The sequence below is a fragment of the Genypterus blacodes genome, unplaced genomic scaffold, assembly GCF_046128005.1.
Source record: "Genypterus blacodes isolate CSIRO-AG114 ecotype Tasmania unplaced genomic scaffold, CSIRO-AGI_Gbla_v1 ptg000156l_1, whole genome shotgun sequence".
NCBI lineage: Eukaryota > Metazoa > Chordata > Actinopteri > Ophidiiformes > Ophidiidae > Genypterus > Genypterus blacodes.
In genome coordinates this window covers 3,887,669-4,030,439 of record NW_027466957.1, presented here as the reverse complement: position 1 = coordinate 4,030,439, position 142,771 = coordinate 3,887,669, and the positions used below count along the sequence as shown (strand labels likewise).

Here is a 142,771-nt window from a genome sequence, read left to right as displayed (position 1 = left end):
TAATCATTATCAGGTTTTGTTGCAAAAGTTGAACTCGAGATTTAGCCCTTGTGACTTGACTTGTGATGATTATGTATTGATTCAGATTTGATTTAGGACTCATGGCATGACTTGGTCCCACCTCTACTGCATTGTGTTCCAGCCCCTCTGACTATGTCCATAGATCTATGCCTGTTATTATAAGTGTGTACGTTTGAAGTAAAATTGTGCACCAGGTGTCATTCCGTCATCTGTGCTGCAGTTCATTCTCCAGTCAGAAGATGTCAGCATCTGCCTGAATTCTGAAGTTCCCGTAAATCTCCATTAATCCAGTGACCTCACTGGACAGTTCAAAATGAAAACAACTTGTTTCTGTGCCAGTCTATTCACTTTTACACATCCTGTTTAACTGTGTCAGAGGAAAATGTTCACTCTTTGAAGTACCTAAGTTCTGCTAAAACTCATAGCAATCAATTACTCATATCGATTCTATTTCCACGGATTGATTTACAATAAACTTTGTGTAAATCTGTCGGAAAGGTCAATTATTATCGATTACGACAGTGTTTGTCACCTGGTGTGCCACGGCACACTAGTGTGCAGGATTTTTGTCATGTAAGAAATGTGCCTTGGCTCAAAAAAGGTTGAAAAACACTGGATTAGAAGGTAGCATTTGAGCCATTCTACTACAGGCATTGGGAGTAGACCTACATTAAAACTACATTAATTACGGACAGGCAAAAGAACCCAGGACTTTTCCACTGTGAGGGCTTAATTGCTATAGCTCTGATAAGTAAGAGTAGTTTTTAAAATGTATGTGGATTTACATGAATTCAAACTATTGATAGTCTATCATGGAATATCTGCCAGGTTTTTGTCGAAGAGATTGGTGCTTTTGAAGAGAAAATATTGATAATGTTAAATCATTAAAAAAAAAAAAAAGCCTGTCTGCCCCTGGATCTGTATATAAACATTGAGCTGGTTCTTCTCTGGTTCACGCCCCAGCCTTCCATCAAGTTTAATCAAAATTGGATCTGACCTGTGTAATCTAACAAACCAGCTAGACATCAACACATGCAAAACATGGCCTCATCAGCACAGGTAGATGTTCCTGCCAAAATCAGTAGGCACAGTTAAAATAACAATAATATTGATGACAGCCTACAAGCAATCCTGCATTAAGTGGTTCCACAGACAGACACACTGGAGAATGATGAATGTCAACGATCCATGGTAAAGGTCTTTGTGGCTCAGCTTTATGAGCGGTATTCAAATAGTTATGGCTTGAGCCCTGGACAAGCAGCATGGCACTTCATGCAGCTGGATGCTCATCCCTGAGGCAAATAGCTGCATGGTTTAGGGAATTTTAAGACTGCGGCTTCAGCATCAGGGTTTCCGGCTGCACCCGTCAGATTCAAGTGTATGCTAGCTTACAGATTCCCAGAGGGATGCCTATGGGAAGTCAGTGGCGATTGGAATTCCATTTGGGAACGTTTGGTGGTCAAGACTGCTGTGTCTTTCATTATTTTTGGAAGTAGTCTTTAGAGTAAAATTAATGTCTTTGAATCCAGACTGTTTACTGAAAGGAGACACCAATTGCATGACAGTTAGTTTATGATATACCTCTTAATCTTCAGATGAAGATGAAAATGTCAAAAAGGCTCTTCCTTGAATAGCCCTTTTACATGTTATATCAAATAAATATGACAAATTTGGTCTCTGAGGTCCCAGAGGAACCCCAGCTGTGGCAGAATAAGCTCAATGCCCACGACAGGGTAAGGAAGGTCACATTCATTCAATCATCTTCTCTCCCTTGTCATTAGACCTACAGTAGGAAACAGGGAAGAGGTGAAGTGATTGATGGGGCCTCCACAGGCCAAGAGTTGGAATGTTAATTGATGCCCTGTTGGAGGCGTGAGAAGCAGCAGATCAGAGTGGGACACAGCAGCCAAAGGAAAGACAAGACTCAAGGAGAAATTTCATATACTTTTGCACCCCCACCCCCCTCTTTTTATTCTAGATTCTTAGGCCTTCTAAGATTACAGCCTCTGCCTTTGAGTGATGAAGCTAAACTAAGGAGAAGTTATGTGTTCTTGACCCTAAACTAGACCTCATTCAGTTTTTCCAAGTTGCTCGTCGCTTGGATTCTTTGCCACAAGATTACATTCTGAAAGTCCAATTTTACCTAAAAATGCAAAGAATGTAAAAAATCCAGAGGTTGGTTTTTCTGACGCTGATACGTGCTTGTTTTCTTGTTTTTGTCCTTTTGGCATTGATCTCCTCACATTCCAGGCCGATGTTTGGACCGTCTGTTTTAACACCAGAGACCAGAATAAAATGATTTACTTTTGTGTCTTTGTTGCTGATATGAAAGTATGTGAACAAGGCTGTCTGTACATTTATGATGAGTGGACCACCAAGATTAGGATTAAGTCCTTTTGTTCTGAAGGAGATCTTCCTCCGATCAGCGATCAGGTTAGATGTGGTTACTGCCTATCTTGACCTATAGCATCATTCAATGTTGCTAATTACGCTTCTCACACGCACACATGCACACACACACACACACACACACACACACACACACACAAACAAACCAGACCGGAAAATCTTTGGACTTGAAAAAGAGACAAATGTATCTCAGGGATTAGAGGTTTTAGCTCAGTAGATGAGCTTCTCTCACAGAAGCCACAGTTAACATGTGTCACAGGCTTTTTCACACACAGTTGTGAGTGTAGTTGAAGACTGTAATGCTGATGTGCGCTGTAGTTATAGCGTGAGCACAGACCCCACCAAAATGACTGCCAGTCTCCAAATGTACTGTTCTGGAATGACTGGCTCATGTAATGATGGTTGTGGGCCTAAATTACAGATGTTAGCTGTTGGGAATATAAATCAAGTTTAATTTCCTGTATGTTGTTTGGTTGATTTCAGCATTTTTGTGAAGTATTGTTTCTTGACCTGTCCATAAATCCCTTTTGGTAAAATGTGTTGCTGTCTCTTTTTACCTGATGGTCCTCCAGCTGCCATTTCCTCTTCATTAATGACTTTAATGTCACTTTACTGTCCAAAGTACATGTGCAGTGAAATGAGTCTTGTGATTGAGTGCAGCAGTCAGCTACTCTAACAAAGGCAATATACTGTATATGTATGCATATAAAGCCGAAAACAGCTGCCACTTCATTGCAAAACATTTTTTAATTATATATTTTAGCTGTAAAATGTTGTACATTTTGAAACCTATACTTACAATGAGTTGTTACTCTTCTTGTACTTGATTGATTGTAGGATTGTGCAGTTAATATGTACTTCTTATTATATTAATTGTATTCTTCTTACTTACTTCTTACAGATCCCTGCCATGAAATACAAATCTGATGATATTTACCAATCAGAATTGATGGATATGATGCTCTAACATTGTGTCCCTGTCCTTAATATGTAACCAATGTATATTTGTGAACATGCTTTCCCTATTTTCTCCCTGTTACATACAAGTTCTCCACACAACATATTTATAGTAATTGCACAAATCCGTGATGCAGCACTTGTATGTGAGGTTATGTTTTCTCTTTTGTCAGCAGGATATCTTGAAATGTAACATATTTCATCAATCATAGAAGACTTTTAAGTATATCTATCTTATCTTCTCACACGATAAGACACATCTCTTGAAGACAATAATCAGGCATGTGTACCCTCTGATGTACTATCAATGATTTAACCTAGATGCAAATATTGACCCAGATCTGGTTTAAAATATATGCTCATATCACATTTATGTGTTATGTGTTTATGTATATTAACAAACACGAGTAGAAACATGTAAGTAATGCCATGAATTAAAGGTCTTGTTGGGCCTCAGTGGAGATATGAACTCTGAAATCTACTTAGAGATTTAGCTTTTTGTCACATCACATCAACATGTATGTAACAAACTAGTCCACTGTCCCAAAAAACTGCCAAAAATGTATCACACAGGAAACCTGCTCGCACAGACCAATACTTACTCTATGACTCTCCCCACCCACTGGTACACAAGCTAGGAGTCATCCGACCCACACAAACACAAGAAGAGCAACCTGCTGTATGCAGGCCAATGCAGTGAGAAAATCAGGGAAACTAATCAAACGACAGTCATGCTGAATTCTTAGTTAATATGTTGAGTTTGTTTATCATGCCAACATTATTGTAAATGGTAAAAAGATAATCAGGAGCATGTTTGGGAGACAAACATAAGCACATCGCCTGGGGCATCTGGTTTGAGCGTGGAATCATTAGAGACAGATAAGGAGCTGCTTTACTGCACCTCCCAAAGTAAAGCAACCAGGACCAGCAAGGGGCAAAGCTCAGGTAGATAAACTCACATAACTTTTATCAAGCATGCGTGGGTTGTCTATGTTCTGTACAACTCTTTAACTAGGACATCTTATAAACACTATGTCACATGCATAAGAATTCCTTTCCAGGTAATGTGCGACTGAATAGGTCAGTGTTATGGAAATACCATAGCACCGCTGAATGAACCACTTTGATGTGAATGAACATGTAGGATGTGATTGCTCTGCTTCGCTCTACAGTCAGCACACTGATAAAAGAAACAGCAACAGATCAGGTGACTGTTAGGGGTCATAGTGCATGTTAGGTGTGGACAGACAGGGCTGAAGTCATAAGGCCTCACCCCAGTGACTCAACCAACTCACCAACACAGCACCTTCCTGTGACATCGTCTCTAGGATGCAATCTGATATATGCAATGTAATGTTTAAGCTTTCATATCGTGTTTCTCACTTTTCATCATTTGGTGTCAGAAAACCTCTGCACTGCCTTTAACATCAGCAAATATACATGCTCTGTATATATACAGAACATGTATATTTATATATACAGTTAGGTCATATTTATATAGAAGTGTAAAGTAATGTCAGTTATAAAACGTTTGCTACATGCAAACATGTCCATTATTTACATTCTTCTCCCCAGAAATGATGTCCAAATGATGACCAAGGATTTTACGTTTTCCCCAATGTTTTTTGTTTATCTATCGTTTCTCAATTTAATCTCACAGAGTAGCAGATGGATCTTGATGAATAATGAATGGTAGAGAAATGGGATTTTTAGGGAGATTTAGATCTAGATGCATGATTTTCACCCAATTTTTCTGGTTGATTGGGCATATGTTGATGTTTTTGCACATTTCCTCGCTCATTTCTGTAAAACAAAGACAACAAATATACACATGCCTGATCTAAATCTGGTGGATTGAAATATATGATGGTACAGCAGTCACATTTTTGCAACCTTATTTTAACAAATAAGTCTCAACAAATGTAAAATGAGGTCAGTAATGGATATATGTAGATAGATTTCAATGTAATGATAATAATTGGTGGTTAATGATTGGTTATTGGTTATTTAGACATTATATACCCCTGAAACTCGACACCATCAAATCATAGTTTACCACATGTTTTGTACAAATCTTGCTTATTGTCCAAGAAATAAAATAAAATTAACATCCTTTTTTTTGTCACTAAACTCATTTTAAATGCCCCCAATTCACCCAGTGTGTATTGCTGGATTAGCATCTCGTGTAAACAGCAGCCATGTGCTCTGTTACTCACGAATATGTTAAAGATCACATTCAAATAAGAAGCTGATTTATTCTAATTCTGCGAGTCAATCTCTGTACCATTCCATTCCTTTCTCCCCACAGTCTTTGGGTTTTTGGTCATGATCTGACCAAAACCCAAAGATTCAAGGGACATGTTAAGTTGATTTGTGGTTTTTTCAAAATTCAGGGAAGAATGAAGACAATCTTTCATCTATTCTCGATTCAAGTGTTCTCCGTCTTCAGAACCCAAACTGTCAGCCAGCATGAATAATTGTGAGGTAGGTGAAATTTTGCCTTGGGTGCTTGGGTGGCAGATCTGGATGAGGGGGCGGGTGGAACTCTGGGTGGGTGCAGCTTTGCAAGCAGTGTATACACCCTGAGATAGATTTCCAGTGTGGGTTGGGGGAGAATAAAGAGCCATTATACCAGTCAGGGTTAAGGTTTTCATTGTGAGTTTGCCTGTAACTACTCAACTCCAAACACTAACAGGAAATATAGGCTGAAAGGCTTTTTTTTTGGACTGGAAAAAAAACAAAAGTTTAACATGGAGAGTTGAGATTCCCAAGTTGTTTTCAATTGTGTGTGTTTGTGTTTCTTGGAAAGTTGATTGGCTTTGCGTCTCCTATTTATTTTTACATTTCCACTCCTGAGCACTAACTAACTAGAAGCTATTTACATGAAAATCACTGGTGCCCTCAAACCTCAACCATGTTATGATTTATGGAAAACAGTAGTTTCACGAGGGATTCAGGCCATTGCCAGAGGCTAATTTTGCATGGAACATAGATTTATAGCTTGCTTCAGGACTCGGGAGCCTTTATACTCACGTGAACTCAATACTGTTTCAGACCACTATAAGAACTTTGATCGCTTAAAACTTTCTTACAGTGCTGCTGAAAGTTTTCCACATCAACGTGTCTCTCATGAATTTCTATTTTAGTACTTTACCTTTCCTGCATTTCACATCATTATCCCACTAGAGAACAATAAGCTCAAGACTCTTATCGTGTTTTAATCACCACATTGCATTTACTGGGAGACTTCCCATGTAAACAAAGATGATGCTTGTTATTTTTCCTTTATAATGTAGTATTGTAGGTTTGCGAGCAGCTGTTTCACTGATATTGCACTTCGTGTAACATTGTCAAAATAGTTGATGCTGACATCTAAACTGTAGAAATGCATTCATTAAGACAAACCCGTGTAGTGTCCTGAATGCTTTGTTACTGATTGGTCCTTCTGTTAAGTCAAACCAGACAATGTGCCCCTTAAAGAAGCAACTGTTCCATCAGTCACTGAAGCCTTGGTGGCCCAGTTGGCAGAAACTTTAAAAAGCAGAGATACAAGGACTAGAAATGTTTGGCAAACCTGGTATGAAAACTCATTTATTGTTATTTATTTAGTAAAATTTTGCATGCACAACGTGTAACTGAGTACTGCAGTATTACTCTGTATGCTAAAATAAAGTAATCCGTCTTGCATTTTATTTATCAGCTTTAGATCACAAATGGCTAAAGGTTGAAGAGAGGAACATGATTGTGTGATTTCAGCTGGATGAATCTGGTTTGGTTGCATGTACTTGTCCAGACTGAATCATTTTATAATATCCTGCCTGAGTCAGAGTCCATCTATTGAGTACACACAGGTTTAGGGTGTGTTTTCATAATTGCCAGAGTACCGTTGAGGGTGGATAAGCAAGTTTCAGACATGACACCAGCTATGACAGGTTCATACAGGAGGTGATGAAGTAAACATACTCTAATAACTGACAGATTCAATCAGCATCTCAATTTGGACAAAGGGGAGCAATTTACTTGTTTGTGGAGCAATGTAATGTTTACTGGCACTGTGAATTACTAATAACTCACGGCAGTGCCAAGGCAAAATCTGTAAAGCAAACAACAATAACACACAATGATAAACGGAGGAAGCCTTTCGGACGAGAGGTGAAACATCTTCAAACCTTCACCAGCAAGTACAGTTGCCTAAGATTTAGTTTCCTTTTGGGATTTGAGGACATAAAGAGTGGAGGGGATAAAGTCCAGATGTGCAGGTGGCTGTCTTCATGCTCTTTAGTAGGTAAGACAGGTCTGAGGGAGTCACAGGGGAGAGCTGAGAGATGACATGGTTGGTTTGAGTGGAGGAGATGAGTGCAGAGTGAAAGGGAGCAGATGGGGGAGAGGCAGGTTGGTTGTAGATTATCTCTATTTTTCATTGGAAAAATGACAGAAAAGAGTTACCCTTTTAATTTGTGAAGGAGTGGGAGAGGTTGCCTAACATAACAAATTTAATAACTAAAAAAAAGAACTGATAAAAGTTGACTGGAAAAACCCCATGTGGCCCCACGTGAAGGAATGGCCTGAAGAAATGATTACATGTTAATGTAATTTAAAATAGGATTGTAAACAAGTTACTGTCTGACTCTTTCATGTCCTTTTTCTGCAAAAGGATGGATGCCTTTTGTTTTATATAAATGTACTGTGGTATATCTGCTCTATGATAAACTGCACTGTTCTGAAAAATAAATGAAAATTTGACAACTAACAAACAACAACAACTAAAAGCAGTTGAAGTAAACAACAAATTTTAATCTACGTCTGACATTCAGTGTGCAGCACCCCTGTGTCAGCCTGCAACAGCTCCCCACGCTTTTACCTTCAACCTTTTTTTTGCTTGACAATGAAAACACTTATTGCACTAACCTGAACAGGTTCTGTCAGGAGGAACATGTATGGACTCGACTTCCAGAGAAAAGAAATCCAGTCATTACAAAGAGCATTTTCTCTTTTGTTCCTGCCTCACACCCATGGGTTAGCAGGCACCACGTCACAGGTGGCAGGGAGGGAGAGAGAGAGAGAGAAAGAGAGAAAGAGAGACACAGAGACACAGAGAGAGAGAGAGAGAGAGAGTCGCTGTGGTATTTGCTGTTTGTTGAAACAGATCAACAAGCAGCCACAAGCTCCTAGTGAAGCAGACTTGACAGACAGGCATTGATATGAGCCGCTGTTCCACAAACAGCTGTCATAATGCATTACTTCACTGAACCACCTTCACTACAATCATCATCATCATCATCGTCAGCAGCAGCAGCAGGAGCAACAGCAGCTCCCTCTGTGCTCACGTCCTTTAACCCCTATAAGATTTTAGGAAGTAAACCGGTACACAAATACACACAACTGCACATACTGAAGCATGCATGCACACACACCCTTCATTCCCACAAGCATGTAACAGCTGCAGTCGTCCTGTCTAAACACTGCAATGCAACAGCCACTTCTGACACAACTACAAACTGAATGTGAGTGTGTGTGTTTATAGTAATTTGCCATCTGGAAGGTCATTTAAGGCGTGTTTATGATGGCAAAAGGTGAAAAGCCTTGCTCGTCTTGTACCTTTTTTGGCGAGGAAACAACAGTTGTGCAGCACCACCTGAGCTCCTCTTTAGACGAGGAAGTAAACTGATATCATCTTTTATGCTGGCATTTCTGATCTGCCCACACACACACACACACACACGCCTCACCTTGCAATAAGTCCTGATTTACAAGCACATCCTCTTTTTGTTGTTGACAGCGTCCCATCATCACACCCTAGGCGCGCCAGGTTTTATAAGGATTCAAGCATGGGCACATTTATTTATATTTTGTCATGTTTCTAAATTTCTGCATTTTAAAAGCTAAAACAGAAGAACATTCATTGTTCCCTTGTGAGTTTACCTCTTGGCAGAGTGTGAAAGCCACTGAAACAAGAGGACACAAAGGAGAACCAGGATACTATTAGAACTTCTACACTTACTACTAACACTACATATACTGCTGTTAGTGTTACAGCTGCTACTGCTAGAGCTACTAATACACCAACACCCATATCATCAATTAATCAAATATATTGGCCTTAAATTGCCATATACAGTCTATCAGATACTCCCATGACTCTGTTACCAGTGTCATCTATAGTCACCCAGTTGGAGTAGAACATTTTAAAGTTTGAGTGGAATGTTTTAATCACAATAAGTCATATGTATTTGTTCCATGACAGAATCCACTTATGTTTACTTTTTACACACATTTTTGCAGGTTGCAGGTAAACATATTAAGCCATCCCCCTCCCAGCCTTTAAGCTCTCAACAATAGAGGGATCACACCTTTTGGCATGTCAGTAGTAGTAGATACAGGCCCTCCTCCATTGTGAGTCTGAATTCAATGCCAACAGTAAACACATTTGTATGGTTTATCAATATTATTTGTGTATCTCTATATGAAATAATTTTATATTAGGTCCAGGGTTTCACAGAGACATCTAGTATAGACTTCTGTCAAAAGTGCAACCAGTCAGTCTGCATAACATCCATCATATCATAAAATTGACTTTCTGGCTCGTATCTTATTTGATAAAAGATTTAAATTATTGCTCCAATCACCAACATCAGTTTGACTAAACTTCAGATCTTAAGGTCAAGGGTACGTGTTATAGGTCTAAAAATGTCTCCCCTGTGACCCTGCAACCAAACATGTCTCCTCCACCCACCTGCTGTCCCAAAGCTGTTAGTATATAAGTGAAGGAACCATGACACTCAGACACACTTGGAACTTTGAATGAACTTTTTTTTATACTGCCTTTCCAATATAATTCTAAAAAGATTAATAGAGAAAACATGTCAGGCCTATAGATCTGTGTGTCTCTTCTATCCTTCTGCTCTTCTACTTTGTCAGGGTGTTGTAGTGGAAGCTCACTCAAACACCCCTTAAGGTCCCCCCCCCCCTCCCCCCCTCCACCCCACTTCAAACACACACACATGCACATAGCAGCTGTCCCAGCACTTTCATTGGCACAACAGCCTTTGGATACTTGGAGCTAGTGTTGAGGTAGCACATGCAGTGGAGTCAGACATGCCTAACATGCCTCCTTCAGCAAAACACAGACTGCTGCAGGCCAGTGGGCCACAACCACCAGCACAGGTGCTGCTGAGGTGACATGCCCAATGTGGTTGGATGTTGCTCGAAAAGCCCTCACACATCCAGAGCCCGGCAGCGATGACAGCTACAACAGAGAGATAATTGATATATTATAAAAATGAAACCCCACGCCAGTGCTTACAGTGCTGTTGTTGCTAAAATAAACAGTGCAGTTCCAGCAGCTAAATTTGGGGTGAAATGTTCTCTGTGTTTGGCAACAGACAGAAGCAGGGTAGCAGCCGGGTAGGTAATGACTTATGAGTGAAGCAGGAGTACAGGGGATCCCAGAGAGAGGAAGCATGCATGATTCCTGACAGGTCAGCTGAGGTAGAGTTCAGAAATAACTCTGATCTGCATACCATGGCTGCCCAACTCTGTATCCTAGAACAATGAAAGACCAGATCTACAGGTACAAGTCTATGTAGGTCAGTTTCCAAAGCTGACAAACTGTGTGTGAGCTCGGTGTAGTTGTTCCCTGTTGTGTGGTCATTAATAAGTAGGTTTAACATGACAGAACCTTGGCATTGTTGATAATCCTCGATCAGCTTTCAGAGGAAATGATGTGGCTTGGGCATCTGATCAAGTGGCATCAACCCTAGAACAGTTTCCCATCAATCAGTTCCTGCTCTTTGCTACTGAAAGGAAAGCCATATTCAGATTTACATTTAAATAGGGAAGGGGGGTGGCGGCAGAGACAGAGACAGAGAGAGAACCAGGCTGTGTAATGTTCATGTTAATTAAGACAATAAGAAAAATTAAGACCTAAAAAAAAGAAAAAGGGGCAAGACACAGGGGGAGAACCAGATAAGAAAAACAAAAAGGGGAGAAATCCCACCCGTAGACCCAAAGTCCCCCACCCCAGCAGTCACATACCCCCATCCTGGCTGGCCTGCCATACAGAAAATATTTGATGTTGAAGTTTCCAGTCATTACTCTGGCATAGCCTGTAGATCTGTAAAGCAGAAAGTAAATGGTTGCGATTTGTGATAGAACTTATCGGTGTGTCCCCTCATAGTGGATTTGATTTTCTCCAGTTTAAGAAAAACCTTTGTGTCCCTCAAGCCATTGTGAGGGAGGGGTGAGGGATTTCCACTGCAAAAGCAGGCGCCGTCTAGCAAGCAGAGAGGTGAAAGTGATCCTTACTTAGCTTGCATGCTTAACAGAAGTTTGCGTAGGAATACCCATCCAACCTTTGCACAGATTAATATGAGATAAGGCCAGAGACACACACATACTGTTTTCAGTCCGGGTCTATAATGAGAACCACTTTATGCACAAATGAGTTTCTCCTGCTGCAGTGTGGGGAAGGTGAGAAAGGAAAGTGAAAGTCACATTACACATTCATGTACTACATTACTACATAAGGTTATGATGTATTTTTCTCATGTGCAAAATTTCTACTACCTGACGGAAATTTACAACAGGACAGTGTGCAAATCATAAATTAATTAAGTACTGTGTCTGAGGTGAAAGTACAGTGTTATATGATGACTAACATATTTTGCCTGAAGACGCTGCTCTGTGCACCCAAACAGCTTCTCCAGTTCTAACGTGTGGTAAAAAACACACAAATCCCTGGGCAAGTCCTACTGTGAGATGTGGACATAGTTGAGGACAGGTACTCAACCACATCACCACAAGGCCCTGGGGGGGGATTGGGTGGTGAGCGTTGGAGACAAATGATGTCCCCTCCTCTGTGGTTCAGGGGGGATGTCTCTCCAGTTTTACATAAATTGCCTCTTTAACAGCTCTCTCACACATGTTTGATTCCCAATCATGCTCCACCTGAGTAGCTCAATCAGCTGTGTTTAGTCAATCAAGACCTGAGCAGCACCAACTTGTGTTCAAGTGAGCACACTTGATTTAACTCATCAGAGGTGGGTAGAGGGGGGAGAGGTGGAATATACAGTGCTCAAAAAAACGAATGAACGAATCATCACAGTATAACAGTTGGTTATTCAGTTAAACTTCGGTGATATCAATCTATCCATTTAGGAAGTACAAGTGCTTGTGAATCAATCTCACCTGCTTTGGGGAAAATGACAGTGACAACAAGGGCAATAAAGTCAAAAGCAAGACAACCCCCATAAAGAGAATGGTTTAGCATGTGGTGTCCACAGACAGTTGCTCTCCCCTTATCCTGACTGATTCTTCTCTTTTGTGTTCAGCTAGTGTCCTTGTCACTACTGGTAGAATGAGGCGGTATCGCACCAGTATCCTGCTGGAGGTCATTTTGTAGGGCTCTGGCAGTGCTCTTTCTGTTCCTCCTCACACAAAGGAGCAGATACCGGTCCTGCTGCTGTGTCGATGCCCAGTCCAGGGCCCTGTCCAGCTGTCCTTGTGTAACCGGTCTCCTGGTATCTCCTCTGTGCTCTTGAGACTGTGCTGGGAGACACAGTTTCTTGTGACGGCACGTATGGATGTGGCATCCTGGAGGAGCTGGACCACCTTTTTTAGGGGTTGTCTTGCTTTTGTCTCTCCATTACACATTTTGTCACTTTCATATGCACCACAGCAGGTGAAATTGATTCACAAGCACTTCGTCCAAAATATTTCTGTATTATTGACACACAATCAGCTGTACTGTACAATGTGGGATTGTTTTCAATTTATCCCGTTGACCTCTTCTACTTGGGCTATTTCCTTTTGGATTTTGCATTGAATCGAATAAAATAGAGGTACAAGCACATTAACACATGAAACGTGAAGGACCACTTTCACACACTCCTGATGACCCATCATTCTCCTACTCTTCTTCATTTCCTCCCTCTTTCTATCCCATCTGATATCCACAGGCCCGGTGGGGTCATCTGGAACTGAATCAACAGGTGGCTTTCAATGGAGGCTCTTAGCAGCCCAGAGGCCTCGCGTCCCCCTCCCCCAGCCCCCATCCAGGAATCCATCTTGACTTTATTCTGAGCTCTGTCTACTTGTGCTCCTTCCTCTGTGCCGCCTTAAACGTCCACAATGGCCTTTAGGCTGGCTGTCACCCGATATGGAAGAAGGAGAGGAAGGAGGGGCCTGAAGGAGCAGGTCTTTCTACTTGTGTGAGCAAATGGGAACATCTGCCACTTCAGCTCGACCCGTATCTCCAATAAAGAACACGGGAGGCGTCGTCTGAGAATAAGAGCATGTTCCGGCTCAGGGCATTGGAATGCTGTGATAAGGAAGTGAATGAATGTTATGGTGCATCCATTTTGCCTTTCTCCCACAGGGAACATCAGTACTTTTCCAAGGACAGTTAGATCTTACAGAGTGGAGAGGAAGAGGGTAGGGAGGAAGAGGAGAGTGAGGAGGTTCTGAGGAAAAAGCGTGCAAGGTTGGGTCATGTTTTTAATCCAAGGTTGAGTAAGCTTCTAAATCAGGGGGCCGTTGTTGGTTATGAGGAAGGAAGTTTTTAATTTGGACATAGGGAGTGTGTATATGAATAATGACCTTACAGATAGAAGATGATGAAGCTGTCAATGAGTTCAGAGCTCAGTGTGACCTCTAACAACAGTACACTAAAGGCCCGGATCTTTTATTTTGATTTCTCTCCCTTCAGCCAGGTGCTTTTTCATATATTCATCCATTTTCCATCCAGTTTTACTGGAGTTTTACTCCATGTACACTGACAGATACAAGTGACCAAATTCAGGTTTTTGGCTCACATTTGGCCAGCATCACAAAATGCAACACTCTACCACTTTGTCAGCATAGGAATGACATTGAAGAGATCATTCCCATACACGACCAAGCCACAACAAGTCTCACCTTTCTTCTCCGTCTGAAAATAGAATTAAGCAACGGCTGGCATAAGTATTCTGACTCATTTGTACCCATTACTACATTTTATTTAATCGAAACTAAAGCAACTTTGTGCTTGCAGGTTATTTGACATCTAAAGCGTGTTAACACATGTTTACGATATTGGACAATTCCAAAAGAGGTTGGGCAGATGCTGTCAAAACCTGGAAATTGGGAATCAAGACTTTTAGTGTAATTCCCTTGTAACATTTTCACTTTGAGGATTTAGGACTAAATCTAATCTTGTCTTGGATTTCCATGACTTGAAAATGTTTTTAATTATGTAACTGCAGGCCACTGAAATGCACGTTGTTAGCACTGTTCGCATTCCTTTCAGTACAAGCTTGCTGGCTTGTGGCCACAGGCTTTCAGTGCCAGTGAAGAATGCTGAGATAGGGTTTGAAGAATATAGAAGCTTGTAACATCGTGTGCTGCTGAATGCAGATCCTTTCACATTGTTCAATTTACTCTCTAGACTTGAAATACAACAGACACAGTTATACACAGCAGAGATCCAGCTTTGAATGAAGCTTTTTGTGCACCACATGTTTCCTCTTATGCAAAGTAATTACAATTTGAAGGCTTTGGTGTAAATGCTTGAAATAATGTCTGTGGTTAAGAAACGCTTGTGATCATATCATTTCAACCAACCCATCAAGGTTTTTACCTGCTAGCAAATGTCTCGTTGTGTTAAAAATGAAGCAAGAAGCTTATGTCTATAAGTTTATTGCTTTATTTTGCCCCTGCCCCATCCTCTCCTCGATGGCAGATGCCTCCCCACCATCTCCTACCACCATTACTTCATCCCTAGCTAACCTCCAACCATCCCCACTGCCAAGCTGCCCCAAGCTGGAATTGCTTCTCCCAAGGGTTCTTCCTATTTTCTTTCTACTTTAAGGTTTTCCTGGGAGCTTTCCTCGTCTTCCTGGAGAGCTTTGGCCCGGGTCAGGACCTTTACTGATGTTATTGGCTTGTAAAGCAATGTTTTATGGTCACAGATCGTCAGAATTAACTGATATTAATAGTGGTTTTGATTGAATTTGAATTTTGATAGCCTCTTTGTATGTTTGTAGAACCATGTCTGATACTGTTAGAAATAAATCAACAAACAAGAACAGGCCAGGACCTAAGGGTTTATCTCACTGGATGCATTTTCATAAGCACACATTTTGCATTACATATTACACTATTAGCATGAGGGAAGGTAACAAAAAGCACGATGTGTCTCCTTTCAACTTTGAAAAAGCAGTTTGTACTTGTCAAGATTTGCTGGAATAACAAAGAGCATGAACATGGTAAGTCTGGGTTAAACATAAAGCTTCAACTTCAATCCAAAACCACAGTTAAAAAGCTGTGGAAGTGGAAGTGAAGCTGCAGCCAATATAATCTTGGAGCTAAACCTCTGCTTGGCTTAAATAAATGACAGCTGCACCACTCTATTAACTTGATATTAGTGGTTGTTGGTGGTTTTATATTGGTGATATTGTTAAGATTCTGTTTCCTGATTATCAGAATGGAAACACTTTGCAATGCGTCTGATGTTACAATTTGTGAAAGAAAGGATTCACACTGTGAGCATCAGCTGTCTGCATGTTTCCCCTCAGCGTTGGCCTCTTTAGCTGTTTGAAATACAAATGACCACACTCAACCAACCAACCACACATGCTGGGTTTACATTACGACTCTACACACAGGTCACACATGCCCTCCAGCTTCACAGCCTTTCACCTCAGCACACACACACACACACACACACACACACACACACACACACACACACACACACACACCAGCACATATCCGTACTCATGCTATATACATGTTACAGATGTTTCTCTAGTATGTTGATTTGTGAAAATACAGCTGCCATGTGTGAATGATGAAAACTATTAGAGCGGTGTGGCTTCAGGCTGTTAGGATCGAGGTTGTACTGGGTCACATTATTCAAAATTCATTTTCCCTCTAACTGCTGCAGGTAAGTGTGCCCTGCAGGTAGAACCGTATTTGTCGCTTCATTACAACTCATTTGCTATTCAACCCGTGTACCTGTACCCCCCCTCCGCTCCTACCCCAACCTTATCAGATAGCTGTCAATCTGACAAGCCTCATGGACCTACTTTCTCATGCCAGGTCTCTAGCAGAGCTGCACCATCAACAGGATCAGGTGTTGTTTTGGGGGCGAGGGTGGGGGTGTTTAGGAAGCTTCAGTCTATACCACTAATCAGACTAACAGATGAGCCTATATCCTGCTCTCATATGCTGGCCCAGACCTCAGTTGCTGCGCTGGGTGTGTGTGTGTTTGTGTGTAGGGGAAACAAAGGCGCTGCTGTTTGCCAGTTTGCCTCTGCTGTTGTAGCTGCCTTACACCTGTGCTTGGCAGCCCTCCCTGCAACCCCCTCCAACCCCCCGACCCCAAACTACCCATGAACCCCCCCTCAGTCCTCCACCCCACACCCCATTGCACTTTAGTTCTCAGTTTACATCCTGCATTAGCGTTCAGTGCAGCACTACAAAGAACAATGCATATTCAACAGGCTTACCAGGTCAGATAATACACATGTGGCCCCTCAGGCGCGTCTTATCATTTCATAACAACACAGAAAAAGGGCCCGTATCAAAGGGTTCTGATCCCCCTCTCAAGCTCCACAAGTCCTATCATTACTTAATCCATAACTGTGGAGATGTCCACTCCCACTTCTGTTCATAACAGAGACCGATGTGTGAAAAGAGAGAAGAGGAGGGAGCGTGAGGACAGGCACGGAGGGGTGAGGGCTTGGATTTAGGGGTTCAAAAGCTCACACAGTGTCTCGGCGTTCCTCTGTGTGGGTTGAGGGTTTTTTTTGTGTAATCAGAGCCCCCAGAGGGCATAGGGGGAGGAGGAGAGGGAGCGGGGGGAGAGAGGGTACAGGGTCTGCTACAAGGCCCACAGCAGAAGCCCACCACTTTTCCCGCAGTCGGTGTCACAGGTGTGTGAACGACCATGTTTGTGTGCGGGGGAGAGCCGTGTCAAATCAATGACAGACTGTATTGTAATCATCTATTGTGTGGATAACGTTGGTGCTCAAAGATAAACACAATTGGGAGCAAAACCCAGGAAATAAAGCAGGTACAGCCTTACATCCCTCTGGCTACAGTGCCACATTCAATAACATACAAAGGCAGAGGGTGTGTGTGAAAGCAAGACGTAAAACACAGCAGCCCCATATCATTTCCATAGACTGTGCCCAACATTTTGCCATAGTAACACTGGGCAACAAACAAACAAAGAAAGTCAGATAGAGCTCAACACTGAATTCCACTCTGCTGTAGTTGCTAGGTAGAGGACTTTTCCTAATTCCACATATTCATGGTGAACTCCCTCACTCCCACATCCCTCCAGAGATTGAAAGACAAGATTATACTTTTTTTTTGTACATTAGTCGAACACTTTCCATCTAAATAGCTGGTGGGGTGCAACATTTTTGGGATATTTCCCACAAAATATGATGGGTTATCAGTAGGCCAGCTGTACTTCTGAATTCTGGCATTCAGACTTGCTATTATGCAGATATGAATACATTTCTTTGCGGTTGTCACATTGATTGTGGCTCTGTATGTGGGGAGGCTTATAACAAAGGGTAACAAAGTGAGGCAGCTCCCGCTCTCAATCCCTCCTCAGGCCCATTCAAGATGGGAAACAATTTAAAATAAATATCTCTCTGCCAAAGCTTCAGTAGCTTAGGTGAGCAAAAGAGGATGATGCTTTCAAGTGCTCTTAGTAAACTCAGATTTCATTTAGATTAATGAAGCGTGGTTGAAAAGTTGGCGCTTGAAAGCTATTGTGTGAACATAGTGGAAATAATGTTGGGGGCAACATTAAAGCAAACATCTCAAAATCACTTTATTTATTTATTCAGTACTTGTTTTCCCCCTTAAAGCTGTAATTTAGCAACAGAAGCCTCCTGCACTCATCAGGGTTTTATAGGCTGGGAGTTTGGAATGTTACTGATTTAAAAAAAAATGGTGGCCCTGCATCACAGTTTGAGAGATGCAAACAAACAGATCCTTTTGCGCTATTGCAAACAAAGACAGCCTGCAACAAAGTTTTCAAAGTCACAAATTTAGGGACCATACCTCACAATTTGAACCATGTCTATAAAACAGTGCAGACGAATGCCTAAAGTAGATTGTTTCCTGCCCCTGCTTTTATTAGAGCTACAATTTGCAAGGAATGAGTCACAGAGTCTGACATGCCTCTTAATGAATGAAAAGTGGCTAAGATTTTACCTGTCTCATTATCAGCAAGTTCATGGGCCTATGTTTTGTTGCTATGCAATGCAGAACAAAGGTAAAGAAGTATCCAATAAACTGTTCTTGTCCTGCACCTAAATACAGTTTAGGTTGAATGTATACACCACATTTCCAATTCTGTTATTGTGGCAAACTATTCACAAATAAAATTACTCAATGATGAACTTTTTGTGTGATTATTCTTCAAAATTGAGAGTTAGGGTTCAAAATTGAAAATATCCCAGTTGGTCCCACAGGCACACTTTTCTGGTGTGGGCTTCAGAGACCTTTTGTTTGAAATGGTCCTTGGTTAAGAAAGTTTGAGAATCATTCATCCAAGCCAGTAAATTCACCATAGTAACTGAATGGCAGCATCATATTGACCCACTTCCCCTTTTTATCAGGGAGCAGCAGATTAAAAGGATTTACTGCAGAATTGAGTCAAATGCAGAGACTTCATTTCCGACGTCATTCTCCAGTCGCTCGCGCTGTGATTGCGACATTTCCGACGGCTATTGAAGGCAGCAAATGTTTCCCATGCTACTCCGCCCGCATGCGCGCACGCACATGCACGCGCACACACCCGCGCGCACACACACACATTCCAGCATGCAGGCGGAGTCGGTGACGCGCTCTGGTTTGTGAATGAGGAGCAGAGAGGAGCGCTCACCTCAGTCAGTCCGGCGCTGCTCCGCGCACTGGAGGAAAAGTTTGCAACATGGACTTCTCTGGTGGACTCGGACCTTTATTATTTTCCTATGTGCTCATTAACGGTATACTCATCACTCTGCAGACCAAAGAAGGTGAGTTTGTTTGTAAATTCCTCTCTGAAAAAGTTGATTGAGTGGAGCGTGGTTGTGTGTTAAGTGACTGCGGGCTTTATTGGAGTGAACTCGGGTGCCATGCGGGGAGAAACTGCAGGAAACATCAGGAAGCGCACTTTATTACACTCGTGACTGTCATTTATTCGGCTATTCACATTTATTCACAGGTATCCTGTATAAGAAAGTTGACAATTCAGTCTTTCTTTATAATTGACTATGTCGCCAGTATCGGCGACGAAAGTGTAGTTCCTGCATGTACGCTCCTATTAAAACTTTAAAAAAAAACAGGTGAATTTTTGAAAAAAGTTTTGAGATTGAAGTTATGGTTAAACTTCGTAATCATTGCCCCATGGTTTCAATAATTCTGTTTCAAAACGTTTGTAATTGTTGTTGTTACGTATCATCAGCCTTCTATGTTGTCCAAATACTCCGTAAAGTGACTTTTTAAGTAGAAAAGAAAGAACATTTACATCTGATATGATTAAAATGAACCGTTTTGTGCATGGCAACCAAAATCATGCAATGATTTCAACTATGTGTAATGCATAATCTCCTTTTTTTAATAAGTCTAACCTCATGAGTCTAGATGTTAAAGTTTAATCTGGTGTGATTACTGAAATGTCATTTGTCCACAGAGGTGCTTTTGGACATGAAGGCGACGGGAGGAGAACTGGGCTGGTTGACATGGAGTGTAGATCAGGGAGGAAGAGAAGGAGTGAGTATCTATCCGGCCTTTACCAGCTTCAATGTTTCCATTTGGAATTTGCCTTTGGGATAAATCTGCCTGTTGAAAATGCACAGGAAGGGCCTGGCTGACATGAGCGCCTGCGGTGCTTTCTCAATGCTAAATATTTGACCATTTGACTGGTGTGGTTTTGCTGTGTGCGAAGCTTTGTGTGTACTTATGTCAGGTTTCTACAAAATCTGCCATTAGAGTTGCCTATGGTAGCCTGGCATTGGATTTGAGCCTGAGTCTTATCAGTAGCATGTCTGGTCTCCACTAAAGCACAGATGGACAGAATATCTGCTAGCTCTGCTCTGGGAATACTTGTGGTTTTAAGGCCTCAGCTCCACAATTGTATGTTAGAGTGCAATTAACTATTAAAGTTTGCTGCATGTGGTACCTCTTTTAAGGAGGAGGGTTTTTACATGCAGCCAATCAGCCAACTACCTTTGCCTTAACAAGGGGAAAATATCTAAAACATGTACAGAACTTGTACATTATTACGTGCAGAGCTGTGGTTCTTTTGTTTGGCCAGCATTGTGTGTGTGTGCGTGTTTCATGGTTTCAAAGTAATTGACCAGTCATGCTGATGTAAATTCACTGTAAATAGACTCATTTCATGTGCTGATGACTCAAAGACATGTTTGGGCGTGCTGTTCTCAAACTTTCACAGCGACTCCCTCAACTTTCTCTCCAAGCTTTCACAGGCTCAACAATCATACTGACGCATCTAATTATTTACACTTTATAGAAATAATACAATTACAACCAAATAATGTAATAATATGTGCGTAATACAACAAAAGAAATAGTAATTAGCACAAGATAACATGGTCTTTAGGGTTAGACATTTTTTTAACAGTACATGTTTACGTTTGTAACTGCCATCATTTATAATGATGATTATGTTAAGTGTAAATACCCCTTATTATAATGTCCACCAACTGTTTAATAGAGGTGTTGGTTCTGCTCTTGTAGAAGCTTATATCAGGAGCCACACACTCGCACACACACAGCCATCAAAGCACATTCTTTTAATTACTAGCACAGGGTGACACAGGGGAGAGAGTAAACCACAAGCTCTGCCTCTGTGGGAGCATTGTTATTCATCAGCAGCCAAGCTCACGGTGAAACATGCTGTCCGTTTACTTCAGAAGATATTTGCTGCAGCATTTAGCACGCGAGCTGCAATGTTGTTTGGGTGGGATGCCAACAGTAGTGAGGCTGTGTGAACGAGTGACTTAGAAATAATTTGGAGTCTTTGCAATCTCAGACATGCTTTCCCAAGGCCTGCTGTCTGCTTATTGAGTTACAGCTCATGGTTATCCATATTTCAAATGTTAAATATAGATAAGTTCAAATGACTGTTGACTGTAGTCGCCTAAACCCCCATGGGAAGTTTATTGGTTCCCCCTTTATTTCTGACAACCTTGTAGATTTAGTTAAGGCCAGTATGGTGAGTGTGTGTCTCTGACCTTGAGGATCTGTGTGGATCTGTTTCAGTGGGAGGTCGTCCAGAAGACCCTGAACGGCTCTCAGTTCTATACTTACTCCGTCTGCAATGTTGGTAAACTTGACCAGGACAACTGGCTTCGCACCACCTTCATCCAGCGGCGTCCGTCAGCTTCCCGGGTGTTTGTGGAACTCCAGTTCATCGTGCGTGACTGCAATTCCTTTGGAGAAGCCTCTATGACCTGCAAGGAGACGTTCAACCTGTTTGCCTCAGAGTCGGACGCGGATGTGGGCACTACCTTCCGTAAGGGCCAGTTTCAGAAAGTGGCTACCATCGCTCCTGATGAAATAACTGGAAAAAATGAGCTACGGATCAACACGGAGACCAGAGTGGTAGAGAACCTGTCTAGAAAAGGCTTCTACTTAGCTTTTCAAGACATCGGAGCCTGCATCGCCCTTCTCTCTGTCAGGGTTTACTACAAAACCTGCCCGGCCACAGTGAAAAGCCTCGCCTCCTTCTCCGAAACGGTGGCGGGGGGCGAGAACCAGGCGCTGAGGGAAGTCAGCGGGGTGTGTGTGGAGAATGCCGTCAGTGAGGAGCTGCCTCGCAACCACTGCACCATGGACGGGGAGTGGGTGGTGCTGGTGGGACAGTGCCAGTGCAAACCAGGCCATGAAGAAATCAAAGACGCATGCCAAGGTAAGCGCCCTTGAATCTTTGGTATGTCTGTCTGCCCTCGGGCACTCTGGGTGTCTGGGCATAAAGACCAAGTGCAGTTCCCATGAGGCTGCTTCTTTTGCCCCTAAGCATCCCTTTGGCATTAGTCACCTTCTTGCTTTATTTTGATTACCATAGGTTGTAAAACAAGACGGCATTGCATACGCGATATTTTTCACAGGTGTTATTATGATTGTGCTCTGGAATTCTCCCCTTGGCTAACGTGACTCCTCTGCAATGGGAGGAATGCTCAGGCCCACCTGTACATGTCCCAACATCATCCCTGACCTTAAATAAGCATGTATAAAATTGTGAAACATGCTTTCGGGTTGCAGCCGTAAGCTACACTTACAGAATGACACGTTTAGATCATCGGGGGTTAATTGTGGCCTCGAGAAACTCTTCATGATGGGGATCAGATCTCATATTAGGACAGAGGCTTTAAATTGGGAATGTTGAATTGTTTCCTCACACACCTCAGCTTTCACAACTTCCCCTGTGTTTCAGCACACAATTCATCAGGTTCTTAGGTGATTTCCTGTTTTGTCATTATCATCTGCTGTCTTATCTCGCTACATAGTCCAGCCGTAATTCAGTCCTTTGACTTTGTTGTCAGTGTGTGGCTGTGTTTTAACCCCTGAACAGAGGGCTTTTATTGTTGTGGGAAGGGCTGTCAAAATGACTGAAAGTGATCAAAGAGTGTTGAGAAGCCAGGAGAGGCTCCTGTAACGTGATGGATCAGCATGTTCAAGGCTTATGGGGGGAAAGGGAGGAGGCAGGAGGAAGCGCCAGAGTCTCTGACTTTGTTCATCACAGGCATCAGAGAAAACCTGAGGCCCTCCTCTTGTGGCCGGGCATGCCGGCTACATGTTCCCCTGTCTGTCTCTTCATCCATCTTTCATGCTTTCCCTCTTTCTCCTCGCTGTTTTTACTCATGTACAGAGCTTCAGTGTTGAGTTGCATTGTGGGTACGCAGCAGTGTATATGAATATACAGTATAAGCTTGCATGCAGGGGCCTGTTAGGATCAGCTCTTTGAGAACACCCGAAGGCTCTGATCAACTGATCCCAGAGTTTTCCTACTCCCACTGCTGCTGGATTCTATTTACATACACTTTCAGAATTGGATTTATTTGCCAAGTAATAAGTACAAGGACTTTTTCTGTGGTCCAGGTTGATACACATAGGAAAAATATTGTAGTGTGTGTAAATATTAAAGAAAATCCCCCAAAAATGTTGTACATTTATACAGAAATACAATATATACAGTAATATAATAATGTATATACAAATACACAAAGGCAATACATTGACTATACCCAAGCGTCATGAATTCTATACTATTAATGGCACAAATTTGAGTAAGTTTTCCCTTGAGTAACAGACCTACACTATGTGATTCTTAATGAGGAATCCTCCTGTGCATGTTGCTTAGTAGCATTTTACCTTGATCACAACAAGGAACTAACAACACTAATGTAATCTAAAACTCTGTGTTTACATTATTGTGTCATTTCAACATAACCTTTGCTGGCTGTGGCTCGCTGCTGTCACTCTGATTGTTATCCTATTGTATTAGTGAACATGCACACTACACAGCCTGGTTCTGTTTATGGTTTTAGTTCTTTCTCTGTCTTTGCTTCTCTCCCCCCAATCAGTATTTCTTTCCTTTTTCTCAAACATGTCCCACATGTCCCATAACTGCACGCTCATTGTCGTGTTAAATTCAACATAAATCATAATACTCAAAGTATGGAGTGTGTGGGGGCATATTTACCCTCACACAGTACATGCTTGAACATCAGCACACGTTGTGCAGCTACAGGTAATCACACTGTTGCACGCAGGCGGCGGCACACACACACACACACACACACACACACACACACACACACACACACACACACACACACACACACACACACACACACACACACACACACACACACACACACACCTTGGTCTGCAGCTGTAAATCCACACGCTGTCTGACATAGACTTGCTTTTCCAGCTAGTTTCCCTCCCAGTGGTAACAGAAACATGTGAGTGATGAAGGCTTCTGTCAGTAGATCATATTCAGCTGCGGGAAAGTGCCAGGTAGGATGATTAGGAAGGGGGCGGGATAGAGGCAGGAAGGAATGAGCGAAAACTTGGAGAGAGGCTGTGTTTAGCAGAGGGGTGTGATTTTGAAGCAAAAAGAGGTGAGGAATGGAATGCAAAGGTAGGAGAACAATGAAGCGCTGTGTTTCCCCGAAGAGGCCGCAGGAGCCCACCTCCGCCTCCACCACCTTTCGCTCCTCTCCCCCACGGTTGGTACATTCCTGATCAGTTTGCTGTGGAGGAGCCTCCCTGCATTACTCTAGAACTGTGGAATTCCCAGGGGAGAGCAGTTGCAGGTCAAGCCCTCCCATAAAAATGACTAAACAAAGAAAACCCCCAAAAACTACATAGATGAAGTCGAAAGTCCAGCTTCAGATAAAGGTGGAAATGAATCACGGAGTTACAGTGGAGGGCCAAGATGAATAGCCCTAAAGGCTCTGAGTGGGCTTTGGTATAGACACACAGTCTGACTCCCCCTTCTTTCTAGCTTCTCTTGCTGTTTGAGTAGAAAACCACAAAACTCCACTTGTGGTGTTTTTCTAACTGAGGTTGAAAAGTTTCCATGTTCATCGAAGTGTTCGCTCAGTTTTATGGCTCCTCTGCCCCTTGGAGACTATTAAAGAAGAAATCTGTGACACTATCTGGTATGTGTCTCCATCTCTTCATCAGTGCCCACTGCTGTGTTTCTTACCTGCCAATCAAACTGTGATGTCTGCCCTGTGACTGTGTGTTTGTTCTTTAGATTTTCTCATGATGTTTGCCAACAAAATGTTAGTTGTGCTCTTCTTGCTGTTATCCTCACTAAGTGTCAGTTACTCGAATTTCTAAATTAAGTTGATGAGTTGTTTGGTTGCATAAAATCAGCGCTTCAATTAAAGTTTAATACATTTATCAAGCATAAATACCAACATTTGCTGGCCCTAGCTTAACAAATGCTGAAAAATGAATGGAATTGGACTTCTACTACTAATTATGATAATGATTATGATGATAATAAATGAAAAATAACTTTTTTCAACCGTTTTCCAAACACGCTTGACATAAAATCACTTTGGTTGCGGCAGCTGTTTAGAGGAGCTAAAGGTGAACAGCTTTTACAGAGTGTTCCTTAACCAAAATAAACATCACTGTGTGTGAATACAAGAAGATGAATTCTCTGTTCCTTCTTCTCTATAATGAGTAATGCAGTACACAGCAAACTTAAGGCTTTGTTGCAGCTTCTCAGTAAACATTAACCCAGTCTAACTGGGCAAACCTAGACAGATCAGCTAGTGAGAATGTTTGCAATCATTGTTTTAGGTCAAGCTTCAAGTTCATTTTCTTTTTGAGTGTCGTCTTCATATAGACATGATTGACTATTGTGAGCTTCCTGTTTTTGAAAATAAGATTCTCCCTTTGGACTGTGTTAAACCGTATTGAGCTGTTGGAGCAGAGTCATATGTTCTTTACCACAGAGTGAACTTATGTTATATGCAGTCATACAGGATAGGAAACGGCATTCAAAATGCCTGGGCTGAAACTCATCATAGAAGCAGCAGCTTTATATTCAGCCTGGCACCTGCTTCATATCAGGATGTCTGTGCTTTTAATCCCTGCGAGAAAATAAACATTTTTTTATTTAATCTGGAAAAATCAGACTATTTTGCAATTCTGTGGTTTGCGTTTAACCCCGACAGCAGCACTGTGGCTTTCAACTTGAGTGACTCACTGTTGATGCTTACAGAGTTGTGCTGCATTGCCCATCACGCCCTTCCATACCCACAATCCTTGCTGGCCCAATAGGACAGCATACCTCATGTCACCCCACAAAGGCACACGGGCTGGTCCCTGGTCCACACGCCCCTCATCAGCTTTAAAGCCCTCTGCTCTCAGTCTTGAATATGGCCTTATCCTGCATTGTGGCTTACAAAAGACCTTATTTAAAAATGGAGAGAGTAGTTTTGATGTCTTGGTGGAACAACTGTCCACCGATTTCCAGTAAAGTTATTATTCCTCTTGCCAGAGAAGTTCCAGTAAACTATTTCCTCTCTGCCCCTCCTGCTCTCCCTCTCCGTGTCTCCAAAGTCATCCTCAGCTGATGTAACAAACAGTTGGTGACTAAGTTGCAGTTGTGTGACTGCGGTGAGTGATTTGTATAGGTAGTAATTGACTTGGGTGTGTTTGCTCTTTTTAAATGAAGTAACTACTGGTTCTGCATACTTTTTTGTCTTCCTAGCCGTCCTCTACCTCTCCGTCTCTCCACATCCTCCCTGTCCCTGAATGGTCTTTCTATTTTTAATTCCATTTTCTATTTGACGTTTTGTCACATGTGTTTGATAGTTTCTTGTCATTTGCATTCTTACTTCACAGTCCTTAATGCAGTTCACTCGCAAGTTGCTTGACAAGTTAAACAAACTGAAAAGTTTTTCTCATTTATTTGTTGATTCTTGTTGTAAGTGAAATGGCTGATGTGCTGTTGTTTTTGGCCAGACTGCAGTTTTGTGAGTACGACACCGATATGGTTAAACATCCCGTTTCACACGGCCCTGACCGGGCTGGTTTACACTGTGTACACCACTTTTTCTACTCAGTAAATACATTTTTTTCCACTACTGACTTCTAAAGATAAATAGAGGCTAAATTTGAACAATGCTCCCAATCTGTGAGTTTTCAGTGGAGAGGGACAGAGAAAACAACACTGCTGAGATGTTGAGAAAGAGATAAACATTCAGTGAGGGTGAAATATAGACCTTAACTGTCAGGGTTTGTTATTTTGGCTTTGAGTGTGTCTTGTAGGTGCTGAATCTTATGATGGAAAGTAGAGTTTGTCAAAGGTAGGCCTTGGTCTGGAGTGTGTCTCTGAGACGGAGATGAATTGTTCTTGTGTTCATGCTCAGATGCCTTTAAATCTTCTCGTACCTCTTCATTATAATCACCCTGAAGCTTTAAAGGTCTCAAACTATTTCAGCTTGTGTGATGGGGACAAAGACATGTGATTACAGACCTCCACCTCAGCATCTCAGGATCGGATTCATTTGAGCTGGAGTGAGGAAAGGGGCCATGGGTTTAACATAATGGAATCATCTCACTCCTCTGGGATAATCCCCCTATCGAAATTTTCTGCTCTACTGAATTCACTTGGCTCTTGATCCTTGCAGCCGTTCTAAAAAAAGCGGGTGCAAGTGAGTTGCAGATTAATTGGCCAGCGCTGCTCATTTCGATGCGCCGGCTCGATATAACCTTTTCAGGGAAGAATGGGAGTTTCGTGAAAGCCACCGTGATTACTTTGAATTAGCGGGATCTTCAGATCTCGTGCCAAGATAACGTCGGCCTGGCGGGCTGATCTTAAGGGAGTTGGCTAGATAATGGGGCGACTCTGAAGGTGCTTTCAAGTGGTGTCATGCACCGTCTTGTTGAGCTGCGTCTGCACTGAACACGGCCCTACCAATTACTGTGCCGAAGATGACAGGAAATTTAGCAAAGTGGATCGCTGGTGGCCCCTATGGCTCTTTAATGTGGATTAAAGCAGCCATACTCGTCTTGTGGCGTAAAAAGTGCACTCATTGTCACAAGCACTTGATATCAACTATTAACCGATATCAGATATGCGACCCCTGGAATGCACTTCATGTTTCAGTTAATGCCGTTCTACCTCTGGAAATAAGGGGAGAACGTACCAGGACATGTAACAAGACTCTGATTTAAACCCATAACATCAGAATGACCCCTGGCAGAAGTTTGGATAACGTTTATATTTCCTTTTGCCTTTGAAAATAATGAGTCATGTGCTAGGCTGCCACAGGTGGTGTTGGTATCTGCTGGTACTTTCATCATTCAGGTAATCAGGTCATTCGTATCAGGCTCAGATCCATATTTGTGAGGAGTTATCTGTAGTGATCTGCCTGACAAAATCTCCACCTTTTGCCTTTCGTTTCCTAAATATTGAAATATGAGTCAATTATCGACACGTTTTGTTACCAAACTGAGAGCCGTAAAGAAGCTAAGTGAGACTGATAAAGTATTTAGGAGGATTTGCATTGAACCACTGGATTTGCAAAGCATTGTGAAGCACATTGTATGTAGTGCTGTGGTGTGAGGTCAGCACTTTCCTCCCCCTATGTCAGTCAGTCAGTAACCCCCACCTTCCTCCCACCCACCACCCCCAACCCACCAACACCCACCCACCATTCACTGCTAACAGGACGAGCCGGAGCGGAAACCGGAGGTCACCTAATCCTGCGGTGACTCCCCGACCCGTTGGCTCAGGGCTTTCCATTGTCACACTCGGTGCTCAGCTGCTTCACGCAGACACTTTCTATTTTGTTGTTCTGCCTGATAAGTCTTTTTGTTTATTGGTGCATTTGGTCCCCACTTTGGCCCCTTTTCCTAACCAGGAAGCAGACGCTCGTCGGCATGCGGTGTGTAAACCTGTTGGCTCGACTGGCTTTGGTGAGGTGGTGTGTTTGCCACCTGGCTGTCTGGATCTGAACCGGTCCTGTATGTGATTGAGGTTGAGACCCATATGTAGGTAAACCAAGCAACCCGTGACTCTCATGTCAGCTCGTTTGGTCTCTATGAGGTGTCAGCTCAGGGCTAGTTTGGCTCAGTATTCCCTCAGCTCAGTGAACAGACCTGAGGAGTGAGGCTAGAAAGGGGATTAGGGAATTTATTGTGTTTGTTAACGGCCCCAGATGAAAGCCTTAGTGCAATTGTAAAACAGATGTAATGCCCTTACAGCTGCTCCATTGGTCAACTAATCCTTTTGACTAATTCCCCCCCCCTGTCCCCCCCCCCCACATGTGCACACTTCCATCATCCCTTACACCTTTAGTGCCCTCCCGCCCCCTCCCCACATGCTCCTCTACCTCGGTGACCCTTGGCTCTTGTTACCGGCTCACCTCCCCCATCAGAGACCTTCATTGTTCCACCACAACCACACTCCCCCAAAATGCTAATGACATGTAGTCACCATGCATACAAACAAAATGACATGACATATTGCAATTACAGCTCTGACCAGCGCAGTAATGAGAAGAGGGAGGGTAGAGTGGATTGAATAAGTGGACGGGCTCCAGAGGGAGTGAGGGCTCACTTGGCCTCCACATATGAAGGGAATCCTTTATGGGAGTCGCCCTGATACAGATCTAGTTATTGTATTTTTCCTTGTGGATTTATTTTTCTGAGGTATTTTTGTGTTCACTGGCCATACTCCTGAATTTAACTTTCCTCCCATGAGAGAACCCACCGGCTGCTGCTGCCACTGCTCCTTCTTCCTCCTCCTCCTCCTCCCCCCCTCCTCCTCCTCCTCACTGCTAGCATGTGTTTGTTTTAGTTGGCTGTCGACTCCCTATAAGCCATGCACAGTTTAACTCGCAAACTACCCTGAGGCAGACATGACCTCTCTGGCTTTAAAAGCCCCGGCGCTGGAGTCGATTGTGGAGGCCCCACCGCCACTTACATCTCAAGTCCTGGGGGGGAATTTCTGTTGTCAAGCACCCATGTTTCCCATTCATCCATCTATCCGAGCGTGCATTCATCACTGTCGCCATCTCATCCATCTTAACGTCGGCCGACAAACCGGGGGCCCTTGGGGCTCCCACTCCACCGCCACTCAGGGCTCCCAGAATGTAACAGGCCTATGCACTCAGTCTCAATAAACAAACACAGAGCTACTCAAGGCGCACAGGGCCTCTCAAATGACAAACAGCGACCAAAAGGGAGGAAAAATGGACCTAAGTTTGTCAGATGTTTCAACTCAGACGATGCTAAGAGACATTTTGTTTATGATTCAAGGAAGGCATTCACCTCCACATCCCCCACAGGTTTTGTGCCTGTGTTCATGTTGGCTCGACAGAGTTTGGCTTCCTTTCTGGTTATTATTCTGTCGCAAGACTCCTGTAGTCTCAGCACTGCTTCTCCTCTTGGTCACGCTTCCCTGTGTTTTCCATGCTTTGATTGGCTGCTTTAGGAAGGAAGCCCTGCGTCAGCCTCGCACTTCCTGCTTCCTGTTGTGTCCAGCAACAATCCAAAGACACAGCCCCCTACCCCACCTCTTGCCGTGGAACCAGGAACATTCCTATCACTTAACATTTCTGTCACTGGAAGAATCCTCTTGTTATGATATGTTAGTCCAGCTTACAGTCACAATGTCTGAGTTCCCTTTATTGTCACTGTGACTCACGAGCAAGAGACAAAACCTCTTTCACGTATTAAACTGAGCAATAAGTTGAAACCAAAGCCTCAGTCAAGACGCGGTGCTTACAGGCCTCCTGTTGGGTGGTGTGCACTGGAATGCATCTTGATTATAGAGTCGGCACACTGCGTAAGGCCATCATCTCCACAGCCCTGACCACGGACGCATTGCAGCCGGCACTCTAGTGCCAAAAAGAGGCTAGTCCTTCTCTATTCAGTTGCCATGTGGCATTTTGTCTATTCCCATCTGCAGTGATTGTGTGTGTGTATGTTATTTCTCTCTGCAGTTGAATGGCATGGCATTCTCCTTGCCTGCTGGTCAGTGGTGAATAGCAATGTTAATGGGTTGGCTGTGGAGTCTTTTTAGTGAGGAATGGGAGGAGAGAAAGGGAGGGTACGTAGGAATTTGGGGATTACGAGGAGGAGAGGTAGGGGAATGAATCAGGGTCGAGTCGGCAGCTGTTCATCCTCCTCAATGAAGGAGTTTGCCCTTGCCTCTCTCTTTTCTTCAGTCCTCAGCAGGATACAGTAGTCCTCTCTTTCTTTCTCAGACCTTCTGTTCCTTCATCCCCCACTGCTCTCTACCTCAGTCTGCTGCTAAGTTTGCGTTAATGAGTAGCAATGGCTGTTGGTGAAACAGCTGGCAGAGAAGTAGAGGAGATGTTGTCTTGAGAGGAGGAATCAGTAATATGTAGGCCCATTGGACCAGGGTTACACTCCACAAATTCCTCTCATGCTGTGTGTTACTTTCCACTGTTGTTGTCGTGCTCTTCGGTGAATACACACCTATCTCGTTACAGCCATTGGCTCCACCACAACTCGGTGAACCACAACGATACGAGAAGCTGAATGGAGTCAAAGAGAAACTCCTTGTCAATCGAGTAAATCCCTGTTGATATGACTTAAATGGACCGGGAGCTGGGTGCATTCAGGAGTGTGTGTGGTCACTTGTGGCTTCCAAATGAAGGACATTGGGTTTGAACCGCAGTGAAAGCCAGGCACAGACGGCGGCGGTGGTATCAAGAATCTGATACAGCCCTCGTCCTTGGCTCTCAGTTCCAGCTTGCCTGCTGGATGCCGACATCCAAACTGTTTGTCTTTGACTCTGTGTTTTATTACTAATCTTGGGTCACTCGCATTGAACTCAGACCCCTCCATCTTTCTGTAATGCTCCATTTCTTTTGGCAATCTGGACATTTTTCTCTTTCAACCTTGCATGAACTCTAAAGTGTCTTCTTCTACACCTTTCCCTCTTTCTTTCCTGTCTCATTTTGTTCTCTGTTGGCTTTGGCTCACATGTCGGCTCTCATTTGCATTGTCAATATCTTATGGCATCTGACATAATCTGTGTGTGTGTGTGGTTTAAGTGTTGGGGCAGAGGGACAAGAACAGGTGACAGGCAGAGGACATAAGCCCTCCTATGATGTCAGATTTGCCCATGTGTGCTTTGTATACATGTATGTGTACTTTGTCCGTGTGTGTGTGTGTGTGTGTGTGTGTGTGTGTGTGTGTGTGTGTGTGTGTGTGTGTGTGTGTGTGTGTGTGTGTGTGTGTGTGTGTGTGTGTGTGTGTGTGTGTGTGTGTGTGTGTGTGTGTGTGTGTGTGGTGTTGGACATGAGCGGTAGCAGTTGGTGGAATGCTCTTCTGAGAGTTAAAGGGGGCCTTCTCATTTTCACTCTCTTTTATGGCGCGTCCTCTCAGACATTTCACACCGTGTTAAGTTCATATTTCACTGCTGCTATGCACAGCTGGATCTTTTACCTGACTGTCTCTACTCTGAGTTGGATGTGTGAAATTGCTTGTCATCTTATCTAAGTGATATAGTTTCACAAGTCTGCATGCGGTCTCTGAAAGAGAAATACTGAGTGCAAACCGATGCTGTTGCTTTGCCTCCTTCGATTCTTCACCTTGTTGTTCTCGATGCTTTCTTGATTTGTGTCATCTTTACTCCTCTGGTGCTGCACTACTGCACACTGGCTTACAGTCATGGAATGTTGGTTGACTGGTTGTGTTTGCTGAGAGACACAGTAAGAAAGCAACAGAGGGGGATGGTAAAAATGTAAGGAGTAGGAGTGTTGGCGAGGCAGGGAGTCTGTGTTTGTGACTGGGCTGGGCTCAGCTGAGCAGATGGAACGGACAATGTTTTAATCAGTAGAGTCAACACTGAGCAGAGCCTTGCCTCTGTTTTCTCTCCCGTATCACTGTCCATCGATCTTGTCCAAATTTAACCTTTGGCCCCGACATGAAATGGCTCCACTTTATTTTGCAGTCTTGCCTGCGAGGTGAAAAGTTCACAACATCTTAATCTTTGAAGAGACTCCCATAAGCCGGAGGAACTGGCTGTGTCATCAGACCTGAAGTCAGCCTCCACCTTGTTGACTCCCTTGTGCAAATGTCTTGTATTTGCAGAATGTCAGGCTGGCTTCTTTAAAGCTTCTTCATCTAGTGACATGTGTGAGCCATGTCCTGCCAACACCCAGAGGCTGGAGTCCGGAGCCCTTGTTTGTCCCTGCATGGATGGCTTCTACCTGGCCCCAAGTGACCCCCCTACAGGACCCTGCTCAGGTAACGCTCATCAGGACTCATTTAGCCCTCACAGAGTACATTGACACAGTACATCTGAGTTTAGATAAGTATTTTGAAACTCACTTAAGTTAAAACATTGCAGGGTGTGTAAGGTTGAATGTTTTTTTCTTGCAGCCCCACAGTTTTTGACAAAACTAAAAATGAAGCGCGCAAGTTTGAATCCCACTATGAGCAGTTTTAATAAACAGCCCAGTTTTTGAACATCCTGTAAAGTTTGAAGCAGCACTTGGACGTGTTGATCCATGACACAATGCCATTCTTCTGTCTAACACTCCACATCTTTTCTTCTTCTCTGCCCATCAGCCCCACCCTCTGCCCCACGAGACCTTGTGGCCACCACCACTCAGCTCTCTGCAGGCAAACTCCTGCTCTCCTGGAACACGCCGGAAGAGACCGGCGGCCGCAGCGATGTCACCTACAACGTGGAATGCCGGCGCTGCGAGGGCACCGTCTGCCAGCCCTGCGGAGAGAAAATCCACTACGAACCAGCCAGCACAGGCCTGACAGATACCAAGGTCACAGTGAGCGAGCTGGACGCTCACCTGAACTACACTTTCACTGTGGAGGCTCACAGCGGCGTGTCACAGTTTGTCAGCCAAGGGACACAAAGGATAATCAGACCACCATCCACTAGTGCTCTGACTACATCTCTGCACTACACTGGTGAGTGAGGATATGAGGCAGGACAGTGTTGCCATCTGTGCTGCAGTAATGACAGATGGTATCTATAAAACAGTAACGGCTTGCAATGTTCTGCACGAGAGTGAAAATTTCCGATTTCATCAGTTTAGTTCCGTTTGAGTTCACGTCTTGAATGAAGTCTTGCTTAAGATGTCAGCACTTTGGAAAACGTCTACTCTTTCTCCTCAGACCCCCCCAAGATTACAGCCATGCAACTGGTTGAGAGGACACACACCAGCATGTCCCTGTCCTGGGCTGTGACCCATCGACCACAGGTCGCAACCCGACCCATCCGCTACCAGCTCACCTATCGCAAGAAGGTACAGCAGGACAGTTATTTAGAACACCTCATTTTTTTGCTCATTAACTATTGCACAGATTGTACTTGAGTCTGTGCATTCTTAATGTTTTGGAGTATTGGAGTATTGAAATGTGCATTTAGTGATATTAAAATGATTCTGTAAGTGTGTAATATTTCAATAACAGATATCAGTTTAAAGGGACTGATTTTACACATAAACATTGGTTTATTAATCACAGGTCGCACTTAAAGCCAATCCTAGCTTTAGTTTTCAAACTTGTGGTCTAGCCCCCAACACATGCTGAGTATTGCTCACTATAATCAGCTGCTTACTGTTCTTCATGTGGACGGCCTCCATCTTCAATAATAACACTCACTGTTCTAACTGCATTTCCCTCCTTGTGTCCCGCAGGATGACAACTTGGACGTGACCACCTACACGGTGCTGATCCTGGAGAAGGACACGGTGCAGATCAATGAACTGGCCCCAGGCACCGCCTACCTGTTCAGGGTCCAGGCCCTCGGTGGTGATGGGGGCCCCGGAGGCTTCAGCATGGAGAAACAGTTTGAAACTCTGTCTGAAGGTACGGAGGGAAAATAACTTTGAACCAGTTTCAGTAGCTTTGTTAAAGTACTGCGTTGTTTGTAACTTTTTCCGTCTTTTCCAGCATCCCTTGCCGGTAACACAGCCATCATCTTCGGCGCTGCAGTTGGAGGAGCGGCCATGTTGTTCATTGTGTTCGTGGTCTTGTTCCTTCGCAAACGGTGAGCGGCTTCTCTGTCTGTGTCGCCGTCCCATTCATCAGTCATAATACACCTCCTTCACTGGCTTCCTCTCTCATTCTTTGCTCTTTCCTTTGTGGGGCCTCTCAACTGCTTTTGTATTCACTCTCTCCTCACCTCTGCCTTTCTCTCTTCCGCTCAACACACTTTCGCTTTCTTTTTTATCTGGATTTGTGTCCCAGCACTGACAAGGGAATTTGCTTTGAATGCACCTTGTCATATTCCAGTGAGTGTTGGGGCTTTTTATAGGGCTTAGTCCAGAGTGGCACATTGTTGTATCGCAGACTGTCGGCACTTTGTAAAGGTGACTTGGGCCTGAGCTGAGCGCCTGTCTGCCTGCCTGCCTGCCCGCCCGCCGGCTTGTCTATCTATCAGTCTTCCAATCGACTTGGCAAACACTCTATCACCAGCCTTTATCAAAGGGCTGCTTCTGAATGGAGGCAATGCACCGGTCAGAAAATATAACATCTTGAAAATATTATTACAAAAGTTTCTAAGTACTATTCACTGGTGCTATCTACCTCAAAGCCATACTCCAGTAAAAGTAGAGATTTTTAATTTTTTTTTAAAAGTGAGATTTATTCACTAAGCATCTTATATATTACTTATGTGTTTATTTCACATTTGATAATCAATACATGAATACTTGCCACTTAATTCTAATCATTGTTTTGGAATGATATACTAACATGCAGGTGGTTTTATATTATTCAGGAGAAAAAACTCTCACACCAGGCAGGGAGCAGAGGACACCTACTTCTCCAGCTCAGGTACTAAATGTCTCACTGTACCACGTTGTTCTCCTAAGTTACTACTTAAGTTACTAATATAAACCTTTTCCCTCATTACAGAGCAACTGAAGCCTCTGAAGACATATGTTGACCCACATACATATGAGGACCCCAACATAGCTGTCCTGAAGTTTGCCACTGAAATCCACCCCAGCCACATAACCAAACAAAAAGTCATCGGAGCTGGTGAGTGAGCCGAGTGCTCAAGCAATCTGCTGAGGGGCTTAACTTGGAAGATGTTGAGAGATTTCTCCAATCCTCAAGTTCTCTGTTTATATTGTGTGTTTTCTCCAGCTTAACAGGTAGACTGACAGTGGTTACTTTGGCTAAGTTCTCACACGTTTAGACATTTTTTTTCATGTAGGAACTCTTGGCTGTGGCTTCTATGTCTTTTGGCTCGAGTCGACACCAATCGTTACACAAAAGAGAAATAGTTGCAGGAACATTATTTTGGAAGCGTATCAGAGCTCTACGGGTTCAGGCACACTGCTTACAGATGATAAGTTTATTCAAGTGTGACCACCTTTAACCTTTGAACCCGCAGGCCTTTTTTTCTACATACACCCCCTCTCCGGTTCCCACGACCGTGCCCCCCCCCCCCCCCCCTCCCTTCCTCACCTCCTGACAGCTGATTCCCATGCTTCCACACCGCAGGTTCGCCACCAATTAAACTGCACTGACTCTCTCAACACCCAGCCCGAACGCACCTCAGCGAGAGAGCCTCAGGCAAAACAGCCAAGGATACTTCCATGTTTGCTTTCTCTTTGTTACACAGACAACCCTCTCAGCTGGAAACCTAAGATGTATCAAAAACACATTCTTGTGTTATCTCCTCTCTCAATCTGTTCCTCCATTGATCCTGTGCCCCGCAGGAGAATTCGGCGAGGTGTATCGGGGAATTTTGAAGGTGCCGGGGCGGAAGGAAGCGACCGTGGCGATCAAGACATTAAAGCCGGGCTACAGCGAGAAGCAGAGGCAGGACTTTCTCAGCGAGGCGTCCATCATGGGCCAGTTCTCTCACCAGAATATAATTCGTTTGGAGGGGGTGGTCACCAAATGTAAGGATCTCTGCTTGCTTTCCAGTGATCTAGCTGCTTTGGGCCTGATTCATCATGGTGATGCTTACTTTCTTTATCTCTTGTGCAGTCAAACACGCCATGATTGTGACTGAATACATGGAGAACGGAGCACTGGACAAGTACCTCAGGGTAGGTTCACCACCAAGCCATTGTTTTCATGGAGATGATGTTTGACGTTTTGTCATAGTACGTAACCATGCACTTTATAGCTTTAAGTTTAATCTGATTTAGGCAAGAGGATATTTTTTCACCACGTTAACACCATAATCTGATTGAATTTGGCATGAATCAACATGGGTGAGCTAACATGGAACAGGCACGTTCCATCATGTTCCACACGTTCTGCATATTTCGCCAGGGGATTTGATTGAGATTATTTTCAAAGAGAATGAAGAAAAGAAACTGCAAAGAGCAACAGTACTACTGCAGATAATGCCAGAGAGGAATGCAGAATATTGCGAATTGTGTAGATTAGTATGTTATTACGTTTACCTTATTACTCAAATGTCTTACAGATTAAAGTCTAGTCACACAAATAAGATATGTAATGTGTAATGTATTCCCTCTAATCAGGACCACGATGGAGAGTTCTCCTCCTTCCAGCTGGTTGGCATGCTGCGTGGCATCGCTGCGGGCATGAAGTACCTCTCTGACATGAGCTATGTCCACCGTGACCTGGCGGCCCGCAACATCCTGGTCAACAACACCCTGGAGAGCAAAGTGTCTGACTTCGGTTTGTCCCGAGTGCTGGAAGACGATCCTGAGGGGACGTACACCACCAGTGTGAGTAGAACATCCTACTCTGTCGCTTCAAATTGTACCTGCTTTAGGTTGGATGTGTGATGCTGCAAAGTCTCCCTGGGCTTCTTAGTGGAGCTGGGAGGCTTTTCAAGAATTTTTTTTCCGTTTCTAACATGAAGGATTTTATTTAACAGGGTGGTAAGATCCCGATTCGCTGGACAGCTCCAGAGGCCATCGCATACAGGAAGTTCACCTCAGCCAGTGACGTGTGGAGTTTTGGCATCGTCATGTGGGAGGTGATGGCCTTTGGTGAAAGGCCGTACTGGGACATGAGCAACCATGAGGTCAGCCTCTTTTTGAAGACATAAACATTAAGTTAGTGAGAAAGTGAAGCAAATATTCACCAGGCAAACTTACGTGCAGGTCATGAAGGCCATCAACGAGGCTTTCAGGCTGCCGGCGCCGATGGACTGTCCCTCAGCCGTGTACCAGCTCATGCTGCAGTGTTGGCTGCAGGAGCGCGCCAAGAGGCCGCGTTTCGGCGACATCGTCAGCCTGCTGGACAAACTCCTGCGAAGCCCAGAGTCCCTGAAGACCATTGCAGACTTTGACCCACGGTAAGATTAAGTTAAAGATCGACACCTAATTGCACCTAAATGTTCCTTATTCTGATCCAGGAATTTCTAAAACTATTTCTTAACATTAAAAGCTGCAGCATTCTTCAATGTTTTTGGCTCTGATTCTTCCAAAGCAATTCACCAATCTGTGTTTAAAATATGAGACAGTTTTATCCCATGATAGACTCAGTTAAGCCATTGATGCAGTTTGTTATATACAGATAAGGATCAGGATCCAGCAGGAGCCAGCAGACTGAAATATAGGTGTACTAGAGGCACAGCGTGTGTAGAAACATGTGATGCAGAGCATGAGGCTGATTCATGCAGGGTGTGTCTTACAGTCAGAGATTTATTGTAGTAGCTTCTTACTCTTTACGCAAGTATATTATTAGAACAAGACACATTATGTCTCAGCTCGTTTTGCCTTGGCAGGGCCATAGAGACATGTTGTAACAAAGCACAGGTTTAATAGCTGACTGTAGTTATTTTGTGACATTTTCCATCTTGTGTTTTGATTGTGAAATCTCAAGTATTAGTCAGAGCCGACAGTCATCTTCTGTTTCATTCTGGTTGATGGGAATATTTACCTGAGCTCTCACAGTGGTCTTCTTCTCTGTAACGGCTGAACAGACAGCAGGCAACGTTTTAACACAGAGAACACTTTTCACTTTGTAGCAGCGCCACCATTTTCTTTAATTACAAAATAGTCTGTTGCAGAAAGAAAGCCTAAATGGCCTACTTTGACTATTAAAGCGAGGTTGTGTACCTGACACCTTGAACACAGTATAGCTGGGGGACATGAGGGCTCCTCTAATGAAAGAAATGTGTCTGGAGTCTTGGCTGGGGAACAGTGAAGCTCTGTTGTGTGTGTGTGTGTGTGTGTGTGTGTGCATGGATACATATTTTCTCCTTTGTGAAGGAGCAAAACGGTGAGAAAGGACAAAAGCCTGTCGCGTTCACGTCTTCATTCGCTCTCGCCCCGACTGCACCGACTGGTTTTTATCACCAGCCTTCCTGCTCCCTAATTACAGCCTTCTTACCGCTCAGCTTTGTTGTGGGAAAGCCTGCTGATGATTTTCATTTGGATCTAAGTTTTTTTTTTTTTTGTTGTCTGCTTGCAGCATATCCATCCGCCTGCCCAGCACCAGTGGTTCGGACGGTTCCCCCTTCAGGTCTGTTTCTGAGTGGCTGGAATCCATCAAGATGAGCCAGTACAGTGAGAACTTCACCTGCGCTGGGATCATCACCATGGATCAGGTCCTGCAGATGAAGAACGAGTGAGTGACACGCCACCATGGCATGAAAGAGTTTATTAGAATGACTGTCCTGCATGTTGTAGTGTGTAGTATGTAGTATATATTTTGGCAGGAGGCAGGAACATATCACACATGTTGCGTAATGGTGCTTTCCCTCCTACTTGGTCCGACTTCCCCATTGTAGTTTTTGTTGTCGTTTTCCTAAAAATGCAGCTTCTTCACAGCCAGCGGAATTGTTAGCTCACAATTTAGTCTGCAACCTCAGTACAGCTTGAGAAATGTTTGAGAAGGGAAAAAAGTCATGCAGGCAGGAGAAAGGAGTGGGCTGATTTGTGGCATGCTGGTGGTGGAGGCTTGTGGCATCTCCACTCCTTATTCTTCTTTCCTCTCCCTCTATTCTTTCTCCCATCCCTCCCTTCACCCACACACTAGCTGCCCTGGGCACCACTTTTCCTTAGAGCCCCAAAACCACTGGCTTTGCTTGTTTGGGGCAAAGGCTTCTGTGGCTTCTCCCAACATTGAAGAAAGGGAGGGGAAAGGAAAGAATAGTTTGTGGATCAGGAGCAGCTAGGGGAGATTTAGAAACTGAAATAGATGGACGGGATTTGAAGGCTCAACGTCGGCAAGTTTTTTTTTTTCCCTCGCGGAAATATGGAAGAGGTGGGCTTTAGAATGTCCAGTGTAGCTTTAAAGCAGCGGATCTTCTCAGATGTGTATGAGCGTTAAGAGGTCATGTAATGAAACACTCAACTTTTTGGAAAAAGGGTTACCGGTGCGTGTAATATATGGTGGTTTGGGGCAATAACCAGGGCCAGAAATCTTTCCTAACTGCATGGGCAACCAAGAGGAACCCCCTCCTCTTTCTCTACCACCCTGTATCCATTCCCATAAATTCTGAAGATGGGTAGGCTGTAAAGCAGACGGCGAACCCTTTTGAAGTATCCGTCATATGGAATGGTGTGATTTCATGGCCTCGTTTCCATCTCGAGGCATCTGGTAGCACTCTTCCAAAACCAGCAGCTATTTACGATCCACCCTCTGCTTGCCAGACAAGTGATTCATGGTTAACGGGGAGAATCCTCGTTAAGTAATTAAGGCTGTAATTTAGGCTTTGACTATGGACTGGAGTGTTTCTGGGCTTCAGCAGGTTTGCATCATTGGGCTTGTGAAGAGTGAAACTCCCATTAGAAGCCTTTAATGTTGAAGATGAATTGAAACCCTCTGCAGATTAGTAAATTGGAGCGCCGTTATCAAGCTCTGGCTGCCATTTCATCCCCCTGCATGAGTCAGTGATTACTTCAAGAGAGGAAGGAAGGACATATGTGAAATGTGCTGGGACCAAGCCAAAGCCTAAGGCCTCCTGCTTACATGCTGTCATGTCTCTCTTTCACAGGGATATCAAGAACATCGGGGTGAGGCTGCCCGGTCATTTGAAAAGGATTGCCTACAGCATCTTGGGTTTGAAGGACCAGACCAGCACCCTGAGTGTATTTGCTGTGTGATCCTGACGAGGAAGAGGAAGGGAGATGGGGCACTGAAGCAGGCAGCCCATTGAACTCTAAGCTGAGCTGGAGCAGAGCTGCAGGGACGGCTTTGGATTGGAACAAACCAAACGCTAAACGCCAACCTATGGGGCCGACTGAAACAGACTGACACATTTACTGTACATTCTTACTCCTCTGAGATTTGTAACAAATATCTCCATATTATCCAAATGGGAATGGAGCAAACATACAGCAATAGATGTATAGAGTAGATCTGTATATTTAGATTTCTATTTTTATTATCCACGTCTTCTGTATAGATACAATTGATTCTACTTTTGTTTCTCTTCATTTTCACATTCCTGCTTGGTAAAAAGAAACAGAGCCATGCCTCTTCTGCAAAGGTCGTCTAACTTCGGTCCTTAAGAAACTGCACCCTGAGCTTGTCGCATCCAGCATCAAACCAAAAGGAAAAGCAAAGCGTGATGGTGGCAGCGGTGGATTCCAGCCCCCCCCCCGGCCTCAGTCTGCGCTCGGTGTTGTCACAGCGTCTCCTTTGATTTGGCACTTTGGTCCATTTCCTGTCAAACCATTGAAGATGGACAACAGGGGACTTAAATGAGCTTGAGCTGGCCAGTTAAACAGGCACGTTGACCAGGCGTATGAATACAGACGGATCTGTATGGAGCTGTTCTGATGCTTCTACTGGCTCTATTCAGAAATTAAGCTATAATTGTATGATTGATGTTATATGAGAAATGAGAGAACATATTTGAGGTACTCTTCATGTATAGTTTCAACACTTTTTTGTGTGTGTTTTTGGCTGATTTTGCAAAAACATGGGGATTGATTATGCCACTTGTAATGTAGCACTTGAATCAAGAATCTTGTGATCTTGATTTATCTCAGAAAAGTTAAAAAAAAAACTCTCCAATCTCACAAAAGATCTTAGAATTGTATCTGGTGGCTTCCGAGTGAGAAGCTCTCAGTGAAATAAGGAAGGCTGGCCCGACTTCTGTTTCAAGGCTTGGACTATTCACTGGTTTCTCTCAATGAATAGACAAATATTTGCCTCCATGCCAGTCTGTGTGTAATAATACTCTGCAAAGCATTTTTGTCCCTCACTTACCAAAGACATGAATGAGTGCAGGCCTGAGTAATAAGTACAATATGTCCTTGTTAGTTGTAGCAGCCGTGAATGAAGAGGGAGGGTGATGTTTGCCCCCCCTAAAGAAGATTTACTATGATGAATCTTGTTGTGGTTGCAATGACTTCTGACTTAAATAATAAAAAATTAAATTAAATAATAGTTTGGTTTGTAATTTCAATGTTTGATTTCATTATTGTAGAGCCTATATTCGGATTCCTCCACGTTTGTGTAGGTCTGAGGAACATTAGGATGGATTGAAGTGTCCACCTGCCTGAAGCTTTACTGCCTCTGAACCTTCAGACTTTATTTAAAGTGCCTGCCTGCTTTGGGACAGCAGTGAGTTTGCAGTGGCGACTTTCCTCTGAGCTCTTAATTCACGACTGCAAATTATTTTGTTACTGATGTGATGTACAACTTCCTTTACTTGAATTTTGACTTTATCTTCTTTGATTCTGTTTTTGTTGTGGATCATCTTTGGAAAAGGGATTTCTTGATCTTTGTATTTCTCTGTCAAACTGGTTGCCTTTTTTTTACATTTTGTATGATCTGCCATATTACCACAATTGAATATTATTCACACGTTTTGCTGTCCTTTCACATATTTGGAGTTTAGTCATCAGAGTTAACTCCTTCCTTTGTGCTTGTTGTTTTATACTGTATTTAATAGTCTTATTTATTTTACTTTTATTTATTTATCCTGATGAACACTGAGCTGGGATTTTTAATTGAAGGTCGTTTTTATCGTTCACAATAGTAAAAAAAAAAAAAAAAAAAAGAAGCTCTAATTTGCCCCTTTTATTCATAAACTGATCACAAGTTAAATAGCTTTTCTTTTTTTGTGGAGCAATAAAGCCTCAAGTTGAATTTGCCTTGGCCTGTTGTCTGATTGACACTCATCATGCAGCTTAATTACGGGTCAAAGTGGTATTTTGATTTGACATACTACATCATGATGTTCATACTTCCACCTGGATATCCTCCGCATGCAGCAGCTTGGATCTGATCCACAGGTGGGGGCGAGCAAACATCTGTACACACATAACAGCCACTTTAACGTTCCTCTGTTAGAATCTGCTCACAGCGTCACATTCACACGTCTGCACGGACACACGAGCTGCCATCATGGCTGCTAACTCTACTAATTCACACTGCTGCTTCTAACACAGTGTGCCCTGATATCCTCTCTCTCTCTCTCTCTCTCTCTCTCTCTCTCTCTCTCTCTCTCTCTCTGTCTCTCTCTCTCTCTCCTGCTCTCTCGCCCATCTCTTCCAACTCGCTTTTTTACTCTTTCTCTTTCTTTTTCCTGTTTTCGTCGTTTTTGACCTTTGGTCATTTGGATCACAGTTCTCTGGGTTAGATGATTCTATATGTCCAGTGTCCTTGGGTGTCCCTAACAGGCACTTTGAGTAAAACATTATTATTAACACTATTGTTATAATATGAAAGCTGCTGGAGGTACAGTAGTTCTCTCAAGCCTTCATCATAGTATTAAGTGGCCTTTACCTGAAAGAAGCACTTCTCATACCTGATGAACAGAGAGGAAGAGCAGTAAACGGCAGGAGCAGCTGCTGGAAAATATTAGAATTTTACCAAAAAGATCACAAAAACAGACTTAAATGTAAGTTTTTGTGGATACAGATTTGTGGTGCCTTTATGGTCTCTAGTTTATTTCTGATACATCAATACATAAAGAACAATCTCTGCTGTTCCATATTTATCTCTTTGAAAATCTAAATGTATTATATGTGTCGTGACTGCCAGAAGAAGCTCCAGTGATAAAATGTAAGTAATATGCAGACAGTGTCAAAGTTGCATTTTTCCTTCTAGGTTTAATCGGCTAAAGAATGCCAAATTCTGTCAAAATGCTTCAGTTACACACCACAACAACACAAACCAGGAGCAAAGCCTTCAGTGGGACTTTCCAACGGAATGCAGCGTCGCACTGAGCAGGTGGGTCTAGGGTGTGGAATCTTGTAAATGGGGATGATGTCATGTTGCGTCGAGATATTCAGATAGTGAGGTTTGTACCTGTCAGGATGCGGCCGGAAATATTCTTACAGTAAGCTCGGGAATTCAACCAGTCAGGACCTGCCCCTCACGTGTGCTTCACCTTGACCGAGGCCGCCGTCTTATCAGGCTCTCACTCTGACCTTGGAGCGGCAGGGAAGTGTTCCTGGCGCCTTCCATTTTGAAAATAATCAGCTTTGGTTGATTGATGCATGCGACAAAGCCTTTAATGCATTCCACAGATAAGAGTGTCAATATTTAGGAATCTGTTAATCTGTGGGTCAACACACACGTAGGCCCAGGGGAGACCCTGCATGGGAACTGAGCTGTCTCTGTCCTTGATGTCCTGCTGGCTGTTGTGTGTTTCTCCTTCTGTTAAAATGATCGTACGCCTACAAATAGTCACAGCTTTGCGTGGCGGCTGTAAACTGAGAAAGTCCTCAGCCATTTTCCGCTCCCATCCGCTCTTTTTCACAGTGCATTGGATGTTTTTCTCCATTCTAGCATGATGGAAAAAAGTCAGAGCAAAGCCGCACCATTTAGCTGCTGATTGTAACCTGTGTGTGTGTGTGTGTGTGTGTGTGTGTCTATGTTTGGATTTTTTCAAGTCTGAGCGCATCGAAAAACAAACTGTGGCTGTAGAGTTTTTTTTTTTTTCCTCTTGTTGTCGGCTGTAATGTGTCTTTGCTCTGCAGGGGGTGAATGTGCAGAGAATAGCATCTCGTCATTACGACTGTGAAATGACAAGGATGCGTGGTGAGACAGAGGAGGGGTGTGTGTGTGTGTGTGCAGGCCACAATAGGCTGTGCGGTGCTTGTGTGGAAGGTCCGGGCCTGGTTCTGAAGCCCCCCCCCCTGTGGTGATGGGAGCTTTCCCTCCTTCTTGTGGCTTGTTTGGAGTCTCTGTTCTTAGGGTGAAGGTCAATTTAAAAGAAAAAGGGATGAAAGTCAAACACCACGGCGGCTGTGTTCACGTATGACCTCTCCGTATTGACACTGCCTCTTAGGTTTGTCGCTTGTGTCCTCTGGGTTGCTCTCAGTGTGCAGATTCAAAGCCCGCAGCACTGAGGAATTTACATCCAAGCTAATTTTAGCAATGGGTTCCTGACCAGAAAACACATCCTCCAATTTCTGTCTATATTGGTCTTCCTGTGTCTCTGGGCTGCTCTGTGTCTCTCAGCCCTCCAAGGCTTTGGCACATTATTTTCCTCCAAGCCCAACAATTTTCTTATTTTCACGACATTCTTAGCCGAAGACATTTTATGATCCAACATCACACTCCAAGCTCCTCTCCAGGTTTAAATCCACCTCAAATCAAACAAAGCCTCTGGATCGAAATGCTTTAAAATAACTTTTCAGAATAAGATGAAACAACGGGTGCAAATAATTATTTCCAGGATGGGACGTTTCCTCCGAGCTGTGTGTGTGTTTGATCAGCTCAGGGTAACATGAGGAGCAGTGCAGAGCAGAAACACAAGCTGCTGTTGACATAAGCCTTGTCTTTCTGCAGAATCGTTGTATGTTTGGAAACGTCGTACTAATTCACTCCATATCCCCTCTAATAGTGTTACTGATGACACTCCACATGGTCAAACTCTCACAGATTCTTCCTACACAAGCCTGCAAACATCTCCTTATTTTGCTTTTCGGAGTGTGAAAGGTGCGTTTCACACTCAGTGGCTATGAAGATGTTTTGTCACTCAGCACAAGAATTTCTAATAAAATCTTCCCTCATGAAGCTTACAAATTTCAAGGAGCTGCTGTTCCAAAGCTGCTTTTCAACTTTTCAAGACGTTCTTGTAAAAGATATGGTGAATATGGTTGTCACTCAACACCCTAACGTCAGAAACAGCTCTCCTACACGTGTAGATGTGTAAATGGAATCTATGGTCTCAGTTCAGGCCTTCATGCTCGTCCTTCACAATCACAATCCTCCTGTGAAGCAATTTAAGGTATTTTCTTATGGTATTTTGCTTTGACTGAACAGGTGTGTAGGCCTAGGCTGTAATGATGGTAAGATCGGTTACTGTAAAATAGTAATCCATGACAAATACAGGGATTTCAGAGTAAAATGTCTCAGTAAATCACTGCAGCAGTAATGAGTTCCATGGCTTCATCAGGGCCCATTCAAGGACGCCAAGTATGTCCAGCATGATGTCATTGCTTTATAGCTTTACATCGGCACAACTGTACATAATAAGCATCAGGTGTAAGTAATGTCAAACATTCACAAAAGGACATTTTGACTGTTTGAGCTCCTGGAGCCGGAAAAAACGTATTTCCTCAAAGAGAAGGAGTTATTGCCATGGGAACACATTATAAAAACGGGAGGATTTAAGTAATTTCTCCGTACAAATTTAGTAATTTTGGGTGAAGAATTCAGAATTTATAACAGATTCTCCGAAATTTGAGGAGAGTAGAACAATGTTTCACTACAGTCCTAGAGGCTATTAGTGGTACTGCGGGCTACACAGAAACACCTAGAAACACATCGAATTTTAGCAATTCTTTGAAAAAAAGTACAACAATTTACTTTAATTTTACTCCTGCACATGCTCATAAAGGCTCTTCGTAGCTCTGATTATCACTGTAGTTCCCATGAAATGAGCTTCTGGTAATGTGAAACAATGTATTCCTATTCAATCAATTTATCGTGGTTGAGTATTCTTGTCACCGTTTAAAATGCATTCATATGAACACAGAGGAGTCTTGAGTTGAATCCAAAAACAATGCTGCTACTTCTGAGGCTATTTCAGATGTAAAGTTTACGTTGACATTGTAGCTGCTTGGGTGGTTTGTCCTGTAAAGGTGCATCCAGTCTGTAGCCTAATCCCGTCCCCTCCAGCTGCTATTACCACATTTTAACAATCAAAAAATTCCCCTAAACATATCTGAACCTCTGTGGTCTCATTCTGCCTCTGACACCCAGCAGGACGCGTCTTTTTTGTGACTTTACAGCCTTTTTGTACGCTGAGCTATTCTTTGTTTCTTCATCCCCCCCCGCACCCACACTCACCCCCCCTTAATTTCCGTCTGTCTGCATATGTTTTGGAGGCCATTAATCGTCCGCTGCACAACATGCACCCCAGCAGATAATTACAGTCATTAAACCAATTAGGGAGCTCATGGAGGGGAGGGTTAGTCAGAGCCCGAGGCCTCCCACTCTGGCTCTTTCCTACAGGACGGTCGAGGTGGTCTGCTGAAACTCTGGCAGGGCCTTAAAAAAGGGAGTGAATTACTTCAGCCCGGCTCGACATTAATGCAATTTCCTGTTGGTGTAGCCTTGAGACGCCTCGCCAACTTTGCTGCAGGCTAAGCAACCGTAACCATTACCCACCAAAAGTCCTTCTCCATTTTCAAATGCCCTTTCCTTTTTCTCTTCGTCTTTTTTCAGCCATTTTGGGCAGTGTCATCAAAATAATATGCTTCGCTAAGACCTGAGAGAGGTTATTTCAGAGCGGCAGAGGCAAAACACAGAGAATGTGAAAAAGAGATGAGAAGTGGCAGGAAGAGGAGGGAGCGGTGGTCAACAGGCTCAGTCCAGCATGTGGGTATAGACTCCTAGTGCTTATATGATGCTTTCAATGTGCCAGACACAGTGGGAGTCCTGGCTCAATGTAGAATAAACACAATAGTGATTATTACGTTATTGATACAAATGGAATCAGTCACCATCTTACATGTGCCGACAAGCCACAGAATGTCCCTCACACGTCCTCTCACACAGAGGAGGAAATGTCCCCAGTTATTTCTGTGAGGTATTTCCCATCATCCGCCGTGTTGTGCTTGGCATGCGTGTGCGGTTTCTGTGAGTCTGCATTGAAATTAAAAGTGAAGGACGGCAGAGGGAAAAGGAGCTGCACACAGATTTGGTTCGAAAATCACTTTTAAAGCTGAAATCACTCCAGAATATATATAAACATGTCAAACATATCAGACAGGCAGCAGGACGATAAGATCATGACACACACGTGTTACAGGCCGAGTCAGGGGATCTGAATGAAGATCTCTTTTGCCCCATTTCATACTGTTGTACTGTGCTTGAGCAAGGCACTGCAAAACGATTGTGGGTAGGTCTCATTGCCTGTCTGTTGCAAGCAGACTTGAATTAATAGAAAGTCAACATTTAAGCAAAAAACACAGTGGAAAATAACTTGATTGTAAGTTTTGTAAGAGTGAGTAAATATAGGTTTGAAATACCTGTTTAGGTTGATTTTTAGAGCAAAGGTTGAAGGAAAGGATTTGTATTTTATGCCTTGATGGATCTAAATCTTTTAATCCACCACAAGATAACAATAGTTACGTGGCTGCTGATGTGGCCTGTGGCTGGTTTGGACATTGCTGTACTTGTTGTTGACATTTTCTGCCATCATACAAGTTTGATTATGACAGCCAGTGTTTGTGCTGACTATTGTTCTTGTTGAGTAGCTGAATTCTTCTCTGTTCCTTGTGGCTGCAGGACAGTCAGACAATGTAGAAGCAGGACGAGTCTATTAAAAGTCTGTACTCTCAGTCTGAGCATCACACAAGCTGATGGGATTCTTTGCAGGATCTAAGGACCAAAGTTAACATTTGCATTATACTGTGATCTATATTGAGATACGTTTTCCCGATCAGGAAAAATACATGTTGCAAGTATGTAACAATACATGACTGGAGTAATATATAAGTAAGAAATGAGTGTAATGCCAGATCACATAGAATCTATATGTAGTCTGGCTCAGGTTCTGATCGACGCTCAGTTGCAATTTGTAGAATTTTGTATAATCTGTTGCCAGCCATGTTTTCCCGCTTGTTTTTGTTCATAGAAGGAAAAGAACTGGAAGCTGCAATTTACTATAAATAGATACTTGCAACTGGAACACTTTCGGTCACAGCCCATCATTTTTGTTATTCTTTAAAAAGTGATTTTTCTTTTTTTTGCAAAAGCTGAGGAGGAAAACTGACAACCTTTGGCTGAAAATTGCAGAAATTGATGGTGAATATTAGTTGATCAGGCAAAGAAGGTGATCCGATATGAAGATGGGTTAATTCAGCTGATCCATCAAACCAAGTACGTCTTTTCTCAGATATTTTTGGAGAATATTGACTTAATATCATCCATGGAGCTGGACAGTGTTGCGACCTTAACAGCTTTAAGGCCACAATTACTGAGATCCAATCACAATGCAGGCAGAATCCTTAGACAGGGATTAGACATTAATGCAAGCTTCAGATATACAGACAGTGAAATCCTATTTTAATACAAGTACACTGGGCCAAAACAATCACATATGTGTTCATCATTAGCTGATAATACAAAATAAAACCACATGACCATGTATGAACATGTACAGGGGGGGAGACGAAAATCATCCAGTGTTGAACAGCATCCAACAACCAATTTGCCCCAAGGGACCAGAGAAATTATTGTTGCTTAATGTCTGTGGCTATACAATCAAGAGCATCTCAGTATGTGTGTGTGTGTGTGTGTGTGTGTGTGTGTGTGTGTGTGTATGTGCGCATGTGTGTGCATTCCTTTTGATTCCTCTTCTCTTTTCAACTACAGAGCAAAAAACCCACAATGTCGTCTGACCAAATCCAAGACTACTTTTGCTCATGTTTTCTTGATGGAAAGTCTAAACAAGCTCAGTCACATGGAGGCACATCAGCAGCAGATTCTCATGTGAGACCGACCGCATGATGTCAGCTGTAGAGAAACAGTTGTTGCCTCTGCTCCCGGGGACAAGACTGTAAATCTTGTCCTCAACCACCGGGGTCAGAACTGGCTGGGTGACCGTGGGGTGATGAGAAATCGACTTTTCCAGGAACAAAGTGCAAGGTGAGAGCCATTAAATGAACCCTGGGGGATTGGGACAGAGTTTCTCCTGCTGGGAGGGATTATTGATGGAACACTTTCCCTAAGGGACAACAAGGACAGCCCTGTTTTGTTGTCATTTCCTGTGTTTCTTATTAGTTTAAGTACATGTTTTCATGCGGCAATAGAAGGAATTATAGACGTGAATACGGGGCTTGAAGAGTACAGATGCTGCATTTTCACAATAATACCACAAGAGGGCAGACTCATGCTTACTCTGTGGTCTTGTCACCCTTACACGTCTCCAAATGAAGAGTTTCAGAGATTGTTTGGGACCTTTATCTGAGAGGGATCACCATGGACATTGATGGTCATTGCAGTGCCTCTATTGTTCTTGTGGGAGTTCTGAGGACTCTTGATAATGATCCAAATATGTTTCGGGGCTTTGCAATGGTTCATTGACATTGTTTAATGTTTCCCAGAGGGAAAGCAGGGGGCCGTGGCAAAACTTCACGAGTCCTTGAAGAGGTTCCAGGAATTGTTGACCAAGTTTCAACTGTTCTCAAAGCATCTCTTAGACATTTTCAGGGGTTCCTATAGGCACTACAGTGTTCAAAGGCAGTTTCAGTGGTTTCTTGAGGAAGTGGGACACTTGAGGGACAGGTTCTTGACAGTTTTGCTGGAGTCCTTCAAGGACAATCATTGATTTCTAACTAGTTCCAAGATTTGGAGTGGATTTTTGAGGATGTTCCTTGTTTCTTCAAGTTGGATTTAGGACTTTTTGAGAGGCCTCATATTTCTTGAGAGTGGTCCAGGGGTCATCGCCGACTCCCCAGGCTCACATAAGTTTAACTCAGCCAAAAACCTTAGGTGGGCTTCCTTGAGATAAAATCTCATAAACTGGAGGACAGGGGTCCATATTGTTGGTTCTTACAATGAAAAAAAGTTTTGAGAATCACTGATTCAAGGCTCAAACTCCCCTAACCACGACATGTGTTTCTCATTTTTAAACTCTTCTTTCTCGACTCCCTTATGTCTAGAAAACATCATTGTGGAAGCAGTGAAGGATGAACTCATCTAAATTACTCTCTTATCCCTCTTTATCTGCACATTTTCACCCTGAAACTACTTTAACATTTAAAATATTGGTAACATATCTTCAGTAGATACATTCAGAGAATTCAGAATTGCAGGACATTAGAGTGTTTTTGGCCCTAAAGATTGAAAATCCCCCTTTACCCAGAAAGAATGGGAACTATGTGGTTCCTTCAGGGAATGTGATCACATTCCCACCATATATTACGGGAAATAGAGCATTCAGTGTCACAATGTCATTTCCACATGTGTAAAACTTCATCGCCACACGCAACAACTGAAACAATGGAGGGAATCTGGAGTCACTGCGGCTACAAATCATAAAATACATCATTGTACTTTTAAAGTGTTATAAATATAAGCATACTGTATATGGTGTCTATTGTATACATGCTTATTCTGTCATGTCCTCCTACCTCACGTATATAAAGTAACATGTTTATCATTCCATATTTGTTCCACCATCATTGTTCCATTTCACTATTGTCTTTCTGTTACAGCTGTATCATTGCAGGGTCCTTTATATATATTTATACTTTTATATTTACATTTGTTTATATCTGTACATTGTATTTAAATGTTCCCCTTGTCCTGCTTTGTCATCTTGTTTCTTGTTGTATATATATTCTGTGTAAGGGCGTTGTGAGAGCAACAGGAAACTGCAGTCAAATTCCTTGTATGTACGCACGCTAGGCCAATAAAGCTGATTCGGATTCTGAGTCGAGGGGAGAAACTGCGAAACCCAGAAAGGGGAAAACAGAAAATTATGACTCATTCAAATTTCAGTTTGGCCACAGGTCTTTAAGGGCACACACACACATACCTTGTTTGGTGCCCAACAACCAAAGGTTTTCTGTAATTTGGTTCATTTAGACATGTATGAACACTTCACACTCTTAAAAGTCTTGTAAGTAAACTCTGGGTCAGTTTGTTGCGGGTGAGAGCACATTTGACCCTGGATCTTGTGACTATGTTGCAATCGCAAGATGGTGGTATTGAGCTCATAAGCTGCACTTTCATGACAACAAGTGTTTATTAGGGCTGGAGAATCTTAATTATCTTACTGATCACTGGAATAAATGGAGAGCACTAGTTGGTGGAGTCTCAACATCAGAACACGTTGGTGCTGTATTATTGAGTGTATAATGTTCCAGCTCAGACATCTGTAGAGACGTTAGCACAGTGGCTCTATCATCAACTGGTGCTTGTGATGGTTCACTTCCTTTCATGCAATGTGAAGCCCACCAGAACCAAACAGAAATGATTCTATGTGACAAAAGTGTGAAGAACATCCACCATCAGCTGTCCTGAATGGGCTCAGCATCATCATGATGGTGCAGCAACAGTTTATGATCCTGAATATTCATATTTAGAAAGATGCTTGACTTTGACAAAGAACAAAAGTTGAGAGGGTCGATAGAAATGACGAAGTGATAAGTGCGGGATCTGTCTGTCTGTCTTTAAGGACGTCAGATGGAGGAAATGCTCTGAATGGCAAATAAACTCAATCAACACATCAGGTCACCGTGGTGATTTTATAGATCAATCAGCATCATCACACCTCCTCCTAAAAATGCTGCTGTGCCTTTTTTTCGGGCAATTAGTCGAGGAAAAAAGCGTGGTGCGACTTGGTAGCCATGGGAACAGGATTTCCCCGACGATGGAGGTGAGGTCTGTGTTGCCCCGGGTGATGTCAGCGACGCCCCAGTGACGTTATCCCAATCTTAGGTTAGTGAGGGTTAGAAAGACAATACTGGATCATTCAGCCCAGACCAGTGGATTTACATGATATGCTGAACACGGGTCACACATACACACACACACACACACACACATATATGATAGCAAGACGTCACACATACCAATAACATTATTTTACTTACTTCATCCATGCATGTAAAACTCAGCGTTAATGTCAGAACCCGAAAACAAAATCTCCCTGTGACCTTTTCATAATTGTGAATGAGCTCATAGAATAATAGAGCATAGAATGAGTCGCCTCTAGATAGAGAGGGGGAGTGACAAGTGGAGGGGAGGGTATATACAAAAACGTCAGCAAACAGACATTCATTCTTTCTCCCCAGTTTCATCTCTCTCTGTCTGCCCCCCCCCCCTCTCTTTCTCTCTCTCCCTCTTTCTCTCCCACCCCCCCTGTGTCTGTGTCGCTCTCTCACCTCTCTCCTCTCATACAGATAAGTCAGGCAATGCATCAGTGTGCAGCGTGGCAAACAGCTCCTCTGCTCTCACTCCTTCACCTCTCTCTTCTCCTCTGCTCTCACTCCTATCACCCCTGCTACCCTCTCTCTCTCTCTCTCTCTCTCTCTCTCTCTCTCTCTCTCTCTCTCTCTCTCTCCTCCTCCTCCCTTCTTCCCTTTCTTTTCACCTCCTCACCCCTCCTCGCCTCCTTGTTTTGCCACTATGGTGAACAGATAACCACCCAGCTGTCTTGCTGAGACCATGGGTGCCTGCCTCTGCAAAGGTCACAAAGGTCAGTCCACCTGTCTGCATGCATTGTCTGTCTGTCTGTCTGTCTGTCTGGGGGTGAGAGAGTTGCAGGTCAAAGTTTGGAGCTGCAAAACGTGTCGCATTTTGTGTGAGAATATTGAGATGTAAAACTGATGCTGGTTGAATGAAAGATTTGTAGCAGACATTTACGTCTGACAGGGGACTTTCCTGTGTGAATACGCCACAGTAAGTACAAATTAACTAACTGTGTGGAGAGAGCCGTCATCTCGAAACTTATTTACCTTCCTATCTTGGCTTTTCTTGATCTCTGTGTTGAGATTGGTTTTGGAAAAAAAGCTGGTGGGAGGTTGATGATGAGGCGTATGACATCCAGGGGGATTGTAAGGATCAGCAGAGGACATCAGGGTCTTGAGGACGTCTCACAGCTCCATCTGCAGCTCACCTTCAAGATGTCCAGATATTGCGATGTTGCTTGAAGTTTTTTTGAAGAAAAGTTTTTATCTGTATGATTTTTCTCCCTTGTATCTCAAAATCTACACGGATGTCACAGCTGGATACAGGGACTCTAATCCAACACATCTAACTCAGACTCATTTAACACTCTGAGGACATTTCCTGTCAGAGACGTTTCAGGATGAGTCCTCCTTTAAGCAATAGAGCAGTTGTGCTTGGTGCTTTCAAGCTGTGAAGAGCAAGGCAGAGATCGGGCTTCAGAGAAACAGATATGTCTGCGTGTGTGTGTGCGTGTGTGTGTGCGTGTGCGTGTGTGTGTGTGCGTGTGTGTGTGTGCGTGTGTGTGTGTGCGTGTGTGTGTGTGTGTGTGTGCGTGTGTGTTAGGGTGTGGGATTTAATGTCCTAAGGACCCAAGACTGGTTCGGAAATCCCAACACTGTCTCTTGACCTGCTATTAGGATCTGATGAAGCCACACACCATACACAGCCCTCTGCATAAGTGTGAATCTGTGTATGTGTGTAAATGGAAGGGTGTCACTTCCCCTATGTTGCTTTAGTGTTTCCATGGCGACAGCCAATTGTCTTGAAGACACCTCTCTAGGGAAACCCAAAGTGTGTTTGTCTTTTTGTGTGTGTGTGTGGTCAGTGACCTGTCTAATGATGTTAAGTCTCCATTAGCACTGGCCACGCCCATTTTTCTCTTCGTCATTCATGAGGCTCATAACCAAAAAGCAAAGAAAATACACAAGGATCGCCTCCCCCCTCTCTCTCTGTCCCTCCCTCTCTCTTTCTGTCTCTCTCTCTCCCCCTCTCTCTCCCTCTCATCCCATTATATATGAGCCTCGCTTGACCCCTGGTCTTCAAAGACAACTATGTTTTGGCTTCAGAGACCACAGCCTGTGTCTAAACATACACATCGGCTAGGAATTTGACCCCAGTGTGTGTGTGTGTCTCTGTGTCTCTTTGTCTATGTGTGTGTGTGTGATTCCCCACAGAGTTCCACCACCCTATGACAGCATTTCAGAGCCAATGTGAGGAAGGTCAGGCCTCAACTGTCAAGGTGGGTAATTGACCTCATTTACCTCTCATTGGTTAATAACCTTGCCAGCATCTTCACCAACGATGAACGATGAGCGTGAACCGATGAACGAGGAACGATGTTCCTCCAGAAGAGTCAATACACCCAAGAGGTCCTTATGTTGTCAGTTGTCTTTGTAACAAGCTATATCTGGGATAAAGGCAATAATGGCATGATTTTATATATTAAAAACTAGATTTCCTACAAAGAGATAGATTTTTGACCGCATATACATTAGACATCTTACATTAGCACAAATTGTATGAAGAATGCGTAACGCCAGGTAACAGGCCTTGATTATGTAATTTAATATTCATTCATTCAGGCTTGTTAATGTCTCAGTCGGGTTGTGCAAATTCCTTGATGAGCTCATACAATTACACTTACACATACTCACAGAATGATTGAACATTTAATTCCATTCATGCATACAGCTTAATATTACATGAATTAAGTGTGTGTAAACTTAAAAGTTTTCCACAATTCCTCATTGAATTCTTATAGAAAAGAAAGTATTGAGACGGTCGTAGCTGCCATCAACCCGTCAGCATGATGATGTAATGATGAGATTTCAGAATTTCAGAATATATTTTAAAAATAGGAAAATGATGATAATGCAAGGCTGAATATTTCTATCTAATATGCCAATAACATGCATTTCTATGTATGTTTGAATTTTATAATCTGACTTCTTGGACTTGACTTAACCTCCTGACGTAGCTTTTAGATGAAGATTATGGTGTTAAGGTTCAATTCTACATGGTGTACAAGTACAAGCCAATGATAATGGATTGGATAATGGTGACGCTGTGCTGGATGTCACTTAAAGCTTTGGAAGATTAAAACTGTTTATACATCACTGACTCAGCAGTGATGTGAAGATGCGTGTGTTTGTGTGTGTGTGTGTGTGTGTGTGTGTGTGTGTGTGTGTGTGTGTGAGTGAGAGAGAGAGAATTACTTTTGTAGCTAATGGTATTTAGAAGTTAGAAGATGTTAAACAGATGTTTGAAGGCTTCAGTACCTGAACCTCTGCTACCACCTAGTGGTGATCTAGTGTTAACACACAGAACACCTACTAGTTGTTCATTCACACGACAAGCAAAACATGTATCTGATAATATTTAAGAGAACTTTCAAATGATCGTTCAGGTTGGATCAAAATCTAAACAAGTGCTCATTGGTGTGTGACTCATCATTTCTCGAAAATTTCATAAACATGTTTTTCCTTGGCGGAGGTAATAAGAAATGTGAGTGATGCCTTAGCAGATAAGCGCTTACTCGTTCATGTCATGACTTCATATATTACATCCGAGTGGAGAAATCACATGTTTCAATAACATATAGCTCACAATGCCTGCCTGAATTTCATTAGTGTGGTTTTAGGGACTCGTGATTGATTATAGTTTTCTCAGGTTTTTCTCCTCTCACAATAAAATTCGGAGAGAACATCTTTCAATCAAAATGTCTCATATTGATCCCATAGCACTGCTTTTTGTTATCTGTACTGTCTGTACTGTGTGTTTCTGCTCCCATCCGTCTCTGCATCTGACCTTCTCAAAGTGACTTGAAGATGAATGTATCTGTTCATCATCAGCAACATTCTCCTTGTGGTTGTAAAGAATGCACATCATTGGCTTGTGTAAGGTTTTTAATGACTCACATGATCAATATCAGTAAAATATCTGGTATTCGTTCAACAAAAACAGCATGGTTTTCAGTTCTTCATTTCAGTTCTTCTTTCAAGTCTGCCAATTACTAATTTTGTGAAAAGGGTATTATTATTATTATTATTATTATTATTATTATTATTATTATTATTATCATTAGTACATTTACAGAAATTTACTGACTTCATCAGAAATAGATCCCACGATATTTAAGCTTGAATAAATTGATAGAAATAGCTTAATCTTATTGTTACAAGGCTGTGATGAAGCTGATCACTTGAGTGGAATTTCATGGCATTTTTATAAACCACTGAAAAAAATTACTGTGCTGTGTGTATTTCTAATGATTAAATATAATTGTTAAATGTTTTTTACTGCATATACATTTCCCTATTAATCAGCATGACTCATAGTGGATCTATCATTGCTCATCCATTATGTAATGGCACATTAGTCTGTTTATGTTTAAATCATAGAACAAATACAGCATGATTTTGACAAACACTGTCCAGTTTGCCCACTTTGCTCATTTCACTCTCCAAAAACCACGAACCAATGCCCTAATGAAGTAATAAACAAATGCACTAATGCACTAATGTCAAAACATGTATTCATTTGTTGCTTGTAGCTTTTACTCTCAGAAGACTCTGAAAACACGTCGATCTAGAATGCAATTTCCACAGTGATTGCACCTCTCTGAGCGTAAACACCAGACTGTTAGAGTTTAAAATACCTTCCTTTGATCACAGTTCATTCAGACTAGGTGAAGTGAAATGACAGCTGTAATTGTCATTATCACTTGGTTTCCCTCAAAAGAAAAGTGGGACATTGAAGTGTGTGAAAGTGTGAAAGTGTGAAAGTGTGGGTTGAGTCATCACACATGGGATGTGATTGAAATTGCCAAGAGAGCATTTGTACCTATGTGATTGTTTGTGTGTGTGTGTGTCTGTGTGCGTGCGTGAGTGCGTGCGTGCGTGCGTGCGTGCGTGCGTGTGTTTGTGTGTGCAATATTTCTGGGTAAAAACACCTCATAGCAAACAATGACTCACATGGCCAACATGTGATGTTAAGGGATCATCAGGAGGAAAATCATTCCAACTGCTTAGTCTGAATTGGACTATATTTGGTAACAAATTAAAGAAGGAAAGAAACAAATGTCACAGTTTGAAAAATTTGATGCATGTTTGATTAACAATATTTAATACGGAATCTATTTCCTGCTATGGGCTGAAATTTGGTTGACAGGCTTCATTTTGCTTTCTTTCAATTACTAAACAAACTGTAGCCTCTGCCACCTCCTCTCTGTGTCCATTAAAGCCTTTTACACTGACACTTCTGCAGACACATGGACAGACCAAACAAACCAACAAAGAGCCTCAGTTCTTAATGACTTTGCTGTCGGAACTGTTCACTTGTCAGTTCTCTCTTCATTCTATCTTTTGGAGTCTACTGGGCCCTCAGTTATGAAAGAACAAATTGTCTCAGCAACACAACTGACTACACCCACCAAAACAGTACAAAATGACCTGTCATCAAGTTAATAATGAGACTGCTTCCCTATGTCTCATGCTTTTCATGTCATAGTAAAGAAGAATATTTATGTTCCTACTTAATTGTGTGTCATGTATCACAGGATGGTCAGGATCCCTCCAGTGGCAGCACAACAGAAAAAAGCAGCCGGTATGACATCGGCGAGCTGGCAACCTCCTCACTGATTGGTAAAGACTGAACACACACACACAAAGTCATATGCAAGAGAGAGAGAGAGAGAGAGAGAGAGCGAGAGAGAGAGAGAGAGAGAGAGAGAGAGAGAGAGAGAGAGAGAGAGAGAGAGAGAGAGAGAGAGAGAGAGAGAGAGAGAGAGAGAGAGAGAGAGAGAGAGAGAGAGAGAGAGAGAGAGAGAGAGAGAGCTGTGTTTTATTATAAATGATACACATGGGGGCAGCAGTAGCTCAGTCTGCTGGGTCGACAGCTGTGAACCGGAGGGTCGCCGGTTCGAGTCCCCTGTGTGGACCAAGCAAGCAGACTGGTAGCTGGTGAGTTGCCAGTTTGCCTCCAGAGCACTGCCGAGGTGCACATGAGCAAGGCAGCGAACCCCAATCTGCTCCATGGGTGCTGAAAAATGGCTGCCCTGCACCCCCTCTGAAATGCATGTGTTTGTGTGTGTGATATGTAAGAGATAAATTTCAATTGCATGTAATTTGTGTGTGAATTGCATGCAACATGATGAATAATCTTAATCTTAATGAGATACGGAAAACGTCAAGCTGGGACACTACATTAGTAACCATGGGAGGTTAGAAATGTAAGTTCCTTCCAACATCTCTCACTTTTGACACACACACACACACACACACACAAACACACACACACATTTTCCTTCTCACCTTTGTCTGGGCTTCTTCCTCTTCCTGTGTCTGCCTCCTCCTCCTCCTCCTGTCCTCGTCCTGCGTTTCTCTGCTTCACCTCCTCTGCTTCCCCTCACTCTGCAGGAGCTTGATTATCTCACAATGCCTTGATGAACTTTTCTCAGTGAGAGCTTCTTTATTACCCTGACAGTGTAATTATGAAAGCATTGAAAACCCCATGAATACAGATGCATCCAGATGGCCCATTGGCTAACAGCTGCTTTGTGACTGACCAAACTAGATTCTAAAGGGTCAAATCATATCACAATTATAATTTGAAGTATATCATGGAGGTATCATTGCTACATTTCTGTCATGAAGTGTAGCACTGTAAATTAACAGAGAGATAAGGCCGTTGTTGAGCTCGCTTAACAAAATATGTATCCCACAATCCCACAATTGGCCCCTGAGACTGCAAAGATCCATATGTAAAAATTAAAGACTAGATCATGAAGAATCTTTGTGTTCAATGTTGCCAGTTTCCCTTTTCAGTAGAGTTTATGGAAAACAGATTTAATGACTTTTGGTGTACAAGTGGTCATTTCGCCCGATGGTGGCTCGAGAAGGAATTTCAAGGAGTCACCTAAAACACTGGCTCTACAGAGAGGCCTGGCAGATGAAAGTGAGAAGAATGGTGGATAGTTTACTAACATGAGCTGATAGCTGACATTACAGTTCCTAACCCTACTTACCCTACAGTTGCAATAGCTGAGACAGTGTAAAACAAGATCTAAAGAAATACAATGGACATAATAAACCAGATAAATAAGCCAGGTAATGACGGTCAAAAATAAGAGTAGAATGGAAAAAGAAGTGGAGAGAAAGAAAGAGCAAGAGAAGGAAAGGATCAGGGAGAAAGAGAAGCCCCAGGGAGACAGAGTCCCAGTTCAAAGGGAATAAAGAAGAGAGCAGAAGGTAGCAGAGCACAGATAGACGAGACAGAGCCTTTTTCACAATGGCCTCTTAAATAGCCTTATCCTGGACATGTACATACTTTTGCTACAACCAATGAAAGACTGTCACATCAGTTTTTTGGAACACCCACTGACAACAGAGTGAGATGTGTGAATGTATCCACTACTTTGACCCCTCACCGAGGTTAGTGGATTGAGATAACATTCCTTCACAATTTGCATATTATACGAACCCCCATGTGACACAAAGGTATGAGGCGTGATCTGAGAACATTGTTAGACCATGCAGCATTCCTTTCTGTGGTTAAAGCATCATCCTTGGCCTTTTATGTTGAAATTAAGATAAGATTAGCCCTGAGATTACTTTGCAGTCTCTGTGTAAACACGTATTAGAAACTAGACAACAACAGACCCAAGCACAGTTACATTAACACAGGAACACAAGTAAATAATGGCTTCATTTTGAGACGTCCACAGAGGTTTAAAGCCAACAGGCCAACTTCTGTCTTGTGTGCAACAATTTGAATGTCTATTTTGCTCTTACATGTAGAAGGTCTACAAACACAATAACCAGTGACATTCTGTGACACTTCAGCATTTGATTTAATGACATTTTAATAATGACTAGTACCACTTCAGCCAGTAATTATCAAAGGTTCCCATGTCAGACCTTTAGGCTCCATAATTCTCTCTGTTTGTTCATCTGCCATTCACCTGCTCTGCTTTCTCACACCAGGCAACTAAGCTTTCCCATAATGCAACACATGTGTCTTCTTATAAAGTGAGTGCCTCCTGACTGACTCAGTGGCTCATTCTATTAAACTTATAACCTTTTGTCCACTCTGAGCTCAACCAAATCTGAGCAATCCTGTCAATCACTACCAGTAAAGAATAAAACAAACAAACACAAATAAATAGATAAAGAAACGACTAACAAAGCCAATGAACAAATAAAAACAACAAATTGCAAATAAATAAGAGACAAGAAGAAAAAAATGTTTTTACTTATATATTACCTATAGCTAAATTTCATGATTTAACCAATTAGAATTAGGGTGTGTTATTATGAACATGAAATGCCATGAGCAGGCCCACATGTAGTAACACACATTTCTGTAACACTGCCTCATTCAGTACCTGCAGGGATGAAGGTGTTGTGTAAACGTCACTACACATCAACAGAGGCTCAACCTGACAGCTGCCTGGTGCATTCAACAGCACAAAGCAGAGGAATGTGATGATTGTGTGGGTGATTGTTGCTCCCCCTGACCCCCAGAAGGTCATATTCCTCATCTCTTCATGCTCCACACACACCTGAAAAAGCTCTGTCAGATTCGTTTACTTAGTCAGGATTTGGAGGCTTTCAAATCCTGATTGGCTAAACCCACCTGAGGGAGCAGGGAGAGATGGAACGTGTGAAGCCTGTGGGGTCGTGAGGAGGGGGATTGGATCTCTGTCACACAGTTCACAGCCACAGCAGAACACACACAACAAGCGCAGAGTAAACACAAGCTGTGTGTGTTCATGCAGAGTGCAGAGCAAAGCGGCTCTGCTCAAGTCAAGTCTGATGGTTTTTCTCCCTCCTTTTATCTACCAGGATCCATTCTCACTATGAAATCTGACGTGTTCCACTTATGTTTTGTTATTTTCCTCATCTGTAAACTTACTACATTCTCGTTTTCTGTTATAGGCTTGACAATTTTCTGTCTGTGTCTCATTATTCCTTACCTGATCCTCTCCACTTGTTATTTCAAAATGCAGCATAACTTTCTGTCTCCATTCTTTGCTCCGCCTTTGCGATTCATTTCTTACCTCTTTTGTCCATTTTATCATTATTGTCTGAAAGACTTCCTGCCACATTTTGGACAACTGTGAACATGATTTACTCTATTTCATCATCTCTGCATTCGGTTTAGAATGATCTGATGGTGAACAATGAAATGCATGTTTTTCACCCACAGTCATACCTTAGTTACCTCCTCAGAGGAAGTTGTGTTTAGTGTGTTGTGAGTCTCTACTATCATTTTCATTCTTTATGGTCATTTATTTATAAAGCTTCTTTCAGTATCTTACCTGGTGTAAACCGTTCTCTCCCCTCCTTCTGTAGGTCTTGTAGCCACGATAAAGGAACACATCACCAAGCCGACGGCGATGGCCCAGGGCCGAGTCGCTCACCTGATTGAATGGAAGGGCTGGGGAGGAGGCGGCGCGACCTTGGCAGGCGGCGGCGGATGGAGGAGTGGGGCCGGGAGTAAAGGTGGTGGAGGCTGGGCTGGGATGGGGGCAGAGCTGCAGGAGGATGAGAAATTTTACTCTCAAATGACCGACGAGATCAAGGAAGCTCGCTTTGCTGCAGGTGAGGCATGACGATGACCTGAAAAAACAAGGAAGAGGAATGAGGTGTTGCTCAGCTCCCTCTGAACATTGTTTTATTGACTGACCTGCAGAGAGAGAAAGCTTAAGATTAACCACGACAGGGACTCTTATTCAATTATGTTTCTGACTTGGAAAACAACAGGAGCTGGGCTTCTGAGAAAAGCAACATCGATCTTTGTTTGTGTCTTTTGTCTGGCAGGAGTAGCTGAGCAGTTTGCCTTGGCCGAGGCAGCCATGAATGTTTGGTGCATGAACGACAGCTTCGAGCAGCCGTCCACCAGTTTACAAGGTTTGTCACGTAAAAACACGACATATGTGATCAGTGCTGCTCTACTCAAGCTAAACCTTAATCAAAGGGAGTGAAAAAGAATAAAAGCAGCTACTGGAGACGGCTGGAATATTAAAAACAAAAGCATCACTGCTGTAATGACCTCCATTAAGATTTGGCTCATTATGCTCTCATGCTTTATTACACCCTAAAGCTGCCAGTGATTGGATTAAAGAAACAATTCAGACAATGAAATTAATTTTGCCCATGTATTGGGGGAAAAATGTCTACTCGAAATCTGTTCCCATTTATCAGCTTCATTACGTTGATTAAAAGAAGGGGGAGAAAAACAAATACAGGCAGAAGCTAAAAACGAAAGGTAGGTAATATGAAGGAACAAAGAGAAAATGAAGAACAGACAATTCTTACTCTCTTCTCCCTCCTCTTTGATGCAGCACAAAGCCACTTCCTGTCTCAGTTCCTGCTGGATGGTGGGAGCGTTGGTGTCCCCCAGCACCTGTACAGCATCCACACCCAGACATGTGACAGCGACAGAGCAACCAACCTGATCCCTCCAACAAAGACCGCACCCGTCTGTCCAGCAACCCACGCCAGGCAGGATGGAGCCTGTGGCTTAGAGACAGGAAGCACTGTGATTGCAGAGGCTGCTGTCCGACACATAGACAGCAGCTCGCTATCAGAAGATGATGTTTTTTATAACTAGGATCAATCTCTGAAAGGACCCTCAGAGAGAAGACTTTGGTCTCATCCACCAGCAAAGAAAGACATCAATGAATGTTGTAACTCAGGCCGTCTGGGAGTCTCAATTCCTGAAATTGTCCGTCTGGAAACTGACGGCAGATACAAAATGTATTTTCTCTTTGTACTTATTCATATGTTCATATCGAGCTGGACTGTGATGAGTGGTGTATCATCTTGACATAAAAACATACATCCTATTATATGTACTGTACCATAGTGATCCATCTCTCTGCTCATCTCTCCATCCGTTCTCTACATGGCTACCTGCTTGTTCTGTATATGGTTGTGGGAGACCACTCAATTTATGGATAATTATCACAATGTATTGACTATTTGCTACAAGTTACATACTGTAGCTTTAAGGAAGTCACAAAGATACCCATTGATCTGTCTCCCAACTACGCTGAGGCATTATCGCCACAGTCTGAGAGCGACAGGTGACAAGTAAGCAAAGGGCACGGAAACGGAGACAAAGCAGGTGTGTTTTAACACGTCAGGACAACTGTGTGTTTGAGACAGAGTTGGCAAATGAATGGAGTCGTGAGTGTTACCTGTGACTGTATTCTTTACACGTTGCTCTGCAGTGCATCACAGTCTTTTCCCCGCTTCTGTTTTCTCTCTGCCGCAATGAAGAGTTCAGCTGAGGCAGATCAGACAGAACCAAACACTGTGTATGCCTCATATGATCATGTCCCACAGAAAAAATAAAACCCTCCTGCTCACTTAAGGCTAAGTTGCTCCCATACAACAACAAAAGCTGTAGGAGAAAATGTGATAAAACAATACAAAGATGACATAACACAATGACAAGTCATGTGGTTGGGCTTAAGTTTTAGGTTTTCAGATGAACACTGTTAACACACATTGGCAGGATGAATCAGTGTCTAGCCACATGTTTACTGTCATCAAATTCAATTGACTGTTTGAAGAACAAGGGTGTCCATTCTCATAAAAACATCTTATATTACTTATATATACTACAGCACATACTAGTGACAGTTGATTGTGTTTCCCATATGTCTCATATTGGATGCAACACCTCTTTTGTGATGCTTAGACTGCTGGTAGAATCAGGATGAGAGTTTCTGCTGCACATCTGTTCTGTTTAGTACAATCAGGACAGATGGACATCCTGCTCACACACTTCATGGCAAATTCAATTATTCTATTAGAATCAGAGAAAGAGAGAAACAGGAGATGGAGAAACAAAAGAGACAAAAAAAATTGAGTGATTTCAGAGATTTCAGTTGCTGGTTTCTGGTTTCACTGAACACATGCAATATTGTAATATTACCTCTATGTAGAGTTCATCTTAAAGTGTGTGTGTTAAAGTCCCACCTGTTGTATTCAAACAATGCCTCTTAGGTGACTAGTAACTTTTAACAGTCCCTTCTAGTATGACAACATGAGAGCTCAGATAACTGCTCATTCCATTTCTTAGAATAAAAAAGAACTTTTCTTAGAATGGGATAATTGATCAGAGAGGAGAGATGAATAATAATACCATTAAAGACATTGACTAAACAAAAACATCATTAGCCGGTTAAGGCAAGGGAATTTTATTTATATAGCACATTTCAGCAGCAAGGCAATTCAAAGTGCTTTACAATAATATAGAATAAAAGCATCAGGAAAAGAAAAGGACACAAGTACAATTAAAAACAGAAAAATGAAAGACAATAAAAACTAGTTTCCCCGTAGTTGTTTTAGAGTAAGATGGGTAACCTTGTCTCTCAAAGGATTTCTCTTTTATCTCTATTTGAATAAGATGGGTTACCTCGTCTCTCAAAGGATTTTATTTCTGAAATGGTTCTGGTTGAAATGGTTCTGGTTAAAGCTGAACTGGTTAAAGCAAAACTGTCAGTACAGATGTCGGTCAATTTGTCATCTGTGGCAGTAAAATGCCAAAACATGTACTAAGTACTAAGTGAAATCCAGCAGCAGGGCTACAGTTAATACGTGTACATGCTTTACAGGCTTTGAATTCACCCCAAGGCAGACACACACATACACACTGCTGTCTCATAAGAAGACCGTGTTCGTCTCCTCAGGAAGAGATTCTGTTAATTACAAGTAAAGCATGGCAATAAGCTGTGATAGATGCTTATCCAAGGAGCCTCTTAATGACAATCTTCTTTGTTATGCTTACACAAAAAAAGAGGATATTAGCAAGCCATGTATTATATGCTAATCAGACAAATGGACTGATTGCTTAAAATAATCAGGGGATGTGTTTACTCTCTGCTGAAGATTTCTTTGGCCAAGTCTTCTAATATTCTCTGCATCTGGAGAAAATAGGAAGAGAGGCATGGATAAGAATGGGAGAGAATCCATAAGAAGCCATTTTGCAAACCCCATCAATGACATACATTTGTTTACACCCTCTTTTATCTCCCAGGCAGAATCCATTTTCTAAAATACATAAGTGCTATTTGTGAGTGCTGAATATGAATTCACAAGTACTATGTAAACATTCAGTACCTCAACCCATGATATGAGCCCGACCAGCTTTCCTCTCTCTGTGACAAACACACTCTGGGTTCCATGAAGGCTGAGGAGCCAGTGAGCCTGCAGGGACACAGCAGCAATGGACTTCACTCACATTTCATAGGTTTTGGCTTTATTTGCCATCTATGAAACTATAGTTATAAAAATCATTTTCTAGACAGGACAACAAATGCACAATTTTGAATATCTTCACTTTCTCACAAAGAATGTTGATTTACTGCCCGATTTGATAATCATGAGTCTTCCGTTTATATTCGGAAAGAACAGCTGAACACAAATTGTTACATTTGTTTGAGTAAAATCTAAACATTCTTATCTATGTTTCATACCAACATTTCAGAAAAGGGGGAATAGCTAGATATAACCCTTTACAAAATAAAAAAACCTATACCTTATGATCTTGGCCAGAGAGAGAACACTCTAGCCAGATCGAGTGAAAGAGAGAAGGAGGACTCAGAATGCAGGGCAACAGACAAAGAATAGGAATACTCATATACAAGAACACACGCAACTGGGACAAGAAAGGCAAGATAACTAAAATACAAGCTCAATCCTACAAGAAAACGGGGAAACACTAATACTGGAGCAAGAGAGGCTCAGGGAGTACAGGGAAAACCAAATCACACAGAGCGACAGAGAAACTGACAGAAAACAAGAAACTAGAGACAAACATAACACACACAATCAAACAACACAAGGGCAGAAAGCAGACTCACAAAACAAGAGGAGCACAGAGGAACACGGAAGGACAGGGAGCAGGGTCCAAACCAGGAATGAAGCAAGAGCAAAAGGCCGGAGAAACCAGGAGTAAAACAGGGACAGAACCAGGGAGGGACAAGACGAGGACACAGACAGTACAAACCAACAAGAGGAGAAGGAAAGATGCAGATGTGACACACAGGGTTGATGGCAACAGGGAACAGGTGATGCCAAATGAAAGCAAATTAAAATAGGAGGACGTGTATGTACTAATAAGCCTTTCAAAAGCCTGTGTACCTCCTGAACCGTGCTGTGAGGCGATAACAGGACAGAGGCTGGATGAATATGGCAAACCTCATCCAAATGTTTTGCCAGAACCTGAAGAATCACACAAATTTAGATAAAGAAGTCATTTATGAGGACATAACAAAGAGAAGCGTTTATTCATTGTTGTCTTCTTCTTAAATGCCACAAATCGAATGCCAGAGACAAGTAGCATTTGACATATTGAAAATGCATTTTGACATGCATAGCTGTCTAAACATCATCTTTGCTGTGTTAAAAATGTATTTGACATTCAGTTTATGTAAAAACAACTAAGCCATTTACCTCAGTCCCACTGTGATGCAGGAACATCAGCAGCTCTGATCGGTGGACGAAGCCCAGTAAAATACTTGATTCTTAAGAAGAAATAAGGAGAGAACATCAATGTTCTTGCTACAGTTTGGATGTCTGCAGCTCTCAAGTGAACAGTCTCCACTCTGCTGCAAAATATAAAGCCACTCTTGCCTCTGCAGGACTCAATCTCACTGTTCTCTTACACTTCTAAGCTCCTTTTTCAGACACTTGCAAACTGGTTAAAAAATGTACTATGTGAGTACATTGTATCAGTATACACTTTCTTTGTGGGCCAGTAAAGCCATTTGGGACACTGTGTGTCAATATCACACACAGTGTCCCAGATGGCTTTACAGGCTATACAAAGAAATTTGATTTAAATTTGAATTCAATCAAGGGCCCCACTCTGAGTCACAATCCAAAATGTTATGGCTTGACAAGATTTATCTCAGCTTGCAACAGATAGTTTAATGAAGAAGGGGTGGAACAATTCAGCAAAGAAGTGAAAAATAATTATTAGATATGTGCCGTGAGTGAGTCAAAGTATAATCACATCCCACAAGACTGAGTACGTCTGTATCTACACACCCAGTGAGTCCACCACAGGGATTTGTGTGTCATTGCTGGTACTGACAGCATGTTGAACCTCCTCTGATCCCGCTGCTTTCTGAAGGTGCACAGCTTTATCTCCTAAAACTTGCCCAATTTGTGTAGAGGTAATCCTGTCGGAGAGAAGGAGCAGGTCACATCTGAAGCCAGCTGCTGAGATGAGATGATAGCATGAACATCAGTACATTACACTGGTTTTTCATTATCTGTATAACTTACAGATCTGATCACATATTATTGCAAGGTGTAAGCGGGGCTGGGATTGACTGATTGTGTGCATTTTCTCTGGGTACACCAGTTTACTCCCACCTTCAAACGCATGAAGGTTAAGTGAAAAAAGTGAAAGGTAAAAACACTATAGGTATGAATGGGAGAGTGATTGAGTTTGACTGTCACTGTGTCAGCCCGGTGCTGGACTGCCAAACCTGTGCACAGTGTACCCTGCCTCTCGCTCAAAGACCGCCTGGATAGACTCTAAGAACAAGAATAAGAATAAACTGTATTCACACACCTGAATAACATAATGAAATCCGAAATATAGACACTTATTTGTAGGAACTGGGACAAGTTGCTGTATTTTGAATTGTGATGGAAAATAGAATCTCACAACTGTTTTTTTTCTGTTCTCACACTTGCTTGTAGCTGTTGCTTCAAACAGTATGGATAGTTTTCCTTTTCTAAAGAGCCTCTAATAAAACTCTGTCAGGAAACTGTCAGTTGATCCACTGTGATGTCAGACTTTCTAGAGAGGACTCTTTGAAGCCGTTTGAGGCTTATTGCTGTCAACTTGCAGCTGAGGATACCGACACTTTCTTTTTTCTCTCAACATGCTGGTAGGCTTTGAATACCTGTCAAGGATGGTCTGTTAGTACCTTGCACAGACCAAGGCTGAACACCTTTATAACACATGTTTCTGTTCTAAATTATATGTTAAGTTATTTCATCAGCACATTGACATTTTAAATATTCTAGTCAGCAGATACCCACATTATAAAACAGAGTACTTATTATCGTGATTGAGGAAAATTCAAAAAGTCCAAGTATACCAAATTTAAAGAATATTTAAGAAGAAGAAGATCCTTACATAAATAATAAATGTTCTTTACAAATATCATACTGTATGTCCACATGAATGTCTTGTTGTTGTTAGATAGTTGGCCTTGAGATTTTCTGGATGGACCTTCAGGGATCACCTGAGCTCAGCCCTCAGCCCTCAGTCAAGACAGAGCCACAGCAGCAGCCTGAGACAGGCAAAGCATGCGTGTACACAAACAGCAGTGGACTAAGAACACGTTTGCATGTTCACATCCTGTAGAACAAATAATCTAAGAATAGTTATACACACGCTAATATAGCTTTTTTGTATTTTCAGGGGACAAACATGAGCACAATATGTCAATACTCTGAATCTACTACTGTAGAATGATGTAGAGTTGGGCTAGAGTTTTCTCTGTGAATCAACCCCCACACAAATCCAGTTTACATAGGAACATGTCTCACAGCAGGAGCCATGTTCACACTCCGTACCGAGCACAGTGAAGAGAAGTGGTCGTTTGTTCACAAATGGTGGCATTTTCAGACCACCCATTGCTTTACATAAACAAAGATTCTGAACAAACCAGGCGGAGGCACCATTTCAGGCTTTCTGTGTATGTATGTAGAACAACAAGAAATAATGGTTTTGCATAATATGGGACCTTTAAAACTTAGTTAAAGAAAAGTGAATTTTATGCCAATCCAGGCCAATAAGGAGAGGACATGGCAGTGACAGTGATGTGGTTTTAGTGTCTTTAGTGATAGAAGATAAAGGCAAAGTAGATGGGAAGACAAAAAAAAAGCGTTCACCTTGAAGCCCCTGCACAAACATTGCTGAAAGAGCCTGAATCACTGTATTGAGTTTTGAGAGACAGGTTCTATTAAACTCTTTAGAGTTTAGGTGACACATTCAGTCCGTTTTTACTCACTGGGGACAGGCCTTCATTAGGGAGGGCAGGTACGGGAGCCTCTTGCTGTTAGAGAGGGCATCATAGAAAGAAGGACGATGCCCAGAGCGTGCTAGGCCATTAGCTAGCAGTGTGGCAAGGAGAACAGGCACAGCATGGCTGAAATCACCAGTTAGCTCTATAACCAAGAGAGCTGGGGACAAGGAGTGTGTTGCTGCTCCAGAGAAGGCTGCTGCACCTACAAGATTATATTGATGTAATGATGTGATATACACGTTATGGTTAGTAATTAGGTTATGAGACACAGTGCTACACTTGCTACGTATTATAAAATGTAGTATCATCCATAATCATTGTAAACACAGGTTAGCTACACAGGTTGTGCATGCCTAAAGCTTGCAGCATGCATGGGAAAGAGCTCTTTCATTGGAAATGATACAATAGGCCTGATATGATTATTTATGCACATGGGCACATGGTTGAGTGACCTTATCTGCCCTTGCTGATGTTAAATCCTGCCTCTGTTTATTACCTTTATTGGATATGGCCTTTAAACATTGGCAGATTCCGGCCAGTAATAGGAATATCAAAAGCCACAGTGGTTGATCTCTGGTTGTGCATATAGGAATGAGGTAAGGTACGTGCATATACAAGCAAGACCTATTCGACCAACCAAGAGCTATCATAGAGTTTATCTACCAGCCAATGCGTAGCCCCCAGGATTTACAGACGCCCACTGCAGGCCTGGACTGAGTCCAGTGGAACACACATAAGCGAGTCCTTCACCAACCAAACGACCCAGTGCTGCCCCTGATAAACGAGAGAGAGAATAACATTCATGGTTCGGTTGGGTCTATGGAGAAAAATACCTCCACATCTATCATCTAGTGTGATGGGAAACTTGAGTGGAAAGTGAGTGGAAGTCTAGGTAGGGTCTTTTCATTTCACTAACCATAGATAAAGACAGGCATGAAGTATCCGGCTGGCAGAGGCAGAGTGCAAGCGAGGACCAACATGCACAGCTTAGAACCAGCAACAGAGAAGCACACTGTCAAATCTTCCTATCACAGCAAATGAACAGCAACAATTTCCACAATACTAGCAGATGCAACACAAACGCATGTGACAATAGATGAGTCAGTGTCAATCTGTGCAGGGAAATATTTGCAGTGCTCGGAAACACAATTTGCACAAATTTGATTTGAATCGCCTGTACCTTCATAAGTAGAAAGAGAAGCAAGGAGACATAGACAGGGCTTCCTGACAGACACCACTCCGAACACGGCCCTGGCTCGAGCTCGAGAGGCACTGAAGCATTGTGGGTTTGCGAGCCCCACTGCCTGCCATCCAATAAGGAGGTGAGGAGCTGCCTCATTGTGTACTGTGGAAGAGAGTATTGTCTGAATACAAGAGAAGCTATTAAATGAGAAAACAAAGGCTGCATAATAAACTCTGGTACCTCTCACCTTAGCAGCTATGTATTGACCAGTCGAGTGGGGAAACGTCACAGATGCAAGGATGAAGGCCACAATGCCTGAGTATAGAGCCTTCCTGATGAGAGACCATATGTATTAACATCTCTTTGGCACTTTCATTCAGTTCATTTGAATGTTAATGCTGCTGGGCTAGCTAAGACGACACTCAGCTACAGTATATGCTTCCAAAACCCAAACAGTTATTCAATGCTCTCCAACATGGAGTCCTGCCTTCTAGCTGTTAAATGCTGGTTGACAAAGAACTGTTATCTTAGGGATATTGTTTGTGATATTGGACTTTACCAAAAAACTTGACTTGATTTGATTGATTTGATTTGGTGAGTCCTATATTCTTCTGAAGCATGTGGCTTCTAATGCAGGTGACTCATTACTACATTTTTTGTCAAGCTCTCACTCTGTGATCAGCATCTTGATGAGGAAAGGGTTTGTTTTGGTGAAGCGCAGGATCCAGCGATGGCAGAAGAGGAAGCAGCAGCTTACGCCTCCACACAGCAGCCTGTTTTCAGACGTTAAGCTTCATTTAGACCAAGCAGCAACATCTGATCAGATGTCATTATAGACTGGGAAAATAATAAGGAGGAGCAAAAGGCTAGGAAATGATGGTATGAAAAACCCCTGTTAGTGCTGAGTCAAACAGTAACTTGGGGGGTAGATGTCTGGTTGCTCTATACTTAATATGAATTTCAGTTGTAAGACAAATAGAAGCAGACTCTTACCCCAGCCAAGCAAACACAAGCATCTCAAGTGGGTAGAAAGGTATAACATTGGCGAAATTAGTTTTGAACAAGGCCTGAAGAGTCTCTGTGGACACAAAACAAATTGGAGTAATTTTTCCAATTTCTTCCACAGCCTCTGGAAATCTAATCTCCCCTACTTCGTAGCATTAAAATTTTATTTAAATCTACAGTCTGTTCACTTAAATGTCTTTGTTAATTTTTCCAAACCTATGTGTCCACTCATTGTCCTGGCAGGTTATTAGACACAAGGATTATATTATTCATTTTATATATACAGAGCAAAAGGAGCGGTCACACACTGATATATGGAATTCTCTATTACTAGGAGAAATCATTAAAATGTGTTGCAGTGTAACGCAAAATTGGCCTTTGGAAATTATATATACCCAATTTATAAAATGACAGATGTAGATTTTCTTTTTAGTAACCACAATACTTAATAAAATAATACCAACTTTTTACTCAAAATGTAATTAATAAGCACATATTGAAATACCAAAAAAAAAAAGATTAATATGGAATAAATAAAAATGGTGAATTTTATTGAATAAACGTGTATGACTCTACTGTCTCCTGAATGAGAAATATTGGATGGTAAACAACTGTTTCCCATTGAATAATAATAAGACAAGGGAACTTATTTGGCCCCTCAATCTCGACTGGAGCTATAGTTTATCACTCAGGGCCCCTGGCACCAATCCTTCAAGCCCTTGCCAGAAACCTCAGTGTCATTTTTATCCTTCAAACATCAACAAACTCAAAGTGTTATTTACTTAAAGACCTTAAGATTAAAGACCTTAAGATGCCAGACTATTAACCTGCATTGGGTACAAGTCAAGTATAGGACTAAATTTAAGATTCTATAATTACGTTTTGAAGCTGCACAGAGCCTCACTACACCCCTGAGCTATTCTGCCCCCTTTTGAGACTCCAGCTCTCTCAGATCCTCAGACCGGTTGCTCCTGGCTGTTCCGTGCTGCTGTGAGGTGCAGTAGTCGCCCCAAAGCTTTGGAACAGTCTCCTATTCTCCATTAAGTGTTTCCCCTCTGTAGACACTTTTAAGGGGAAACTTGAAGATCCACATGTCTACTCAGGCTTTTGAGAGTCCTTAAGGTCATACATTTCTCCTTTATGTCTTTCTATATCTTTTATTACTTTATTATTATATACTTGTTATCTTATTGTACAGCACATTGGTCAGCTCTGGTCATTTTTAAACTTGTCATATAAATAAATTTGATTTGATTGAATGTTGACATTGTACTTTCTTATCTGATTTGTAAAACAAGAACTTGGTCAGGATTGTGATGAAAATACATAAAAACACGATTATGTCTTTGAAGTTGTGCAGTTCTTCTGATTATGAACATTAAATCCAATTTTGAATGGATTTATGGATTTGCAGTTTACTCCATATTAAGCGTAAGCTTAAGGGTAAGCTGAATCTTTCCCTTGTTGGCCATCAGGGGGCAGGGGTTGATCAGGTCATTACCTCCATTTCCACTCCACACTGAGAGCAGGCGAAAGGTCAGTGCCCCACAGGCAGCCGAGAAGAAACAAGGGCAGTAATCTCTCACAGCAAAGTGGGAGCTCATCACCTCAACACTGAACAGCACTCCTACAGCAAGTAGAGGAGGAGGAGCAGGAGGAGGGGGAGGAGAAGAGATGGAAGAATGACAGTGGAAAGAGATTAGACATATATCTACAGTATATACGTCTGGTTTTCCTTTACTTTTGAATGAAGTGAAACTTTAGAAGCATCACAATGCAATCAACAGTGGCTACACACCATTACTTCCACCTTACTTTATTTTAACAATCCAACATTGTGTCCAGGGTAGAGCTCTTACATAATGAGCTATAAGCGTCACCAAGGCAGTATTTCTTACATTGTTTAAAGGCCTGTATCGTATTTTGAGGAGCTCCTTCTTTTCTTACAGCATTGCTGTAAAAGCCACAACAGCGTGCAGATACCAATAATGAAACGAAAAAAGAGAATACCAGGAAAGGGAGGAAAATGTCACATTGTGAGAGGGCAATCGCAGAAGACGGGAATGGAGGAGCACAGAATAAAGGCAAAAAAATTGTGGCAGATGTGTGAGGGAGGATTAAGGAGAAGAGCAAATATGTGAAGCTTAGAGGAATGAAGTCAAAAGCAGAAAGGAATCAAGCAGACAAGTGTTAGAGGAACAAATAGATGCATACAAATCAGCTGCTGCTGTACCTCTGGTAAATTACACCTAACATACTGCTGTGTGTAATACGTTGCTGCTTCTCTCACCACTGATAGGAGCCCCGAAGCAGCTGGCGACCCCCACTGCAGCAGCTACAACCTGCATTTCTCCAGTAGATCTCACCTGTAAGACACAGACATTGTGACCTTTGGCCTCTATTTTCATCTTTCTGTCTGTATCTTAAAGAAGGTCACAGGGTTTCAGTCACACGGATCCACACACATACACCTGAGCAACATTTCATTTCCCCTACTGCATTTTCACAAAGCCTGCTTATCTAACCTGTTCTGACCAAGAAAAATCCCAAAAATAAATTCAATCAGGAGTTGGTTTATTCGTAAGGTTAACTCACATTATCTTGTCATGTTTAAGTATATTTGTATGTAAAAGTATTTGAAATCTTCAACTAAAGGAGTTCACTATCACATTCATCACATTCACTGGATGGTCATTCTCCTGCAGAGAGACGAAGAAGTATCGCTTCATTCATTTACCTGTGGCGGTACTTATTCATGCCACCCGTAGTTTTGCATCACTCAACATTGTGCCATATACTGTATTTACCTCCTTTCTACCTTGTATAAGAGTGCAGAGATTGCACAGGTAGGCTCCCAGCATGGTGGAAAGATGCACAAAGGGGCCCTGTTAATAAGTCAGACAGACACAGACAACAACACTGCCCATGCACCTTTTGAAAGGAGAGTTCCATATTGTGCACAACAAACTAAACGACCGGTCATACCACTTTGCCCAGGAAAACAGTACTGCCAGCTGCAAGTGTACAAATAAGGCCCAGGAACTTGGCAAACATGTTGGTAAGAGACAAGTAATGAGGCATTTTTATGCCAGCCAGCATGGTTCTCACTTCTGGCACCCCAGAGCCTGAGGACAGAAGTTTCAACACAGCAAGAACAGTCAAAAAGGCAGATGATCAGAACATCAGATAGTGTCCAAATAGCACATGGGAGAGACTGATGCTGGGATACTGAGACTGATAAGATCATGGTGGATTTTTCCATATAAGAGTTACACACTGCTTTTTAAAGATAATATCTAGCTTTTTACTTATGCCATTTACTTGTAGGCCGGAAGGATATTTCTGAAAGACAGCAAGGAAAGGGAACTATACTCCTCTGTTGATCATATCTTAAGAATCTTTGGTGGGAGAAGGAAACACACTGAGATCTACATTCAGATTGGACTGTAAAGCCTTTTCTGAGAGGAGAGCTGATTGTAACTTTGCTTTTTGAATGTTGTGTCCAGACCGGTATCACATGCAGACCACATTGAAGATCAATGTGATATGATATGAGCAATACATCAGCATTGAGCACCAAGGCTTGCAGTCTGACTGTAGCTATACTGTCCCAAATCTAACATAAAAGGATCAGGTTCCATGTTTTTTTGCTGTTCAGAATGATTCAACAAATCTGGTCCATGTAACATGTGAGGAAAAAATGGATCTGCGCCACTTTAAACCTGCAGTCTGACTGTAGCCATATTATGTTGTTTTTAGCATTTTAATAGACATCCACACCTATAATTGTGTAAAATGAAAGTAAAATGTGAGATTTCTGTTGTGTGACTGACCTGTGGAGTAGGGGCAGATGCTGTGGGAGAATGAGGATGCCACAGCACAAAGTGACGCCGGGTAAAGTGTCCAGCAGAGGAACTGCAGCAGACAGTTTCCCTCCAGCTTTATGTAAAGCCACTGGTGTGCTACAAGTGAAGACAAAAACAGTGACCACCTGTGTCCTCCATTCTGTGTAAATGTGTGTTTTTACGTGTGTGTGTACCTCTTAGCAGCTTTGTAACGCTTAGGTCCATGAGGAAGCTGAGGATGGCGGTCAGAATACCCAGAGCAGTGTAACAATACCACTCTATTCCACACAATTTTCCCATAAGACACCCCAGCTTCAGCAGCCATTCTGTCAAAAGAAGCACACATATGAGCCTGACCTAATACACATGTAACTGAGGAAATAAGTGCTTTAAAATGGAATACCACTTATAGAGAAGGTCAGAATAAACCAAGAGAGAATATGGGGCCTCTTTGTAAAGAGAGCAAAATGTAACTGCATAAGCTCTGCAATACACATATGACAATATATGTGCAGGGTGTCATGGATCACAATGATTTAGAGAAGTAAGAACAAAACAATTGGAATAAAATGAACTGTTCAGAAAAGTCATGTTTTTTTTAAATTGGGTATTGTAGGAAAGAGCAATCTAATAATAATACAATTTTATTTTTGAACCCAAATGCGAAAAAAATTATCCACAACCTCGAAAAGTCAGCCATGAATTTTCAGAGTGAATCATAAGCTTCACACTAAATTAAACTGAAGCACAAGAAATCACATTCTAGATGAAGATCAGACAAAAAAGAACATGTGTTAGTATTGATTGGGTCCACAGTGATTGTACCCGAATGAATCCCCACTCTAGCCTGACCTTTGACAAATGCATGGGACGGCTGGCATGGTTTCCATGGTTTAGTGAGAAGGGAACTCTCATTATGAGATGTCTTCCATTGATCGCTCTCCTTCCAGTTGTTCTCTTTGTCTGGTTCATTCAATGGAGCCTCATCCAAGCTCATTTTCACTGGGAATTTAAGCGATGTTGTATGTTAGTAGTCTCAAACAGATACTGTTTGATTGAGGATTAAAGCAAAAATTAAGAACGTAGTTGTGTAGATGTTGATGTAGTTGTAAAATGGAAATCAATTATTTAGGTCAGAATAATTATCAGTTCTATATTGTAAGTACAAGTACTGCACTAAAACAGATTATTGTAATCATTATTAAATAGAAATAGAGGACACATATACTCACCGGTTAGTTGCAGTGTTGTTTCTCTATGTGTGTGTGTGGGTGTGTGTTGTTATGAGTCTGTTTAAGTAGGTTGGTACCAAAACCGACCTCTACAAAGGAATTAGCATTAAGGTTATAAAGCAGACATGGTTGAGAGGGTAGATAATATTAACTCTGAGCAAATGCCCTTCATCTGTCTTTCTGGTGGGAGAGGCATTTTAATGCTGCCTTAAGCTATTTTTTATGATATCAACTATACTGTAGGAAGAATATACATTTTAATTATTAGAAAAATAATAACCTGGTATTAATCCTTAGAATAAATGTTTACATGGAATGTTATTATATTCAGACAAACTTAACAAAATATATAAAAACAATGGTAAAATGTAAGGACTATAGACATGGAACACCTTCAGTTTAAAAACGATACCATAACACTTAAAAATAGCACCAAAATGAAAACAATGGTTAATCAAGTCAATAATATTATAAACCATTATAACTTCCAAGGACAAGATATACAAGAATAAGATTTATTCCAGACATGGAACAAAGCTTCCACCAGCGAGTTGTGAACCACGGTGATCGATAGTGATAGATCATTCTCTTGTCTCTGTGATCTTTCAGATGCTGGTAGCTGCAGTTACCAAGCTCTTTGGAAGCTGATTTCTCAAGGTGAAATGTTCATAATCAAAACTAGACAACATATAAGACATAAGAGTTCCAAATATAAGTGTTAGCTTGCTGCTTTGCAGTGAAACAGTCGTCTATGTTAAACATGGAACCCAGAAAATGCATGATCATACTGAACATAATAATAGACTAGATAATAGAATAGAATAACAGCTCTGATTACAACAAGAATAGGTCTGTTCAAAGAAAACACACAATCATGCAAAAGATAGCTCTGATCACATTAAAAACAACTCTGATTACAGCAAAAACAGCTCTGATTAAACTAAAGCAGCTGTGGTCATAGTGAGATCATAGTGAAAACATATCATCACACTAAAAGTGTGTGATCTCTGATCACTCACTCACTAATGTTGAAAATAACTGTGATCACACTAAAACAGCTCTGACTATAATGAAAACACAAAATTACAGCTCACCCTAAAACCCAAAAACGTCTCTGCTTACACAAACATAATACTGTTCACCTTTGACCACCGTGAAAACACATCTGAAAACAGCTTTGATCTCAGCAAAAAAGCGCGACCCACTGAGATGATGACAGGATACAGAGAGCACATTTACTGCTGCTCCACTGTGTCACAGTCTGTCTGGACTCCATTCTGTCTGTTTCCAAATCTCCCTTAAAACATTTGATGAGTTATTTTGTGTGATTTGTGCTTTGCTGTAGCCACTTTAGAGCAATATATCTTTTCCATACAATATTTTCCAGTAAATGATTTCCTATATTTCCCAGAAAAATGGCTATAGTTAGGAAAATTGAATGAAATGTATTATATGCACTCAGACAAAAGGAGAGGATGCAACTGTATACAGCTAGCTAAGTAAAGTGGAATGTGTTAAATTAAATAAAATCAATGAATAAATAAATAAAATTACCGACATTAAGAGTTTTATAGTTTATCTTCTATATGATAGCACATTGTTAAGCTGATATCAGTTAATTGTTTTGAGTAAAAAACTATTACTGATTACTGGATTTTTTTTAATTTCAATGAATGTTTATGACTGTAATCATTAGGGGTTGTTTATATTATTGTACATTTTTACACAGTTGGTATTCTCTGTTGTTCACAGTTTGTATGCAGGGAAGAGTAAGAGGTTATTTTGATGAGTGGTTGCAAAGGGTGAGATTCTGCTTCGGCCCCTTTAAAGGCTTGATTCAGTTTTATAAACATGATGATAAATTATATTTGAGAATATTGAGTCACATCATATATAATTCATACATTGACATTGCTGCGACCTTCCCCTTGGCAGGAAACCTTCAACATGAAGCTCTGAAGCTCTGGCACTTTGTGAATGAACAGGTATAGTCACACACACACACACACACATCCACGCACGCTCACACACACACAATTTGTTAATGTTTGTGTTTTTTATGCCACACACAGTTATCCCCTTTGGGCTTTCAATTAGCATTTCTGTTATTGTGTCAATGTCACACTCACGCCTGAGAGATTTCTCGATGTTAAAACTTGTTTCCATGGAAACAGCCCACAAAGGAGTTGCAGGTCACGTTAATCATGTTAATAATTATAATTCTATGCAGAGGACCTGAAAAGTTTCACTGCAAGCAAACCATTGCTGAAATCAATCAAGTGCAAAGATATGAATCTACCCTGAACACACAGCTGGAAACGGTTTATTCAGAAACTTTACTGTATTACTGTATTGCTGTAGTTGGATGGTCAGATCAGTGTGATTCAGCTTGTACTTTTAAGACCTTTATGTGTTAATATTGTATTTCAGAGCAAAGCAGCAACATGACATCAATTCAAGAATTGAACATGACAGTTTTAATTAATTGTTCTAAAACTTTTGCTCGTAGTTTGTAGGTTGACATTGAGGACAATTTATTTTAGTTGCATTCCAAAATTAAATTGTGAATTACATATTTGGAATGGAATTGTATGAGAACTTGTGGTTAAATGATATGAATATACCCAATTTGATGCCAAACCATTTTACATTACGGATGATTTTAATACAAAGGTCAGTAGAGACAGTTTGTAAAGCCCTCAGCTGTGAATTATTCATGAGTGTCTTACACATTTGCATACTCAGCAGTAAGAATCATTATACTTATGAAAATAAGTTTGTTGTTGACCTTCCAACATCACTCATTGTGTCTCTGTGGGATTTGTCACACTGTCTGCTTCATTATGTAATACACAGCAGCTGTAGCAGTGCGTGCGTGCGTGCGTGCGTGCGTGCGTGCGTGCGTGCGTGCGTGCATGGGGAATGTACACCCACACAGAGACACACACAAACGTATACAGAGGTTACTCAAAGTTATTAGTGACAAGGTTTACATTCCGCTGGATAGGAGATCCAAAACAGATAACACATTTTAATGCAGACCATACAAAGTCATATCTTTGCTCATTCCAAGTCAAATCAATTAATGTGATGAATTTATATTACAATAACAAAACGTGTTTCTTTACCATTGTAACTGTTCTTGAACCTACCATAAAACTTCTAACTCCCTCTCTTCATCTCATTATTATAATTATAATTGGAATAATAATAATTATAATAATAATAATTAGTAGTAGTAGTAGTAGTAGTAGTATTAGTATTAATATTAGTATTAGTATTAGTATTATTATTAGTCGTAGTATTATTCTATCCCTTTATTGGGATTTCAGGAAGAGTCCTCTTTATACATTTTTCTCACTACTTGCTGTTTATTTGAAATATTTGTATAAAGGTTGAAAGGTTCCACCACTCACAACACCCTGTTTAATTCAGTTCATCTCAGTATGTGAGTAGCAGCTATTACAGCTGTCATTTACTGTTGTCCAGTAAACACTTGTTCTCAAATACATTTTACTGGCAATGTTTATTAGAGAAGTGTGAAGTCAGTCTGAATGACAAGCAGCATGTTACCATTTACACACTTTAAATATACACCAAGTTATGACGTGATTGACGTGAATATGTTCAACATATTTGTGTCCATTCATAGACTTTACTGGGCCAAGTGCTGATACTATTCTGCCCACTACTGATGTATAAACCATTTCCTGTCTTTGTTGACTATTCTGTTATTTCTGGTTTAATAGTCTTTTACACAAAACCAGCCAACCCTCGACCACCTTCATTTATTCATCTCAGTGTCTCTCTCCTATCACCATCACCCTTCTGACACCCTCTCATCTCTGTTTAACTGATGTCTGTCCAGCTCTTGTCATCTCATCACACCCTTGGACGACTCGCCTACTCCCAGGATCATCCATACTAGCAGTCTGGAAAATCCATTAGCTATATATGATAAAACATTTAAACACTGCCATAACTTGCTCAGGAAGAAATCACTAAACTGCAATATTATTGTTTAACAACCGTCATTTCAGATTTACTTGGTCCATATATCCTAAACATATCCTCATATGCTAAAAAATACTGCAAACTTTAAAGACACATTGGTCAACACTGGCTAATATAATCCTGAATACAGTATTAACCAGCAATCTGGCTGCTGTTACTAGGGAGGGAAGAGCATCTGTGTGCTCCCAGGCAGGGAGGTGGTGAGTTGCTGGGCTGGATTTAGATAATCAGCAGGGAGCACAGAGGTCTATACTGATAAGACTGAAAACACATTTATAATGCTGTGTAACCTTTAGAACTTGTAGGAGTGACTTGTATTCAGATGATTGTAATGATGTTTGTAGTGTATATAGGATGGAGGGTATGATGTCAGTTAAGGAAACATCAATAAATGACTTCTCTGTAATGGATCATGTGTGTCTTATATGTTTACATGCGGGCCAACTGTACCACTGTAATTACAAGACAATCTGGACAGACTAGTCAGTTTTCTAGTCATTATATATGTATAGATAAATACAGAATTTCAATGGAGTACTTACACCCACCAGCAGTGACACCCACTCCATGAGGCCAGTTAGTGTTTTCCAATCATGATGGCCTGTGATATAAATAGCTACAAAGCAATGTCACGACTAAGTCCCCGCTCCCGCTGACAGCTTTGTTTTAAAGCACATTCTTTCCATCTCTGTTGGGCGCTTAACTTATTCTCTGAGATAAGAGGCAATGCTCCTCTGTCCATTTTGATTTCACTCTCCTCTCTTTATCAAACCCAAGTGCGGAAAACTGGATTTTCCACTGAACTGTTGTGACTTCTGAGGTTTGACTTAGACAAAGAATAAATTCATCTGAAGAGTTCTCACTTCTCTCTAATGAAATACTCCATTACAATACTGAATCTCGCAGTTGTGAAAACGTTGGATACTGTTTCGTTAAATCTCAAAACCAGCAGTGAATGTTAAGAAGTAAGAAGAATCAATGGAACACAGAGGGAATTACAGAGAGGAGAGGAAGGCTATTTTAGGGATGGTGTGTCTGGAATGGCAACTGTTGCCCCTCTTACCACGCTGCTCTTTCTCTACCTCTCTTAATCCCCACACACACACACCAGAAGCCCTTCATTGCTCATACTTTTTCCAACCACAGACTCTTCTCTCCCCCGCTGTATGTGTCTTGTGGTAAATATAGACTTCTATTAGCTTTTCCCAAACACAATGAGCTGTGCACACCTCCCAGCCACATAAGGGACAATATATAAGAGGAGCGAGGTGGTGGCAGCAGAGACACAGAAGACAATCAGTGGTGCAGAGGACAAACACAGGGATACGTGATTTCACCTCACTTCAGTGGAAGAGGTTGGCAAATAGTTGTATCCATTTTTCCACAGGAAACTGCCAGACTCTCCGCCTCCCTCTCTTCCTCCCTCTTCCCTCCTCTTACTCTCCTCCTCCGACTTATCACCTTGCTACTGATCAGTCTCAGCCATCCATGAGTGCAAAAAACTCTTCTGCCTATAGATCGGAGCGTACTTTCCACCAGACCTCATCATCAACATCGTCTTCGTCCTCTAGTAACCCACACATGGAGAAGAGCCGGGGACTGTTTGTGGAGGACTTTGGCTCCTTCATGAGGCCTGGGAGCGATGCCTTGGGCTTTTCCAGTAAGTTTGATTTCAGTTTGTGTTGATGAAAATGAGCTTTGGCAGTGAGCTCGATGGATGTCTCTGCTTTTCCTCATAAAGTGTTGTGGATAAAACCTGTATGAAATGACAAAGTGGACTATTTAGAGTAAGGAAAAAGGAGACTGGACTGTTTGGACAAAGCTGTGGCTGTCTTCTCAAGGATTACAACACAGAATTGTATTAATATAAGTATCTACTTAGCTCTACGGAGCTGGGAGGAATTCTGCACTGACTGGCTGTGTGTGAATGTGGGATTGAGCTCAATGCCAACAAGGTGACTTCACACACTGAGTACGACTGGGATGACGATTGTGTAAGGAATGACCAGCTGGTTGCTCAGTGACGGGTGTGTACACACATACACACACACACTCCCTCTGACGTTACGCAGTATAGCTCACATGGGTATGCTAAGTAAGAGCCCACATTACACACAAACACATGCACACACACTCCACATGTGGCATGGCATGGCATATGTCTGAGCTCATGAGTTATCTGGTAGTTCTGAGCTCACTGGCCAGGCAAAACATGAGACTGCATTCAGTGACTCAAATGTTCTTCTGCTGAACCCTCTCATGCCCTGTCATGACCCACAGAGGTCATTTCAGTAGCTGAGGCTGAAGTTGAGGTTTTCATGTAAAGAAAGTCACAAATCAGTAGAAATCGAAATTCCTCTCAAACATTTATACGTAGTGATGCAATCATAGCTACTGTATATACTAAAGGTTTTTGCTCCAGGAAAACAACACTACTTAAGCCAACAGGAATTTCTAATAATAGAATCTGCTGTAACATGCACTTGACCTCTGGAAAGAAAAGACTTTTGGTAGTTTTTCCTACTGTGTCGTGTCTAGTGTCCATAAACAATTTCCAAAATATCAATACAGTCAATGACACAGCGTTCACAGTGCACTTTTCAGAGTATTAACTGTTTCATTATTAAGTTGATTTCACGATAGCTAACCGAGCTAACTCACGCTCATGATGGAAATAGCAACGTTACATTGTCTTAGCTATCATGGCTAACAGCTCTGTTTTGGACACAAGACAGAAATAAAACCTCACTTTCAAACTACAAACTGAGCTTGTGGACACATCCTGCTCGTAGCATCATGTCTCCCTCCGGCTCAGACTGTGGCTGAAACATGTCCAGGGCCGCCATTACGACTCACACTCACAAGATGTATATAACTCACCCCACTGCTATGTCCTCCCTTCCCAAAAGAAAACCAATCAGAGATGATGTCATCCTACCCTGCAAACAGGTCGATCAGACAAATGTCAGAGTGAAGGGATGAGAGCAGCCTGTGGATTTCTCTGTCAACAAACTTCACAGACTGTATTAGGGACCACATGGAACTATACTACATTGCTAATATTGACCATAAGAAAGGACCTTTAAAATAATTTAATGTAAAATGTAAATGTCCCAATAAATTAGTGTACTCTGTAAATCATTATGGATTTTAACATGTATGCCATAATGAAACAAGAACAATAAGACATTGATCTCTTCTAAGGGAGATTTGATGCACTTTTAGCGCTGTAACATTGAGATTTAGAATATATATGGGAGAAGTGACCTTTGCTGCCAGACCCAGCCCACAAAGATCAAACCAGGAAGAGGCAAGCTCATCTTCATTCATCACTAACATCAACCTGGAGTTTTTCCTCTGGTCTTACAGTATTTCTCATGTTGTTGTGGTTTTAGGTACAGCTGGAAACATCAAGACTCTGGGGGATGTATATGAATTCACGGTTGATGTACGAGATTTCTCCCCAGAAGATGTCATCGTCACCACGTCCAACAACCAGATTGAAGTTCGTGCTGAAAAGGTGTGCAGCCCTTTTCTAATGGTTACATTAAAACACTATATAACAGGAGGAGTTGAGGGTTCTGAAGGAGTTTAGTAGGGGGTCCTGGAGGAAGTTGCAGCACCATTTAAAGACTCCTTGGGGGCCTAGAAAATAATATTCATTGATTTAATAAATGAGAAATTAACCCTTTTATGATTTATATAAATGGCTATTGGTTGCAGGCTTTATTTTCTTCTCTTTGCGCAAACAAATGTCTTTCCATATTGGGACCAGCAGGCCAGAAACTCAGTGTTGGTCCCCTGCTTTCTAATGAGGTAATATTTAAAAAGAGGTTAAAACTTGGAAATAGTGGTGTTCATTTTTGCTGAGATGAATATTGAACCATCACCTTTGGGGTTTGTACTGATAGAAGTGAGCATTGGAGGGTCTCCTTCATACAACCTGCACACAAACAACACCTGTAACAGATTAAAGCAATGCCAGCAAAACATTTTTATCATTTAACATTTCAATTTCAGGCATTGGTTTTCATTAAACCCTCAAAACACTCAGGTTTTAAAGGTTCTTTAATCCTTAATGAATGTTTTGTAATGGATGTCTCTGCCTGTAATCGGTTACAGACCTAAAAACACAAAGTCAGATACACGACTGAGTCATAAACCAGCCCAAGGCATTTTTCACAACCTGGCAACACAAAAGTTATTACTGATTCAAAAAGCTTTATAAGTTTTTTAACATAAAGGCATTAGTTACAACATATCTACACGTTATGAAGTGTGCTTTTATAAATTACACTATTTAAGACATGTATTTTATGCAAGTCTGTGTCGTAAAAGCACATGACCATCTATATTATATCCAATATTTATTATGTATATAGATGATGTAAGTAAGAAGCAAGTAAGAGGGAAGTAAGAATGTATATAGAGTAAATATATACAGTATATGTGATGAATCTATATTTGAAAATACTTGAATGACACATATCTTATATAATCTCTTCGACAGCTGGCCCAGGATGGTACAGTGATGAACACGTTCACACACAAGTGTCAACTACCTGATGATGTTGACCCCACCTCAGTGACATCATTGTTGGGTGCAGAGGGGACCCTGACAGTCCGGGCACGCCGACAACCAGCCAAACACGAGCACATACAAACCTTCCGCACGGAGATCAAAATCTAGAGAAGGACTCAACTATCTAAGCATAACCCTCATCCCGACATTTCTTGTGTCTCTTATGTTATTTCCTCTACTCCCTGTCTCCACCAATGGCACTCTGACCATCAACACTGTGCACGCAACAGTTATTCAACTATTTCTGGTGTTTTACAGCTCTTCCACATAGAATCACAAGGCCAATGCATGCATATTATATGAACTGTAGCATGATACACATACACAGAGAGAAAAGAATTGACTAGGTCACTATATTACATGCGTCCACTAACATCTACTGCAGTCCTGAAGATTTATGCCCCATGTATGAATGCTCAGTAATGATAATAATTTATTGTATATTATTTGTATGAATAAAATCTTTCTGCTTTGAGAATAAACAGCTTTTTGAATGAGAACTGTGTCCTTGTGTTGCATAGTTTGACTCACTGCTGTATTTTATGATACCAAACAGTTTACTGTAATCTGGTGACTTGGTGGACACATACACTCAATGCATCTGCACACAAATAAAAGTCCATCAACCTTAAAATGGTGCTGTAACAATTACTATACTACATCAATAACCTGTTAAAATTCATTATTGAGAGAAAGGGTTTTAATTGAAGGACAACTCTGCCTTGGTGGAGGTATATGCTCTCTGTTTGAGTTTAATTGTATTTTCATGCCTAGACTATACTAATCATTTTAGTTTTATTCAGTGATTATTCTGCATTCACAAAACGGTGACAAGGGAAAGTGTGTGATTTAAAATGTGATTTGTTGTATTATAATGCATGGACAATGATATATAGAGTCTCATTTTTGGCTTTAGTTATCATTCAATACTCAGCAGCTAGACTTAACTTCTTAAATCAGTTTAATAAAGCCAATATATGTTGGTAGTGGTTGTTATTCAAGAATGTAATTCCAAATCACTGATGCCATCCTGCGCCCACACTACTGCCATGTTCTCCCAACCTCAAGGGGACATGGTTTCCGGCTGTTTCAATTTCAATCTACTTGTACCTCATATTGCCTTTTCTACCTCAGGGTCTACGTATAAAGTTTAACAACAACAATAGCAAAAATAATACAATCTTGCGTCTTTCTCTCTATCTCTCTTTCTCCTTCAGAGCTTTTCCCTCCTATCTGTATAAAAAAATGATCTCCAAAATACCCTATAATTGTATGCGCAATGTCATGTAAAATGTTTGCTTCAAATAACAGATAGTAAAAAAAAGAAAGAATGTAATTCAAATAGTAAAGAAGGCAAAAATGGGTAACAGAATAACAGTACTACTGAAGAGAGATTAAGAAGAAAATCTCTAAACCAAAAAACACAAACATAAACAAGAATGTCTCCAAAAAATGCTTAATTCTGTCCAATGAAATTCAGATATATAAATAATAATTTTGTAACTAATAACAATATTAGTTCAAATAGTCCAAAACATGTGTCATTTCTACAAAAGAAAGCAACATACTGTGGCTATTGAAATGAGCTGGCAATGAACACAGAACAATAATTTCTGCTGAAAATACACAACTATATTTTTCAAGGTAAATGTTCAAATTCACACCTTTTTAGCCATGACAAGCCTTGTTGAAGCATGTAAGAACATTAGAAAGTATGATGAGAAAATCAGGGAAACCCCTGTGACATCACACGGGTTACCTCGTGTTGTTGCTGAAATACAGGTCTGAAACCCTGAGCCACACAAGCTGAATTCACAAAAAGGTCTACAAGGTGATTCATTTTTAAAACCTTTTTCTCTGGTAACAACGGTTCTTTTAAGTAGCAACAAGTAACGCTTATATCACAGAAGTCAGTTTCCTGTAATATTTATTTACATAGAACACCTTTCATACAGGAAATGCAGCTCAAAAATAATTCAGTATTGTACTTTATTAGATATGAGATATACTGTATGTCAGGCAATATCACAGATTATTAGACATCAGTAAGTGATGTCCAGTAGCACTTAACAATAAACGATTTTGGTTTGACTGTTATTATAATATGGATGAATTTGTTTATTATTACATTTATTTTAGAAATTTTAATCTCCTAAGAACAGGAGGGTTGAGGTGGCCTTTCCAGGTCTCCCATAGGTGATCAAAGTGCGCCATCAGGCGGTGACAAGACAATACTGCGACAGCTCGTGGCACCGCCATCAGGTTCCCGCTGCGCGTGCGCAAGCAGGCTGCACATCCGGCCGGCCCCTATCAATCGATCAGCGAGAGGAAGATGGCGTTGGACAGCGGGGAAGGATCGATCACCGAAAAGCTCGATTGGGTTTGTTTTCCCCACTAGGACAAACGCATCATAACATCGCCCGCTCCCGCAGTTTGAACCCGAAGAGAAACCGCGACAACAAAGAGGTAATTCAGCTATTATTCAGAATTAAAATGGCGCTTTCACACAGCAGAAATAGACACTGGCTGCGAAAACAACAAAGCAGAAAGACAAGCTCAAGTCAACGGTCCGCCATCTTGTTCGCTACACTAGACTTACTGGCCAGGCACGCTAAATTAATCCCTGATAACAAAGCTACAAGGATGGAGGAATTGCAATCGATCCATTGCACCGTCAACCCACGCTGTATAAAAAGTTCTGTGTTCATAAGAACCAAATCAATAAATACAAATGTGTTTTTGTGTGAATGTTCAATGTTTAGTCGAGTTTCATTCTAAGACATCAGCACCCTAACTGAAGCTAAATGGCGATATCGCTGAAGTTTCCAACACGTCCCTGAATGGGTATAAAACCGATAATATTCAGTTGTATAGCACAAAATTAGCTGCTCCCTCCCTGTTTCCTTATGATGACGCGTAAACATTCTCTCAACCACGCGGAAAGTCTCACTGTTAAAGAGGGAAGACAGGAAAGTTTTATCTGTAAATATGAGATTTTTTTTAAATAAACTGTCACTACATTGCCTATTTACTCCATTTACTTATTTACTACTATGCCATGTTAATATGTTGGTTTGTATGAGCTTGATGCATTTCATATTGGTTTATGAAGTTTATTTTAAAAATACATTTCCTTATAGAAGATGGTTAATGAATTATTCAAAGTGTATTTCCTTTGCTGTGGTCAAAAGGTAAACATACTGGTGGGTGGGCCAGATAGGATCAGTACAAATACTGAGGGGGAACAAAGGAGCATTGTACTGACTTAAATCAAAAAGTAGATTTAAAACAGATGTTTAATGTGCTATGAAGTTTTCTTCATACTTGTTGTCGTCATGTTCTGCATGACTCGGAATGAAAAAGTGAACGGAAAATTTCAACATGAAGCAGATTCGGTCTTGTAAAAATGTATGAGGTCCTGTAAATGCTCTGCAACCCAATTATACCTTACTGAGGTATTGACCTGAGCATTTCCTTATGCCCTCTATGTGCTTTCCTGCTTGTTAATGGTTCACAGGTGGTGCTACCACCCCGAAGCCACCAGGATGATGGAGTTCCCCTGCCACAGTGGGAAGGTTCTGGAAGAGCTAAACCACCAGCGTAAATTGGGCCTGCTTTGTGACTGCACCTTTGTGGTGGACGGGGTGGACTTCAAAGCCCACAAAGCAGTGCTGGCGGCCTGCAGTGCTTACTTCCGCACGCTCTTCCTCGACCAGAATGATGTGGTGCACCTGGACATTAGCAATGCAGCAGGTGTGTTTGCATCTGAGATGCGTGCGCTCCTCTTAACTGTGTTTTTAAATCCCCTTGCACCACACAGAGCGTAATATCTGACCTAGATATGTTCATGCATAAATATTGTGGACATGCACACCTCATACCACTTATACACAGTATTTCATTCATTCTGCCTTCTTGGGTTCCACTCAGTTGTTTCTAATCAACGTCGTGTATTGCTGTTTATCATTGCAGGTTTGGGCCAGGTCCTGGAATTTATGTACACTGCCAAGCTGAGTTTAAGTTCTCAGAATGTTGAAGATGTGCTGGCTGTTGCTAACTTCCTAAAGATGCAAGATATTGTAAATGCTTGCTCTGATCACCAGGCTTTGGAAAACCCTGCACCCACCCTCATAACTCAAGAATTCACCATTGGTAAGAAAAGTCACGCATTACATGAAATTTGACTCTTATTTAGTGTGTAAATAACCGCATTTTGCTGGATTTACTAAGCGCGACACAAATGATCGTCTAAGTTGCAAATGTCTTTGTCAATTCATGTTTTCAGTTGAGCAGGGTATTTACTAAGACTGTAACTCATAACTCCATATTCTGCACAAATAAAGACACCCCTTTCCAATTTTTTTCATCTCACCAGAAGACAAACCACACGTAGAAGAGCAGAGGCTAGAGAGTGAGCTGAGTCAAGTAGCATCATATGAACAAGACAGGCCTCCAAGTACATCCATGGAGGATAAAATGGAGCTGGCTAATGAGGAACATTCAAAGGAAGATACTTCTGCAGAAGCAGAACAGATGGTTCCTGAAACTGCTAGAACGCCCTCAGGCCGAGGAAGAGCCTCAAAAAACTCTGCTCAGAAGAAGTCTAAAAAGGAGGGAGATAGTGCTGCACAAGATGTTCCTGAAATTCAGGATGACCACTCGGCACCCAGTAAGTATATATTTCTAAAAAGATGTCTTATCTTTGCTTTTGGCACTATGCCTGAAATCTGTAAACTGTTCAGGGTCTCACAGGAAGGCTCTGAGTTTCAGTGCAGTGGCTGTAACAAATGTTCATCCGCCTCTTTCTACTGTTACAGCAGTGATTGAATCATTCCGTCTCATATATGTATATACAGTACATGTGGATCAAAGGACAACAACTTGAGGGCAAAATTATGATTGTTCAGTTTTTTTGGTTTTCCCTCTAAAATTGCACTTCTTCAACCTCTCTTACCTGGACCTTGTTGCCGAGGTGCCCCTGAGCAAGGCACCGAACCCACAATTGCTCCCCCCTCTGCGAAGGGTGGTAATGTAAGTCGCTTTGGATAAAGCGTCTGCCAAATGCTCGTAATGTAAAGTTATGTAATCTAAGATAAATAGTTATAAAGAATGGATGAAAGGATCAAAGTTATTTTTTAACAACAATGAATTTTGTTTGAACATATTTTAGTAGCTCATTAAAATCTGGCAAATCAAGCACCATTCATGATTCCAAAGACAGTGCATTAACTCCATTGCAGGGGTAACATGAAAGATGCAGTGCTTGTGTTTTCATTTTTATTAATTTTTTTTTGCAGAATCGGTGCATAAATCTTCTGGTAGCTCATCCTACATGAGTTCTCGGGGGAGAAGAGTCAGAAAACCTCAGAGAAACTTCCCAGCTAGTGAGTATGATGTGTTGATTGCAGCATCACCCTAAAATAATGACGAAAGCTTCAATAAATTAAACTGACAAGTGTTTCATACTGTTCTATTTATAGACAGTGACTCAGAAGATGAAGACACCTTAAAGACTAAATCGGAGAAAAACAAAGTAGACCCAACAGAAATGACTACAATTGAGGATGAGCAGGAGGCCATGAAGGAAGAGGATGAGGAAGATATGGATGAGGAAGAAGATGGTGAGGTCTGTCAGCATATGGAGATGGATGGAGACGAATTGAGTAGTGAGAGTGGTGAGAGGCAAAGTCTCACAGCGTCAATGAGCAACCGATCAGAATCCAAGCCATACAGCTCTGTGACGCACAAATGTAAGGTGAGAAGTGTGTGTGTGTGTGTGTGTACGTGTGTGTGTACAGGCAAACAAGTCTGTCTTTGCTATCAATTAATGGTTGATGGTAATAAATATCAAAACAGTCCCTACACTACAGTTCTGGTAATAGATCACATATAGAGTAAGCCCCTATTGGCAGGCGTCCCTGGCACGTGATAAATGTAACACCCCATGACATATATTTAATATTTAATCCACCAGAGCCAGATCAATGAGTAGCTGGGCTAAATTGCACCTGTTGATTGTTCATCATAGGACACACACATGCTTGAACTCTCCCATTGGTATCTTAGTTTTTGTGGAAGAGACGGTGTCTAGGAAATAGGCAGAAATAATGTATCCCAATTCACATCTGCCTCAATATCTGATCAACTTTTGTCTGTCTCTGTTACTTTTGAGATGAGCTGTTGACATAGCACAATGTTCTAGGTAGAGCTAAATAGGAGGACAATTAACATTATTTTATGCAAAAAGAGTACATGCTGTGTATAGACATTAATAAAAATGTCAAATATCTAAAACAACTTGCACTTGACTGTTAAAAGTAATTGGAGTATGTGTCCTTATAGCAGTGTGCCAAGAGAGACATATTGTCCTGAGAGAGACATATTGCAGATGACGAAGACGAGGTGACTTGACAATAAATGAATAGCAGTTTATACTATGGTTGCCACATGCAAGAAAAGAAAGAAAACAACAATTCAAAAGATATAAGCCAGTAATTAATTAATTATGAATGTTCATAGTTCATTTTCAAGTCTGCTCAGATGACTCATAATAATAATAAAATACAATTCTTTCCAGGACTGTGGAAAGAAATTCACCCACACCGGTAATTTCAAGAGACACATCCGTATTCACACTGGAGAGAAGCCGTTCACCTGCCGGGATTGCAACAAAGCTTTCTCTGACCCTGCTGCATGTAAAGCCCACGAGAAAACACACAGGTTTGTTGGAAAGAATCATATGTCACATCAAATATGAGCTCTGTCACGTGTCTGTCATCCTAAATGAGTCTCCTCTGGCCTTATAGCCCCCTGAAGCCATTCTGCTGCTCGACTTGTGGGAAGAGCTACCGCCAGGTCAGCCTGCTAAATCTGCACAGGAAACGGCACACGGGTGAAGCACGCTACAGCTGCGAGGTGTGTGGTAAGCTCTTCACCACATCTGGCAACCTGAAGCGCCACCTGCTTGTACACAGCGGCGAGAAGCCATACCACTGCAACTACTGTGAGAAGTCCTTCTCTGACCCCACTGCCAAGATGAGGCACCTGGAGATTCACGACACGGAGAAAGGCAACAAGTGTCCACACTGCGACAAACGCTTCAACCAGGTCAGCTTGGGCTTTTTTATAGAACTGCAGTGCTTCTACAGTACAAAATTGTCAAGTCAAATATTGCTCAGTATTTTACTGGATTGTGTAATCGTCTTACCCTGTTTTCTCTGTGCTTTGTTTAGATGGGCAATCTGAAGGCTCACTTAAAAATCCACATGGCAGATGGGCCGCTCAAGTGCAAAGAGTGTGGCAAACAGTTTACCACATCAGGTGAGCAGACAGTAATACAGTTGTTGTTAACTTACAATGCATTTTCTTTTTCAAAACAATTATCTGAATAGTAAGAAAGAAGACATTCTATTCATCAAAGACATATCCTGTTGGCATCCGGCGATATTATATTTTAGAGGACCCACTGAATGGGACCATTGAGTGTTTATTCACTGTGACAGCACAAATGTTTCACACTCACCTCCTTGTACTCCACTTATTAAGTCAGACACAAATTGAATATACTATTTACCGTGCACTTGTATATCTCACTTGTGTGTCATTGTGTGCCTGTAGAAAACTAGTACTGTCATTCACAGTATTTCTGTTATTATATTATTGACATCTCCATCATTGCAAATTCTTGCCCAGAATTTGCAATGATGTCAATATGAAATCACAACTGAGTCTGCTAGCACGCTTAAAGAAATACTTACTAAAGATAAAGTTAACTATTAAAATCTGTGTAATGTTATGAAAAGTAATCAGGCTAACCAGATTTCAAGCACTGTTTGATCTGTTCCATCTTTTTGACCACTCAGTCTCCATTTTGAAAGGAAATAGGCTGGACTTGTCATTTTTGTATCATCTGTTTTCCAGGAAATCTAAAGAGACACCTGCGCGTCCACAGTGGAGAGAAACCATACATCTGTGTACACTGTCAGAGAGCATTCGCTGATCCAGGAGCTCTTCAGCGGCATGAGCGCATCCATACAGGTAGCCACAGGGAGACATGTAGAGAAATATACTTGAATGAATTTGGAACCAGCATTATTCTTAGTTTTTGCACCAACCCAACCCACATGCTATCCACTATACAGAGACTGTGACTCATGTGTTGCAGGAGAGAAGCCTTGTGTCTGCCTTATCTGCGGCAAGGCCTTCACCCAGGCCAGCTCACTCATCGCTCACGTCCGCCAGCACACTGGAGAGAAGCCATACGTCTGTGATCGCTGCGGCAAAAGGTCAGCTTGGCATTAGAGAGCAGATAAATCAATGATTCAACACGAAGATCATTTTACATATTTATACCAAGAGGATACGAGTTGAAGTTACAGAACAAGAAGGCTGGGAAATATATAAAGACAGGATAACACTGTTATCGAGTGGACAAGTGGTCCTCAATGTACATATCACATAATACATTTTGACAAAATGTGTGATTTAGACCAAATGTAAAAGCCTGTCTTTAGTCTTTGTGAATAAAGGTTGCTCAACTCCCATCTAAATTGAATGCAATGAAACGTTTTTCTCGTATTGGTTACAGGTTTGTGCAGTCCAGTCAACTGGCCAATCACATTCGCCATCATGACAATGTCCGTCCACACAAGTGTCAGATGTGCAACAAAGCTTTTGTCAATGTGGGAGACCTGTCCAAGCACATAATCATCCACACTGGTAAGTACCAAGTTAGTCTCAAATCTCGTGCTGTTTCAGGGTAATGTAGTGAGAATGTAGATTGATAAGGAAAGCAGATTCTGAAGCAACAGAGTTCAGTCAACAAAGAGCCAGAGAGGCAGACAAGATGTGATTAGTGGTCTAAGATGTGTTTTAGGCTGCATTAACTGTCCTAATTACAAGCATTTTCTAGTGTATTAAGCTAAAGGTGCTAAAAGACTCTGTGTCCTGTCGTCCCAGGTGAGAAACCTTTCCTCTGTGATAAATGTGGTCGAGGATTCAACCGAGTAGACAATCTTCGCTCCCATGTCAAGACGGTCCACCAGGGCAAGGCTGGCATGAAGCAGCTAATGGCAACCGAGGACACCGAAGATGATGGGGCTGATGAGTACGCTGGGACGTGCACATCTGACAGCGAGATCAATATAGTTACCGTAACCACAGAGGACATCGTTACCCTGGCAACAGAGGCGTTGGCTGCCAGTGCTGTAGCTCAGCTGACAGGTCAGATGAGTTCCTGCACATTCCTGCACTGGCAGTAGAAGAAGCATGGGATTGAAATGAATCAGAAAACGATGAATGTTCATTTAACAAAGTGTAATCTTTGTGTTTACAGTTGTTCCAGTAGCAACTTCAGTGTCTGCAGATGAGACTGAGGCTTTGAAAGCTGAAATCACCAAGGCTGTGGAAAAAGTGCAAGAAGCAGGTGAGACTGAGGGTTTATATTAGAGTAACCACAAATCACTGCCAATTTTGCTTTATCACAATTCTTTGATTTTGTGGGCTATTCACTATCACTCATGTACAAGACCATAGCCGCAGTGCAGGTCATTTGAATAAAAATCAATATGTTTAAAGACAGTATGTGCCAAACATACTCTATGATTACTTTTTATGTAATAATGTTACTAATTTTTCACTGTGATCATTACGACACAAACCATCAGAGTTGTCTGCTTTTTCTGCCTCTCTCTCTTCTAGACCCCAACACCCAGATATTATATGCCTGTGATTCATGTGGTGATAAGTTTTTGGATGCCAGCTCACTGGCTCAGCACGTGCGTATCCACACCGCCCAGGCCTTGGTCATGTTCCAGGCAGATTCTGACTTCTACCAGTACACTGCAGCCACCACCGCCGAGGGGGACGCCTCTTCAACATGGCAACCCACTGCTGAACAGGTCATCCAGGAAGGGGAGCTGATCTTCCAAGCCAAGGAGGGAGAGGGTGAAGCAGAAGGAGAGGAGGTGGGGAAGACACAAAAGCAGGATGGAGTGATGGAGGAAGAGGAAGAGGGAGGTGGGAAAGTTGAAATCCCACCTGAGCTCCAGGCAGATGAAAAGGATGAAACTACAGCAGAGGCAGATTAGGAAAAAGGAGAGGAGATATAGAGGGGTGAAAGTCTGGCATAGAAATATTTGTTACAGAGATATATATATAGAAACTGGCTAAAATAAAGTGAACTAAAACAGCCTCAAGACTTTTACAAGCCATGTTGTTAAAGAAAAAAGTAAAGGAAAAAGTATAACTGGATACATTTATATAACACAGAACATCTATCAAATGGTGTTTCCTCCAATCCTATCCCCAGCAAATAATTGATTGTTGGATTCGTACATTTCCCTTTAAAGATGGTTACCTGTTTAGATAGGTTATTTATTTTTTGGTCTGAAATTCTGGAGTAGACATTGTCTTGAAAATATAATTTATATGAAAACCTTTATAAATTATTTACACAAGTTATACCTAAAATAATCAGTATTATTTTTCCATTAATTTGTGACAGCTGTACATCTTCCCTAAAAAGTTATATAGATATATTGTACTTTCTTGAGGTATTTTCATGGTGAGCACAGATATTTTTAGATTGATGCGGTTGCAGACCGTGATGGCTAGACTTTAAAGTGGAAGTGTCTATACATCGCCTCTTCCTTTTTCCAGAAGTGAGGTGTAATGTGCTCATGTCTGGGCAAACATCATAAATGCTGTGCATGTATACATATTTTGCTATTTATCATGTCCTCTAAAAAGTCTTAAATCCTCTGTGAATAGCTAAAAAATTATGTATAAAACAGTTGTTGTGGTGATACTGGTTAACAATTTTCATTTTCACTCTGACACCCATGACTTTTATTTGTGTTACTCACCTCCTCATCTCATCAGGGGAATCTTTACATCAGCGCCCTGTCATTAGTGTGTTTATAGGAATATTCTCTCTGACTGTTCATAACAGCAAAATGCTCTATTACATCCAGGAAACATTGCTGCAACCCAGTGAAAATCATTGTTTCATCAATAAATAATCATCACACAATATGGACAATCATGTGTTGCTTTGTTGTATTTCGAAAAAACTTCTTTCACTGGTTGCCATAAGTGGTCATCAAAGAGGAACTGGGTTGGAAAGAAATGATGAATAATCTCAAATGGTCTGGAAAGGGAATTGAGAAAAAAATTGTCAACCTAGCATAAAACATGTTTATTTATATCTATGTTTTCCTCAAAATCAGTCCTAAATAGAGAAATATGTGACTATCGTGTGTATTTTAGTCTTAAAATCACCATGGAGTTCAGTAACATCTCTCTGACAGTGTCAACATTCGCTGAACATGTACACGACATTACACATCCGTCATTCATCATCCGTCATTAACCCAATAAAGTGAGACTGGTTTGGCATCTTTTCTGCTTTGTAGCTTCAGTGCTTCCTAGACTCGGCCTTAGAATAAAGCGTTCACCCTATTGGTCAAATAGCAACTAGCACGACGCGTTACTCTCTGTGATTGGCTGAATCACGGGGTCGAAGTTAGGACGACTCCTAACGCTGACGTCGACTTCTGCAGCAAAATGGCGTCGTTGACAGCAGACGTGCTGACGAGCCGGTCCAACTCTGTGTCAGCTTGCAAAAAACACAACAGACAAATGGCCCAGAGGAAGTTCAGACTTTTTGGCAACAATGTTCTTCTATTGCTGTCGTTGGCCTCCATGTTGCACTCTGCTCTGGCTGATGGGAAGACGCTGGTCCTCCTGGACAACATGAACATCCGAGACACCCATTCAATCTTCTTCCGCAGTCTGGCAGGTAAGGAAGAGATACGAATTATTTTCATTCACAAACACACTCCATCATACGGCTATATCTCTAAGTTGTGTTGTAGCATAACAGATATCTGGCAGGTTATAGACACTCGTTTGGACGTCATCATGGAGACTCGTGCAGTGCCTCGTTCATGCTAACGTTAGCTTAGCTTTGTTGTATAGCTCAGATAGCCAGGCACTCTATTGCGGTAATACACAACATTGTTATTGTAAGTTAAATGCTTCTTAACCTTGGACTATTTTGCATAGCTGGGATCCATCCTTCACCTCTGCATATTTCTGACACACCAATCAGTACCACAGAAATGTTTCATACGAGTTCGAGTATTAGTCTGCAATTTCCACTGTGGGCTTTAAAGTGGGCCTCCTTTGTGACGAAATGACCACATTACATTACATTACATAACATTACATTACAGTCATTTAGCAGACGCTTTTATCCAAAGCGACTTCCAATTGAAATTTATGTTGCACCCCCTCATATCACACACACACAAACACATGCATTACAAAGGGGGTTCCAGGCCAGCCATTATACGGCGCCCATGGAGCAGTTGGGGGTTCGGTGCCTTGCTCACGTGCACCTCGGCAGTGCCCAGGAGGCAAACTGGCAACTCAACAGCTACCAGTCCACTTACTTGGTCCATACGGGACTCGAACCGGCGACCCTCCGGTTCCCAAGTTGAATCCCAAACTTCAATACTTAGTCTTGTGTATTGTGACAACCCAGTATTATGGTCCTGCGTCAGGCAAGACTTGCGAAGGTTCTGAGGTTTTGTTCCAGCCAGCGCCCTCACTGCAAGACTCATAATAACCCCATCTTTTCTTACAACAAAGAATGTGATCCATAATATCATTGTTATTTGAATTTATGCTTTTAAAATGTATGGAACCTGAATGAAATTAGATTGTGTGACCTGTGTTGGTGTCTCTGCAGCTGCAGAATCTTCCAACATGGTAATTGGTGATGCATTCACTGTAACTGATGTTGTATCTCACACTCTCAGATCGTGGCTTTGACCTCACAATCAAGACCGCAGACGATCCTTCCCTCTCTCTGATCAAATATGGGCAGTTCGTATACGACCATTTGATCATCTTTTCACCATCAGTTGAAGGTATATTTTACACTTTGATTTCAAAATCTATTTAAAAATTGTACTTGTTCTTACAGTCTATCAACATGCATTGTTTTTGTTCATTTGCAGACTTTGGAGGAAATATCAATGTGGAGACCATCACGTCCTTCATTGATGGAGGAGGCAATGTCCTGGTCGCTGCCAATTCTGATATCGGTCAGTGTCAAAGAGGGTCTGGTGATATTCCAGCCGATTCTGTCATCATTTGAAATCACAGCTGTGTTATTGTTTTTACCTTTAGTAATGCTTTCCTCCTGATAAACAGGCGACCCTCTGAGGGAGCTGGGCGGCGAGTGTGGCATTGAATTTGATGAAGAGAAGACTGCTGTCATTGACCATCACAACTTTGATGTGTCTGATGCTGGAGAGGTAAGACGGCATGCTGCTTGCAGACACATCCACTTTATATCACAAATCTTGAGACAGTCCATATTGTTGTTGAGATCTTTGGAATAATCAGTCGACATTCTAGTTTTTGCATTTGTACAATATCCTCTCAAATTTAAAACAACAGTGACCGGCAATGTTCATGTTTTGTGTTGCAGTCCTACTACACTACTGCTGTGACTTCAGTGTTAGTTTGTGTTTTGAAATGACTTAAAAGACTGATTGTATCCACTATGAATCAGACTGACATACAAATCTAAATATTTGTTATGTGTGAGATTTCAAACCACTTATAAATATGGAATTATATAAGTAAAAGGAATCTGATTCAATTTTGTAAATGGCAAAAGTAGGATTTGGGCAGCTTGTGAAACGTGTCTTGTAAATGCAGCTGTTGGAGAATAACTGACTGACCTCTGTTGTCTCTAGCACACCCTGATTGTCGCTGATGCAGAGAACCTGCTGAAAGCTCCAACTATTGTCGGCAAACCCACCAAAAACCCTATTCTGTTCAAGGGAGTTGGGTAAGCAGAACTGCATGTGATTTAAAGGGGAAATACAATATTTTTAGAAATAAACAGTTTTAAAGTAAGCAAGATTATGTGGAGGAGATTCATGTTGACCGAATCAGCCTCAGAGGCTTGTGAATGAGGGGATAACACTTTATTGTGTATATATATATGTATACTGCATTTTCTACGATTCATGTCTTTAATACTACAGAATTGGCTGAGTTAATCATATAGTAACTGTGAATCTTGTTTCGGTCCACTTCCAGCATGGTGGCAGACCCAGACAACCCTCTTGTCCTGGATATCCTGACTGGATCCTCCACATCCTACTCCTTTTTCCCTGACAGACCCATCTCTCAGGTAATCAATGCACTTTACCTCACTCTTGTCAAATTATGATGAAGTTCATGTGTCATGCCATTGATTAGGAACTTCTTTTGTTATTTGCTGAATCTGTCAGCTTTATACAATACATGGCACTGGCTTCGTGTTCTCAATCATAAAATAAAGTATTCAGTAGTGGCAGATTTATCAACTTAATGCAACAGTGGTGAGTCTTGGATTTTTTGCTCTGAGGCGCAGTTATAGAAAATACAACGCTATATTAGCTATTGCCCTTTATATGAAGGATAACATCCATCAGGGTGATTTAATTTTGTTTTCATTCTATCTTCAGTACCCACATGCCGTCGGTAAGAACACCCTGCTCATTGCCGGCCTCCAGGCCAGAAACAACGCCAGGGTGGTTTTCAGTGGCTCCTTGGAATTCTTCAGCGATGCGTTCTTCAACTCTCCTGTGCAGAAAGCTGTTCCAGGCTCCCAGAGGTAATCCTCCCTGTTCTTCATGCACATTTGCTCATCATGTACACAGACGTATACAAAAGAATAACGCACATATTTATGAATGAGACCTAGTATCTAGCAAATATAAGTAATTCCTCATGGAACCATTTCTTTGCTTTGTGTCATTTGATAGGTATGAGCAGACGGGGAACATGGAACTGGTAGAGGCTCTGTCTCGCTGGGTGTTCAAAGAGGCCGGAGTCCTCAGGGTGGGTGCCGTTTCCCATCATCCCGTGGGAGAGACCACTCCACCTGCAGCATACACAATCACTGATCTTGTGGTGAGTTTCAAATGTCAGTGGTATTTAGTATAGTAATCACTCTGAAGAGAATTCATGTTTTCCACCTGAATGAGAATCTGTGTATGTTGAATCATATATTTGTAAAACTCTCCTGCAGGAGTACAGCGTCGTTATTGAGATGCTTGCTGGCGGCCAGTGGGTTCCCTTCGATGGAGATGATATTCAGCTGGAGTTTGTGAGGATTGATCCCTTTGTGAGGACCTACCTCAAGAAAAATGGTATGCAGCTGTGGTTGTGGCTGTTTTTTTCTCTAAGCGTGTCATCAGAAACTTGACATATTTTGAGCGTTGTTAGTTTTTTTAGTGTGCATCTAAAGGTTTTATCCATTGGTGTTTAATCAATGTGACTATTCAACAATCACAATTTGTTACTGAATCCGTTTGTTCATTTTATCCTAATCTTGGGAATTATGACTGTATGCTCCTCTGCAGTTGTGTGTCTGCTACAAATGTTGTGCTATCTTTTTTACTAGGAGGCAAATACAGCGTTCAGTTCAAGCTGCCTGACGTATATGGAGTCTTCCAGTTCAAGGTGGACTACAACCGACTGGGATACACACACCTGTACTCCTCCACACAGGTCAGTTTGTCACAATGTCTGAATGGTTTTCAATGTGAAATACTATAACTATAAGGCGAGGCACTGTGATTGAAGAATTACATAATTTTAAGTAATCAAAAGTAAGGCTGACTCATTTGTGTTGTTCAGCTCATTGCAAAGCCCTGAAAAATGAAGTGGTCAATGTTCTACTTCAACATTTTGTGAGCCAATAAGCTGCAAAGTAACTGTGCAGCACAGTCCAAACTGATCTGTGTGTCTCGTATTGAAAGGTGCAGGAACTTGTACTTACAATTATGTATTCATAAACCGGCTCTCTATCTTTGTCTTGTTCTCTAGGTTTCAGTGCGCCCCCTGCAGCACACACAGTACGAGCGGTTCATCCCCTCTGCCTTCCCCTATTACGCCAGCGTCTTCTCCATGATGGCGGGGCTCTTCATCTTCAGCATCGTCTTCCTGCACATGAAAGAGAAGGAGAAGTCAGACTAATGTTGATGAAGGAAAGCAAAATAAGAGATTATACAATGAAGGGTTTGTTGTGAGGAGTTGAAATGAAAAATCTCAAGTCGTTCCATGGAGACTTGGACTGCAGTCCACTGTAAGAGCAGGCTTTGTGTTGAGTTATTGGAATTCTCAACTTTTGATGGTCTGGTAGGCCATGGGTCGTGGTTGGGTGGTTTTTGTACTTTAAATAAATGCCATTTGTGAATAAAAATCCCTGAAATGCCTGTATAAATTCTGTATTCAGTCAGAATTTCTGTTAGGTTGGTTTACTTAGGAGAGCAATAGTCTCATAACACCAGAAAAATCCAGATGTGATTTTGTTTTCCCCTTGTTATAATCAGTACAACTGGTAACTACATGCACTGAATATTCTGACTGATTTGTTTTTGTTAAGACGGTATTGTGTTTCCACTAAAATTGAGTCATCCTGAAATGCAATAAAATATTGACATTCCACTCTACAAAGTTCTTGTCTTTGGTAACATGAAGGTTGCAGGATGCAGGTTCTGAATACTCTTAGTTACTGGTCCGTAGTTACTGGCTATTAATCCATCCCTTCTGGCTGTGTTCAGTATTATTTTAAGATGTCAGGTGTTCAGCTTCACAGATTTGGATCCTACTTGTAATAATTTTAGGCCTATCTCGAAAATAACCTTTATGTCAAAAGGTTTTGAGAAAATAGTTGCCACTCAATAAATTGACAATCATGCTGCCCGTGGATCTTCTAATCACATCTTGAAATTTTATAATTTTTATATGCAGACTATTCTTATCTGTTTGTCAGATTTTTTTTTAATGAGCATTTCACATGTTGGTTTAGATGTAGAGTTATTAGGGCACCCTCTCAGCTGACGGTGGTCAAGCTAGCCGTCATTTGAAACTCTCGTCGATTCTCGTCTTTATGGTAAAATGCCTTGAAACGGAAGTTAGTAATGCAATGCAAGGATATACAAAAGTAACTACGTTCGTATTTCAAAATAAGCTGGTAACACAGTTTTACCTTCAATCTGACATTTGAGGGGCTTTGAAATATTAGATTCCCCAGAATGACTGTCAATGACTTTTTTCTAAACATGAAACACATTTCTTGGTTAAAATGTGACCAAGTGTGTCTCCAAAATGGTACAGTAAATGTGCTTGATTTTCTGTACAAGTGTAGTCTGTTGCCCCCAACCAAACCATATCAGTCATAGCTAATATATCAAACCATTACATAGTCTCCAAAATAGTAGTAAAAGTGTTTTTGAGGTGGTGTGTAGTAAAGAGCTGCCTGAACACAACCATGCCAGTCATTGTCTAACTATGGGGAAATATTATTTTATAGCCCCTCAAATATCAGACATCAAGCCATTTCTAGGTTAAAATGTGTTACCAGCGAATTTGACAAACGGACGTATTCATTTGTGTATCCTCACGCTAACTTTACATTTTATTTTGATAAACGGACATAGTCGCTTGTGTATCCTCGGGTTAACTTCGGCAAGTTCCGATTCAATGCGTTTACCATAAAGACAAGAATATGCGTGCAGTCTAAAAATGTAGGTGACCACTGAGTTTCAAATGACGGCTGGCTTGACCGCAGTCTCAGCTGTCACCTCCCAGCCAGAACAGAAAGCCGCTTCAGTTTACGTCACAATTAAAGACATTGTTTTTCGAAGATCTACTGGTCAGTACTTCATAGACCATACATGACAATACTTTAAATCATCTAACTGGTTTAACTTGAAATCACTGCTTGCGTTGTAGATGGAAAATGATGTGAATCAAAAGGATTAATTTTATTTGAATTTAAAAAATGTGGAATATGCTGAATTAAGAAGTACAGCCTAAGATTCAAAGACGGTTTCGGGTTATTTGACTTCTTATGGATATCGGCCCACCAGGAAGAAAACATTTTATTGCAAGTCTTTGGAATTCCTTTCGGTTCCTTTCCACACATTAAAGCCTCTGTGTGTAGAGGCTAACATTGACGTAACCCCACCGCTTCAGGGAGCTCAGCAGGTTAGTATAAACTACAAATTGGTGCGTATACAGGCAAACCCGTGAAAGGGCCAATACTTAAATGAGCTTATTACAGCTAACCAGAATGACGAAGCGGAATGTTTGATCTACAAAACTGCTGCTACAAAGTTATCATTAGTTGGGAGTCCAGAAGCTAGCTTGCACCCGCCTACTTGGGCAAGAAGTCGGCGGGCTAACCCAAGGCTAAGCAGCCTTAAGGCACTTACTTTGCTACCTGCACCGCTCTCGCGTTGTTCGTTAGACCCTAATTTAGAGTATGTTGTAGCCGTACCGCCCAATTGAATATATTCAGTTGACAGTAAATGTTGTCGTTAGTAAGTTTCTTGTATTGGACCGTAAGCTATTGCTAGCTTGCTAAGGCGGCATTAGCTTTGGCAAAACAAGGGCTTTGGGAGTCAGCTGACAGGCTGCTGTGGGCTCCAACAGACCTGGAATGGATCAACTCAAAGTCAAGGATCGCATATTGGAAAACATCTCACTGTCTGTGAAAAAGGTAGGCTCCTCTCCTTGCTTATGACACTTATATATTCACATAGTTTAATAATTCAACCCTGTTGATTTGCTTCAGATAATGTTGTGTCCCCTTTTGTCTGCCTAAGAAGGGCAACTTTAAGTCAAGTGAAAGGGAAACAATGTCTATAGTCCCACCCTGTCTGTCAGGAGGGAGGGAATCATCAAATACGATGTATCACTCCACGATGTTTTAAGTCATATTTACCACTGTAATTTTCTATGTTTTTTATCATGGTGACCACCTCAGGGGTACCGAGCCGTAGTGTTGTCCCACCGCGGCATGGCAACACACCTGCAACACCCGGCGTGCTGCGGTCACAGTTGTCCAAAAAAAAATATTAAGATTGGATCATTTGTCAACCGAAAGTTGAGAAACGACGTTCCTCATGTTGTGAGAGACGACGTCACTAGTTCTCTCTCAACTCCTGTCTCTATTTATTTGCATTCACTCACGTTCTTCTAGATTATTATTGACATAACAATCTCCCTCTATGTCCCTGTTTCTCTGTAGTGTTCTCACTCATACCGCACAGAGGGATGTCAAATGAAATATACCGATTCATCCACATTATTTTTGTTATTGTAATGGTAACACAGCAGGCTGTCGGGGTGACATGTCTGCCCTATGCTTGCAATGCAGAAAGAGTGTTTATCTCAGACAAACACTTCTTAGTTATGTGGCCATGTTGACACAGGAGTCATATTGTTCGCCTTTTGTCATGTGCTGGAAATCAAATTTAACCTACCAAACCTGCCACCTTATTAGTGAGTTGCAATAGTTTCTGCATTGTACTTTGTATGTGTCAATAGAATTTTCTCTATCAGTCAGATTCCTACATTTTTACACCATTATTCAATATAGATTTTCATTCATATTTCAGGTCTACTGCTAAGTTAGCTTTGAGTGTAAGTCTCAGTCACAGAAGAAATGCCCTTTTGCTGTTGCTCAAATGTATTGCTCTGTTCCCTTTGCTTTATTTGCAAGAGAAGTTTCATAATAATATATTTCACAGAAGAAGAACATGAGTACTGCAACATCAATGCTCAGATCGTCATTAGTCTGAAGAAAGTGCAGGGAGTTGGTCTCTGTGCTGCACCGTCTGTGAGACCAGAAGAGTTGTGCTAATATTACTGTACATAATTTATGAAGGGTTTCTAGTATATTTTTAGGCACTGTAGTTTGAGCACAATGATAATGATGGTGTTTTCATCCAAAGTAGAATATATATAATCTGCAGGATCAGAGGCGTTAGTATTGTTTCATAACAGGCTAGAATGTCACCACCAGGTTTTTTTTTTTACATCAGCTTGGACTTTGAGTTTTGTGTAGTTCCCTCTGAAATCAGATGGTATTTCATTTAACAGGTTCTATTAATATAGTTTGTAATTTAATGGAGAAAGATTCCATTATCTTAACAAAGACACAAAAAGTCATCTTATCTTAAATAAGAATGTAGCTGCAGCAGCTTTCAGCCACGAGCAGTTAATGGAAATCCTGTTGTCTTTCTGTATCTCACAGATGTTCTTTGTTTCTTTTTATTGTTGTGTTTTATAATGAAGGCTTTTGTGCTTATACATGGAAATGACTATTAATAGATAGCACAATAGTTAAAATGTTATGGATTATAAATGAACAAAGAAAATACAGTTAGTCTTCTGAAGTGGTCCATGATATTGTAGACAATAGGGATAGTGTGTCCTCAGGAATAACAGTAGCTCCATTTGTAACAGCACTGAAATCAGTTCTCTGTACAGTTGCAAAGTTACTTTGCGGCCTGTGAAGATGAGACTCCAGCCATCCGAAATCATGACCGCGTCCTGCAGCGCCTCTGTGAACACCTTGACCACGCTCTGCTGTATGGGTAAGAGTCTGACTGTGGGCTTTATTTCAAACAGCATATGTGTCTAAGTGACTGGACCACCGCCAAATAACATAATAATGAAAGTTTAGTACAACTATTAAGGGACAGTTTTGGGTTACAACACAAGATGTAATGTTTCATTTCATGTGAAGCATTTAAGAAGTCTGTTAAAAGGTAATTACTATATTTTGCTCAATTTCAGTGCTTTGGAACTTGAATCCAAGTTGCCTTTTCTTAGTGATCAAATTTGTAATGCACAGGTCAACGTCAGTGTCAGCCATAGGACAGGATGCAGTGATGTTTTTTTGAGTCTGGGTCCTTGGCCGCTGAGTGGCTGCTGTGCTCATCATGTCCCTCATGCGCTGTTGATGTTTTCTGCATTGCAGGCTGCAGGACATCTCCTCAGGCTATTGGGTCCTAGTCCTCCATTTCACCAGGAGAGAGGCTGTCCGTCAAATAGAGGAGCTTCAGCACATTGCATCCAACCTGGGTCGAAGTGAGACATTTGTCTATACAGCAAGTCATACACATACATCAGATTGACAGCAGATTGAGAGACAGCTCAGATTTTGTGCCCAATAGTGTCCACGAATCCCTAGATTGCCTGCCTTGCCCACTACCGATGATTTGAAGCAAAAAGGAACCTTCCTTAATGTCTTAAGATTTACAGCAATTTCAAACACACTTTTTGCATCTTGTTTGAGAACTTTGTAGCAGGTTTTGATGTTCTGTGACTTATACAGTATTATCTCTTACTTATAATATTTTGTCAACTTTTAACTTGGTGCTCTAAATTTGTACTAGAATACGTTTTTCTCTGTTCTGTACAGGTCGTGCATGGTTATACCTGGCATTGAATGAGAGCTCCTTAGAAAGTTACCTGCGGCTCTTCCAGGAGAACCTAGGATTACTGCAGAAGTATTATTTCAAGTAAGTCATCCTAAAGCATGGACATTTACTTTCCTAATGGAATGAAAGATTATATATTAATTTATACAGTTATCTTTCAGGAGTTATTCAAAAGTCATACGTGCTTGCAGTGTAGACGAAATGGGTATATATACTGTGATCAAGGAATTTCCTTTTGTACTGTTTGAAAGGTTTACAAAATTATATAACCCACATGAAGGTGCTAAGCAGAAGAAAATGGAGGCTTCTGCCAGTCATTTTAATTCGAAGCAACTCTACTTGTTCTTATTTTAGTACCAGACAGACAACATGTTATGTTATGGGTTCATTTTTGTGTTTAGACCTATTTAAACAAATAGTAGCAAGGCAGACAACAAACCCAGGCTCAGTGTCATTTGCACTGACCCTGACATTAATGATTTGGATACCTTACATTTGTTATGCCATCATAGTCTGTTGTTATGTTGGAGTGTATTGGAATCATTCCTGTTAGTCAAGTTTTCCAGGTGAGGAGGAACAATACTCAGATGGAAGGCACATTGCCAATATCACCTTTTTTTAGCTATTTTGTCAGCTATTTGTCTCTCCAATGAATCTAACAGTTTTTACTTCACTAGGAATGCACTGGTATGCAGCCATGACCATCTCACGCTTTTCCTCACCATTGTATCCGGCCTGGAGTTTATCCGCTTTGATCTTGAGCTGGTTCGTGCAATTCTTGTTACATTTTCATCGGTTCAAACATGTTGCTACCCCATGATGGTAATGTGTATAATTCCTATTGTCTTGGGTTCAGGATGTGCCCTATCTGGATGTGGCCCCCTACATGCCAGAATACTACAAACCCCAAAACCTGCTGGACTTCGAGGAAAGGCTGCCCAGCTCAGACAGCTTGTCGCTCCACTCCTTCACCTCCCTCACCTCCACCAACTTAGAGTGGGATGACAGTGCCATTGCCCCCTCAAGTGAAGGCAAGCGATGTTACTTTATTTCTCAGGCCTATTCATTTGTGTTCCCGTTTATTTTTCGGCAGTGATTCATCTCTCTTTTTTGTAGAGTACAGTAGTTCTTGAAGGAAAATAACCTGGGCTTTCACCACAATATGTTTTCTGATTTAGTTTTTAAAGCCAGTATCCTAAACAGTCCGGTGAAGAGAGTATCCTGATGAAGTCTGGATACTTATCACGTGATGAAGATTTATGATGTTATTAATGAATGCAAAGAACTACATCATTCTTTGGGTATATGATCAGGTTCTCCTCAGTCAGGCACACACTGCTATGCACTGGCACAAATGCATATGATGATGTCAAATTAATGGAATGTTGCAGTTGGATACTGAAGTGCGTTCTCAGATAATGACTTGGCAAGCAGAGGTTGGTGGTTACAGCAAACTCTTAAGTAGCGAATCATTTCCCCTTAATTGTCTATGTAGAATTGAGTCAGTGCACCCATTTTAGTTCCCACTTGTCTGTTGTTTTTTTTACCCCATCATATCTGTTCTTATTTTATGTTGTTAATAATTTTTTTGTTTTATGTGTCATTGTCTGAATCTCCTCTCTCCCGTCTTCACTCCCGCTCTCTAATGTTGAACCTTATCCCTCCTTTTTTTAGATTATGATTTCCGTGACATCTTCCCCGTGTTGCAGTCAATGCCGAGTGCAGACTGGGAAGGTGGGACATCGGTCAACCCCCCCTCCCCCTCCTCCCCACCCCCACCACCACCCTTCCTGCCCTCTGCAGCCCTTCCTGCCATCACGTTTGGCCATCCTTCACTTTGTGCTCAATGCATGCTGATTACCGTAACCATTATTTAGACTAAACCTTGCTGTCTGGTGTCGGATGCCATCAATCTGCGTAGACGATAACAAGCCTGGATGCACCTTGTATACTTTCTAAATGGATATACATATGGAAGTCATCGGAATGTTATGTAGCGTATGACTAGGACTTTAGCACAACTAGATTTATTATACGTTTATTTAACCAATACCTTTATTTAAATCGTTGCCCACTTTGGAGGCAAAATTTGTAACTTATATTATTGTTTATCTCATACATACATACACACACACACACACACACACACACACACACACACACACACACACACACACACACTGTGATGCTGGCTGGTAAGTCTGGGATGACACTGCTTTTCGTCCCAGTGTTGGGTGGGTAGAGTAACTGTTTCATGTCGTGTTACTCACCTGGGAATGGTCCTGATACTCACTCTGCCTTATTGTCCACTACAACAGAATCGGTGTTGAATGCCTAATGTTGCTGCTGGTACTCACTTTGTCCAGTCTGTCCCCAGCCCACTGTGTATCTGTCTGGTGCATTGGCTGTTGTACTGTCCTCTCTTTCTAAGTGTGGCACTGGCTGAAGACCATTCACACTTCTGCAGTGTGAGGTCATGTTTATGTTGCTAAATGTCATCGAGCACAAGTTAAACCTTTGCTGTGTCTCACTGCAGCATCTGTTAGCATGAAGCTGCTGTGCAACGTCTCTTCACTAACATTGCTTTGTTTGCATAGTTGTGCTGATAATTACAAATAGCATAAGCAGACACAATATAACATTCAGTTCATTTGTCAATCATGTTGACACTCACAGCTAAAACACTCAAGCTCCTGATAAGTTAGCACAGACAGCACCAAATGAAATGCTGCATGGTTTTCAAATCACACTGTTCACTTCTAAGCTCTCAGTTTTAAGATGAATTTGCCTTTATTGCACAGTTAACATGGAAGATGAACATGAAGTATGGGGAAATAAAGGAGAAAGGGAGGAGGATGACATGCAGCAATGGTCCCCAGCTGGAATCAGACCAGGAATGTTGCAGTTATGTGGTATGTGTGGTTATGAGGCTTGCCCGCATGCCCAACTCTTTATTATTGAGAAGAGTTATTAGAAAAATAATCTTAGAGGACTGCTGATCCTTGCTAACTTTATTTTGTATGACCTATAAACTACAGAAGTGAGGTTTGATCGAGGCCGGTGCCACTGCAAAGAAAACCTGTTGCCTGTGTACATCCTTTGTCTTAAGAATTCCACTGTGTTTTCTCTCTGACGCTGCCAAAGAGCTACAGAAACGCTGCAACCCTAACATTTCACTGAGGAAATACACAAGGTTTTTGTGTAATTGTCCCGTTGGTCTATTTGGCAATTGGTGTTAGGAAACAAGAAGAAGACCACAAAATCATCCATACACTATACTAGAACTCAATTTTCTCCAAACTCCCAAATTAGTATTGATGCATTTCACCATCATTTAACATTCTTAGAATAACTCTTATCTCTTTGGATATATGGTATTGATGCATAAAGCCCCAGATTTTGTTGTCTGCTTTCATTCCACATACCAACGGAACAGGCTACCAACAATTCAGTGTGTTCCTTTGTCTGACAGCTGCCTTTGCGCTAACTCTGGATATTTGTGTCACCTTTCATGATAGAGGGAGAGCTCACTGACCAGGCCAGTTGTCCACGATCCAGTGGTTCTGACCCCCAGACAGTTATCAGTGACTCAGCTGTCGTCTGTACCGGTGTTGTCACAGTGAAAGTAGCTGCACCTCAACCGTCCCCTCACAGCCCCACGTCCAGACACAACCCCTTCAATGACGACTCGGACACCAACACCACAAACACTTCAGCTGATGTAACTCCAATCCATGTGGCAAGCCGCCACAGCACAACGACCACCGGCGATGACACAGAGAGCACCAGCAATGAACTGGAGGTTATCAGGTACCTACAACTTCAGTGTCTGTCTTGTAGGTCGAGTAGGTTACTTAGTCACATTCTGCCTGCTTAACAAAGTGTACATTTTGAGCCTGATTCAAAGTTGGGGTCAAAAGTGGGGCGCTTAATGATCTGCAGGGAAAGTTATGTATAGTCAGATTTGATACGACGCATTCAGATTATGCCAATCAGCCTTGTCCAGTTCACACCTCTGAGGTTGCCAGGATTGCCAGCTGTTCAGATTTCTGGGAATGATATTTTTAAAATTTTCTTTCCGAGACGGTAAGGCAGAGAGAACCCAGGTGACAGGGAACATTATCTTTGTCATTTGGATTGTTTATACAATTTACAATTTTGCTTCACAATATATCAGAATGTACTGTTGGTCCATTAGTGACATTACATCCAGTCGAGGCTGGTAAATAGTTTCCCATCTGCATCTGTACGGTTATATGGGCACATATTGATCTGACAGACAATGAGTCACACGCCAATTAATCTGAATGTATGTGTGAATTTATTTCTTTTGAATAATTATTACTTCTTATTAGTGTGTTTTTAATTTCTGTTGTGGTGAGCCCTTCAGAATAGTATTGCAAGAGATTCCCTGTTTTCGGACATAAATTCTCCTGTGGACATTCGGGCAATACAAAGTGTTTCCAGGCACATTTCAGACAGTAGCACAGGATTTAGTACACCTCCTTTCTGGAGAAGACCACTGGCAAAGGCACTCCTCTTTTAGGGGGACAGTCCACTCCGTTCATGTAACTCACCTGAGAGGTGCTTAAAACTTTCAGTAAACCTGACAAAAGTTTGGTATGACATCCCACTTATGTGTGCATATCTCAACTCTGAATTGGACCCTGATTGGAACAGCCACAGCTAACCACTCTGATGTTTCAGGATGGCCAGGCGAAGGAAATCAGCCAAGAAGCGACGAGGGAAGGGCTCCACAGACTCCAGCAGCAGCATCCACAACTCTGTTTCCTCTGAGTACATGGAAATGGGCACCAGCCTCCCCGCTGCAGAGGATGGGCACCGGTTGGTAGAGGATATAGATTCATTAACCTGCACTGAGGGAGAGATGGTGAGGAGGAAAAGCAGTAGGGGAACAGAGGCTGTGGAGGAAGAAGATGATGAAGCAGCAGCAGCTAGCCTTCTGCGGCTTCCAGAGATGACAGACACTTCCATGGACAATGTTGGCCAACCCCTCCGTGATGTAATGGACAAGCTCAATGGGGCCCTGGATCGGGAGGAGCCCTGGGAGCATCTTGAAGAGGAAGACAAAAATAATGGCAGCTTTTGTCACAACCCTGAGCCCCCTGCACAGTCGCCCTTTCGGAAGGACTCAGGGGGAGAGCCACCTGACCCAATTACAGCGGAGATGCCTGACTTCATTGTGGCCACAGCCCCCAACTTCCTGCAGACCTCTCCTGCACCCACAGACTTGTGCTGCTTTGCCTCCAACAATCCAGTCTCTGCTTCCCAGGGTTGTGGCCACCATGACTCTTCAGAGCATGGCCAGTCGCAGACTCTTTCAGGTGGCCATGAAGATGAGGGAGAAGCAAAAACACCAGCAGAACAGGAACCCTCCCTGACCATGGAGGAGGAAAAGAAGCAAGACTTGGATAAAACAGAACCACAAGAAAACTCAAACAAGGAGGAATTTCACTCTGACAAAACAGAAGAACTCCAAGAGGAGAAGCTCAGTCCGTCAGAGAGCTCTCATCCTGCAGAGTTCAAGTAAGGACTTCATGCAAACCTTGCAGTGAATATGACGCAATTGTTATGTTTACCTGAAGTTCCAAAGACTTTATAGCTGCAAGGTGTTAAGGTGCAGACAGTCAAGTAGTTTTTCTGCAGTGGATCAATAGTGATTGGTGTTTGTATTATTCATATTTCAGGGTAGACAACAACCACTTGCTGCTACTCATGATTCATGTATTCAGAGAGAACGAAGAGCAGCTGTTCAAGGTGAAGTGTGAAGCAACCACATTCTTGATTTATTTGAATGGTTTTGTAAAAAGAACAAAAGTTATTCAAATTTTACATTTAAGTTGGTCTTGACAAAGGCACTAACCTGGAGTTGTTCCCTGGGTGCTAAAATGAGGCAGCCCACTGCCCCAAAGACTTAGTATAAATCATAACAGTATGTTTGTAACCACAGATGGTGAGGATGAGCACAGGCCACATGGAGGGGGATTTGCAGCCCCTTTACCTGCTGCTGACTGACTGTTACATCTACTTGCTTAGGAAGGGTAAGTGACTAAAAAGCCAGGGCTGATTGGCTTATTTTTAGGGAGTGTCATGGATCAAGACTAAAATGATCTTTAGGGTCACAATAATGTTTGGTACAGAGTGAAAAAAATCCCTCTATATTTTCTGTTTAGCTGAAGAATTAATAGATTGATTGACATGTGCTCACTACATTTCATGGTTGTTCCTTTGCATTGATGTTCAGGGGCAGCAGAGAAGCCGTACACCGTTGAAGATGCTGTTTCTTATAATGAGCTGGACTATGTTTCAGTAAGTGGCTTTCATTAGACAACACCTTGTTCTCTTTTGTCTATAGTCATCTGTTCTTAGTATGGTTCCATCATTAACATCAAGAGTGTCTAATCACATCAGAAAATCTCCCCCAGAAATGTCATATGCTAATTGGGTTGCACTGCTGTTGTCTTTTAGGTGGGCCTTGACCAGCAGACTGTGGCAGTGGTTTGCACCAACAGGCGAAGACAATTCCTTTTGGACACAGCCGATGCCTCGCTAACATTGTGAGTGCACATACTCTTCTGTCTCTTGGTTTTAAAATGTGGGATCTTGTAGTGGGTCAAAGATGGGGTTTGTTCTATGTGTGTTAATGCTTGTGTTATCATATTTTTGCAAAGGGACACTTAGACAAAAGAAAAAGAAAGAAGTCTGCTTGCACAACTTCAAAAACTTTTCATCATGGCTAACTGCATCATGACCTCACATAATCTGCATTGGAATGTGGACCTTGAAGACAATCACCTGATGGGGGATGAACACAGATGGTGCATTTAGAGCACGCTAGAATAGTGTCAGGCCTCACTGCCGGATCATTTTCATGACAACAAATGATCCAGCATTGTATTTATATGTATATTTATGATATAGTTTATGTTAATGTCAGAATGAGCCTGAACAAAAATTAGTTTGTGTCAAAGAATGGCGCAGTGACATCGCCTTATATACATATAAAGTGCACCATCATTTAACTAAAATAGGGTGATGCAGATTCTAATGCAATTAAAGCAAGCAGTAGAAAAGAATGTATGATTTCTGATGCCATATGACTGTAGTATTTATTTAATTTGCAGTAATAGAGCCAGACAGGTCAGCACCTAATACAAACTAAATAAAAAAGATGTTTTCCTGACTTCATCCAGCTGGTTCCTGTCTGCCCTCAAGTCAGCCATGGTGAGTGGTTGTCGTGAGCCACCCTACCCGTCTGTGCTAACTGATGCCACCATGGAGAAACTGGCTGTTACAAAATTTGTCTCCCAGGAAACGCACTGTGAGGTAAAGAAATATTCAAATGTCTGTCGGCACCTCTGGTTGACATGTAATGACCAGAAAGGTTTTGAGAATCTGTGACATGACATATTTGTCATCCTAGAGAGACAGAGAAAAGAAGGAAGGTTCTGTATTTATTATTATTATTGTTGTTTTACTTTTTTCGAAGCGAGGCAGAGAGCCAGAAAGAGGGAGAGAGAAAGGAGAACCGAGACCTTGGAGCAAAATAGGCAATGTAATGTTCAGATTGCATTGTAAGTTACAGGGTATTCCCAGGTTCCCCAAAAACGAAAAAGTTTAAGTATCTAGTGTAATCACCATTTGCCTCATGCAATGTAACCAATCTCATTTGCATTCAATTTATGAAATCATTGATTATAGTCTTTGGAATATTCTCCCACTCCTCTCTAATAGCTGTATGAAGTTGGATATTGGAGGGAACTTGAAAACATTGTTGTGGTGGTGCATTGAGAAGTAGTTCCAGCTTCCATTAATTTGTAATGCAAATAATAATAAAATTGCTATTTGTGTAAATGAAATGAAAAGCACTCTATGAAAATGCAAACTGCAATTGTAGGAATGGTGCTTGGTGCAGCAAACCACAAACACGTTCTACAATTATAGCAGTAGGATATGTAAATAGGCACATATAGATAAATGCTGTTACATTATACTCCTGAAAGATTTTTTTCAGATGAAAGCAAACCATTTTCTATCCAAACATGTTGGTCCAGTGATTGCGCTTAACTTCCTAGACATCTTACCACCTGGATGACTGAGATGAACCTTAACTGACAAACTCATGCTTTTCCAATCCTGCTGACCTTCTCGTTCACCAGGAAGCTGCAAGTGAATGAATTTGCAAATCTCACATTTAGAAGAACAAATGCCGAAGGTGTTTCTTTGCTTTACAATTCTTATTTTATTTAAGAATCCTGGTTTTTACCCCTTCCTCTTAAGGTCTCTTTGCATCAGCCTTATGTCCTCCCAATGTCCCGGTAAATATTACTTTGCCTCTTCTCCAGGTATCTGAAGTGTCTCTTCGACTTTATTCTCTGATCCACTGGGAGGATCCTATGGACATGGCCGTGTCGCCCCTGGGGATTTCGCCAGGCTTTGGAGGGTCCTCAAACATAAAGGAGGGCAGTCTGCAGTACCGGGCAGGTAGCTCATACTTGGGGAAGGAGTCGTGGAAAAGCTGCTATGTCGTCCTCAGGTATGGGCAAGATGTAAACATCACCAACTCTTCAAGTTGTATTCACACAACCCAATATATACAGGTTACTACAATATAGAACTTTTTCACTAGCTTTTTCATTGAAATTTTCTGAGCTACTGAATTAGGGGTTTTCATGAGCTGTAAGACATAATCATCAAAATTAGGCCTGAAATATTTCACTTTGTGTGTAATGAATCTATAATATATGAAAGTGTCACTTTTTGTATTGAATTACTGAAATAAATTAACTTTTCCACAATATTCTAATTTATTGAGCTGCACCTGCATTTGTATTCAACATTCAATTCTATTTCTAGATTTATCTTTTGCCTCACAAAGTAATTTATTGTCTTTACCACTTATATGTATATGTGGCCTGACTGGAAGTGTCGCATGTTGTTTATACTGTATATTGTGGGGTGTAACACTCGAGTGCATCAATGCATTGATTAAAAAAATCATTCAGTACCGAAAACTTTTTATGAACTAGTTCTTACTCTGTGAACTGCTGTGTGCGCCTCACAAGTGTAAATGTTGCAGTACTCCTCAGACAGACCATCTTTATAATTCATACTTACATTCAGGTTGTTTTTGCTGCATTTCGTACTACTCTGACAGTAGAGGTGTCAATAAAGTCGTGCAATATTTAGACTTGTCAGGTGAACAGGGCAGTGAAGGCTCATGTTTTCGGTCTCATTTATTGTAATTAGAGCCATGTTTCAAAATCAATGTGCTAATTAGTTATTTATGTATCATCTTTAAAAGCACCTCTAGAGGCTGTGCTAAACCCTACATGCCACCAGACCAAAATGCTTTGAACCAACTGTCTGATGAAGACTGACGACTTCAGATGCCCTTGTGGGCAAAAAGTTTGGTTTTGGCAAAAACAGACTGGTGATGTGTGGTGTTCCTGTTCTTTTGTCTAGCCCCTGTGTATAATGGCAAGCTTCACATTGTGTGAGTATAAATGATTGTCCTCTGTCCTCCGCAGCAATGGGATCCTGCACATGTATGCAGAGAGGAGTGATGGTACACCGGTGATGGCAGTCACCATGGGGTAAGCCTAACATGACTCCATGACTGGAAGGGTTAATCGGTCCCCCCAGGTTTTCACCATTTTTTTGTGATTTTTACAATCACAATCACTGATTTTGCTGAAGTGATTTCCTGAATTTTGCAGCAAATTTTGCAGTATACTCCATTAATCACAACTTTTACACTTTAAATTCACAATGTTCATCTACCTGACAAATAACACAAGCAATATGAATACAACAGCCTTTACTTTCTTGCGTCAGTAAGCATTACAATTCCTGACACATCATCAGCATTCTTATCATCTAACATTGGGTTTTGACAGACCGATTAACTAGATCAATTGATGAGGTAATGTTTACAAAAGCCAGCAGGATTTAAACATTCCACTACAGAATTTTAATAAGCGTATACAACAGGGAGGAAGCCCACTAGAAGCACACTTCTTTGTGCGCCCAGTTACTGTAAGAGAGAGTGCCGCCTTTGTTTCCAGGTGTAACGGCATTGAATTTGCATTGAATTCCACAAAAGCAGAATAGCTGGAGGGACTGAATAATCAATGGAAAGTCATACTGGTTCAGAAACATCAAACATGCAATACTTTCTTGCATCTCCTTATTCCCTCTTAGGGGAGAGCACTGTGGAGGCTGCCGGCGTTCCAGCAGCACAGAGCGTCCACATTCCTTCCAGGTTATTCTGGCAGACCGCCCCCCACTGGAGCTCAGCGCCAACAATGAGCTGGAAATGGCCGACTGGATGCAGCTGCTCTGCCAATCGGTCTCTAAAGGGGTTAGACCATTCACTTACATTCACTGTGTCATTTATTCAATCAATATTACACAGCAGTGTGATATTACCAACATTTCTGCTTTTAATTCAAGCTGAAATGAGAATCACATCAATTTGGAGGTTTGCACAAGAAGTAATACAGCACATTTGTACAGCCATGTAAAACTCCCGCTGTCCAGAGTGCAACACACAGCATGTGCAGACTGTCTTTCTCTTACCACTTATCACCTAAATCCTTACTTAGGAGACTCAGAACAGCTGCTGATAACCCTTTGATTTCAGGGATTTGCTGAGGATAAATAAGACTAAAATGTGACCCACCTGTAATCTATAAGCACTTTACATGAAGTGACTGGAACAACCAAATATAGCATCTATTGAAGAGTCACTTACTTCCTTTACCAAACACATACAGTATATTAAACTGTAATTGTCCTCCAGGTTATCCCTCAGGGTGTTGTCCCAGCCCCATGTATCCCATGTTGCCTGGTGGTGACAGACGAGAAGCTGCTGACGTGCCATCAGGACTGTCAGACCAGCTTCTTCCGCTCACTGGGTAGTGCCGATATCTGTGATGTCACGACTGTGAGCGTAGAGGCCAACAAGGAGTACTGTGTCATCGTGAGTAGCTGTTTGGATTCCTGATTTTCTTTTTGTCATATACTTTTATTGTGGACAACATCGGATGACATAACAATAAGCATATGGAAGATTATTGAAGATTTTGAGATCATGTTTGAAGCAAAAAATAAATAAAATAATGATAATAAATGATACGTATTTGTACATATGACAAGGGGAAAAATGGACACAAAATTAGAGGCCTTTGATCCAAGTTTGCTAGTTGACATTGTTTTCCATTAAAGAGTATAAATTGAAGACGGTGCCAGGTGACAGAAAAGTGAGCATCCAGTTATACACAACATGAATCCTCTCCTCCCCAACCGCGAAGACAGAAGGAAGGGAAATAACAATGGCAACTAAATGCGACAAGCACAGACAAGAACAAAGGAAAGAAAGGAAAACAGGGAAAAAAAGGAATACAGTTACACATAAAACAATGACAATAGCACTTCATAAACCAGGGCAGGATTGTAAATGTATTCCTACTCTGGTAGACATTACATTACAGACCAGTAATTGTATAACCTTCGGCAGAAGGGAAACGTGGCTCAGATGACAATGTGCGTTCAAACATCTATCCATTTATCCTCTACCTCTGGGTACATTTCAGATAGTCTCGAATTAGAGAAATGGACTCTGTGTATAACCTTAAACTGAATGAGTGCAAGACATGTCCCACATTGAGTTGAATTTTGGGCTCACCCCCCACAGGCAGCCCTTGTTTTAGAGTTGGTCTGATGACATAGATCAAAGATGCGGTAGTTTCTTAAATGTAATTCCAGTTGTGATTTTTAAATTTCTGTTATGAAACAGTTGAACAGTAGAATTAGATGATAGACATGACTAACGTGCTGGTATGATGTCTAAGTGGCAGCTTTAATGTTAATGTTAATGTTTTTGACTTTGGGCTTTTTTTTCTCCTCTCTGCCTCCCTCTCCTGTGTTTGGTTAGGAGTTTGCTGCAGATCGTGCTCAGTTCCTCCCTCCCTGGGTGTTGTACTTCAGCGGTTGTGAAGAGAGAGATCGACTGCTGGAAGCGCTAGACACATCTTGGAGGGACATTTTCCAGGTGCGAAGAGAGAATTTTATTGCTTTAGGTTTAAAAAAAAAGTTGATTGATTAAGATGTAATATGTTTTCTTTTGTCATGACCCACATCTGATGGTTGGTTTGTAAGGGGATTGATGGAGGGTTTGTGTGGCTCAGGGAAGATTCCATTAAATTTTGGATCTACAAAACATTGTGACCATCCCAACTTAATAATATGTGATCTAACGTAATAATGATAATGCCGTAAATTAATGATTATGTAAAATCCAGGTCTTGGCATTGGTCTTCCAGAGTCCATGTTGGTTGAATCCCCATTTATGTGCTCCTCACCATCCACAGGTGGACCTTCCTCACAGAGAGGTGTCCGATCTGTCGGTGCAGAAGCGTTGCAGTGAGGCTCTCGCCCTGATGAAGAGTGTGTGGCAAAGGGCAGACAGCCTGGCCCGAGGCCGAGCCCAGCGTGAGCCGTGGTGCTGACGACACACACTCACCCTGGGTAGCCGCAAAGACAGACAGACAGACAGATGGTTCAAAACACAGATGTTGCTTCAGTACAGATCAGAAGGAAACAGATGAACAGATGATGTAATTAATGCTGGCATCACAGTTTTAATCTGAGATCTACTGAGTGAAACGAGACAGAAGTAAGCAGATGTGGTAATGGATTGTTATTGCCCTCCCAATCGTATGCTGCAAGAAATGACAATGATTCAGAGGACCATAAGGCTGAGAGTGGACACAGAAGGGACATGGAAAGTCTGTCCTGCTGAATTGAAACTGAATGATCACTATCCGTCAAATGGATTTAAGTACATATGAAATGAATCTCTTGAGGAGCAGATTGCATGACATCAACTCAAACACAGGTTTGCATTATTAATCCCCGTCTTTAAGACTTAGACAGGACTGTTAATGTTACTCAGTGTATTTAAGTGGATCTTGGAAGCTAAGTGAGGAAGAGAAAAGTAGTTACTTACATTGTGTTACCAGCAGCTTCCCAACTAAGTAATGTTGAGGATCACCAACAATTCAAAGATGACTGGCTTATTTCTTATTCTCATTGACAGATAAAGACATACTAACTGTAAAAAGAAAAAGCCATATGAAGGCCGATTGCTTGTGATTGCTTGTGATTGCGGTAAGTGGAAACATTCACACTCCTTGCCTTGCACAAAGTAAAAGAATCAGTAATGCATATTGCTGCTGGCAGAAGTGTAAAGATGTAACTCACCTTGTGCTTATTAACAGTAACAACAAGTTCTTTTATACCTTAACTTTAGTACAGTTGTTGTAGAGTACTGTACAGTATACTCGTAACGTGTTGATGATACTGACTTTGTATTGGGGGACATACCTCTGAATCATTAAATTATTGTCAGATTTACATTGTACAAAAGTGTTTTTGCGGACAGAATTAACGTCTCTATATGAAGGTTGTCTAAAAAATGTTGCACACCCAAACTGTTACCAGACATGCCGTGCGTCCTATGTATGAGTTTACCAATTTAATGTTGTCATTCACAAAAAGATTCTATCAGGAAATGTAAGAGATTTGCCTTCTTCTCCACGCTGCAGAGATGGCTGGAGGCTTCCATTTGAATTTGCACATGGGTTTTAGTCTTTTTAATTGAATGGTACCGGTTGTGGTTTGTGTGAAATTCCGTAATATCTGCTCCTTTTTATTATAAATCGTAGAGAAATTGGGAACAACCGTTATTAATGTCTAGAGTTATTTATTTCAGTCATGTGGTGTTTTTCGTATTAAGAGGAAAGCCATGTGTGGTGTGAGATGGAATTTCAGTTCTGCTCTGTGTGGAAAAACACTTAAAAGACTGTATTTACAAAGGAGAGATGCTTTTTTTCAGCTTCTCATTAATGTTTGGCAGCGATGATCGTAGCACCATACTGTACAGTAGACCTTACAGTAAATCAGAACTTCCTGTCCTGCTGCTGTCATCAGTTGCATAGAAGCTCATTTGAGTTCTATAAAATCGTTATGTGGGGGTTTATTTGTTTCTCCTAGCAAGTTTACAGTAACATACATCTTTATCTGGACACAGATAGCATGTTAATGCTAAGTGTAAATGCAGCCCCAATTATATTTTTGCCTTGTTGACAACCTTAAATAAATGGAGCGTAACATCCAGTGTGTTTAAACCAGATAAAGCCATTTCCTTGCCTTATACAATTTGTCTGCCTTTAATGGAGCGCAAACAATCGTCTGTCCTGGTTTCTTTTGAGAGACGAGTCAAAATATATACACAATGTTTCACTTATACCTTTGTGTGTGTCGTGTGTTCTCAGTCACTCTGTATTACTCTCATGTCAGCATTTCATCACCACTTTAAGCTTTTCTAATCACCTGATCTCACTCGTGCCCTGCTCTTACAAATAAATCTCAGGTTCAAAGGTACATCACAACCTACACCTGTTAAGCTGCTGCAGTATTCTCTTGTCTGATATATTTTAAATTCTTAAAAAAATTCAAATTCCTTCTTCTGTTTGTTCCTGGCATGTTCTGCGCAGCACTGTCATGAGCACACAGCCTGAGAAAGGGGCTCAATATTTATCAAATGTTAAAAAGACCTAGAAAGAAAAGTTTGGAAATGGTTAACTGTTGAACTCTTCCTTAGTGGGCTACTTTAAAGCCCTTTAGACCAGGGAGAGTACAGTTGCAATAGCTAAAAGTACTTGAAATGTTTCTTGGATTCAATTTAAAATATGAACTGCTTAGAGATGGGGCTTATGAGGTGTATATAATGGGAATGTCCATGGGAGTGTTTTGGAGCAGTGTTTAGGATGCAGTACATTGCTGGCCAATGAAGGATTACATCGTTAGAATGACGCTTTTTGAACTTGTTCATACACACTGTGTAATGTTTGTATTGTGTTTAGCTGTTTTATTGGAATTGTAAATAGAGGATTAATAAAATATAGCATATGCTCTCCAATTAAGACACGCATGTCCAAAGGATTTTTACTCTGATGAAGTAATGAATGTGTGTGATGAGGACAACATAAATAAACAACTTTAAATTGTTACCATGGCTTCTCTGCTGATCGAGCAAAGGCTACACATACATTCATACTTTTCACTTTTTCCTCTGTACATCACAGCTGTAAAAGGATGTTTTTGTTCTCATCAATCAAAACACAATCCTCTATACTGTTGAAATTTAAACTGTCTTCCAGCTATAAAAACAGCTCAATGATTATCAATAGCAATTGAACGCCAAAGATGCCAATGCTACTGAAAAGAAATCAGCCATTTGTAGCCTAAGATGTATCATCAACGAACGGGGTTCTGGCTGCATCCAGGAAGTGTGCCAGAGCAGGAAATAGCCATAAATGTCCCATTGGTTTTGGTTGTTTGATCGCAACAGTAATTTGTAAGTACAAACAATATATGTATTTCTATTTTTTTCAAAAGGCAATAACAGCAGTAACAATGTATTTGTGGGTGGGGAGTTAATCAAAATCAATGACTCAGTAATTACTGAAATTTGCGGCTAAAGTTTTGTCTGACACTGATTTATTGTTGGTTAAGCGTCTCGCACTGCAGTAAGTTGTGCTGTAGCAGTGCTGTGGTTGATATAGCTACGAGTGGAGGGTGATTGTTCATATGTGCAGTTTTCTAAACTATACAGGTCAGTATTCTCCCAGAGGACATTCGGCGAGGCAGATTTATTTTTTATACTTAACTGGTTTTAGAAAAGAAAATTGACCAAGCACAAGTTCAACTCACAGTTCTAGCCTGAGGGTCTGAGCATGGAGCTAAAAAAAGAATTGCCATGACAGAAATAAAGGGGAGATCAGTTTGATGCAATGTATGCAGAATTAGGAAGATGGCAGCACTGACAGACGACAGTGTGACACACTGATCTCAGCACACTGTAAAAATGTAAGTATTGTTATGTAGCTTAAAGCATTCATTCTTTAAGTGTTTGTTCAAGAGGCAAATACTTGAAAACTGTTTTTATACAACTTGAGTTTTCCCCTTTAAAATATATAACCCATTAAATGGTACTGGCATACGTTGTGCCATAGTTTCCCTTATTTACCCGAACAATTCTTATTGTGTTCTCATAGTTCTATACTTGCCTTCTTCCTCCCTCTGTTTTTCCAATTATTTTAAACTCCTTATTTCTAACTTTCTCTCCTTTGGCTTGAAGCAGTTAGAAAGGGAGGAGGGAGCTATTGATAATACAAACTGTGTTCTGCAGCTTATGGTGCTGATGTGGATGTTGTCCAATTAAGGGATCTTGAATTATAGCCATCTGCATAGAAGTTTGGAGAGCAATGCGATACAATACTGTGTATAACAACAAATGAAGCAACTGGGTGGGGTTTCTCATTTAATGCTGTGAATAATTTATGAATGTCTGTGAATGTTTCAATTAAAATGTATGAAGAAGCTTGTATGGATGAGGGGAATACTGTGACGATCGAAGAGGATCCCCTCACACATAATGAGCAAGTCAGTGAGAACTCCGTTTATTTTCTCATCAGCCCATCCCCAGCTCCTCACTGACTCTTCCATTATTCATCATTTGGGGATGTGTACTGTAATGTGCTGTATGTCCTCCCCTGAAATGCAGCAAAGTAGCAGCTGCCTGTGTGCTACGTTCATTACGGTATTCCACAGTGCTCAGTCCTCTGGCTGGGGAGCAGAGGAGATAGAAGGATGCAGAGATAAAGAGGGAGGAGAGGACGAGGGAATATATCTGCTGCAAATCTGGACTTTAGCAGCTGCAGCAGCCTTTAATTCTCAGTGTCATCCTTTTTATCCTCTGTTGTGTTTTTTGTTTCAAGTCGAGTCTGTTGTCATCTCAAATATACTTGCAGCGTGTGAATGTGTTTATAGCACTTCAGAGCTTTCATCAACATTTTGAGGAAGAGATCAGAGCTGTTGATGGGGGACAGAGAGGTCTTGTTGGATTTGGGCTATGGGGGTGAAGTCCAAACCACAGACACCTATGGGAGTCTGCACAATGGAGGATTCATCCCACCAAGATATGTAAGAGCTGTTGTGGTTATTTTTCCTATGTAATCTTTATACATGCTGCAGTGTATTCTCCGCATGGATCACGTTATAACTGTAGAAAGTAACCAAGCACACAGGATACTGCTTCTTTGATTCATTGCTTCACACTCCAGTGACTTCCTCAAAGATGTTGCAGTGAATGTGGAAATCTGTGTTTATTTGAATGATTGTTCTCAATCATGAGACATGTTCCTCCTTTCATAGTAATGGCATCTAAAATTAACATTGCATGCTTTTATGATGCTGTGTATTTCACAGCTGTAGATTTGACTTTATCTACAGATTCTTCAACTTAACACATTTTTATTATTTGCTATATAAGTAAATCTTATGGGCACTTTCAGCTTTCAGCTGCAACGGCTGATGAAGATTTTCTCGGTGATGATGACTCCATCTATATGCTTTGCGATAGAAAAAGTAAGCAGCCAGTCCCACTATCGGGGAATTACTTCAGAGATGGAAGAACCAAAATCGGTAGGCACCTTCAGCAGCTCACATTGTGTTTGTGTTTTCATTAGCTCCAGAGCTCACTGATAAATGAGTGAGTCTGCCCTCAGTTGAACCTTTGTGACTGATGTCGGTTTAGATTTTGTGCTGGTGTGGGAGATTCGCTCTCGAAGGAAACGTCGAAGCAAGTCCAGGGGTCAGACTGATGGGCCCGGGGAGGAGGGGGAGGCTGCCTGCACTGAGGAGGCCAGCAGGTCTGAGCAAAGGAAGGCAAAGCTGGCACAGTGGAGGGACAAATTCGTTCAGAGTTTGGAGGCTGCTGGATTACTCATGGAAAAGGTAAGATATCTCATTCATCAATAGTTCAGCATTTGCATTGCCTTTATATTGCTTCTCTAATTTATCCATCCAGGAGGAAACAGCAAGTGAGAGAAGAACAGTTCATTTCCTGAAACTCAGTGCTCCCTGGGATGTGTTGCTGTTTTACGCTGAGGAGCTGTGCCTCAGAGCTCCTTTACAGGTTAGAGCTGCTCCAACTGTGTCAAATAGACAATGTTATTAAGTTCTTCAGCCCAAATGACCAATGTGTGTTTGGCCCACAGGCACAACCCAATATGGACTCCAACACATCTGCTCAGGCACTGAAGAGACTATGCATACCCAACATAATGGCTGAGTCGGTGCCAAACAGGCCCCTGGACTACTACACATGCGCCTTCCGCAAGTCAAAGATGAACAGGTGACTTCCCTTTGCGTTGGTTAACTTAACTCACTTCACATCATATCACATGTGTGCTGCATTGTGCAGATTCAGCCATGAATTAGTGTTTCTGCTTCAGATTCCTTGGCTGTGAGAACAAAGAAACCTATTTCACAAACACACAGAGACACCGTGTTGTGAGTAGCACTTCCTAAGTATGTGCAAAGACAAATTCTTCAAGTTTCATCGTGTGACAGTTCATGTGTTGTTCCAGGTCTATGAGATTCTGTCCCGGACAGTGTACGGCAGGAAGAAGCGAGCAGAGGTCGGTGTGGCACGGCTGTTAAATGAAGGAGCGTACACGGCGGCTTTCCCCCTGCATGAGGTCAGACGTGACTCATCTACTCTGGGATATCTTGTCAAACTGTCTTCCTCTCTTACTCTATTTACTGTACATTTCTCAGGGCCCCTTTGAGCTTCCACCGTTTGAAGTCCGTCCTGATGAGCTGAACCAGAGGCAAGTACTATACCACTACTGGGCCCGCTGGTGCAAATGGTTCAAATACCAGCCCCTTGACCACATCAGAGAGTACTTTGGAGAGAAGATTGCACTCTACTTTGCCTGGCTGGGTAAATATCAATATATTATTATATTATTCAACATTATTCTGCACGTTGTGTTTTTAAGGAATCACCAAAATGCTGATTTATTAAATTATAACTCAACATTGAGGGTTACTTGAACAATACTTGTACACCACTCAAAACACAGTCTGATAATAATACACTCTAAATGTCCGACAAGGAATGAAAGAGAGAGAGGTAAGATGATATCGGACTTAAGGTGTAGGCAAAGGGCAACAGGCATGTGTGACCATGGCTGATGACTGAGAAACTGGTGATGTAGTGTGATGAGGGAAGTATTTATTTCTGGCTTGGTTCACATTACAAGGTGAAACACTCAATTTTAATATTTTGCTCAGATGTTTTTGTCACCGTTGTTCACATTCATCCTTGCAAGTGACCCTTATCAGTCAGCATGTCAAACTGTCCCAACATGCACATCACCAAAACAACGTATTTTAAGCATCTTCCCAACTGCTAATAAGAGGTTGGACTGCCGCATTTCCACGGACTGCTGTTGTCAAGGATCAATGTTGACGTTGAAGTGAAACGTGTAAAACTCTATTAAAAATCTGACGTGACTGTTCTCACTGAAGATGCCATGGATCAGATTTGTATTTTCACCAGGACCAAATATGGAATTGGCCTAAAACTGATCTGAAAAAACATCAAAATAATTGTGTATTCACAGTGATCAGAAAAAAATCAGATCCGTCACAGATTGGCAAAAAGAAAATCACCCTTTAGTGTGAATGTGGTTTTAAATATGACATCAGAAGTGAGCCCTTATGACAAGGAAAAGTTGCTGTTAGATTGATGATTTGCTTTTTCAAATATCTGAAGACTATGAAACTACCATTAAACCAGCGAGAATGTGAGCAACGCTGCTTAGTGTGGAAATATTGAAGCTTATATAACATCAAGAATAAGCAAAGCCTAATGTAGCTCTGTGTCTCTGTAGGTTTCTACACAGCCTGGCTGCTGCCAGCTGCAGTGGTGGGAACTCTGGTCTTTGTGTCTGGAGTCATGTCCATGGGCTCCAACATGCCAGCGTGAGTCACACAACCGTAACACGCACCATTCATACACCTTTTCCAAATAGTCAGACATAGGAAGTCTCATTACCTCAAGGCAATGACAAGGAGATTGTGTTCTTGGGTTGATGTGTGTGTGTGTGCGCGCAGGATAACACAAAAGGTTATCAAATGGTTATGAAATGTTGTGAAACATTATTGTACATTTTCTGGTGGATGCTGGTGGAATTCTGCATTATTTATGAGCTGTCTCGTCAAGACAATACAAAGCCCCTGTGACCTCAAACATCGTCATCTTTTATTGTGTGCACACAAATTATCATTGTGTCAGCACAACATCAATACAGTTAGCTAGGACCTCTGGGGCTCCACATAAAAGAAATTGTTGCACAAATAGGAAATCTGCATGTTTGTTCCACATGGGAACTTGTCGTAATAAATACTGAGTTTGTACTGCAAGAAATGCTAGAGTATTGTAACAACTATATGTAAACCGAACCAAAACATGTAATACAGATATAATTATCCATGGATTTGTCATCCATTAACTCCATGCTGTTTTGTGTTAAGGAAATGAAAGATGAGTAATTTCTGTTGTCCTCCAAAATGGAACGATGTGTGTTGCTGCACTGTCTGCATCACTAACATTACGGTTCTGCAGAATGGATTGAACACTCAGATGCACCGCTGCACAGACACAGAGGGATAGCTGCATTGCTGTAGCAACACGTTTGAGTGCAATGTTCTTGTTCTTTCTCTAAAATTACACAAAAAATGTGGGATGCAAACACATCAAAGCACACACAACATCCCTGTAATTAAGCAATCTGCTTAGAGCGTTATTGTGCTTAGTTTATCCTATATTATTTATCACCCCAGTGAGTTCCACTCTGCTAACACTGCAGTGTGGGATGTATTTCCTTTCAGAGTGTAAGAGCCTCAGGGTGAGTGGATAATGCGCCGTTACCAATTGTTTTGTGTCTCACCAATCTGTTCCCATGCCGTCCTACTGCTTTCAATGTCTATAAATTCAAGCTGCCCAGAAGTAAAAAACAATGGAAGACGACTCAATATTTTAGGAAAGGAAACTAAATGCCTGAGCTCCTTGAGGTTCATTTGTGCGTGAATTAAAGACATTGATCAGTGGAGAAGAAATGGAGAGCATTCTGTGGTAACTAACTCCAACATGCTCATGTTATAATGGACAATTAGTGGATAATAATAACTCCATTACATAAATACAGGAGGTTAGATGTCTCCCATTGAGTTTAGGCTTTATTTGTGTGCTGGATCTGGTCTGTCACCATGGTTTCCCTAATTCACCGAATGATTCTAATTAGAGAGAGTGCAGTACGCAGTAATGTGCTGTATTCTGCTGCCCTGGGTTTGCATGGAATATAATTCACTCAAACCCTTAGCTTTCACATTCAAACGCATCATATTGAATTGAAGGGCTTTACAATAAACTAAATCATAATTTCAATAATGCTCCTGTTCCTGTCCTGAGATGTTTTCTCACTTAAGACTGTGTGTTTCCAATTTCATCCAACAGCAAGGAGATCTGTAACAGTGGAGCCACTTATCTGATGTGTCCTCTCTGTAATACCTGTCGGCCCTGGAACATGTCTGATATCTGCCCCATGGCCAAGGTAATGCCTTTGATGATTCAGAGCATTTCACTGAAACTTTATTCCAACTGGTTAGTCTCATTTTAGAGGAAAGGTGCTTCTTTGCAGCCAGTGTAACCTACTTTAGCATTTACACCGTACATTAACATGAGACCTGTTTCCATGGTAAAGCCTGCCAGACCACACACAGATGTATTCTTGACTGCTTTGTGATTAGGTGTCAGTCACAACTGTAGCTTGAAGCTTTTGTACATATGTAGTATGTACAAGTATATTGTAGTCCAATGACTAGCTTTCCAATGGCCTGTCCTCTCTGCCTTGCAGATGGGATACTTATTTGACCACCCTGGCACTGTCTTCTTCAGTGTGTTCATGTCCTTCTGGGCGGTCACCTTCCTGGAATACTGGAAGCGAAAAATGGCCACTCTGGCCCACCACTGGGACTGTATGGATTTCCATGAAGAAGAGGTCTTCCATTGTCTTGTTGTACTTTGATACAGTGTTTTCTCTGAGATTCTTACCTAATGATGTTCGCAGGTATGTTGTTAGGGTGTAGGTGACCTCATCACTGTCTTCCCTCAGGAGCGTCCTCGACCGGAGTTTGCAGCCATGGCCCCGCGTATGGAGCAAAATCCAGTGACTGGAGTCCAAGAGCCCTACTTTCCTGAGAAGGCCAGGCTGTCCCGCATGGTCACTGGCTCCATGGTCATCATTACTATGGTGAGGAATGAGTTTTAAAATCTATTTGTCTATAATTTTATTCACGGGTTAAAATTAAGCTTTAACCTTTGAAGATTAACTTTGTCCTTTTATGTGTTTGTGTAAGTGTTTTTTAGGAGTTCTAAATGTATTAATAGTTTAAGGCTATATCAACATATTGTCATTCTCTGTGTGGCTGGTGAAAGTGACTGAAGCAGTGTTATATCTTGATTTTGCACTCATACTCTATCACCTCCTGTCAAGTCCTGATTCATAGTTTGCTCTCAAAGTTACTGTAATTATTCTTCTCTTCTACAATAACCCATCAACGCTACCCGACACCCTCCTGTCTGCCCTCTCAGCTGTGTGTGGTGATGATCTTCCTGGTTACTGTGGTCATGTGTCGAGGTATCATCAGCATGATGATGTTCCATACTGGGAGCCCTGTGCTGCGCACACAGGTACATTGCAGCTTCATATTTCACAGGGGATATTTTCCTTCTTAAGTAGAAATATTTAAGTACATCTAATTTACTAAAGTCAGTGGGCATTTTCATCTGCATTTTGTTCGCTACTTGTGAGCAGGATAACTCAGGAAGTAATAGACCAATTTCCCATGAAATTTTGTGAGACTCCAGATGTTGATCCAGATTAAAATATAAGCTTGGACAGGGGTATCATATATGGTTTTGCTGGTTATTAAGAAATCTAGAAACATGCAACTGTCATTGATGTATAGCTATGATGGTTAAAAACACTTAATAAATACATACATAATACATGTGTTTTTACACATCTTATTTCAAGGTAATGATTATAAAAGTCTGTATTTAGTGAAATCAGACGAGTGTTGTGCCTCTTTGTGTGCCCTGTACTTAAAGAGAGGAGAAGAACGTGGAGCTCATCATTCATTTATGTTTCACACTGAGGAGGGTGGCTCCTCTGAAAGCCATTCAGAAATGATGCTTTCAAAGATTTAATTTCTCAAATGGAGCCAATCATCCATTTGTCATATAATCCACGAAGCACTTGTACTTTATACTTTAATGGAATTTGTCTTTGGTAATCAACTTTACTTTTCCTCTGTCTGCCGTAACAGAGCAGACAACAGATAATGAGGTCGCTCCTAGCTAATATTTTTGTGGATTGTATGTCTACTAAATTGAAGACTATCACATCCTAATTGTGTGTGTGTGTGTGTTTGTGTGCCTGCACGTGCATCCACATGTGTTATCCCCTCTTGAGGCTGGGAACATAGCAAATATCTCCAGCAGTATTGTGAATCTGGGCCTCATCCTGCTGATGGGTCGAGTCTACACCGCATTAGCTGAGCAGCTCACTAAATGGGGTAAGAACCACCAGTGATGTCTGACACCTGAAACCTCAATAAATTGATTTCAGCCACTCAATAGATCCACTAAAAGTTGGAATGCTGTATGGAGTGGAGGAGAGGCTTTTATTTATTCCGATCTTACATCAGCTGGGGTGGAGTTTGCTTTCTCCAGTGACGCTTGTCCTTTTGTCTCTCTATGTGGCAGAGATGCACAGAACACAAACCCAGTATGATGACGCCTTCATCTTCAAGGTGTTCATCTTCCAGTTTGTCAACTTCTACTCCTCTCCATTCTATGTGGCTTTCTTTAAGGGAAGGTGAGACACGAGGAAACTCAAACACACACACACACACCCAGACGCACACCTGCGAAATTACATTACAATAAATAAAGCAGTTGAGATAAAGTTGCTCTGTATTTTACCACTGGTTAATCATCTGTGTGAACAGGTTTGTGGGTTATCCTACCAACTATGGGACCTTGTTTGGGATGAGAAATGAAGATGTGAGTTCACTTTGGATAATCTGTAATTTCATTATGTATTATTATTATGTATTATTACAATCCTCCTCGTTTTTGTCTCTCTGTCTCTGTCTCTGTCTCTCTCTCTCTCTCTCTCTCTCTCTCTCTCTCTCTCTCTCTCTCTCTCTCTCTCTCTCTCTCTCTCTCTCTCTCTCTCTCTCTTCTCTCCGTGTGTGTGTGTGTTGCAGTGTGGCCCTGGGGGTTGTCTCATTGAATTGGCCGAACAGCTCGTCATCATCATGGTGGGGAAGCAACTCATCAACAACATTCAGGAGTTTGTCATCCCGTATGTTTTCCATACACACACCCTGCCACAACACCACAGAACAAAAACATTTTGAAACAAATACAGGAGCACAAAGAGATGGGAAATAAAATAAGAACAAAGGGGATAAGTGTGGTCAACAGACGGGTAACAATTACAGCACCATCAAGGACCTCAACCATGGTCAGCACACTCACCTCACCCCCTTCATTTGATTTTTTTAATTAATTAATGCTGTTATCTTTTGGCCTTTGCGTCTTCCTGTTTCCAAGTTTTTCACATAATAACTTTAGGAAATGGGATACAAGATTATGAGGGAATAACAACTAATGTAATAAGATTATGAGACTTGGCTTCTATTGGGACTCATCCCTTCAGTCATCCCCACAGCCTGATCAACTATCTAATCACTATTCTGTTTAAGAGAGGAAGGAGAGCGACTCTTCAAACATAGTCAAAATATAAAATAGGATGCTTACAGTGATGTATTGCTTTGCTGATGCACCGAAGTCAGATATCGATCTGAAATGTAGTTTATTATGTAGTGCGGCTCCGGTGTGATCAAGATGCCTCTGTTATTCAGCAGTTTGTTTAAGCTGACACCAAAGCACCATTAACACTTAAGACAGCTCCTTTAAAACCTCCTCCAGCAGGAGGAGGAGAACAATACTGTTTCTTCCAAAAATTTAAACTGATATAATTTATTATTATCAGTTAGAACCCAAAATCTGCCGATCCACTGAATAGAAAATGATACAATATTTTTTATTTGTGTGATGATTTTAACGATTAGTTCTATAATCCTTGATTCCTTTGTTTACCTGTCAGATAAGTGTTGCATCAGATTGGTCTGTGTGGTGCAGTAAAGTCTGCAGTAAAGTCTGCCTCTCTACTGCTGCAGCGCTGGCACAATGTGCTCTATGTACACTGATGTGATTCCGTGGTGCAGACTGGACAGTTAGCTGAAGAACAGTATGGAACAGAATGATTAACAAGACAAACACTATAACATGTTTCAGACTTGTTTTTTGTCCCCACTCTTCTTCCCCTTGGTTTAGGAGGCGCCTCTCAACAGTTTTAAGTGGTAAATGAAAGAAACATGGTGCTTCCTGCAGCTTGTGTCACGCCATCAGAAGCTGACAGTGAAACATATTGGAAGACTTTTTCCTGCTTCTTCTGATGGCTAGCACAGTCGTTCTCAAATTGCAGCGCATGTACCAATGGTTGTGCCTTGGGAGTCTAGAAATTAAATAATACATTCAGTTATTGTTCTCTTTTAAATACACATTTGACTTTGTATTTTATTTTATTTTAGTCCTACTCTATGTAGATGCCAGTCATGTTTTTTGCTCCTGTCATAAAACATTGTGTACATAGTCTCACTATAGCACAAAAGCAACAGCGTAAGGATTTTCTGTCTCCAGTTAGTCTTGGTGGCTTGTTGGTGAGGTGCTATTTGCTTTACTGCTCTCCACTCTGCATCTTTGTTTAGAGTTGATGCCAAATGCACAGCTGAAAAGTTTCAGTTTGAAGGGGGTCGGGAGGGGATAGACAGTGACAGTTTTATGTTAGATCACCACTTTGCCTCATATGAATAATATAATGAGTAATGGGAGAGGTGACAGCACAGGGATGGAATGGTACGCTGCATTATGTTATGAGCTGTCGCAGAGATTGTGACTCATCATTCAGTAGCAGGAAAAGCACAGACCTGATTTGTGGCTCTGCTCCATTTAGGTGTGACTATTTTGCAATATTAATCAGTTGCACATTCAACAGTAGAAATTTCATCATGAATAAGTGACTGGGGAAAGGGATTAGGTGGTTTATGCTCACAGCTGTATCTGATGCACATTCTCCAAAAGTCATGTCTCCTATATGCACCTGCTTTGGGATTGATCAGAATGTCATGAACCTTTGGCTCTCAAACTGTGCTACATGTACCTGGTGGTATGGCAGATGAATCTGGAAATAAAAGGGAGAACTAAAACCTTTAAACCTAAAGAAGGTTTGTGGATTCACCTGTTGAAGATGGGATAAAGGGGATGCCAATAAATGAAAATATCTAAATGAAATAAAGAACTGGATTGGATTAAAAGCGATATGTCTTCTTAGAGGTTGCTCTTTGTCTTTGACAGTAAAGTGAAGGCCTGGAACCAGAAGAGGTCTTTGGCCAAGGTCATGGGTAATAGGGGATCTCGCGAGCCTCAGCGTTGGGAGGAAGACTATCAGCTGGTGGAGTGTGAAGGCCTATTTGAGGAATACCTGGAGATGGGCAAGTACTCTGTTTGTTAAGGACATCGAGTCACAGGTCCTGAAGTAGACTTTGATTAAACTTAGTTTCATTACCTTCTGCGCCACAGTGCTCCAGTTTGGTTTCATCACCATCTTTGTTGCGGCGTTCCCCTTGGCTCCGCTCTTTGCCCTTCTCAATAACTGGGTGGAAGTTCGCCTTGATGCCCACAAGTTTGTGTGTGAGTACCGCCGACCTGTGGCTGAGCGCGCTCAGAACATCGGAGTCTGGTTCAACATTCTGGAAGCTCTGTCACATCTGTCCGTCATCGCAAATGTGAGTCCCTTGATAGTGACATCACTCCCAGACTGGGAGTTAAGGGTTTGAGTGAGACCGATTATCTCTCCGGCCTTATTTTTGTTATGTTCTCTTATTCTTGTTCAATCAATGGCACTCCTAAGGAGTAGCCATGGGTAACCATGGTAACCTGACTTAAAAACAGGGCGGTTTCTTTATAATCTTATATAAAACTATGAAATTACTGCATTAAAGGACATTTTTCAACTTCTCGACTCTAGTAATGTAATGTAACAACTAAATCCCTCAAAATGACAAAAAAAAGTTTGAAATGCTGCCATCGTATGTAGGACTTGTCTTGGAGCTTATGTCCCCCTATTTCTAAAACCACTTTCCCTAAACAATCTCCAGAATGTGATGATGTGTGATGATGTGACATCAGAAATGCAATAACAGCAATATCACTGACTGTTTGGATTGTACATTTCAATACATTTCATGACATAATTTATCTTTATTGATCCAGTGGTCATTACCCGTTCATCTCAAAAAGGCCTTTGTGTGACGAGGATAATCACTGGCGATTACAATTTGACAGTGTTGTGACTTCACACATCACAAAATACTCACAAAACTTTCAATTTCTCCGCCATTTCAAACCAACTCAAGAATATGACACATAATGATTCCTTTATTATGCTCTTATATAGATTATAATACATTTTATAGCCATTTTAGTGTGCCACCCAAATTTTCACTGGACTTCTACTCCATCAATATTTTCTGCAGACACTGTGTTCAATAAAATTGTGTGTGTTCAATATATGTCCTCTGTTTAACATTCACAGGCTTTCCTCATAGCCTTCACATCAGATTTCTTACCCCGCCTGCTGTACCAGTACAGGTTTGATAACGATCTCCGTGGATATGTCAACTTCACCTTGGCTTATGCTCCACTTAACTTCACCGAGTACCCTCTGTGCAGGTACGTGTGAAATTCACTTTATGACAACAAGTTTCATTTATTGACTGTATTATACTTTTCAGAAAGATTGCTGAACATAATCATTAAAAGACATGTGTGACCAAATTTTGGAGTGTTCCACATATTTAATTTAATTTTATTTATGTGACTGAAAATCCAATGTCCATGCACATGTAATCACTAAGAATAGTATCCAAATGAATGAATGCTACAATATTATAAGATGAGATCAAATTGATAAGATAGATCTATTTATCCCGAGGGAAATTTTTGGGCAACAGTTGCTGTCCAAGTAGGAGATAGAGATATTATAAACATTTCCCTCCTCTCTTCTCATCCTGACCAGCAGAGGGCAGTATTATGATGTGTACAGCACATCCCAAATTTGCCTATATTTTCAGCTGCAGTGTTTTATTGTTTGTAGGTATAAATCATTCAGAGACAATGATGGAAACTACACGCTGGTCTACTGGGAGCTCCTCGCTGTCAGACTCGGCTTCATCATTGCATTTGAGGTATGAACGCCTGCATAGGCTGTCTCCATTGGTTCATAACCATAAACTGTTTCATTAACTGTTAGTTAAGGTAGGTTAGGTAAAGTCTGTATAGCAGGTAGCAGATGGGACCAAGTTATTGTTTTCCAACTTGGCACTCAAATTCAAGACTGACAAGTCAAGTAAACAATACTACATGTTTACTCTTGAGTACTTAACAGTCCAAAATAATGTGCTTGATAATTCATTCAATGTCAGAATAAAATGTACATAACCCATTGATATTTATATTTTAGATCATCTTGTATTATCAATTTGAAGACAAACTAGATAATTTGATGAAAATACACATATATGACAAAATAATTACAACTGTATCATTTTTAATTTAATTTGATTTGGGAAATGTTTCATATCTTTCCAAGTCAAAAAGCTCATGTCCAAATTAAGTCAGCTTTCCTTTTTTGATTATGTCAAGTCAAGCCAGGAAAGTTTTGAAACAAGTCCAACTCAGGTCCACACCCTTGCGACGGCACTTTTCAGGAAACCAAACAAAGACAGTTTAATAACAAGCTGACTGCACAAATCGATTTAAGACACACTTTATAACATTTACACATACGCCTGACTTATGATGTTAACTGTAGCCTGAGGAACGATGTGGAGACCCTGATCAGGAGACCCTATCAGTGAAGAGTGCTGTCTTGAAATCAAGCCTGTTTTTTAATGGCAGATGATGGTAATACACAGACACCAGGACAGTGAAGATGTGCGCTGTATGGCTGCTATCACAGTCTGACAGTAGCCACACTTTCTCGAGTTCTGCAGGCAGTTCAATAATGAGTTTCAATCGTCCAAACAAGTTCAAACAGAGTTTTGCGTGATTCATTCATGGACGCTGTGATGGACAGTGGAATGGAATTCTAAGTTCATCAACATAGCCAAAGAAAACCAAATAAAGCACATGTTTAAATTTCTAAGTAAAGAAAAAAGTAAAAATGCCTGATTAATATTTATGCAGTTCTTTTTCACATCCTCTTTTCCTATTCATTTCCTCATATATTCAAACATCTGCCTTGGATTATCAAGATTGGATTACATTTTCACTTCAGGGGTTTATATACTGAAATCATTCACATATTTAAACATTTAACAGGTTTAACCTTGTGTTTTACTGTCTCCTCCTCCAGCATGTGGTGTTTTTTGTGCTGCGGGCCATAGACTGGTTGGTACCCGATGTACCTGAGTCTCTGGAGCTGAAGATCAAGAGGGAGCGCTACCTGGCCAAGCAGGCCCTGGCCGAGAACCAGGAGGCCATTTTGGTAAGTCGAGGCCGAGGGGTCAGCTGAGCCGCTCCAAATGCCCACAGCCCAGGTCAGTAGAACAGGGCACACACACACACACACACACACACACACACACACACACACACACACACACACACACACACACACACACACACACACACACACACACACACACACACACACACACAAGGTTGCAACACACACTAACAGTATAATAACAATAACAATAGATGCTGACCCCAGTTTTGGTGCTTTGCATTTGAGACATAAGAGAGAAGTAAAATGTGACTACAGATTTGCAGATCAGAAGATGTTTTCATATCACAGTGAGAATTTATGAAATCCTTTATTGATTTTGTAGAAACCTAAAGGCTACACTTACACTTCAGGTCAGGAGGCTCAATTCAGATTACAACCTGCATTAACAAATGAGACTTAATCATATTTGAGAAGAAGGATTAGAGTACATGCGTGAAAGTGATCCACGCTATGTCATTCATATCCAAACAAAATAGAAATGAGGCACACACCTGTTGCCAAGACAAAACACTCCCGCACCAGCTCAACAACCTGGATTTGCTATCTGCTGGTAATCATGCAGCCTAGGAAGAGAAGTGGCTGTGCAAGCACTGACAAGGCCTGTAAGAGAACTGGGAACTGGCATGTTAAACTGGGCAGAAAAAAAGGACCCTGTCTCCATATAAATAACACTGAGAAAGTTCATACCTCTGCCAAAGCTGAGAAGTCCCCCAATTAGGATCCAGTCTCTCAGTGATGAAGTTCACCAGATGAATGTGCAAATTGTGGAAAATCTTGACATGCATAAGGCCTAAATGGAATGCGGATGGATCCAAGGAATCCAGAAAAAAGTTGATTCCGTGACTTACTGTTTAAAGGCTATAGGCTAAAATGTTAACTAAAGTGTTAAGAGCACCACCATTAGGCTGATCAGTACCAAAGGTTTATGGGTTTTCCTTGATTGTGTCTAAGCTGCCCACCATTGAAATCAGTCCGTAACCTTTGCTGGTAAAACAAACATGACAGAAAATATAATCTCCTTGGTGGTCAAAATGTACTGCTCTCAGCTGAATGAGTAAGCAGTGAGTAGGCAACAACAACATTTGCATCTCCTTTTTGATCCTTTATTTGATAGTTTTATGTAGGATTGGCCTTCCATGTTACAGAATTTTAAGAAATTCCGACTATATCCTAATCTTACCATTCTTGTCTGAATTAGTGAAGCTAATGTCCTGATGATTTTCTGGACCAATGCAACAATGGACTGATACATGCATTAGATGCCAAAATTCAGATGCTGCACCTGAGTCTAGTCTTGTACTGTGTGTATTCACCTGTCTGTGTGTGTGCATGTGTGTGTGTGTCCCTGTCGTCTGACCCACGTTGTTGTCTTGTCTATCATGTTGTCAGTGTTGCTTGATGGAATGTTGGTGAGTCCTGCACAACAAGTATATGTAAAATGTGTTTTAATCAGAGGCCTCATTATTATGTCTCAGAATAAATACTGTCTTAACTAAATAAATAAAATATATATACTGTATTTATATATAATATAATGTAATATAATATAATATAATATAATATAATATAATATAATATATTCAGGGGTAATAATGTATGAAATATTTGTTAACAGGATATGTAACTAGGATTTGCCACAGCAGAGGGTTTTCCATTGATCTGTGTTTTGAAGTTGTGAATTGAAAATTTTTTACATTTTTAAGTGTGAATATCACAAAAAGGTTTGATGATCATTTGAGGTGGTCAACTTAAATATTTTTACTCTTACACATCAATTCCTCATCTTCACGCACTAAATCAATAATTAAGATTCTTTAAAGATAAAGTGACTGTGTGTAGTGGGTGGAATCACAGAGTAAACCGGAAAAAAGGAAAACAAAATAAGGAAAAAAGAAGAAATGGCAAGTGACAGAGTTGCAGTTTTGTCCTCAGGATGTCATGTTTGGTCACGTTACGCCGTACACAGCAGCCCAGTGTAAACACTGTAATAGTTAGGTATAATAGGCATAATTGTTACCTCAAAGCCCTAATCTATGATCTCTGAACAGTACCTCAGTCATTGCTCCAACAATCTCAGCATAGATGCTATTGGGGGCCCAACAATATCCTCATCTTTACACACAACAAGCACACAAGTAACATAATGGCTAAGATGTCTGTCAAATATACTAAACTTTACCCAAATATATCAAAGCACTGAACAATCAGAGCCCAGTTCGTTGTTTTATTAGTTGTACTGTGGACATCTTTTTATTATAGATCTACAGTATATTCAGAGTTTTTAGTAGCTAGCAGTAATTCAGCAGCATGTTTCAGCAGAGAGTCTCTGTCAGCTCTTTTTTTTCTCTCCAAAGAGTAAAGTATTTAGTCTAACTTGCACATTCTCTCCTCTCTCTCTCTCTCTCTCTCTCTCTCTCTCTCTCTCTCTCTCTCTCTCTCTCTCTTTTTCCCATTCCTTCCCTGTCTAAACCCAACTGTGCTCCCGCCCTGAAGCAAGCAACACGTCCTTTGGCAACATGAGTTAGGGAAGCAGTGCAGGGAGGGAAGAACGCTGCAGAAATCGAACACTCCTTTGCAATTAAGATATGATCCCTGAACTTCTCCCCTCAGCAGAATGTCTCTGCAGTCCTTCATTAGCAGAGTTTGTGTTTCCTTTATCAAATACCAAGGAAATGGGATGGACCCATAAAATGCAGTTAACACAAAATATGGTTCTTTTTGTAATTTTCTTCTTTCTTTTTTTTGACGTTTACTGTAAAAAAGTGTCTTGAAAATTCTGGAAGGTAGAAAAAAATATTTAAAAGGAAGTAGAGGAAAGAGGAAATAATTACAAAGAGAGATACAAATCAGATTGTATTCAATTCTGGTCAATTCACAAAAATAAAACCTAATCTGATAAAAAAGAATGAAAAAAAAATCAATTTTAGACATTCTGAAAAAAAGACGAAATAGATTGTAGACCTATTTTTATCCAGCACAAAGTGAAGATGTTTCTTCCTGTTGAGTAAATCATTTCACATTGCAGAGTTTTAGTATCTTATAAACCTCTGAACCAGCTGGAATAAAAACTACTTGTGGTAATTTAACAATCTAAATCTTCCACTCTCTGTGTTCAGCATTACAGCAGTCCAGTGCTTGAAGATGTGTGTGTCTCAGACTGTGTTCACTCATCTTTGCAGAGCCAAGTGAGCATTACAATGAGGCCATGGCTCTGTCAGCTCACCTCACCGAAACTCCTCAAATGAAAAGCATCAAAATCTTCATCACTGAATGAGGGCGAGCAGAATTGGGTCAGATGACATACGGCACCATGGGAAATGTAGTTTGGCTGTGGACCACATACAGTTCATTACAATGGCAAATAGCTTAACTATACTATTCATGTTTCACTATGGAAAGAGGTCATTTGCATAGGAAAGAGACTGTACCAATACTGCATAACTGTAAGTAACGGCCCTCTTCAAACACTGGAGCTGTCACATGTTTCTTGAAATGGGATTATTACTTTTTTTCCACAGACAATGATGCATGAAAAAAAAAAACACACAAATATACTGTATATAAAATATGACTCCAGTGAAATATCACTTGGTTCGAAAATGAAATGTCAATTGTTGGTGTTTCTTACAAGCTTAGACCTCTGAATGGACCCTTATGGGACCTTGTGCAATTTCTGCAACAGCACAAAGATAGAAATGATGCATGCTACAATGAAAGATAAACATATCATGTGGGTTCTCATGTAGAGCTGTGTTATGCTGTAATAATGGTAACGCCTTGTAAAAGCTGCATGTTTATCTCCTCAACATTCTCTCGGCAATGGCACACAGCGTGCAGGCAACAAAGTAACGGGAGAAGGTACCAGGAAGTTACTATAGAATAGTAATCACTGAAAAGGTTCAATCATTTCAGAGTTAAATGTCATAGGAATACACATTTTGAGGCAAATGTGAATGTATTAGTATCTAATAAATCGTCTAACTCCATGTAGAGTATCTTTTAGAGGCCTTTCACATGTTCCAGGGTGGTATGTGTGTTCCATATGACTCCATTCTACAGACTACAGGTCTACTGCAGACCTGGTAAGTGAATGCCAAATCCAGACAAAAAGGTCGTAACTTATACAAAAAATGTCAATGATATAGTTTGGATATAATTTCTCCAATAATCTTAAAATTTTGTAAAATTGCTGAAGTTTCACTTACACAGTCATTTCTAGTACCAGGCAAAATGTCTAACATGACGATTTTGTTATATTTGTCATGTTATAGATGCCACATGTGTCACATATCAGATTGTATATATATTATATCTCATCGTAAATACTATTTAATGTATTTTGGAGATGTAACACAGTGTTTCTCAGACAAACCAGGTGATGCCTCTGAGAAACCAAAACATCTGAGCACAAACTGCCCACCAAACACTTTCAGTTCCTCCACAGTGCAATCATACAGCTCGACCTACTGACGCCCACATAGAACAGAAATACAAAGCATGCACTATAAGACTAACTCCCTATTAAACATGTTTTATTTGTATTGAATTGAATTCAAAATAGAATTATTTTGAAACTTCATCCAATGCACCACATGATACATTTTGGTGGTTGTTTGTATTTGCATTTGTATCTGTATTTTGTTTATAATCCATCTATTCTTAATGCTTAACTGTGGTATCACATCACTGTATGTTGCCTTTACTGAGATATGAGATGAAGAACATAAGGAAAGTATTCCCTTCTCTGAAATGTACCACACACACATTCTGTACAGTTTCATGTTTCCTGTCCACCCTCTGGCTGTTCTAATGAAATACTTACTATGCACAGTGTGAATATGAAAGAATGAATGTTTCTGTTGCAGACTGTGTTGGTTAAACAGATGCTACAGGCCAGGATTCTAACAGCACCTCAACATGGGGTACTATGTGTGTGAGCTGTTTTGTGTTTACACCTTTGCACAATAAATCTAGTTTAATGAATGCAGATGTCTTCAGCGTGGGATCATGAAACTTTATTGTGTCAGCTGGGAGATACTGCACTCAGTTTGCTGCAAGGTTAAACGTTTCATGTTATCACACCTCCTCATCTCTCTCTTCCTCATCTCTCCATCTACTCCCTTCTCTAAAAGCGTGTGTGTGTGTGCGTGTGTGTGTGAAAGAGAGAGCGACACTTGCAGACAGATAAAGAAGAGGCTGATTTATTAGGAGTCAGAAGCTGACAGGTGTTCTTTAATCATTTCTCTCTTCCTCTCCCTCCTCCTTTCACAAACTATACCAGTGGCCTCAGGCAACTCTTGACTTTTATTTTTATTTCTCCCTCATCTCTCTCTCCTCCTCCTCACCCTTTCCTCACCTTCATCTCCATTCCCTCGTCCCTCTATCTCTTATTTCATGGTTGTCGTCTTCGTTTTGTATATTCTCCCTTTCTCTGCCTTCCACTCTCTTTGCTGTGTTCACCTTCTGATTGTTATGATTGCTGCACGTTCCTCTGCCGTGGCTTGCAGGGAGAGTGCGTTAGTACATGTCAGCGAGCACAGGTATGCAGCGTGGACACCGGCTGGCTGCTGGAAGTAAAGGGAATGACTCACATGTATGGCTGGCAAGACAAAGTTCCACAAAACAGTCAGAAGGAAATGATACAGCAAACAAGATGGAAATGCATTGAAATGGTAACTATGATACTGGCATAGAATTTAGCATGAATGTCTTCTCATCATCATCATCATCATCATCATTATCAACAAAGAGATCTTTAAAACCTTTTTGCACATGCTCAGTTTTGTTAACATAAGCTTGAAGTGGCACTATCTCTCACTATTTGTACCTGAAAACTTCCCTGTAAAGGATTTTGTCGGCACAAATAAGGGACAACATTTGATCATTCTGTAAAGGTCCAGAGGAGGACCCATGGAAGGAGCAGCAACTGAGCTGGGGGCAAACAGACCCCTGCAGAAACTAGACAGCTGTCCCAACTCATGGAACATTGAGAAGTAGACACAGATCCTGGAGTTCGGTGGCAAAAACTCACAAGAAAGCAATATAAAATCATCTTCAGACGTATCTAACACTAATAGGTTGCTTTCCAATACATCTCTGTTATCTGTATTTCCTCAATCTTTCATTGCTGT

The 142,771-nt window shown here is 41.4% G+C and overlaps 8 protein-coding genes across 10 annotated transcripts; 7 read left to right on the top strand and 1 right to left on the bottom strand.

Annotated features, from left to right (window-relative positions):
• The first annotated feature begins 19,258 nt into the window (after positions 1-19,258).
• Positions 19,259-42,215, top strand: epha2b (eph receptor A2 b). The gene is made up of 17 exons (XM_076166541.1): positions 19,259-19,406; positions 20,063-20,142; positions 21,655-22,303; positions 33,001-33,156; positions 33,481-33,840; positions 34,048-34,178; positions 34,572-34,743; positions 34,828-34,924; positions 35,657-35,712; positions 35,794-35,919; positions 36,606-36,791; positions 36,880-36,941; positions 37,386-37,595; positions 37,748-37,897; positions 37,977-38,170; positions 39,292-39,447; positions 40,820-42,215. The coding sequence occupies exons 1-17, from the start codon at positions 19,322-19,324 to the stop codon at positions 40,926-40,928; spliced, it is 2,979 nt and encodes a 992-aa protein (XP_076022656.1). The 5' UTR covers positions 19,259-19,321; the 3' UTR covers positions 40,929-42,215.
• An 11,071-nt stretch (positions 42,216-53,286) lies between these two features.
• fam131c (family with sequence similarity 131 member C) lies at positions 53,287-63,312 on the top strand. The gene is made up of 6 exons (XM_076166155.1): positions 53,287-53,446; positions 54,873-54,937; positions 58,256-58,340; positions 62,052-62,300; positions 62,520-62,609; positions 63,044-63,312. The coding sequence occupies exons 1-6, from the start codon at positions 53,416-53,418 to the stop codon at positions 63,310-63,312; spliced, it is 789 nt and encodes a 262-aa protein (XP_076022270.1). The 5' UTR covers positions 53,287-53,415.
• Positions 63,313-65,584: 2,272 nt separating this feature from the next.
• clcnk (chloride channel K) lies at positions 65,585-76,793 on the bottom strand. Its single transcript, XM_076166226.1, has 19 exons — positions 76,649-76,793; positions 75,991-76,122; positions 75,785-75,913; positions 74,937-75,076; positions 74,759-74,836; positions 74,242-74,317; positions 73,453-73,578; positions 71,940-72,024; positions 71,618-71,719; positions 71,194-71,278; positions 70,944-71,108; positions 70,680-70,749; positions 70,427-70,537; positions 69,749-69,965; positions 67,764-67,897; positions 67,167-67,237; positions 66,855-66,935; positions 65,832-65,918; positions 65,585-65,635 (listed from the first exon to the last, which is right to left on the bottom strand). The coding sequence occupies exons 1-19, from the start codon at positions 76,791-76,793 to the stop codon at positions 65,585-65,587; spliced, it is 2,085 nt and encodes a 694-aa protein (XP_076022341.1).
• A 5,556-nt stretch (positions 76,794-82,349) lies between these two features.
• hspb7 (heat shock protein family, member 7 (cardiovascular)) lies at positions 82,350-86,105 on the top strand. The gene is made up of 3 exons (XM_076166810.1): positions 82,350-82,702; positions 84,438-84,562; positions 85,553-86,105. Exons 1-3 carry the CDS (start codon positions 82,531-82,533, stop codon positions 85,730-85,732), a joined length of 477 nt encoding a protein of 158 aa, XP_076022925.1. The 5' UTR covers positions 82,350-82,530; the 3' UTR covers positions 85,733-86,105.
• A 1,828-nt stretch (positions 86,106-87,933) lies between these two features.
• On the top strand, positions 87,934-96,357 carry zbtb17 (zinc finger and BTB domain containing 17). Its single transcript, XM_076166294.1, has 15 exons — positions 87,934-88,090; positions 89,142-89,377; positions 89,597-89,776; positions 90,000-90,293; positions 90,922-91,008; positions 91,105-91,379; positions 92,202-92,344; positions 92,431-92,731; positions 92,857-92,944; positions 93,545-93,661; positions 93,789-93,909; positions 94,212-94,342; positions 94,583-94,846; positions 94,959-95,048; positions 95,324-96,357. Exons 2-15 carry the CDS (start codon positions 89,170-89,172, stop codon positions 95,710-95,712), a joined length of 2,688 nt encoding a protein of 895 aa, XP_076022409.1. The 5' UTR covers positions 87,934-88,090; positions 89,142-89,169; the 3' UTR covers positions 95,713-96,357.
• Positions 96,358-97,164: 807 nt separating this feature from the next.
• ddost (dolichyl-diphosphooligosaccharide--protein glycosyltransferase subunit (non-catalytic)) lies at positions 97,165-102,142 on the top strand. The gene is made up of 11 exons (XM_076166295.1): positions 97,165-97,424; positions 98,449-98,559; positions 98,650-98,736; positions 98,846-98,949; positions 99,397-99,491; positions 99,746-99,839; positions 100,156-100,304; positions 100,456-100,603; positions 100,722-100,842; positions 101,097-101,203; positions 101,522-102,142. The coding sequence occupies exons 1-11, from the start codon at positions 97,190-97,192 to the stop codon at positions 101,669-101,671; spliced, it is 1,401 nt and encodes a 466-aa protein (XP_076022410.1). The 5' UTR covers positions 97,165-97,189; the 3' UTR covers positions 101,672-102,142.
• A 1,091-nt stretch (positions 102,143-103,233) lies between these two features.
• Positions 103,234-121,264, top strand: plekhm2 (pleckstrin homology domain containing, family M (with RUN domain) member 2). 3 transcript variants are annotated; one of them, XM_076166417.1, is made up of 22 exons: positions 103,234-103,687; positions 104,135-104,201; positions 105,977-106,083; positions 106,470-106,579; positions 106,914-107,013; positions 107,610-107,697; positions 107,789-107,963; positions 108,607-108,666; positions 109,734-109,844; positions 110,451-110,742; positions 111,640-112,479; positions 112,641-112,710; positions 112,904-112,994; positions 113,198-113,262; positions 113,422-113,510; positions 114,147-114,279; positions 115,299-115,489; positions 116,484-116,549; positions 117,157-117,316; positions 117,758-117,937; positions 118,892-119,008; positions 119,328-121,264. In XM_076166417.1, exons 2-22 carry the CDS (start codon positions 104,142-104,144, stop codon positions 119,463-119,465), a joined length of 3,243 nt encoding a protein of 1,080 aa, XP_076022532.1. In that variant the 5' UTR covers positions 103,234-103,687; positions 104,135-104,141; the 3' UTR covers positions 119,466-121,264. The 3 variants fall into 3 exon arrangements, with proteins under 3 accessions (XP_076022532.1, XP_076022533.1, XP_076022534.1); XM_076166418.1 differs by lacking the exon at positions 109,734-109,844 and having other exon boundaries at positions 103,235-104,201; XM_076166419.1 differs by lacking the exons at positions 108,607-108,666; positions 109,734-109,844 and having other exon boundaries at positions 103,235-104,201.
• A 2,636-nt stretch (positions 121,265-123,900) lies between these two features.
• Positions 123,901-136,884, top strand: ano11 (anoctamin 11). The gene is made up of 22 exons (XM_076166897.1): positions 123,901-124,005; positions 124,377-124,506; positions 124,619-124,818; positions 124,892-124,999; positions 125,082-125,218; positions 125,319-125,376; positions 125,454-125,564; positions 125,644-125,809; positions 126,765-126,855; positions 128,390-128,486; positions 128,790-128,933; positions 129,048-129,185; positions 129,527-129,625; positions 130,410-130,512; positions 130,703-130,814; positions 130,948-131,002; positions 131,209-131,306; positions 133,424-133,560; positions 133,649-133,854; positions 134,664-134,800; positions 135,225-135,315; positions 136,485-136,884. Exons 1-22 carry the CDS (start codon positions 123,901-123,903, stop codon positions 136,641-136,643), a joined length of 2,682 nt encoding a protein of 893 aa, XP_076023012.1. The 3' UTR covers positions 136,644-136,884.
• Positions 136,885-142,771: the final 5,887 nt, after the last annotated feature.

Excerpts from the sequence above, each read along its gene's own strand:
- epha2b (XM_076166541.1), top strand. The coding sequence starts at position 19,322 with ATGGACTTCTCTGGTGGACTCGGACCTTTATTATTTTCCTATGTGCTC. Across the intron at positions 34,744-34,827 it reads GTTTGAAACTCTGTCTGAAG|CATCCCTTGCCGGTAACACA; the intron begins GTACGGAGGGAA and ends CGTCTTTTCCAG. Across the intron at positions 35,713-35,793 it reads CACCTACTTCTCCAGCTCAG|AGCAACTGAAGCCTCTGAAG; the intron begins GTACTAAATGTC and ends CCCTCATTACAG.
- fam131c (XM_076166155.1), top strand. The coding sequence starts at position 53,416 with ATGGGTGCCTGCCTCTGCAAAGGTCACAAAG. Across the intron at positions 54,938-58,255 it reads GTCAGGCCTCAACTGTCAAG|GATGGTCAGGATCCCTCCAG; the intron begins GTGGGTAATTGA and ends CATGTATCACAG. Across the intron at positions 62,610-63,043 it reads GCCGTCCACCAGTTTACAAG|CACAAAGCCACTTCCTGTCT; the intron begins GTTTGTCACGTA and ends TCTTTGATGCAG.
- clcnk (XM_076166226.1), bottom strand. The coding sequence starts at position 76,793 with ATGAGCTTGGATGAGGCTCCATTGAATGAACCAGACAAAGAGAACAAC. Across the intron at positions 73,579-74,241 it reads CTTCGGGGCTCCTATCAGTG|GAGTGCTGTTCAGTGTTGAG; the intron begins GTGAGAGAAGCA and ends TACTTGCTGTAG. Across the intron at positions 66,936-67,166 it reads TGCATCACAGTGGGACTGAG|GTTCTGGCAAAACATTTGGA; the intron begins GTAAATGGCTTA and ends GTGATTCTTCAG.
- hspb7 (XM_076166810.1), top strand. The coding sequence starts at position 82,531 with ATGAGTGCAAAAAACTCTTCTGCCTATAGATCGGAGCGTACTTTCCAC. Across the intron at positions 82,703-84,437 it reads CGATGCCTTGGGCTTTTCCA|GTACAGCTGGAAACATCAAG; the intron begins GTAAGTTTGATT and ends TTGTGGTTTTAG. Across the intron at positions 84,563-85,552 it reads TTGAAGTTCGTGCTGAAAAG|CTGGCCCAGGATGGTACAGT; the intron begins GTGTGCAGCCCT and ends TCTCTTCGACAG.
- zbtb17 (XM_076166294.1), top strand. The coding sequence starts at position 89,170 with ATGATGGAGTTCCCCTGCCACAGTGGGAAGGTTCTGGAAGAGCTAAAC. Across the intron at positions 90,294-90,921 it reads GGATGACCACTCGGCACCCA|AATCGGTGCATAAATCTTCT; the intron begins GTAAGTATATAT and ends TTTTTTTTGCAG. Across the intron at positions 92,345-92,430 it reads GCCCACGAGAAAACACACAG|CCCCCTGAAGCCATTCTGCT; the intron begins GTTTGTTGGAAA and ends CTGGCCTTATAG.
- ddost (XM_076166295.1), top strand. The coding sequence starts at position 97,190 with ATGGCGTCGTTGACAGCAGACGTGCTGACGAGCCGGTCCAACTCTGTG. Across the intron at positions 98,737-98,845 it reads CGCTGCCAATTCTGATATCG|GCGACCCTCTGAGGGAGCTG; the intron begins GTCAGTGTCAAA and ends CCTGATAAACAG. Across the intron at positions 100,305-100,455 it reads GCTGTTCCAGGCTCCCAGAG|GTATGAGCAGACGGGGAACA; the intron begins GTAATCCTCCCT and ends GTCATTTGATAG.
- plekhm2 (XM_076166417.1), top strand. The coding sequence starts at position 104,142 with ATGGATCAACTCAAAGTCAAGGATCGCATATTGGAAAACATCTCACTG. Across the intron at positions 110,743-111,639 it reads AATGAACTGGAGGTTATCAG|GATGGCCAGGCGAAGGAAAT; the intron begins GTACCTACAACT and ends CTGATGTTTCAG. Across the intron at positions 115,490-116,483 it reads AGCTGCTATGTCGTCCTCAG|CAATGGGATCCTGCACATGT; the intron begins GTATGGGCAAGA and ends TGTCCTCCGCAG.
- ano11 (XM_076166897.1), top strand. The coding sequence starts at position 123,901 with ATGGGGGACAGAGAGGTCTTGTTGGATTTGGGCTATGGGGGTGAAGTC. Across the intron at positions 124,507-124,618 it reads AGATGGAAGAACCAAAATCG|ATTTTGTGCTGGTGTGGGAG; the intron begins GTAGGCACCTTC and ends ATGTCGGTTTAG. Across the intron at positions 133,561-133,648 it reads TGAGGAATACCTGGAGATGG|TGCTCCAGTTTGGTTTCATC; the intron begins GCAAGTACTCTG and ends TCTGCGCCACAG.